The sequence below is a fragment of the Lepidochelys olivacea genome, assembly GCF_965140295.1.
Source record: "Lepidochelys olivacea isolate rLepOli2 genome assembly, chromosome: 8".
Lineage (NCBI taxonomy): Eukaryota > Metazoa > Chordata > Testudines > Cheloniidae > Lepidochelys > Lepidochelys olivacea.
The window spans coordinates 79,448,784-79,556,947 of NC_140418.1; the positions used below are offsets into that span (position 1 = coordinate 79,448,784).

Below are 108,164 nucleotides of genomic sequence, written 5' to 3' on the forward strand. Positions count from 1 at the left end.
AGGAAATGTATATGCTTTCTAGAGCTTATGTTTTAAAATCCAATTATTTGACTTCTTGTAGCTTGTAAACTGCAGCACACACTCATCAAAATTGAGAAGCCAGTTGGTTTTGAAAACGTGGCCTCAAAATGCTATTCAGTCGAGCCAGTTTTGCGCTGTGTGAAAGGATGTTCAGCAACTAGAACTGCCCCCGTCTTTGTTGGTTTCCATTGTGTGCCAGCTGGTAAGTCTCAAAACTCCATACTTTTTCAGGAGCTGTATCATGGATGTCCGATTGTTAGACTCTATGAAGACTTAGCATTCCCTGTCCCATCAGCTATGGGAGGAAGTGCATCAGTCCAGGCTACAGCCTCCTTTGACACTGTTATTCATGTTGTTCAAAGAGTTTACCAAGAATCTTCAGCACAAAGAAGAGAGGATGTGTTATTTCTAATGTGAAAAAAGCCCCAAATACCCCCAAACCCTAAATTTTGGGAGGAATAAAAAAGCAGTAAAGTCTACTTGCAGAGCAATGTTACTTCAACATGGGTAAGGGTAGGAGAAGCTAGCCTAAATGATTTTTAAAAGTGTATTGTCTTAAAAAAATAAGATTCCAAATAATGATGCTCATTAAAATGACAAGCTTGACCCTGGAGTCTTTCTGCATTCAAAACTCTCATTGAGTTCAGTGGGAGTTGGACCTGCATAAAGACTGGTTCCTACAACTTTTTTTTAGTTTTTTATTGCTTTGGCCTAGGGTTTTGAGATGTTTGCTTTACTCTTCAAGTAATCAAAATGCAGATTTTGAAACTGTATAATCATGGATAATCCATTTGAATTAGCACATTTGAGTCCAGGGAAAGTATACAAATAACTTTTGCATCACTTCCCCTCCCCCCATTTTCTTATTTTCAGACTCCACAACCAGCTTTGATGAAGAGCAGATTAGGTTAGACCAGAAGTCTGAGGATTTGGAGAACACAGTTGATGCTCATACAATGTGTTCCTGTGAACAACTACAGTGTGCAGCATGACACTACATTTCACAGGGTTAGATACCCCTAATGGTGGGTTTTTTTTTTTGATATATGTATACTCGTTCTCTGCAATTATGGACACACTACTTTGTTTCAGACAGTGAAGGTAACACTGAATTATTTTATAAAATGATTTCTCAATGTAATATTTTAAAATTTTGAAAACAATTCTGGTTACCCTTAATAAATATTTGTACTTTAAATTAAACAGTTGTTCAGGTTTATTTTTTGACTACACATAATTATTATGTCACAGAGAAATAAAACGCTTCATTATATTATTGCGCTATGCAGCAACCTTCAGCCGTCATGTAAAGCTACACTTTTAAAAGTTGCCTCCAGGGCCCAATCCTGCAACTGGCACTGTGCAGGCACCTACTCATGCAGTGCCCATCGCAGGACTGGAGCCTATTTTGTGTGTCCCAGGTTTAGGATAATCAATTTTACACACCCCAAGGCTTCATTTTCATCAGTGCTAAGCACATGCAGTTCCTATGGGCTTACATTTGTGTTACATATTTTCAGTGCCTGTAAAAAGCAGGCCTGGACCTCTTGGGTACCAATAACTGACGTAGCCAAAGTCCGAGGCTATGTTAGAGTAAATGCTCCGTGGGGCCTGATTCCCCCTGGCATATCTCCAGCTCCAGTATTGCCAGGCACCAAGGACGGGGGCAGCAGGGAGCGGGCGACAGTTGACAGCCCGTCCAGGGGTGGCCCTCTCGCCTACTTTCTCTGGAGCCTTTTGCCAAACTACTTGCTCCCTTTGCCTCAGTTTCTCCAGCTGTTAAAAGGGGGCGGGGGAAATAACGGGCCACACTCTGGCAGAGGCACAAGGGCCTCCAGGCTCCCACGGCTAGCGCCGCTCACTGGGCCGGCGGGGGCCTGGCGAGCGGCACGTGGTCCGCAGGAGGGCGGGGCTCGCTGTCGGTCACTGACGGGCTGGCCCTGAGTCTCCAGGCCCCGGGCGGTATTTACACGCCCTGCCGCCCCGCTCCGGGCCGGGCTGTGCTGAGCGCTAGGGGGCGGGGAGCCTGGCTTCCCCCACAGCCCGCCCCCAGCCGAAGCCCGGACTCGGGCTGCCTCCCCTCCCAAGCAGCCCTGGAGCTGCCGGTGTCGCCCCGTCTCGTCAGCCCGAGTCCCCGGCGGGCGGCGCCGGGTTGCCTGGGCCCCCCCGGCGCTGCTGGGGGCGTGGCCAGCAGCGAGAGCGGGAGGATTGGCCCGCTCCCGTTCCCGTAGCGGGAGTCGAGGCGGAAGCGCGGCTCCCAGCTGAGACCCGGCAGCGGCTGCCGCGTGCCCGGATCAGGGAAGGGTGACGTAGCGAGAGTGCTCAGCATGAGGCGGCTGTTGCGGGCCGGCGCGTGCACGTCCCGCGGCTGCCCTGTTCTCCTTCTCGCGCTCCTGCGCCTGGGCTGGAGCAGCGGCGCGTGCCCCTGCCGCGAGCCCGCGCTCTGTCGCCCCATCACCGGCGCCCGGGAGTTCGAGGTATCCCGTCACCGAGCGCCGCAAGGGGCTCTGGGATTGGGAACGGGGCTGCCCGTCTCGAGGCCCTGCGGCCTCCCCCAGAGGGCCTCGCGTCCGGTCGGCGCTGCGCGCCTCAGCCCACCGGTGCGGCCCTTCTCGCCTCCCACCCTGGCGCCTGCCGATCCCGGGCCACAGGGCAGTGGCCTGGCCCTGGCTGGGGCCTACAGCCGCTCTACGGGCTGCCCCGTGCCACCCCCGATGCATGGGCCTGGCGGGCGGCGTCGTGCCGTCCTTGCCGCCCCATTCCCTGGCGGAGAGTCTCGGATTCGCTCCGGGTCCGCCCCAGCCCCACCGCCAGACCCCTCCCACGCGGGCTGCCTGCGAGCCCTCAGCACCGCGGCGTGTCGCATGGCTACGGAGGGGCTGGGAGGGGCTCCTGAGCACCGCCCGCCTGCCCCAGCCAGCTCCCGCAATGGCTCGTCAGGGCTTGGAGACATGGGCGGGCTGGCGCCTTCGAAGCAAAGTCCCGCTGGCCGCAGCTCTTCCAGGGCATTTGACTGTCCTTTTAAGGGGTCGGTTATGGCCGGGGACTCTGTGTACCACCCTGGCAGTGCCAGCGAGCTGAAAAGTTGAGGCTAAAGTACATATGAATTGTGACTCCTCTTAGGGCAGAAGCTAGAGTTGGGGAGTGAGCTATTTTGTTGTTTTTATTCCTCAGGTGTTCATGGCTAATCTCATGGCTAGTCTCGAAGGTGCCACAAGTACTCCTTTTCTCATGGCTAATCGGTTGCTTCTCTTTTTTGGGCTCTGATGTATCTTTCTGGACATTACAACTTTACATATGAAACTTTGAAAATTGATTAGAGTAGACCCTGAAATGTTGGTCTACTGTTAAATTACGGGGATGATTTATTCAACCTCTTACAAAATCCAGCCCACTAAATCAAAACAGTCTTGTTTTTAATAGAATAAAATGAGTTGTAATCCACCACGACCTTCCTGAAGTTTTAAATGAGTCTAAATTAGTTCATTAGCAAACTGTTTAAATGGATCTAATCAGTTAGGGTAGGTTTATTTGATCTGGCAGCTTCTGTTTGACAAAAAATGTATAAACCGGGTCAGCATGAATTACTGGGAAATGATGTTGAATCCTGTCAAAGCTCCTGCCAGTTTGTTTGCGTTTTGAGACCAGTCAGCTATTGAATTTGGCAGGCACTAGATCTGTAAAGGACAAGCTGGCTTTCAAGAAGCATGAATAATTTAACTTTTTACTCTACCTAGAATGTATTTGGGATGCAAGGGAAAGGAATGACGCAGCTCTAATTTAAATTAAACTGTCATGAGAGTTTGACATTTGGTGTGCTTCCAGTTGCTTACTTTTTGTTCTGCTTTTGCAGGTCTTTGTGTTTGATGTTGGAAGAAAATCTTGGAAGTTCTATGATTGGTCACAGATTACAACTGTGGCAGCTTTTGGAAAATATGACCCTGAGCTATTGTGTTATGCTCATTCTAAAGGAGCCAGGGTAGTACTAAAAGGTTGGTTACAGTTAGGGAAATGTGGGCATTTATGTATTAAATTTATAAGGGAATAATATACCCCCTTTTGCATAGGGATACACTACCACCCAGAATTTTTAAAAAAAGTATGAAACAGGCAAAACTCCAATTCTTTCTGCCCCAATAGTAACAAAACTACTTCAGTGTCAGCAAAATAAAGGATCTACTGGGAAAGAGACCAGTAGAAGTCACATGGGAATGGAGAGGAAGAAATGGGAAGAGGAAAAGCATAGGCAGGACCTGTGCCAGGTCTCTGCTCCATGTGTTTGTATAATACTTAAAAATCAAATGTTGAATTAAAGAGCTATAATCAATCTTAAAGGTTCTTGGACAAGAATAGCCCCAAATATATACTAGGAGGAAGGAGTGTGTAAAGTATTAAACGTTTTAAAAAAAAAAAAAAAGTGTAATACCTATGAGGCTGAAAATGCTGTTCATATTTGGGGTTTATTTTATATATGAAATCCTTCATTTGTGGCCACACTTACAGGTTGTACACAGAGTTTTGGACTTCTCATTACAAAAAAGACAGAAAAAGGCAACAAAGATATGGGAAGAAGGAGGGATCGCTTAAAAGGAAAGGTTAAAAGAAACAAGAAGAGTGTGTCACTATGTCTGGAAGTATCAGAAAGGTGTCGGCTTCGAGGAAGGGAGAGCAATTGTTCACAGTGGCTAAAGAAGGAATAACCAGAAGTAGCGGGATGAAACTACAAAGAAAAATTCAGGAATAATCTCACAGCATAGTATGATCTCCCAAGGAAACTGTACCAAAAAAATACCAAACTACCCCACACTTGAATTGGTCTCCACTATACGGTCCACATAGAGCATGGAAATGAAGTATATGGCAGAATAGGATTCCCCCCCAGCCCCAATATCTACCATTATTCAAATAAGTGGTAATTTATTAAGATTTCTTGTTTAGGAGATGTACCTGTGAAGGAAATTATTGACTCTGCTAACAGAACAGCCTGGATAGCTCAACAGGTGGACCTGGCCAAAAAGCAGTATATGGATGGAATTAATATAGACATAGAGCAAGAAGTTCGTGAGATGTCACCTGAATACTATGCATTAACGGCTCTGGTTAAAGAAACTACTGATGCTTTTCATAGAGAAATTCCAGGATCACAGGTGAAAACAACATTTATTTTATAAAATGATAGATTTTAAATCTGTGATGTCCTCGCAATTTATTCCATAATGTAAAGAGCACTTGTCTGTAAAATTCTGTGCAAGCCACTGGCACTGTTTCCCAAGTGTACATTGTATTATATATATTATGGTCATATATAAGCTCCTTATTGAGCTAGGTGCTGTACAAACAGAACAAAAACGGCTGTATTCTTTTTCTCTGAAGGATAATTGAAAATGCATCCTTTAAGGAACTCAAATATTAAAATAGAAGCAATTTTGCTGGGATTGACAGTATTTTCATTATAGACCTTTTTGGTGTTTTGGCTGCCAGAGGTAAATCACTTTTATGTTGTTGTTGGTATGACTTAATGAAACTTTGAAAATACTGATAATTTCAGCATGATGTGAGGAAAAACTTGATAAATCTTTAGCAGGATTTAACAGGCAAAGGAATCAAAGATGTTAAAGATTTCCTTTGAAAAGATTTATCTTTATCCTTTGCCTGTTCTCTGTCATGTTCTTAAATAGATTATCATTGGTCATAGTTCGTAATTCTATTTTTGTGTGTGTGTATTAAATTACACACACACAGAAGACTTTGCAGACATATTTTTAAAGAAGGTGAATCAGATTTTGGGCCCACTAGTCTTGACTGTGCTCCTTTTATGCATATTAATTTTATAGTTGTAAAGGCAGATTTGCTCTGAAAACTCAGAAATATTACAGTTCCTCTTACAATCCATGGGTATCGAACAGCGCAGCATTTTGAAAACATCCCACTAAAGTTTACATAGCTCTGCTTTACAGAACAGCAAAGCAATAAAATATATGAACTCCACACTAGATTTAAAGTTGTGGTTTTGTCTGTCAGGTCACCTTTGATGTGGCTTGGTCTCCAGCATGCATAGACAAAAGATGCTACAACTACAGTGGGATTGCAGATGCCTGTGATTTCTTGTTCGTGATGTCTTATGATGAGCAGAGTCAGGTCTGGACAGGATGTATTGCAAGAGCCAATGCTCCCTACAGTCAGACCTTAGATGGTAAGAATCAGTCAATAATGTTAGCAGCTGGCACATTTCTCTTTTAAAATGCATTATTGGAAGGGGACACCTTTTTCCTAAAATATATTAAATGCCTTTTGATTGCATTATTTGTTTTCTTGAAGCCTTTGATATTACTAAAATCTACTAAGAGAACTGTTTTCACATTGAGGGAATAGGTACCTCAGATTTTTGTGGCGCCATGAATGGACATAGAGCAGTCATGTGCTATTTGACACCTGAATTATATATGTCACCCTCAGTGGGATTCAGGTACACCCATGGGCAAGAGTTGGATTAGGGCATAGGCACAAATGGCACCTACCTAAGGCTGCACCTGCACCCATTTAACTTCTTTCTTGACTGAAAATGATTTAAATGTGCAGGGTTCCACATCAGCTTAATGGCTCATACAGTTTGTCACCCTACAACTGCTCAGGTTGTCAGCTACTGAAACATCTTGAACTGCTTTATTCTGCTGTTAAACTTTATCTTTCCTTTCTGTGCATCATGTAGAACTTTCTTGTATTTAGAATTCATATTTCAATAATGTTGGCAGCTTTCTGCATATACTGAAATGCCCTTTGTTTTTCCTTGCTGGCCAGGGTATCATATGAAAGCATGGCTGTGAAAGCTAATTGGTGCACTTCCCTGGAGTTCCTAATGTCTTGCAGATAGTTCATACTTGAGTCTTTTTAGTACTTAATTTTATATGATTTTAGACATTTCTTTATTAATAAATTAATCATATGGTAGATCAAACAGTAAAAAGATGTTATACCAAAGGAATTACATTGGAAAGAGGGTCTTAGATGTATTTATCTGCCTTGATAACCTTTGCTTCATTAATGTTGGGAAATCTGCTCTAGGTATAGATTCTAAGGCTGGAAGGGATCATTATGACCTCCTGTATCACACAGGCCATATAACTTCCCCAGAGTAATGACTGGAACGTATCTTTAAGAAAAACATCCAGTCTTAATTTTAAAATTATCAGCAATGGAGACCCTTGGTAAATTGTTCCAGTGGTTAATTATTCTTGCTGTTTAAAAAATAAAAATAAAAAAATTATGCCTTATTTCTAGTCTGAATTTGTCTTGCTTCAACTTTAAGCCATTGGATCGTGTTATACCTTTCTCTGCTAGTTTGAAGAATCTATTATCAAATATTTGTTCCCCATGTAGATACTTACGGACCATTGTGAAGTCACCACTTAACCTTCTCTTCGGAGCTCAGTCTATCACTATAAGTTTATCACTATTTTTTTCTAATCTTTTAATCATTCTCATGGCTCTTCTCTGAACCCTCTGCAATTTATCAATATCTTTCTTCAGTTGTGGGCACCAGAATTGGACATAGTATTCCAGCAGCAGTCACATGATTGCCAAATATAGAGGTAAAATAGCCTTTCTATTTCTACTTGAGATTCTCCTTTTTATGCATCTCAGGATCACATTAGCTCTTTTGGTCACAGCGTCACATTAGGAGCTCATATTGAGCTGATTATCCACCATGACCCCCAAATCTTTTTCAAAGTCACTGCCTTCCGGAATAGAGTCCCCTGTCCTGTAAGCGTGGCCTGCATTGTTAGTTCCTAGATGTATACATTTACATTTATCTGTATTAACACACACAGTTTGCTTGTGCATAGTTTACCAAACGTTTCAGATTGCTCTGAATCAGTGATCTGTCCTCCTTCATTACTGTTTCCCTTAATTTTTGTGTCATCTGTAAACTTTATCATTTATGATGGTATGTTTTCTTCCAGGTCATTGGTAAAAATGGTAAACAGTTATGTTCTTAGTGTAGGGCTAAGAAACAATCCCTGCAGAACCCCACTGGAGACAGACCAACTCCAAAGCCATTTCCCATGTGTAGTTACACATTTTTAATACCTATCAGTTAGCAAGTTTTTAATCCATTTAATGTGTGCCATGTTAATTTTATATCATTCTGGGTTTTATCAAAATGTGGTATATATCAAGTGACACACCTTACCGAAGTCTTAGGACAACACTGTTATCTTTTATCAACCAAACTAGTAATCTCATCAAAAAAGATATCAAGTTTGTTTGACAGGGTCTGTTTTCCATAAACCCTTATGGATTTGCATTAACTTCATTACCTTATATTACATTGGCAAGTTAGTAAATATATACAGCAGAAAAAAGAAGTATGCATGTAAATTCATATTTTCTTTTAAATTAGGATATGATGACTACATTAACATGAGCATTGAGCCAAAGAAGCTTGTGATGGGTGTTCCCTGGTATGGCTATGATTATAGATGTCTGGATTTGTCTAAGGTAAGATTAAGGCAGTTCTATCATAGCTGTGTTTTTGATATTTTTTTTTCTATGATATGCTATATAATTTTTGGTAGGGTTTTTTTTATTTATTTTTTGTTTTGTTTTTTTACAGTTAGGAAGTGCAAAAACTGTGTGGTCTCTAAGATAAGAGCACAGGACAGGGACTTAAGATATCAGTGTTCTAGTTGGTTCTGCCAGTAACTTACTGTGTGATGCCAGGCAAGTCATTCTACCTCTGTGCCTCCCTTTCCTCCTCTGTAAAATTAAGATGATGATACTTGGATACCCAAAAGTGCTTTGAAATCTTTGGATGAAAAGAGCTATATAAGTATGTAGCTCCCTCTTGTGGGGCAGCCTGATCCCTTCTGAAGGTAGTGGAGCCTCTTATCCCTCTACAGGGATTTGGTGACCCCCTTTAGGACCAGTGGTCCCTGAGTTCTTAGTGCTTGGTGCCTCCATCCTGTGTCCAGGTGTGTAAATCCGTAATCAACCCTGTGACCTCTAGGACATTATAATTTATGGGTACAATAAATCAAGGAATTACATAAATAGCATTTAATTCCTGAAAAGGATAGCGGTAAATTAAAAGGAAGGGGAAGACAACAGGAAAAGGAATCAAAGACGTTAAATAAATAAGCTCCTTACCCCCCAAATCCTGCAAATAAAAGCCCACAAACTAAATTGATATGACAATTCCCTCTTCCCCCGCCACCACCAGTGCTCCTTAGAGGCCTTATCTTGGGGGTGGAGGGACTGGAGTTTGATGTGGATGGCTGGTATCCATTCCTGGGAAACTGATAGTCCTGCCTTTCAGTTGAATGGAGTCCCTGGTGGCCTTGAGCCCTGACTGTTGTGTTCTGCTGGCTTTCAGTGCTCACTGGTGCAGCAGAATCTTGGGATTGGTCTCTCTGTTGTTGGAGCTAGGGGCTCCAGGTCAGTCTCAGGCCCTCTGATAGGGAGAGTCAAAATAGCCATCTCCCCTTCTACTGCAGAGAGACGCTCTCTTGAGGCTGCTTCTCTTCCAACATGACTTCCTGAAATCAGCTCTCCCTCCTCACATGGTCCCTGCCATGCTCAGTCATGTGGTCCAGGCATATGAAGGCTCTCTGGGACCTGCAGTTGATTGTCCAGGCATGTCAGTCAGGTTCCTGGGCCAGCCCCCACAGACACTGGGGCTCAAGCATAGGTGAGTCAAGCACTCTCAGTTGAAGATCCAGTCTGTGCCTCTGCTCCTCTTTCTCTGAAGCCCCCAAATTAGCAAGGGGGCTACAAGTACAAAATATTATTGAGGAGTTTTGTTATGTATTTATTTAATTAATTATTTTATTACACAAATAATATAAAGTGAATATTAGTGTTGTTTCCTACAGTAGACCAGTATGAGGAGCTGGAAGTTACTCATTTCAGTTAAATGAAATTGAACTTCAATTGAACTTCTTTCTCTACATTTTATTGAAACAGATAGTAATCCATATCTGGTGTGAATATTTAGTTATTTTTTGGCAGGTGCCTCTTTCTGACTTTCTTCCAGGCTTATCCCTTCTGAAGGGTTTAATAAATCCAAGAAACATGAACCAGAACTCCCTGTTTTTTCAGGATCATGTTTGTTCCCTCCCAAATATTCCTTTTCGAGGGGCTCCATGCAGTGATGCTGCAGGGCGTCAGGTCACCTATGGAACAATAATGAAGCAGGTGAATAGTTCTATTTCTGGGAGCCTGTGGGATGAGGAGCAGAAGGCTCCATATTATGAATATAAGGTAAGCAGTTTCCTAGACAAACATTTGAGCTGTGGACTAAATGTACATGAACCTTAGTTCTGTTCTCATAAAAGCTAGATTCTCAGGTGTGATCTATCCACTTTGGATGCTTATGTGTTGCAGAGTGGATGGATTCCAGCTTAACTTGTGCAGGGGAACTCTCCATTGGCATAATGCTGGCAAAAGTGGCAGAGCTGGCTCCTGCACTAGCCTCCCACCTCTTCATTGAGAGGGAGGATGCATATGATGCCAGGAAGGGGGTTTGGTAGGACAGAGTTCCACTATGCCCATCCTTCCTTGTCATAAGGCCCCTAAGGAACCTTATGGCAGTGATGTAAGTTAAAACAGGATCCCAGCCGCTCTTAATTGCGGCTGGTGCTGGGTGGCACAAGATCAGGGAGCTGCAACTGTCTCCCTTTGGCGTCCCCTCTTCACTGTGTCCAAACTCCATCTGGATGCAGTGGAAGACTGAGCCCATATATTATTGGTGTGCACTTATAAAGCTGTAAATATTTCTTATGGTTCCGTTGGTGATGGATTGTCAGTTACCTGGTATTAAATTTTGTATAACTTTAGTGCACTGATGACTGACTAAAAGCTCTTAAAAGTCATCACCTGCTGAAAGCAATATAATTTTTATTTAGCAAAATTCCATAACTTTCTCTAAACCTATGTTTATTGCTAGGAACAAAAACACATACTCTGTGACTGAATTTCATTTACTAGATTAGACTGCACGATTGAAATCCTAGCCCAAGCCTTTGATATTATCAGCTTTTTAAATTAAATTTATCAATAAAATACACACAGATCTAGTCATCTCATTTAACCAAAATTAATACAAACATCTTTGTAACTCATTTGTGGTTGCTTGTCTGGAGATCAGAGAAAAATACTAGTAAGAAAGCAGAGATGTTTATTGGTCTGTGCATTGTAGAAGAAAGATAGCTGGAGTTGTGGGTTTTTTTGTTTTTTTTTTGTTTTTTTTGTTTTAAACCACACACACACATTCTTTTAAGTAGCTTCTTTGCACTTTTGGAAAGGGAATTTTAGATTGTCTTGTTTGTAGAGCTTTTAAATGTAAGTCTGGAAAAGCACTGTACATATTTTATTCATCTGAGTTTTTACTTCATTTATAATTATAGTTTTGATTCATTGCATTTGACCTCTTTGTATACAGTGTTAATATATGCTAACACAAATGTCCGATGAACTTTTTATAGGACTCTCTTGGTCATTTTCATCAAGTATGGTACGATAATCCGGAGAGCATTTCCCTGAAGGCAGCGTTTGCAAAGAAACGTGGTTTAAGGGGTATTGGCATGTGGAATGGAAATTGTCTTGACTACTCCAGAAGTTCTGTAGCAGAGCAGCAGACTGAAGCAATGTGGCGAGCCTTGAGACCATAGCAACTATGTAAGATAGTGAACACTACCTCTGGATTTAGAATATAGAAAATTAATTGGTAGTTGTTATGGCTAATATGCTGTCTTATGCCTTCTTGCAAGCATGCACTGGTTACAAGCAAAACTTCATCTTGTCAGTCTGTGCTTTATACCTTAGAAAGTATTTAACATTGCATTAACACTGTTTTAACAGGTTCTGGTTATTCTCATTTTCATAACTGCATCAGACCTTGAACTTGACGCTCATAATATATATTAACAACATATGTATGTTGAACCATTTAAAAGAGAGCATATGAGAATGAGGTGCTCTGCTCAATACAAATGCTTTAACATAACCAATTACTGTTCTTTATTCTGTAAAGGTTGTGAAGGTTTTAATTATTTGTAGCATTTAGCTTTGTTGCCAGTGAAACTGAAGAATTAAATATTCTTTTTATGTTCACATAACATTGTGAGGTTTTTTTTACAACTTCAAAAGCCAGAAAACCTTGGGCTGCAAAGAAAGCCCATTTTTCTCAAAGCAACATTCTAAAGTGTATATGATAAGCATTTCTTATGACTTGTCTGAACACATTGATTTCATAATTAGCATTTTTAAGTGTCTACATTTTTGAACTAGATAATTGTAGTCACCATACTGCTGTAATTTCTGATGCTAGTGTAAAGTCTACATGGTGCTTTTAATTCAAAATCAGAGGAATGGATGATGTTCTCTAAGTATGTAGAGGTTTATTCGCCTCATCCTTCATGTCAGTAACTGGTACTACTAGCTATGGGAAACATATGCACACACACTGGCTAGTTTAACACTTTTTTTGCAGAAAAGGTGCCCAGCTACACATTGGAATCTGTTTTGGGGCACAGTATTTATTCGTGCTAGTGCTTCATTTGTGCTATATTGTGGTTTGATCTTGTCTGTGTGGATAAATCATGTTTGTGTTCAAGTTAAAGGGATTGTATGGATAAAAGTGAGGTTAGAATTTGGCTATAACATGGTACCCTGAAAAAATCTGTCTTTAGGTCAATTTTATGTAGATCTTGCGGAGAGAACAACTCTGTATCAGTAGAGAAATGGATTGGATAATCTAATAGATGTTTTCGTCTTTAAATGCTGTGATTCCTGACAACTAAGAGGATAGATTCCTTGATCTAGCATGGTGTTTTTCACATTTCTTTCCACAAAACTCAGGCTGAATAAAAGGACCCTATATTCATTTCTAGTTGCTTATAAAATGTGAAAATATTCAGAATGAGAATCTCAGGTTAGTCCTAATATTTTCTGATGATGATTCATTGTGCCAGGGGAATTTTGAATGAAATATTAAGATGTTTGGAAACATTTATAGAGAGCATGTGTGCTCACGTGCATATTTCAGTGAAGTTTTGTTAAAATGGAAAGGAAATATTAAGGCTGAGGCAAAAGAACAATTCATGGCACTTTCATCTTCCTAGAAGCAAAATACAATATTTGTTTTTTAATGTTTCAAGGATTATTTCATAAATAAATGATCTACTAAACTGTGTTTGAGAGATTTTCTGTATATAACATTTTAAAAGTGAGGTGTAATCCAAATCTTCTGAGTCTGTGGTTTGTCTTTGAACATACTGCAATGAAAGAAGAAAGAAAACTGTTTTCTAGTCCTGCTGTGTATTTGTTACAAAGATAGGCCCATATCCTGGGGACATTTACGCATCTGTTTAATTTTATACGCTTTGAGTATTCCCATTGAAGTCAGTGGGACTACTCAGGTATGCACTTAAGTTGATATACTAAGTGTTGTTTTTTAAATGTTGATATTGTCTTATTGAATCTGTGGACACAGTGAAATAATTAATAGGAGTCTGACATTCCCCCCTCCTTAATCAGGATTTTGGTTTAAATACCTAACATTGTCAAGTTAGGCCCTGACTCTGCTATAACTTGCAACTGATGTTACAGTAGACCCTCAGAGGTATGAACACTTTGGGAATGGAGGTTGTTTACAACTCTGAAATGTTCATAACTGAACAAAACATTATGGATTTTCTTTCAAAATTTTACAACTTAAAATTGACTTCATATAGCTTTGAAACTTTATTATGCAGAAGAAAAATGCTGCTTTTAACCATCTTAATTCAAATGATCCCTTATCAAATCTTTTTTTAAACTTCCCCTTTGTTTTTTTTAGTAGTTTATGTTTAACACAGTACTGTACTGTGTTTGCGTTTTTTTTTTTTTTTTGTCTTTGCTGCTGCCTGATTGCATGCTTCTGGTTCCAAATGAGGTGTGTGGTTGACTGGTCAATTTGTAACTCTGAGGTTCTACTGTACCTTCTCTACTAGTTGAAAAGTGCTTAACATAGTGTCAGTCATAAAACCTTTAAAAGCTGTTTTATAACTGTTAGAGAAGTGCAAATGGACACTGCTGGGGGTGTATAAAACTTTACTGTTGAACACAGTATAGCTTAAACAGGTTTGTGTGGACTGCTTGCTGCAGAATTGTATTAGGAAAATGCACAAAGTAAGCATTGGTAGAGTGCTGAAAACTAAGAAGTAAATTGGATGTTTGGTATGCATGTCCATCTAACTGCTTTTAGACTTCATCTGAGGGACTGAGGAATATTAAGCCAGCATCCAGCAAATAAATAACTTCTATAAATGCTAGATTGAGGATTTTTTCTGTAAAAGAAGAAATCATTACAGAACTGGATTGAATCTACTATTTAATACGTAACCATTTCCCTCTTTTTCCTCTTAATATGTTGTCATTTATTCTTGTAGATTATTATAGGGTGTGATCACATTGAGAGAGACTTTTTGGACTACAGGGGCTAGGAAACTCTGGGTGGAGGTGACTTGGTTTACTTCAGTGTGTACCATCAGGGAGGAGACACCTTGCATTTGTGTAAAACTTTCCTCCCTGAAGAAGGTGCATGCAAGGAGCATGAGTTAGCTGTTAATTTGGGCGTGGATATTCATTTAGCTGTCCTCTCTGCCATGGAGATGATCACATATTGTAGCCACTCACCCTTTGGCCCTGCCTCAAAACCCTGTGAAACCTGACTCCTATGAAGGGATTTCAGCAGTATCTGAGAATGGGGAATCTCTATGGGGCTGAGAAAAGACAATGCTTTGGGGAACTGTCTCAGTCCAGTCCACTCCCCTCCCAACATTTTGAGCCACATTCCCATGAAGTGCTTCTGGGGAAAAGGGATGCTGCTGCAGAGCCATAACTCTAAACTTCCAGCCCTCAGGGGGTCACAGATTGGATCTGGATTCCTTATACTAAACAAAAGGGACTAGATGTAAAACAAAAGGGACTAGATCACCTTCTACCTGTGGTATCTCTTTTCATCTGCTGCTGTGTATTTCATTTGCTAATTTTTGTTAAAACTTTAAAAATTAAACACTTGAATCTGTTTCATCAACTAGAATTTTAATTGAACTATTTATAATTTCAAGTTTTCTGTATCACAGCAGTGACTGGAACCCAAAGTCCAGTCCTCTGCTCTTATTTATTAAATACCGTTAGTGTTTTCCATGCTGAATAAACAGAAAAGACAGTCCCTTCCTTCTAGAGTTTGAAATCTAAATTGGTCCTAGACAATACAGTTCAGATTCATAGGATTTAGGTTCCAATCTTGAAGTGGAACAGGGGTTGGTTCATTTGTTGGGAAAGCTTTATAGAAGGATTTAAAGAGGGATTACATTGGAGACAGAGAGGTTGTATAGCTCACAAGATTTAGAGTTCCTCCTTTTGAAAGTGTTGCAAGAACTTTCACATCCTATTACTGACATCCTGTCTGTTTCTGTCACTTGCAATAATTTAGTATAGCCTTGTCAGTTTTGTGGCCGCTTCACATTAACCTCTTGCAGCGTCCTGCTTTGCTAGATATAATACCCTTTGGAACTGAGGAAGCAAGCAGGAGAGAATGGAAAAAGTTAACATGGAGGGGGTACTATTTCCCTTCCAGAGATCTGATACTCCATACAGGAACATGCCTGTTGCCTCCACTCTGAACTTGGTTAATAAATACTGTATGCTCTACATTTTCTTTCATATAAGTCTGACCGTGATCATATTCACAACCTCATGGCTAGGACAAGGGCACTTGATTGTCAGTGCAGCTACACGTAAGAGAGGGAAAAGAAACTACAAGACTGCTATGATTACAATGCTTGAATTTCAAAGCACAATGAGTAGATATCTGAAATCAGATTTCTGCTGCCCCAGTCCTGTAAAAATTGCCGACTATATTTTGTGGGTTAAACTGATTGAGCTATATGTACTTCAAAAGACCAAATATACATTTTTATTCACAACTATGGGTATACTAGTTCAAATTACAATTCCATGTTGATCTTCATTGTATAAAATAAACATAATTCACTATTTGAAAAAAATTAATGCCATTTCTTTACATTTTATTAGCTTATAGTCAAAAATAAACACGCTAATTGGTTAAACTGCATATTTTTATAAGTATAAGTGAATTACAACTAAGTTACAATTATTAGCTTGAGATATTTTAGGGCATTTTAAATAAATGATATACCTCTATTTTAACATATACAATTATCCTATCTTACATATTGAGAAGTCTGTACAATAAAAGCATAGGAACATAAAACCAACTACTGATATGTTGAGCTTCGATACAAATATATCACACAATCCCAAGTAATGTGATCCTTCTAAAATATTGGTGTTTCAGACTGGAGTATTAAAGATGACTGAATTTTCTTCTGTGCCAGCTCTGCTCTCAATGCTCGTAAATCAGAGGCTGCCTGCTTTCTCATCTGCAAAAGAACTAGAGATTATTTAAGGAAGATTTTGAAGTTGAAGATTTAACTTTTATGTGGGTCAGATGGATATAGAATGTGCCTTTCATCTCCAGGACGCTTTGATTCTATCCAGTTCTAGTCCTGCTTTTCTGCATGTTTCCTTTGTTGTGTCGTCTTTAAAAGTCAAATCCTGAAATCCTTACTCGGCAAATTCCGATCGCCATCAGTAAGGGTTTGCCTGACTAAGACACTCAGGACTGCTTTGTATAACTGACAATATTTCTCTTCTAGAAATACGTTTTCTAGTCGTTTCCATTTTGCTAGCAATGGACAGAATTGTCTCCCACACTGCAAATGATAAGGCAAAGGGACAAATTCTTATTTTAGTTGCAACAGTACAATCCACATTGATTTCAGTGTCATACTCTGAACTCACTTCTCTATAACTAAAATTAAAATCTGGCTCCAAGCTCGTGTGAAAAGATGTGTATTGTACTGCAGTTGTCTAGACCAGACCTGGTCTGTGAATAAAATGACCTTGTCAGACAATTAAACGCTCATGGGTTTTCATTCTGTTCTTTATCTTCAGGTTAGACCATCTGATTTCCATGATACTAATTTTTTCCATTTCTTTATAAATGTTTGCTAGCCCCCTTATCTCATCTCTGTTGTTGCCTGCTCCATTATACCCTTTGAGGATGTCAATACCTTGTTACCCTGTGGATGTTTAAAACTGTGAATTTACTCCTGTCAGTCTCTCATAGATGTGACTCTACATCAAGGATATATCTCCAACAGCTATAATTAGATGTTTTTCTTCCACTTTCTGAAGCTGGTGTCTTACAAACAAGGCTGGATAATGAATTACTGTCCTAGAGCTGTGTTTGAGCTTGTTTTCCCAAATACTCAACTTTTGTTCCACTTCATTTGCTGTCAGGATACAATGTGAGGCAGTAATAACTTTCTCAGGTCCCTTTTTTACTTTGCCCTTCCAAAATGCCCTCAATGTCATTGATTTAGATTTGAAAATACTTTATGGGATGCTTATTCCACCTCTGCATCCTCTTTCTTTCATTAGCGAGCAATGGACATCAGTGTTTTTTTATTTATAGATTTTTCTATTGTGCTTATCTAAGTCTGCTGGTTCTTTACAACTCTTAGGCTGGTGTAGCCTTCCATATCACGCTACTCATCTTTTCATCAGACATTTCTGAAAGGCTCTACGAGGATGTGTCAATCTCAGAGTCTCCAAACTATGGCCTATATTGTCTACTATGTCAGCTTTCTCCTACAGAGAGATGGGTAGTGAGCGATGGGGCGGGGGTGGAGCATTAGGGAGGGGTGGGGGTACAGGCAGGGGAAGGGGTGGGGCAGGGGTGCTTGGTTTTTGGGGCTTAGAAAGTTGATAACCCTAGTGCTGGAGAGAGCAGGATTCCATGGCAATGATTTGCTCTTTACTGCTGGAGCAGAGCGGCATGCTCCGCTGTCAGAACTTCCCAGAGCTTTGAAAGGGGAGCGGTTGCATGCCAAGGCAGCTGAGTTCAAAACAGTGAGCAGAGCGGTCACGGTGGACATTGTGGGATACTGGGGGAGGTCAGTTATGGTGACATAACAGACAGCAGTGTCTACACTGATGCTTTGTCGTTTTAACTTTGCCGCAAAAAGCTCTATGCCTCTTGTCGAGGGGGTTTTATTTTGTTGGCACAGCAGTAGAGTTTTGCTGACAAAACTGTGCAGTGTAGACAAGGCTTTAGTTTATGCAGTTCATGGAAAATGGAAACACTATGAATGCTGCTTATTACTACATGATGTGGAGTAAGGCAAGATGGTCATTTAACATAATATCTCCTCAAATACTGCCTAACTTTTAAAAATTTCAAATATTTTATGGCTCTAGATTTTATAGCGAAGAAAATCTCTATTTGTTTAATTTCCAGGTTGGCTAGAATAAATGCAGATTACCTTAATTTCGATTATGAGTTTCATTTTTGTATTATCCAGCTTTCTCGTCAGTTGATCAATTTCGTGCTGCACTGTTGTAATCTGGATGATTGTGGTGTTCTATGGGGAATAAACAAAAAGCTTTTATGCAGCTCTGCTATATTATATATTTTTTCTACCGCTGCAGTTATTGACCATAATTCCCCCCCTCCCCGGGACAGTAATCCTCTAAACTCTTCTTCCAAGCCTCCTTCCATTTTTGACTTCCTGCCCTCAAATGTCCTGTATTGTAGCAGTCTTCTCTCAAAAGGAGGGAAGCTCCCTCCAAGAGCCAGGCCCTGCTTGCCTTCAGATGAGCAGGGGGCACCCACAATTTTCCCAATCCCTGTTACTTTGGGCGATGTATAGTAGCACATTATTCTGCTACTGGTCTTCACGACTGGACTCTGTCTATGATTTAAAAAAATATGAATGTCTCAATCTCACCCATAGAATGCCATTACTTTGTCTCAGTCAGGACATTGAGGGCAACCTGCTATAGTCTTGAATAGTGTGGATTAAACAGAACACCACCTCTACAATGGCAGTGTCATTTTTCAAAAATTAAATGGCTTAGTTTTCAAAAGTATGGGCCAGATCCTTAGCTGCTGTAAATCAGCATTACTTCCTTGAAGTGAATGAAGCTGAAGGGGATGTGTGTGTTAGTCTAGGCCTTTGAAAACCTCTTTATATCCTAGCAGCTATATCTGCATTACATGCCACCGGTGGTGGTGTGCAGTGTACATGGCACAGTGAAAAACAGGTTGGTCCACACTGCAGTTTGTAGCTACATGTGTTAACGAAAGGCTCCAGCAGAGAGTAGGCAGTGGAGAAAACCTTCAGCAGCTCTCCACCGCTGGAGCCTTTCACTGTGGCAAAGAAAGAGTCCGGCAGGGCGTTGCTGGAGTCTTCCCTGGGGTGGGGGAAGGGCTCCAGCAGCAGGGAGCTGGTAGAGCCTTTGCCTGAGCCCTGGTGGCTGCCCCCTGCCAGAGCCTTTCAACACTGCTGGAGTCTTTCAACCTGCCCGAGCCTTTCCCTGCTGCCCGAGTCTCTTCCTGTGGTGAGGAAAAGCTCCTGCAGTGGGCAAGCAACAGGACACTACACTACTTAAAATTGCAGTGTAGATGTGGAGGCAGAGCTAGGGCGAGTAGAGAGCCATTAGGGTATGTGTGCAGGGACATAGGCACATTGTTCAAGCATGCCTTTACTTGTCTGAGCTGTGCCTCACCATCTACACTGCTACTGGCAGCTGTGCTATGGGCTTACGCATATAGGTACACTACGCACCAATGAAAGAAGGGTGCAGTGTAGACATCCCCTTAAAGTGAGGTTGAAGTAACAGAAGTAACTGACAGCACATGCTTCTGTAATACTGGCAGGGCAGACGGAGAGCCACGTGCTGGTCCATGAACATTAGTATGCTTAATAACAATTACACTTACAGCTTTCAGATGTGAACATAAAAACATCCACAAATACTTTGCCACGGTAGGTTTTCTGTTATTTTGCCTACTCTAGTTTCAGATTAACTATCAAAGGGGCTTCCACTACTTCTCTTGACAAATTATTCCACTATTTAGGAGATTTCACTGTCAGGAAGCTTTTCCTCAGTCTATCTGACCAGTTTAGTTTACTCTTCCCTTAACTCTCACCAATTCCTTCTGCTAATGTGGGTTTCAGAGCTACCCACAATTTTCAAAGTGCAAGTGCACCAAAGGCATTTAGACCGAGATTACTATTTCCCTACTTCTTCAACAGAGTAAGTTCATGCAGAAAGATTGCATACTTCCTAAAGGATATTTGTGCCCAGTGTGCACCCAGAGCTATGGCTGTGCTGTTGTACACAAGCATTTGGAACATCTTTACACCAGCATGCAAACCGTGATACATAGAATTCATTCATGAAAAATCTGTTACGTTAAAAATATACTAGTTTATACAAAACTAAACAAGTTGTTACCATATGGAAAAGAAGTAAACTGTGTTCTTCCATGCACACTCATGCATTCATCCAGCATTCATGGAAGAGGGGGGTATACTACTTCCATGAAACACTTTGGGCAAACAAAGAGTAATTTATAAGATCAGCAGGGATGGTCCACACTTGGCCTATGCAAACAGAATGGCTTATACTATGCAAATGGACTAATGCTCCTATTCTTGGTAAATGGTTTTCTAAACTAATTAAGCTTTTTTTAGATATAAAATCCCTAAAACAAACCTGGTCAATGGTGTACACTGATTAAATTAGATGGGCTATGCTCACCTCTGAAGGACATACGACTGTTTTACAGATAATGTCATTCAGAAAGAATTAGTAAAATTTGGAATCTCTGGATTATAGTGGTAAATTTGTTGTTACAATTTATACTCTATAACAGAAGCCAAATTTCATGGAAAGAGAGAAAGGAATTGACAAATATGAACAAAAGATATTACCTTGGCGTTTGCAATGTGTGTTAAATTGTTTGGTCGTTTCCTGATATCTCTGGCTTCCAGCTGCAACAGTAACTTTTGGTAGTAAAGCTCTAAATCTTGTCGCAGTTTATTTAAAATGTCCTCCAATGAAGTGGTAGCTTTCTTAGTTTCAAAGTATTTCTTTTTCCATGCATCACGGGCTATATAGGACAACAACCGCTCTGTTTGTTCTTGATCAGGTTAATATACAGTACATTAATAATAATAATTAATAATGACCAGCACACAGTCCTTCTGTAGTGTGCTTCAACTTCAGTGCTTTATACATGTATGAAAAATGTAAGATTGTTTTTTTAAAAATCAATGAACGTTTAGCCAAACTCAACCTTACACTAACTATTCAGTCAAACCAGCATTAGCTGGACCCCAGCCAACTAAAATTAAAGGCTAGATCTGTTCTCTGAAGCTGCAGCAGGAACGCTGTAGGACCAGAGTTTCAGTCCTGTGGAGCTTTGCAGTGCTGCATGACTAAGATGTACAAAAGAGCGCCAAGTTTGCTAATTCTGCAGGTCCAGCGCTAAAGAGAAGCCCAATGAGGAGCATGTGTTATGCAGAGCTGGGGAACTCCACAGGTCCAGAGTTGCTGAGCAGAATTCAGAGGTGGATGTAGCCTCCTGCCTCAGTGGGTGCAATATACTGATGCCAAGGGGGGGCACTGACCGTCCGCAGCAGCACTCTTTGCCCCAGTCGTGCAACCCTAATCCCAGCCAGGTGCAAAGGGGAGGCAGGGGGGAGGATGGAATTGGCTGGAGAACAAGCCCGACCCTACACTATCCCTGCTGCAGCAGCAGCTCCTGTCCCAGCAGATCATGTGAGCAGACATTCTTCTTTTAACGATGAATAGTCCGTAAAGGATTCAGTCAATCACATATCTTTCACAAATCAGATCACCCAGCCACAGACTTGTTGGTGATGGAGACAAACAAGAAATGCCATACCTTTTATTCCAGAAGGGAGTCTGAGTCCAGGATCTCTTTTGGACACTTTTCCTCAGCTCATCTCCTGGGCTAACTTAAGGGCTAACTTATATCTATCCACTGATCCCTCCAATTCTGAGGACAGTGTGGAAGCTCAGACAAGATGGTGACATATAGATATGGCTAGCAGCCTCTTGGTGCAGGTAGTTATAGTTCTCAGACCTGTTAACACTCTCAGTATAATCTCCAATAACATTACCCCTGGATCTGGATATAATCTCCCAAGACATTCCAGCCAGACCCACTTTCTCTGTACCTTACAGCGTAGATGCTGGCTGCCTGACTAATACAGAGAAATCATGTTCCAAAGCTGTCCAGATCATCTTGATTCACAGCAGAAAGGCCTTGACAAAGCTCACTTACGCCAAATGGAAAAGATTCACCCTTTGAGCAGAACAACATCAACTCTCTCATTCAGTCCCATGATTTAAAATTATCTATGTGGATTAAAGTGATCTGAATACACTATTAAAAGAGTACACTAATCACAGTATATTTTCACATCCTACAGTGTCAAAGAATTAATACAGCTATTCTCTCCTATATAGGGGCCACCTCCCTCCTGAGATTGCAGTGTGGCTTTAGCTGGATTGATGGGAACTGCCATTTGAACCATTAGCATCATGTTCTTTATACTACCTTTCTGTGAAAAGAGCTTTCTTAGTGGCAATTACCCTGGCATGTAGCGTAGGAGACCCGCAAGCAGTCATGGCAGGGCCATCATACACTAGTTTTGATAAGGATAAGGTCTCCCTTAAACCCCAGCCAAAATTTGTTCCTAATGTAGTTTCAGATTTTCATGTAAACCGGACTACTGTATTCACATACCTGTTTTCTCCCTAAAACCCCTTTGGAATGATAACAGAAGAGCCTTTACTCCCCGGCCATATCACCGCTTTTCTTTTTAGTTAACGAGAACTCAGCCCGTCAGACGCACAGCTAAAGTATTTGTAGCATTTGCTGAAAGAATGAGCAGCTAGGCCATTTCTTTCCAGCAATTCGCTAAATGAAGCTCAGACTATTTTATATTATGCTATCAGTTAACTAAGTTAGGACCTCATGCTCAAATTAAGGCTCATTCCTCAAGGACTCACGTAGCGGTGCGGGGGGGAGGGGAGGGGTGGTGAGGGCTCTGGCTGGGGGGGGGGGGTGCAGGCTCTGGGGTGGGGCAGGGCATGAGGAGTTTGGGGTGCAGGCAGGCTGCCCTGGGGCTGGGGCCAGAGAGGAGGACCCCCCCCCCCAGCCCTCTTCCCGCCAGCAGCAGTGAGCTCTGGGGGATTCCCCCCTCCCCCAAGCACACACACACACCCTGCACCACTGCACGTGCTCCTAGAGCCCCTCTCAGGTCCAGGAAGCCCCCTCGTCTCCCCTGTGGTGCTGCCATCACATGCGCGCCTCCTCCTCTCCTGCTGTGCCTCACTGCAGGTGAGGGCTGGAGCTGCCCCTTGCCCACCGTGGGGCAGGAGCGGTGACTGCGGGCGGGGGGAGCCCCCTGCTGGAAAAGGGAAGGGTCCGAGGCGGAAGGGCAAGGTAAGGGCAGCCTGCCCTGCCACTAATGAACGGGGGGCACTAGGACCCTGCGGTGGAAGTTGATGCCCAGAGCCAGCAGCGCGGAGTGGAGCTGCAGGGGAGAGGCAGGGATGCTTCGGGGGCTGGGGGAGGTGCATGGGGGCACCAAGTGGGGGCCAAGGGACACTCGGGGGAGGTGCATTGGGGCTGGGGGAGAGGCCTGGCCCCAAACATTGGTGGAGCAGGGCTCCCAGGCACCACAGGGCCATACAACTTGCCACTCCTGTGTGCTACATATAGACAATCCCTCAAAAAAGTAACTCTGGTTCTATGAGAGATGTTGTCTATGTGTTCCATGACCTCCCCTTACTTCGCCAGTACTCTGGGAGCCTGTAACACCTGGATTCTACAGTGGCAACAGATCTGAGAGGTAGTTCTTCCCTGTCCACCCTTTTATGCCCCGTGAAGGTGTGTGTGTCCGGGCACTTAGGGGGCAGGCACAAGCCAAAAACACTGTTGGGCAAGAGAGTCCAATCCCGCACGCACAGAGCACATGCAACTCATGGACTGCTAGATTCACAAAGGCGTGTAAGTGGTCAGCATCAACCCCCTTCCCCCCGCCACACACACCCCTTTTAGATGCCTAGAAAATCACTTGGATTCACAAAGCCTGAGTGAGGCACCTACGCGCCTATACAATGAGTGGGGCTAGATAGGGACCTTAGAATGGGATTAACAAAACCCAACATGCTAGGTGGCTCCCTTCCTAAGCTAATCAATGAGAGCTGCCAAGATGTGGGACATGGCCGAAGCCCCACTTCTCTCAGAGAGTTTCACATCTAAGTCCAGACTTCAGTGAAGCACTTCCATCTGCTTGGCATTCTTGAGTGCAACCCCCCCATTGGCATTAGATTACCTGGCTTATGGGAGACACCCCCTTGAAGTTCACCTGCACTGAAAGAAGGGATTTGAATAGGGAATCTACTACTTGTTGGAGAAGGTGGCCTAAACATTGGGCTAGAGACTATACCGATGTGAGGGTTTTCTCAGCTTCTCCTGTTGAAACATTCCACTGTGGAAAAATAATGAAAGCGGCATTGGACCAGTGAGAAAGAAAGTATGACACTGACGCTTGTGGCCGGTGCATTTATCAAGGAGATGGGAAACCCAAAAATCCAGTTCCCCTGCTTCAATGAAACGGAGGGAGCCCCCCCCCAACACACCCCCCCAAAATGTCCTATGCCCCACCTGAGAAGTAGCAGACGTGTTCAAATCCCTTCTTTTCCTCAGGTAGAAGGGGTACTTGGAGTGGGGGTCTCCCCCAACCCCGGTGAATACCCTAACTGTAGGGCAAAAAGCTATGTGGGAGGGAGTTCCTCCTTCCCCAGCCAGTTTGTTTGAACTGGCCAGTGGGAGCTGCAATCTGCCGAACCTGCGGATGTGGCAGGTAAACAAACCGGCCCGGCCCGCCAGAGGCTTTCCCTGAACAAGTGGTGTCCCAAGTTTGGGAAACACCGTGCTAGGATATTAATCCTGGGAGGTGAATGGCTGTCAGGGTAATCTGATGTCGGCTGCACCAGTTCCATTCGCTAACAGCTTCCTGGCATAACGGAAATTATATGCTTCCTCCTTGTCTGTTTACGTAAAACATCGCCAAGCTGTTTGTCTTGCCTGTATTGTTTTACCATGGATTAGAGACTGGAATGTCATATACAGTAAACAAATTTCTCTGGGTTCTAAGATATTTATGTGAAGATGAGACTTGTCTCTTGACCAGGGGCGGGCAAACTTTTGGGCCTGAGGGCCACATTGGGTTTCCAAAATTGTATGGAGGGCCGGTTAGGGAAGGCTGTGCCTCCCCAAACAGCCAGGCTTGGCCTTGTCCCCGACCGCTATCCGACCCCACCCTGCTTCTCGCCCCCTGACGGCCTCCCCAGCACTCCTACGCCATCCATCCCCCTGTTCCCTCATGGCCCCCTTGGGACTCCTGCCCGATCCACGTCCCCTGACTGCCCCAGACCCCCTGCCTTCCCCCCATCGCCCCATCCATCCCCCCCTCTCCTTCCTGACCGCCCTCCTGGGACCCCTGCCCCCATTCAACCCCCGTTTCCCACCCTCTGACCGCCCCGCCCCCATCCACACCCCTGGCCCCTGACCACCCCCGCAAGTGCCCCGGCCCTCTATCCAACCCCCCCGCTCCCTTACCGCGCTGCCTGGAGCACCAGTGGCTGGCGGCACTACAGCTGCACTGCTATGCAGCTCCAAGTACCGGCTCAGGCCAGGGCTCTGCAGCTGCGCTGCCCCAGGAGCTCGCAGCTCCTGCCCCCTCCGCCCCCGCCCAGAGCACTGTGCCAGCCGTGCCGTGAGCTGAGGCTGCACGGGAGGGGGAAGAGTGGGGGAGGGGCCACTGAGCTCAGGGGCCGGGTCGGAGGGTCCCGCGGACTGGATGTGGCTCATGGGCCATAGTTTGCCCACCTCTGCTCTTGACCATAGTCCCTGTGTCTTATGTTGATTCAAGTACACTCCCAATCTGAGGTTGGAAGCATTCATTACTACCATTACTGTGTATAGAGGAGAAGAAAACTGAGCACTTCTGCATACTTGAATAGGATCCTTCCACCGATCTCATGATAATAGGACCTCCTGAGGTATCTGCACGGCCATATCTATGTGGTGTTTGCTTGATAGGTAGCTGGACTTCAACCAGTCTTGAATACAACAACGCATGAGGAGTGACAAACATGCACAATGCATGTAATATAGCATTCTTAGACATTCCTGTACTGCTGTCTGAGGATTGCTGTGTAACTGACTCATAAGCTCTGCCACAACTTCACAGTTGATGGGCAGTAAGTATGCCGTTGCACACCTACAAATTCTGTCTTTTGGAAAGGTACTACAGGTGACTTCTTGCTTACCCTGAGCCTTGACGTGGCAAAGAATGCAAGGATGTAATGGATGTTTGTCTGAGACCTGCTAAGGAGAAGTTCCTTAAATGAGCCAGTCTTTGAGGTAAGGTAAACATGAATACTCTGTAATCTTAAAAATGCCTACCACAAGGCACTTGGTGAAAACTCCTGGGGCTGTTGATAAATGGAATGGCAGGACTCTACTGGAAACGTGAAGTCCCGAGTATGAAAAACCAACCAGGCCTGCAGAGGCCTGTTGTCTCTATGATAGGGGGAAACCAGCCCAACAGGAGTTGAAGTTTTCAGTTGTCCACTGAGACTTTTGTATAATGTAGGTTGCACTATATCAATAATTACTGTATATTGATATTTCTCCATAGATCAGTTAGGTATCTGTGATATTTAACCATTCTGGGCAGTGACACTCATCATATGGCTGTAGAGATGCATGCGACTCTGTAAGGTACCCTGTGTGGTTCTCACAGAATCCATAGATTTGTCCAGAGCTCTTTTCATTCTGCCTGACACCTATGAAATGGAGCATTACTACATTGCTTGTTTTCCCCTAATGTACTTACCATATTTTTGTTTTGAGAATTAATTTATCATTTAAACAATTGAAAGGGAAAAGAATTAAGATGTTTTATATGTACAAGCACAAAAGAAGGCATGGGCCATGCCAAAGAGGCAGATCTGGTTTTCAGATAAGCTCATGTTCTGTATGCATTTTGTTTCTATAGGCTTTATCTGTTATTATAGAAAAATAAGGTTTGTCACCAGTTATTTCATGGAATAAAATAGAGGGGTATCTGGGTGCCGCTAATAACTGTATGGGTTGTAGCAGACAAGTTTTCTGTCATGCCCTCATATATCACTCCTAAAAACAGCACTTTGGAATGCTTAACTCATGAGCTTGGCACTATGATGTGGTTTACGGATGCCTTCTGAATACTGTACTTCTACAGATAACATAACGGTGCTATGGTTCATAATATCTAGGGACATAGATATTTATAGGAGTACCACTGAGCATCAATGGGAGCAGACATTTTAGTCCTCGACCTCTCTACCATACTTAGTCACACAAATGAGCCTTTTGAGCGGTATTTTTTTCCAGCTGCTATCTCTGTAATTAAGCATATACTATAACACTACATAGACACAGGCAGATAAAAAGTTTCACATTTACTTTCACACAGTTATGATACAATTGAAAAACATACCATGATATCTCCTCAGCTTATTTTGTTCAAGCAAACCTTTGACTTTTTTAACCAGTTCCTCTCTAGTTCTTTCCATGTGCCTTCTTTCTGCCTTCATTTGTTTCAGTTGTTCAACCATCTTGCTTTCTAAAGAAATTACAACCTACACTTAGTAAAGTTCTGGATGCTAAAAGAGGGAAAGGCCAGCCATAGTTATGTCTCAGTGAGTGCATGTATCATAAAGCATGCCCAACTTTTTCAGTTTGTCTCCTTGCAGGAACATAGAGTAGGGATTCCCACAGTCCAATAAACTATCTCTAACACTGGCCTCTACTTAATGCTTCACACAAGGGTTATATATATATTTATAAATGCATAAATGAATTAGAACTAATGTCCATATTAAATACATATACATCACTAAAACTATATTTAAAAGGGAAGGCATGAGAAACACATTACATGTGCTGAAAACTGTTGCCAGATACTCAAGAGGGCTATTTCCTGCTGAAAGCATTTTGCTAAATATACTGCAACAAAATGGTTAGTTAGTACTAGAAGCTAGATTCAGAAAGGGGATTTAGGCACCAAACTTCCTTTTTAGGCACCTAAGTCCAACACTTAGATGCCAGGGGCATTTGCAGAACCCCTGCTCAGCTGCCACCTAATCCTATAGATGCCTAAGTTTCCACTGTTAGAATCCCCTAAGTGTCTTGGGGCATGTGCTAAGCCTGAGCTCCAGGGAGATTCATGGACTAGGCATTCGCCCATCTATCTCAGCTGGCAGATGTGATCTGGTACATAGCGCCGATTCCAGGGGTGCTCCAGGGCTAACTAATACTTTGCACTTATAAATTCACCTTTTAAAATAAACATTCACATCTTGAATAAAGGTTCAATTTCTTGTAATTTCTTGGAAGCGTATACTTACTCTCTGTCTGAAATATGGGAACTTGAGCTCTGTTTATAGAAAGAGCCGGTGGAGGAGGAGGAGAAATGTATCGACTTGAATACTCAAGATGAGTTACGTTATTCTTATCTGTCTAGAGGCAAATGAAAAGTATAAAAATGCATAATATTGACCCTTGAATTCTTGTACTGTATTTGGAGAAACGTTTCTAATCAAGTTAATATGCATGAGGGGCCAAACTCAGCCATCCCCTTAATCTGTGCTGCCCAAAAAGAATGCATGGGTGAATGGGAGGTCTGAATTTGACTAAGCTTTCTTTTGTGTGTGTCATCAAAAGACATGTTTACTAAGCTCCAGTCAGTCAGACCTCTGCAAACCAAAAGAAAGAAGTAGGGTTGCAGAGGTAAATCTGATGGCAGAATTTAGCCTAAAGAACTTTAATTTCTGGTGATAATGCACGAGAAGAAAAGAACCTAGCTTCTTTCTTAGATCCAGGTTGAATTTTAGGGCTGAAAGAAAAACATCTTTTTACTTGTAAACAGAGAACATTTTATATAGAAATCATTGAGACAAAACATGAAGCTCCACAATGCCAATTTTATCAAATCACATTTCAGAGTAAGCTGAACATTAACATTTCAGATAACTTTTATGAGCTTTCCATTTCTCTTACACATTTCTAAGAGATATCCTTTGATACTGTAATGAATCTTTCACTATCCTTGAGAAATATACTGAAATCAAAGATTTGTGGTAATCTTTTTTATTATGTAGCTTTCTTCTTATTGAGTGATAAATATATTTATGTGTGGTTATATTTTATCATTAATAAAATAAAAAAAGAATGTAAATACGTGTATTCGCACACTCTGTATAATTTATGATAGTATAAAAATAACTTGTACTAAAAGTCACTCTTCACAGACAATCCAGCTGGTGTGAGGTTCCTTCTGACAACTAACAACCATTTCCTTTAAAAAAACCAGAACTTTCAACTGCTGTAAAGCAGAGCTGTGTGAAAATTAAAAAGTGGGAAAAATTGTTAAAAAGTGTGTCAAATATTGAAATTTTCAATTTTTTTCAGCCAGCTCTACTCTAAGTATAGCAGAAGTCATAAGAGCAGCCTTTGTGTTGTCCAATTCCTTTAGTAAGATTCTACAAAAGTAATTCAACTAACGATCAAAAGTCACGCTTCTACAGAAGGCCCACATGTGCGAGTTAAACCCACTTGAACTCTAATTTCTGAGTTTAAGTGGTACTCAGGACCTCAGATGTGTCTTCTGCACTGTTTCAAAGATGCTCTAATTTTAGCTTTATAGATATACTATACCTGTTGTTTTCAGAAGTCTCAACGTAAGTGGTTTTTTATATTACACTTCAATGGCATTTGTACTTGAATGAGGTCTTCAAGATATTGCCAGTAGGAAATGGATACTAATTACTAAAAAGCAGCCAATGTCAATAAATCTATATTTATGGTTGGTAATGAGCAGGACCAAAATCAGTTAAGATTTAAAAAATATTATAATACCTAGTAAATGTACTCTCTATTCAATGGAACAAGCTGCTAGTCACTTTAATGCCTACTTTTGAGGGGTTCATTCATTGCTTAAGCAGTTGTTGATATTTTTCATTTGCAAATTTGTTTCAGAGCAGACTCAACGGTTTCCAGTTATACGGAACCCTACATTTGAATAGCGAGTGCATCTTTGCAACCTGAGCCAGCTGAACCAAAGTTGGGAATTTCCCTGCTGGGAGGAATGGATCTATTTCTTTATACTAGCACTAACACTTTATCTTTGAAACATACCTTATCATCCTGATTGATACCACTATCAGCCCCAGATTCTCCCATTCCAGACGGCTGAGGACTGAAGATAAAAGTACCAAGTAAAAATTAACTTAAACATAAATTTGTCTTAAATTTAATTAAAGTGTATATTTTTCTCCTTGGTTTCATTTAATAGAGTATTTAAAGAAGTTTCCATTAATGAAATGTTTTGTCAGTATAACCACTCACGATTATTACCTTTTCTTATTGTGCAAATATTCCTTGTCTCCATCTTCCAATGATTCTGGAATTTCAGAATCCCCTGTAGTGTTTCTTCCCATCCTGATAGCTTTTAGATTGCATCTATTTTCCACATTTGCACCCACCACTATAGGGATTTCTTCTACAGCAAAGTACAGAATATTTAGGCAACATATACAATATTCAAGGGTCCCTTTAGACTTTACTAATGGCCCATCAAAAGGACTAAGTTAAAAATAGGTCTTGTTAGCATCATTAAGAAAAACTGGAAAGCTCACTGTTTTGCTTTAGGGAAAATAAAATGAAATTGTCAACTACACTGCATACAAATATGATTTTGAACATTTCCTGATTTTTTATCGTTAAAAAGATAATCCAGTAATTTACACTTCCAGTGTCTGACTTCAAAAGCAGATTCTGATTTTGTCTAAATCAAATCTATATATTTGCAATGTTATTAAAAATGAGTGACCATTACATTAAGATCCAATGTTCAAAATGAAAATATTGATTCAGAGGACGCACTCCTTTCAAAAAAAATACAATCTTATATCTTTATATAATTAAAGAATCTTAGAGTTTTTGAAAACACGTGAAAATGTGCAACATTAAGAGGGATTGGATTCTCTGAACCATCATTTTTTTTCCAGTGTAAAACAGAAATTTGGCTAAAACTTTGATAAGTGTCCAAACCACTGGGTGCTAATCCAAATTGCTGGACATCCAGGGGTTTGCCTAAATTAACATTTAATAGTGCCGGTGCACTTGAAAACTTGGAATATTAATGCATCTAGTAGTTTCTCAGTACAAGTTTTATCAGCTAATGCTAAGGTAGGACAATGTGAAGTTTTTATATTTGACTGTAAAAATTCTTTTTATTCAGATTTTGAATGTTGTATTAACAATGTGATTTAAAACTGTAATTTAATCAGAATGGATGCTAAACAAAGAATTAATTAGAACTTTTTAAACTATGTCTTCTTCAGAAATGAAAGACAAGAAGATGGTCATAGGCAAGCTACTAACGTTACATCAGTTGTCACTTACCATCCAACTATACCCATTGAATCAATTATTTCCTTTTAAATCGGGTAGTAGAGTAATGTAGTAGACCATTCTGAAGAGACTACTATAAATATTGGCTTCCAGTACTCAGCAACCATCCAGTCTTAGACAAAAATGTGTAGCTGACAGATCTCTTTCAAAAAAACATTTTCAATTCTGGCATACAACTGTTAGCTTTATTTTTGCTTTAATCCCACCCACACCTTTGTACTATTTCCATTCTAGTCTAATCAGAGAAAATGTTCAATTCTCAGTTTTAGGAGTCAAACTTTAATATTGTAAAAGCAAATTCAAATTCTACTTTGTGGGAGGACTGTAGAAATATTTTTCTTTTCTGAGTGCTAAGAGCATGGCTAAATGTAAATTGCAGTAGATATCGTTAAAAATGAAAACTGAAGTGAATGAAATTACTTTCCCCGTTATCGTATTCTAATTCAGATTCTTGATAACGGATTTTAATAATTTATTGCTCCTAATTATCATATGGAAATAAAGTCTTTTCATGCAAAAATCCACTGAGCATGTTTAAAGAAAAAAGAAAAGGAGTACTTGTGGCACCTTAGAGACTAACCAATTTATCTGAGCATAAGCTTTCCTGAGCTACAGCTCACTTCATCGGATGCATACTGTGGAAAATACATAAGATGTTTTTATACACACAAAGCATGAAAAAATACCTCCCCCCACCCCACTCTCCTGCTGGTAATAGCTTATCTAAAGTGATCACTCTCCTTACAATGTGTATGATAATCAAGCTGGGCCATTTCCAGCACAAATCCAGGTCCCCCCCCCCACACACACAAACCCACTCTCCTGTTGGTAATAGCTTATCTAAAGTGACCACTCTCCTTACAATAAGAAAAGGAGTACTTGTGGCACCTTAGAGACTAACCAATTTATTTGAGCATTTGGTTAGTCTCTAAGGTGCCACAAGTACTCCTTTTCTTTTTGTGAATACATATTAACATGGCTGTTACTCTGAAACCTGAGCATGTTTAAGTATTCCCGTATCAGTAGTCAGGGATGAAGGAGGGCTCAGCCAGGATAAATCATAGCTGCAGATCTTTGAAAATTTTTTCTTGGAGAATCATAAAAGGCTTTCATTTTAAAGTGTAAAATAGCTCAATAAAGCAGCTGTCTACAGATTAATTGCTCAATCACTTTATTTATGTATTATATAATGAGCCTTGATATCACAGGTTAAACATTTTGGGTCCCATCTTTCAGTTCTTAGGCAAAACTTCTATTGAGGTCAATGGGAGTTCTGAGTGTGTAATTTGGGCCTGATCCAGAACCCATTAGCACCCATAGCTTTTAGATCTTTATACCTTTTCTGTAAATGACATTCCCAAAAAATAACAAAAATCTCACTGTGTATTTGACAAGGTATATGAGGAAACATCTATGCACTGTGGAAATTAAGATATTAGTGTACCCACAAAACTATATTTGTAAGTCAAATTTTTGAAAGTCAGGTGTCTAAATTTAGGCTCCTAAATCTATAAGGCATCTGAATAAAATATTTTTATTTTCAGGGATGCTGAACATCTACATTGAACTCTTTGGGTATTGCAGGTACAATGGATTTAAGAGCTTAATTTTAGGAACTTGTGTTTGAAAATGTTGAGGAAATCATATCAGTAAAATGGGGAACAAGAAATACATATATGTGAAGGATAAATGGGACAATTGGACCTTGACATAAACTCATATTTCATGCCATATATTAACCAGTACAGTAGGAGGCATATGGTGTAAAAATTATGGATGAAATCCTGGCCTCACTTAAGACAATAGGAGATTTGCTGTTGACTTCAATGGAATCAGGATTTTAGTTACGGATTGTAATAAACGTTTACATTTACCATCTGAAGGTTCTAGTACATCTGGTTAAATGATAAATTCCAGATGAGAAAGAAAACTTTCTTAAACTTAAATTAATACTGTAAACATCTATTAATTCCTTAAGGGAACACTTTGGTTCAGTCAAAAAAAACCTAGTCTTGAAATTAACCTAGAAATTCTGAAAAACATGGAAGTTTGCCTCCCAATCTCTTCATCTCAAACGCTAACAGATTAAAGCAAATTCAGAGTTTCTAAACCAAACCATTTTGGAATTATGATGAGCTAAACAAATTCAAGAAAATGTTCAAGAAACAAGCTCACCTCATTTTTTTAACCTTATTTCCCAAAGGCCTTTTCCATTTTGCTTCAAACTTTCCAGAAAAATTCTACCCCAACATAAATTAATGGCTGCAAAATTTCAGGTAGATTTTGAGGAAATTAGGAAAGCGGAAGTCAAAGTGTTTTTTATAACAGAAACTGGCTTCAAACTTTTTAACTACTATTTCTCCACAATAAAATTTAGAGTTTATGCAGAAATTCCATTAATTTACATAACTGGGCATACATATTGCAAGGGTCTCAAAACAGTGGATGCAGTTAAAGAGCATTTTACTGTGCCTTTGGCATAACAGGGTGAGGTGAAGGAAAGAATTGGATTCCTTTGTTTTTGTGATTCCAAATCATTCTTATAACATTGTCTGAACAGTTTTCATAGTGAAATTAGAGATTTTTTTACTCTTGTTTAGCTTTATATGCCCCCTTTCTAAAAAGCACCCTTAAAGAGTAGACAACTTAATTAATCATACCTTTTTTTCCAAGGGGAATGTAATTTTCCTGAGTCTCATTGTTCTTGGCTTGTTCAATGCTCTGTTTTACATGATGACCTGAAAGAGTCCCTTTGTCTTTCTGGCTCCACCTAAGTGTATTAGATTCTTTCTGATCCTGGCTGAGATGATTTTTCTGAGCACTTTCCAAAGATGTAGGATTTTTTCCAGATTCCCACTTCGTGGGATTTAAACTACTTGGTATGTGGAGAGATCCATTGGATCCAATTTGGTCTGCATTACAATGGACCAGTTTCACATGGGAAAAGAAATACACAATTTTAAATGTGCCCTTTAAAATGTTAATAATCATACATTTTATTTTCTTCAGAGTCCAATAGCTGAAAACCTTTGAAAGCCTTAGTAAATGAAAACAAACTAAAAGTGATATTCACAAAAGAGCAACACATCCCAAGTATGTCTCAGAGCAAAGCAGTAAGGAATAAGTATAATCAAACCACATATACAAAATTAAAAGGAAACAAACAGATTTTGAGCTTTCCCCAAATGATACCAATGACAGAAAGAGAGAATTTCAGGGTTATACAGGCCCCTCAAAAGAAATGTCCCTGCTTCCTAAACTCAGTGCTCTCAGTGGAATTCATGGTCACAGTACAGACTCTCAGACCATACAGATCTTGGTGATAAACAACAGGTCAGGAAACAAGTCTATAAAACATCATAGGACTTATCGGTTGTACACCTTGCCAAGTCTGCATCAGTTTCAGATCTTGTGCCATCTGTTTTACTAATCATGCTGCCTATGCAAGAGAGGCTCTCAAGAACCCGGGAATGGAAAATAGGTGGCACAAATTACACACCTGCTGGATTTCTTAGGCTGCCAATTTAACCCCTGTACATCCCAGTGAAAATATCCTTCTCCTACTTCCAACCAATTGTCGTTTCCCTAATTTGAGCCTTCTCAGGGAAGAAAATGGGATTGTGCTTGTGACGCTGACAGACCAGCTCAAATTAAAGCCATAGACCAATTCACTTGTGTGTGAATATCAAAGGAGGAATAGGACAGTTAACTTGTGTGTGGATATAAAAAAAGTGTTAATGTTATTGTCTTCACTTATTTGTAACCTGTTGAATGCAATCGCATTACATTATGTATATCCCTGCACTTAATTAACCCTAGATCAAAACTGTGTGTTAGTATTAAGATGGGAATTTACTTGATGAAAACTAATGAAGGATTGTTTCTGGCTGTCACAATGTGTTTACATTACATTTATCCATCACACAAGATTGGCGCATTGGAAATGTAAAAGATTGCTAACTTCAAAGCATGGGTCATTTTGTTTGACAATGGATATTCACAGACTCTGTTTGCATTTAGTCAACAAAGGAAGAGCCCATGCTGTAAATGAATATGGCTGCCAGATTGCCTTTCCTGAAAAGATGCTAAAAGAATGGATCCAGGGATCGATCCTGTATCTAGGGTTGTCAAGCGTCTGTTTTTTTATAGGAACGCCCGGTTGAAAAGCGACCCTGGTGGCTCCGGACAGCACTGCTGACCAGGCCGTTAAAAGTAGGGTTGGCGGTGCAGTGGGGCTAAGGTAGGCTCCTCGCCTGCCTTGGCTCCATGCAGCTCCTGGAAGTGACCGGCATGTCACTGTAGCCCCTAGGCACAGGTGCGGTCAGGAAAGCTCTGTGCGCCACCCCCATCCCGAGGGCCACCTCTGCAGCTCCCATTGGCTGGGAACTGGCCGGCCATGGCGGCCGCCTCCAGAAGCAGCACAGAGCCAGGGCAGGCAGGGACTCCGCCTTAAGCCCTGCTGCGCCATCGACCGGGAGCCGCCTGAGGTAAGCGTCACTGGGCTGGACCCTGCACCCTCTGCCCCCAGTTGGAATCCCCTTCCGCATCCTAATTCCCTCCCAGACCCTGCACCCCAAACCCCTGCCCCAGGACAGAACCCCCCCTCACACCCAAACCACCTCACAGAGCTCACTCTTTGCACTTCCTCCTGCACCCCAACCCCAGCCCTGAGCCCCCTCCTGGAGTCCGCACACAGCATCCCCTCCCGCTCCCAAACCCCAGCCCTAGCCCAGTGAAAGTGAGTGAGGGTGGAGGACAGCGAGCAACAGAAGAAGGGCAGAGGGTTGGAGCGAGTGGGGGGGCGGGGCAGGGGTGGGGCAAAGGTGTTCAGTTTTGTGCAATTAGAAAGCTGGCAACCTTACCTGTATCTTTGAAGTGTTTTGAATTCTAACAGGGTGAAATACTGAACAAGTGGACTGAGATCCCCAGAATTACTGTGGGTAACCACGAGAAATTTATAGAACACTTGCAGATTACCACATTTCTGCTATCACTTTGGACTTACAAATTTGGACTCACCTATTAATGTATTTAACCTGTTTTAACCTCTCAATAACTCTAATTTCTTTTTACTGGCGAATAAACCTTTAGGCCATGTCTACAATAGCGCTTATGTCGGCAAAACTTTTGTCACTCGGGGGTGTGAAAAAACCACCGCCCCCGAGTGACGTAAATTTTTTCCCACATAAGTGCTCATGTGTACAGCACTATGTTGGCAGGAGATGCTCGTCCGCTGAAATAGCAACCGTCGCTCATTGAGTTAGTTTTATTAAGTTGACAGGAGAGCTCTCTCTCATTGGCATAATGTGGCTACACCAGTGATCTTACAGCAGCGCAGCTGTATTGGTACACCTGTGCCGCTGTGAGCTTGTAAGTGTTGACATGGCCTTAATTAGCTTATTAGAGAAATTGGCTTCAGCATTGTCTTTGGTGAGATCTGGAGTACCAACTTGACCTGGGTAAGTGACTGGCCCTTTGGAGCTGGGAGTAACCCCTCACATGATGTGATATTTGGTATCGTGACCAATATCATAAAGTCCAGTTTGTCTGGGTGGCAAGGTAGGGGGACTGTTTGTGACTCCATGGGAAGACTAATATAGTGATCCAGGCATGCACATATGTTACTGGCTTGGTGAAATCTAATTATAGATACACCACCAGTTTGAAGAGTCTGCCCTTTTTTTCTGACAGTCTGACCTGAGATCAGCACTCACGGTTGTGAGCCACTTCAGATAGCATCACGCTTCTTTATTTTCAGCTTCCTTATAAAATACAAAGACTTGAAACAGCAAAAGAAACATCAAGTCTGATCTTCTCTAGCTTTGATGGAGAACATGTTGGAGGTCTCTCATGTATATTGTGAGGTTTCTCAGCCCTTAACTCAAAGGGCCGGGTGTTAAATATTTGAAAGAGATCTTTTCTTCCCTCCTTTTGTAGAGTATTTTGGTTTAAGTGTGTGTTATCACCAAAACAAACAACAAAGTTTTAGATCTCAATTAATCAAGTTTTAATGGCATGACCTCCCTGATGTCATAACCATACCAATTCTCCAGCTATCCACAGTCTCTCCCAGAGAAGAAAAGATCTGTACTGTAATGTAAAAATTAATCTGAAAAAAAAATGAAAGAAATACAACCCCAAACAAAAATCACCCTTTCAGGACTACTTTGTGCATTCTAATCAGGCAAGAAAGAGCAGAAATCCATTTCCCTTCTTTTATAAGTCAATCTGAACAACAACAACAAAAATCACCAAAGGCGAAGTACAAAGAAGTAAATTATTTGACTGTTAGTATGGTATAGTGAGGTGAAGGAAATGGCTTCATCTTCAGATCTGAATTTGATCATTTAAGTCAGTCTTCTTACAACGTTATTTCAACAGGTTTGTATTTGTTTGGATTTATAGTGTAATTGGCCATTTTCTTTTTTGTTCCTGTTTAGGTCTGTACCTAAGCATCTCATTCTCTCTTCCCCATACTAGTTAAATCTTACCTTTCCTTCTATGTGGAATCTTTTTTTCCTGAGTCCTGTTGTTCAGGCTTTGTTCAGGTTTTATGTGCAAAACTGGAATCATTTCTTTTGCTGTCTCACTCCATTCTAAAGAGCTAGAATCTTCCTGATTCTGCCTGAGAGTATGTTTCTGTGGACCTTCTAGAAATGTTGGACTTTTTTCAGGCTTTTTCTTTGGAAGACTTAAAGTACTTGGTCCATGGGGAGACCTATGGGATTCTACATTAAAGTGCTGTGTATCTGGAGTTGATGATGATGAATAAGCAATTTCTAAGTGGTCCACTCCAGGGAGCAAATATAATTCGGGATGAAGTGCCTAAAACATACAATGTGTTAATTAGACAAGGAAGAAATAAGCGACATGAACTGCACACTTGAAATGATAACTTGAAAACTGTATGATACGTACATGTGGGGGAGCAAATAACTTGAGTTTCAGTTCTGTTTCTTGTTTTGCCTTCACCTTGGAACATAAAAAAGCAAGTAAAATCAACAAAATAACTTCTATAAAAGGTATGCAGCATACCAATCGATTTGTATATGTTATTTTCTTGGTAAGTTACATATGACAAATTACATTTATTACACTAGCACTTTGGGTGGGAATAACATAGATGACAATTCTCTGTTTTCTGACATGGCATCTATTCATTAGTACTTTTGTCAGACTTCAAAATGTGTGCTATAATCAGCCCAACAGGAGCGTGTGTGTATTTTTATAAATATCTTCACCCATTACGCTTTCACTTAGGGCTCAAAGGCCCTTAGCCAACTCCCAGCTGAAGTCAGTGGAAAGACTCCCTGTTGACTTCATTAGGAGTTGGATTAGGCCCAGTCTGAATAGGAAGTGTGTGTTAAGTAATATGGTTCTCTCAATTCAATTGTTAAAACAAATATTTTAATATAGAAAAAGAATCCACTGACTCTCCTGAAGACTTCTATTGTGCTTAAGGAATTTTTTATTAGTTGTCTTGATATCTTTGGCTACATCCTTTTCAGATTTTCACTTAGTCCTCTTAACAAACAAAATCTCAGGTGATCAATGCATATTTAAGAGCATATTTGAAATCAGTGTGTCTTATGGAGAATAAGAAATCTGAACTTCTATTTAACCCTGTCTTTAACCAATTAAATAAATTCAATTAAACTAAATATAGGACAAAATTCTGCTCTCAGTTACTCAAAGGCAATAACATCGATTTCACTTACAAATTATTAAAAAAAAAATTAAGGTGTTTTCCTAATTCAAATGCCCCTTACTTTGTAAGAAAGGTGCAGCTCTTGGAATAGCTTACATTGTTACTGTTGTGAAACAGCAGAACTGAAAAACTCAGCAAATATTTGATCATAGAGATACAAATACAAGAGGTTACCATGACCCCAAACAAACAGGAAGATAATACCAACTGCATAGGACTACTTTAAAATTCACAAGATTAAATCAATATTTACAGCTTGGTGCTAAAAATGTCCAGTTATCTATGCTAGGATATTTTAATTTTCTAACTATTAAAGAAAAAATACTTTATTAAATATGTGACAATCTCAGTAGAGCAGGGGAAAATCTTCCCTGTTTTGCTTCAGAAAAGTTTAATGGGGGAAAAGGTATAAAATGTTGCCAAATATCCAGTTTCAAAAAAAAAAAAAAAAACGCAAAAGAAAAAATCTAGGGAAAATGCAGAAATAACTTACCACTGCTAGCTTTTTCCCTATATGTTTCAGAAATATAAACTTATCTGCAACAGCATCTTCACCCAGGAAGTCTCCAAGCTGCTCCCGCAGTACCCTCAGTGTGACATGACGAGGCACCCTAGAAAACCATTATTCATTATTACATTTGTAAGAAATGATGATGGCTATTTAGTTTGCAATGTGAGAATGTGCCTGAAATGTTGTATTTCCAGATCAGACAGGCTTAGTGTTTCAAAGTCATGATGGTGCATCACAATATGATAATACTGCGAATCAAATGTGATCACAAAACTACCTGAGAAGTGTTCACATCTCACTTATCCATACAAAAAGCAAAGGGGCAGGACCTGCAATTTGAAAAAAGTGTGGGAAACACTTTTGCTTGTCTGACACTAGAAGACAAAATTACTGGGAACTACAATGAGGGTATCTGTGCAAAAGACAGAACTTTCTTGGTGGCTGGCCCAAAACTGCGGAATCAATTCCCCTAGGAAAAAAAGGAGTATCACAGATGTTCTCTAAATGCAAAGTGCATCTTGCCTTCTCTATAGAAACATACAGGAATGTATGTGCATGTGTGTTATTAAACAAAAAACTCCACAGCACACACTTCTTCCCCAGAGAAGGATGAGAGAACAAAAATATGTGACAGATGTTAATCATGTTAGTGGACAAATTGGAGAAAGACCAGAGGAGAGCAACAAAAATGATTAATGGTCTAGAAAACATGGCCTACAGGGAAAGATTGAAAAAATTGGGTTTGTTTAATCTGGAGAAGAGAAGACTCAGAGGAGACATGGTAACAGTCTTCAAGTATGTGGAAGGTGATAAAATGTTCTTCACTGAGGACAGGACAAGAAGTAATGGGCTTAAACTGCAGCAAAGGAGATTTAAGTTAGACATTAGGAAACCTTCTGAACTGTAAGGAACAAATTACCTAGGGAAGTTGTGAATCTCCATCACTGGAGGTTTTTAAGAACTGGTTAGACAAACACCTGCCAGACATGGTCTAGATCAGGTGTCTCAGACTCAATGACCATGAGGGCCACATGAGGACTAGTACATGGGCCCGAGGGCCGCACCATTGACCACCTCCTGCCCTGGTCCCGCCCCCACTCCACCCCTTCCGTGAGGCCCCTCCCCTGCCCTGCCTCTTCCCACCCCTTCTGTGCCCCCATTCCAACCCCTTCCCTGAAATCCCACCCCAACTCCACCACCTCCCTGCCCCCAGGGTGTGCAGGGTGTGGCAGGGGGCTCAGGGCAGGGGGTCTGGCTGCAGGAGGGGTTCAGGGGTCGGGTCTGGCCCAGTGCGCACTGGGGGCAGGGCTCCTTGCCTGCCTGCCGTGCCCCCGCGCCACTCCGGGAAGAGGCAGGGACCTGGGTGGCGGGGGCACAGGGGTCTGTGTGTTGCCCTGGCCGCTCCTCCAGGTACCTCCCCCGAAGCTCCCATTGGCCGTGGTTCCCTGTTCCCGGCCAATGGGAGCTGCTCTAGGTAAATGCTGGGGGAGTGGTGGGCTGCGGAAAATAACCCCGCGGGCCGCGTGTTTGAGACCCCTGGTCTAGATAATACTTAGCCCTGTCTCAGTGCAGGGAACTAAACTAGATGACCTACCAAGGTCTCTTCCAGTCCTACATTTCTATGATTCTATGGTGCTTAATGCGCTACTGGAAGGTACTTAGGCTGGTCTACACTAGAACATTAGGTTGTTTAACTACCTGGGTCACAGGTGTGAAAAATCAACACCCCTAAACAGCATTGTTAAGCCGACCTAAGTTTCCGTATGGACAGTTGTAGATTGACTGAAGAATTCTTCTGTAGACTTAGTTACTGCCTCCTGGGGAGGTGGATTACCTAGACTGACAGGGGAATCCCTCACATCAGCAATAGGTAGGGACTACACAGAAGTGCCACAGCAGTGAAGTTGCAGAGGGACAGCTGTGCTGCTGTAACGTTTTAAGTGTAGAAAAGCCCATTGATACCAAGGTAGAGTAGAATAGAAATGGGACAGAGCCAACCACATGAGAATGCAAGGTTCTACTTGGGAATTTAGCCTCTCTTTGGTTGACTGCCTCCTCATATACTTTGCCTTCACTTGCTGTCCATCCTTCAGGGATGGTTTCCCACAGCACGGGACCTTTTGGGATGGTATTGTGACATGATGACTTTATGAAATATTTCAGAAATCATCTCATGAGCCAGAGCTAACTTTTTGTCTTATGTCCTTGTATATTTTAAGGCTAGACAGGTAGGCTAGAAAATTTCAATTTGAAAAACAATGTTGTTATTTAATTAGAGCACATGAGTTTATCTGAAAACAGACAAATTTACTATTTTTTTCTTTCCGATCATGTAGAAAAAAAATCTAATGTTTTACCTCAAAAAGAAAATATTCATTCTTTCTCTAAACCTTTGAGTGTCAAGATTTAGCTAACAGCAAATTTTTGCAGCCCACATAGCAACTCTTGAAAATAAAGCTGGAGCATATAATGCAAACACAGATACAATGTTCACTGCAACATCAAAACATTACCATAATAAACATTTGATACGTTTACCATAAGCTAAACATGTACATAATTTAATACCCCAATTTGTGTGCAATACCCACACTCTGGGTTGCTTTGCTATTTTAAACTTGATTTCTACATTGCAAGATCTCCATCAGTGATTAGTTTTCTTCTCAAAGCTCCACAAAGAATGTGAGAGAATATTTACTTTGGCATCCCTCCATGCTTTGTAAGAAGTTCTTTTGGGGCTCATGTGACAAGGACAACTAGCTATCCTTTTGGTATGCAGAGAGCTTACAATGCAAGTGAACATTTCAATTTATTAGACTGCTTGATGGTACTTATTACCTTTAGATCATTTTGATCTTCTGTAACTTCTTTGCACCCTCAGGGTTCCTAATGACTGTTCTTGTGAGTAAAGACTATAGTACCCTTCCTTACCTGTGATCACAGATTAGGGCTCAATCCTGCTTTAAGTGGGAGTGGATTGGGCTTCAGCTGGTCATTCACACCAACAGGACCTGCCTTCAGTAGCAAGTCAGGGGTAACATTCTTTTAAAGCAGGGGTCTAAAACACACGGCCTGCGGGGTTATTTTCTGCGGCCCGCCAGCTCTCCGCAGCACCCCCCAGCATTTACTTAGAGTGGCTCCGGTCCAGTGCGCACCGGGGACAGGGCAGGCTCCTTGCCTGCCTGCCTTGCCCCTGTGCCGCTCCGGGAAGGGGCCAGGACCCGAGGGAGGCGGGCGGGGGGGGGCACAGGGGTCTGTGTGTTGCACTGGCAGCTCCTCCAAGCAGCCCCCCCCCTGCAGCTCCCATTGGCCGGGAATGGGGAACCGCGACCAATGGGAGCTTCGGGGGAGGTACCTGGAGGAGCGGCCAGGGCAACACACAGACCCCTGTGGCCCCTCCCCCTCAGGTCCTGGCCGCTTCCTGGAGCAGTGCAGGGACAGGGCAGGCAGGCAAGGAGTCTGCCCTCCCCTGCCCTGCCCCCGGTGTGCGCCGGGCCAGACCCACCCCCCGAACCCCTCCTGCAGCCGAACCCCCTGCCCTGAGCTCCCTGCTGCACCCCACACCCCTCCTGCACCCCGACCCCCCGCCTTAAGCCGCCTACAGCACCCCGAACCCCTGCCCTGAGCCCCCTGCCGCACCCTGCACACCTCCTGCACCCCAACCCCCTCCCCTGAGCCCCCTGCTGCACCCCAACCCCCTGCCCTGAGCCCCCTGCCACACCCTGCACCCCAACCCCCTGCCTTGAGCCCCCTGCCACACCCTGCACCCATCCTTTACCCCCTGGGGGCAGGAAGAGGGCAGAGTTGGGGTGGGGATTTCAGGGAAGGGGTTGGAATGGGGGCAGGGAAGGGATGGGAAGAGGCGGGGTCTCACAAAAGGGGTGGAGTGGGGGCGGGGCCAGGGCAATTTACTAATCCTCATGTGGCCCTCGGGCCAATTTACTAATCCTCATGTGGCCCTCATGGTCATTTGAGTTTCAGACCCCTGTTTTAAAGCATGTCAGACAGTGTCTTCTTTCAAGTTAAATTAACTATAGCATTCACTTCCTTTTCTTAAACTCATTAGACTTTTAGTGGTGAAATCAATGGCAAAACTCTCAGGGCTGCAAAGGGGTTAGGGTTTCATCCTTAATAACTTGCATGTTACAAAAGAGAAAACATTCAGAAAATAAAAAATGTTAAAGGTTAATCTTTTGCTTTCTGTTGCAAGGTCTGGTAAAAATATTTTAGAAATTTAGGCCCAGATTCTGCAATGAGCTCTGCCCAGGTAGACCCTATGCACACATGGAGCCACATCAATTTTAATAGGTTCCAAGCAGAGCTCAATGCAGGATTGGAGTCTAAGTTACACAAAGGACAATAAATATGGACAGGCAAACATTCCAATTGTATGAATAAAAAACATTACAATTGTGGAATTCATGTTGCTGTCTAACCACCTGTCCAACACCATGTCTTTTTAAAAGGGAGGCACTCTCTCTCTCTCTCTCTTTCACTAATTCCCCTTTTGGAAATGCATTTTAGTGGTCCAGATTCTTGGCTGTGGTGCAGCTAAGTTTCGTGTAGCCCAAGAAAAGCAAAGTTGGCTGTGTGCCACCTTTGTATCTCCTGGATTCTGGAAGCGACCACAGAACAGGAACATCAAGGACTGTTCTAGCTAATGCGGTGCTGCAATGGTTCCCTACAGAGCTATCCAGCTGCATGGATTAGCTGAAGCAATGTATAAAGGAATTACTCACAGGCATACGTGTATGAAGGATTGGGGTCTAAAGCAGCGTTTTTCGTCATTATTTAGGAATTACTCACCTTATAAATCCAGCTGAAATGAATTTGCTAGTAAGAGCTGCAGAAACTGTATTTAATGTGAAGTTCCACACTTCTTCTGGGACATAAAAAACATGAAGCTCTACCAACTAAATGCAGTGAGAGAAGATTATCTCAGTTATAGATATACAGTAAGCATTTAAATCAGAAGTCTCAAATTCAAATGACCATGATTGGCCTGAGGACTGCACCACTGACCACCCGCCACCACTGCCCTGGCCCTGCCCCCACTCCTCCCCTTCCATGAGGCCCCGCCCCTGCATCGCCTCTTCCCACCCCTTCCCTGCCCCCATTCCAACCCCTTCCCTGAAATCCCCATCCCAATTCCGCTGCTCCCTGCCCCCAGGGGGTGCAGGAGTGGTGCAGGATGTGGCAGGGGGCTCAGGGCAGGGGGTTGGGGTGCAGGGGGTCAGGGTGCAGGGTGTGGCAGGAGGTTCAGGGCAGGGGGTTTGGGTGCAGGAGGTATGCAGGGTGCGGCAGGGGGCTCAGGGCAGCGGTGTGGGGTGTGGCAGGGGGCTCAGGGCAGGGTGTCGGGGTGCATGAGAGGTGTGGGGTGCAGCAGGGGGGTTGGCTGCAGGAGGGGTTTGGGGGCGGGTCCAGGGTCCAGCCTGGTGCGCACTGCGGGCAGGGCAGGCTCCTTAGAACATACATGTTTTTAATGCACACAAGGCTTTTACTTGGTATCAGTGAACCAGTTATTTGAATAATAACATTTAGACTTGCAGAGTCAGGTAGATTTTCGAAGTACTGTATAAACATGGTTAAAAATCATTATCAGGTAGTCAGTTATACAGGCTTTGGACTGCTAGCAGAAAGGAGATTTACAATAATATAATAAAAAGAAAAGGAGTACTTGTGGCACCTTAGAGACTAACCAATTTATTTGAGCATGAGCTTTCGTGAGCTACAGCTCACTTCATTGGATGCATACTGTGGAAAATACAGAAGATGTTTTTACACACAAACCATGAAAAAAATGGGTGTTTATCACTACAAAAGGTTTTCTCTCCCCCCCGCCCCACACCCTACTCTGCTGCTGGTAATAGCTTATCTAAAGTGATCACTCTCCTTACAATAAGAAAAGGAGTACTTGTGGCACCTTAGAGACTAACCAATTTATCTGAGCATGAGCTTTCGTGAGCTACAGCTCACTTCATCGGATGCATTGGTTAGTCTCTAAGGTGCCATAAGTACTCCTTTTCTTTTTGCAAATACAGACTAACACGGCTGTTACTCTGAAACCTCTCCTTACAATGTATATGATAATCAAGGTGGGTCATTTCCAGCACAAATCCAGGTTTTCTCCCCCCCCAAAACAAACCCACTCTCCTGTTGGTAATAGCTTATCTAAAGTGATCACTCTCCTTACAGTGTGTATGATAATCAAGGTGGGCCATTTCCAGCACAAATCCAGGGTTTAACAAGAATGTCTGAGGAACAGTGGGTGGGGGGAGGAAAGGAATAAGCAAGGGGAAATAGGTTATTTTTTATAATGACTCAACCATTCCCAGTCTCTATTCAAGCCTAAATTAATTGTATCCAATTTGCAAATTAATTCCAATCCAGCAGTCTCTCGTTGGAGTCTGTTTTCGAATTTTTTTTGTTGAAGGATAGTAACTTTGAGATCAGAAATCGAGTGACCAGAGAGATTGAAGTGTTCTCCGACTGGTTTATGAATGTTATAATTCTTGACATCTGATTTGTGTCCATTTATTCTTTTACGTAGAGACTGTCCAGTTTGACCAATGTACATGGCAGAGGGGCATTGCTGGCACGATGGCATATATCACATTGGTAGATGTGCAGGTGAACGAGTCTTTGATAGTGTGGCTGATGTTATTAGGCCCTGTGATGGTGTCCCCTGAATAGACATGTGGGCACAGTTGGCAACGAGCTTTGTTGCAAGGATAGGTTCCTGGGTTAGTGGTTCTGTTGTGTGGTATGTAGTTGCTGGTGAGTATTTGCTTCAGGTTGGGGGGCTGTCTGTAAGCAAGGACTGGCCTGTCTCCCAAGATTTGTGAGTGTGATGGGTCGTCCTTCAGGATAGGTTGTAGATCCTTGATAATGCGTTGGAGAGGTTTTAGTTGGGGGCTGAAGGTGATGGCTAGTGGCGTTCTGTTATTTTCTTTGTTAGGCCTGTCCTGTAGTAGGTGACTTCTGGGAATTCTTCTGGCTCTATCTGTTTCTTCACTTCCGCAGGTAGGTATTGTAGTTGTAAGAAAGCTTGACAGAGATCTTGTAGGTGTTTGTCTCTGTCTGAGGGGTTGGAGCAAATGCGGCTGTATCGCAAAGCTTGGCTGTAGACAATGGATCGTGTGGTGCGGTCAGGGTGAAAGCTGGAGGCATGTAGGTAGGAACAGCGGTCAGTAGGTTTCCGGTATAGGGTGGTGTTTATGTGACCATCGTTTATTAGCACTGTAGTGTCCAGGAAGTGGGTCTCTTGTGTGGACTGGACCAGGCTGAGGTTGATGGTGGGATGGAAATTGTTGAAATCATGGTGGAATTCCTCAAGGGCTTCTTTTCCATGGGTCCAGATGATGAAGATGTCATCAATATAGCGCAAGTAGAGTAGGGGCGTTAGGGGACGAGAGCTGAGGAAGCGTTGTTCTAAGTCAGCCATAAAAATGTTGGCATACTGTGGGGCCATGCAGGTACCCATAGCAGTGCCGCTGATTTGAAGGTATACATTGTCCCCAAATGTAAAATAGTTATGGGTAAGGACAAAGTCACAAAGTTCAGCCACCAGGTTAGCCGTGACATTATTGGGGATAGCGTTCTTGATTGCTTGTAGTCCATCTTTGTGTGGAATGTTGGTGTAGAGGGCTTCTACATCCATAGTGGCCAGGATGGTGTCATCAGGAAGATCACTGATGGACTGTAGTATCCTGAGGAAGTCAGTGGTGTCTCAAAGGTAGCTGAGAGTGCTGGAAGTGTAGGGCCTGAGGAGGGAGTCTACATAGCCAGACAATCCTGCTGTCAGGGTGCCAATGCCTGAGAATGGTTGAGTCATTATAAAAAGTAACCTATTTCCCCTTGCTTATTCCTTTCCCCCCCACCCACTGTTCCTCAGAGTTCTTGTTAATCCCTGGATTTGTGCTGGAAATGGCCCACCTTGATTATCATACACATTGTAAGGAGAGTGATCACTTTAGATAAGCTATTACCAACAGGAGAGTGGGTTTGTTTGGGGGGTGGGGGGAAGAGAAAACCTAGATTTGTGCTGGAAATGGCCCACCTTGATTATCATATACATTGTAAGGAGAGTGATCACTTTAGATAAGCTATTACCAGCAGGAGAGTGGGGTGGGGGAGAAAGCCTTTTGTAGTGATAAACACCCATCTTTTTCATGGTTTGTGTGTATAAAAACATCTTCTGTATTTTCCACAGTATGCATCCGATGAAGTGAGCTGTAGCTCACGAAAGCTTATGCTCAAATAAATTGGTTAGTCTCTAAGGTGCCACAAGTACTCCTTTTCTTTTTGCGAATACAGACTAACACGGCTGTTACTCTGAAACCTGAAATAATATAATAATAATGGACCATATCCTGCAGTATTAACTCAGAAATTTCCCAGTGATAGGATATAGCTCACGAATAAGAAAAATAGCTAAAGTGCTGACAAATGTCAGCCATGGAATAATTATGAATGATTGTAGAGGTTCACTTTTGCAAATTAGAATGTTTCAGTAGAACTATAAACTTGGGTCCAATATCTCCTTTCTGCTCCTTACAAACCTCACTCCAATTATCATTTTATAAAATTATAAATGTTTTCTATATTAATAAAAATACTAATGCAGACTCAAGACCAGCAGAGGAGTTTACACCTCTGAGTCATTGTTTGCAGACATTATATCAATTTATACTTGGTTCACATTTGGCAGGCTCTCTCTGCAATTATAAGTTCTAAAGAAGTACTTTAAAAAAAAAGAAAGAAAACCTGGATTCAGCACAATCTGAATATTTCACGTGGGCCACATAAATAATCATGAGGGCTGGATTTGGACCGCACACATTTCAATTGACAGCATGTTCAGTGTGGAAATTTTTCACAGAAATAACGTTGAAACTATTTTATATTTTATTCTGTAGAAGTCAGGGGAGAGGAGCTGTGCTGCTGTTGGATGTTACTCCACCAGCAATGATTGGAACTGACTAAAAATACTTGAAGTCCTCAGAGAGATATGTGACCTCCCAAAATCTGTAGAGCTCTAAGAGCCTGATGCAAAGTCCATTGAAGTCAATGCAAAGGCTTCTATGAACTTGAATGGGCTTGGATCAGGGCCTCAGTGTAAAACGGTTTGTGGAGAAGCCTCCATGTGCCTGTGTTGAGGGAAAGGGCTCAGGGCTTAATTTGTAATGAAAGAGGTGCTCGGGCTCAAGCAATTAGGTGCTGGAGTTCAAGCAATTTATTTACCTTCATAACTGATGCAGCAAGCCCAGAAGTGCCAGGGCTATGAAATGCAAAGCTTAGAGGTGCCAGGCTCAGCCCTGGCACAAATTAATCACTGTCTCTACTGCCTTGCATCTTGTGTATTCATATACACTTTTCCAGATCAGAATGCTGGCATTTAACAGCTACTTTGCATGGATGTAAATGTCTACACAAAGTGTAAGGCAATGGAAAATCAGGCCCTTTATGCTCTAGTTTTACTCCTTGCCTTCACTCTGAGCCATGCAACAGAAAGGAGTGCAGGGCTCACCATTAATATACATTCGTCTTATTAATGACAAACACAGACGGAGGTCTTCACAACACTAGGAAAAAAATTCAAAACATTTCCAGACTTCTAAGAATTATAGCAATAGTCCAAGTACTCAAGTGCACAGGCCAGTGGCTGTTGAAACCACGACTAGACCTGAGCTGAGGAGGGTTAGGTGATATTATGCTTAAAACTGTGATGGCCATGGGAGCCCTGTTGATAGCTGAGCTGCCAATATTGCTATCTTTGATGCAGCTGAACCAGTGTTAGAAATAGTGGGAAATTTTTGGAAAAGTTTCCTAGTGTATATGTGGCCTATATGAACAACCATCACAAATAAGCTTTAGTGAATATTCCTACAAACTTTTGGTTATTAAATATAAACTAAACTTTGAATGGTTTTTCACGTACACATCTTTAAAATAAGTGGATATTTTCTTCACATATCTGCCAGAAAATGTTGCATGGCAGAAACTTTCACAGTTTAGAACAGTTATACAGATTTTCTAAAATATTCAGAGCAAAAATTCTCACCTCTGATGTTGGAGGTCTAGTTTGACTGAATGACATATTCACTGGTGCCTGTATTGGATGTCACTGAATTCCAGATGGATTTTTAAATTTCGTTTGTATCTTAGCACTATGTAACAGTAAGGGTTATGATAAATCCTGTAAGTCAAAAATGGTATTCCATTCAGTTTGAATCTGTTTCCACTTCGTACAAAAGTTTTAGAAAAAAGCAGCAGAGAGCTTGTAAGTAGGTCCTGGATTCAGGCTGAAGGCTTTGATTCCAGCAAAACCTGAAGACAAACTGCAAAGAGTTAAGTACTGACTAGTAGGCTTAACACTCCCTTTGATGTGAACACACCTTCTATACAACTAAATATCACCTAAGTAACCCAGTGAATTGCATAATTGCAGTTGTGCAACTAAGGTTTGCATTAGTATTCTGAGTAACATTTTCCATTCTTCTTTCATCAAAAAGTATTTAATTACTGTATATAGTTTTCTATATTTCTACAGTGCATCTAACAAACACAAGATGTATTTCTTCCAGTGTCTGGATTTATTTTTGGTAGGTGGGCAAGAATGGCAGATTCTGAAGCCATGCAGTCATTCACACCTATGACATTTCAGCATGCAAGAATCAAAATGGAAAAGTAGTCCAGGGACACTTGGCTTCATCCATGAAGCAAGAGAGGATGTGGGAATGGGCAAGTCCCTGTATCATTAATCCTATCTACGGATATGCACATTTCAAACTGTGATAATTTCTCCACGGATTCCAATACCCAGATTTTTCATGCTATTTAACCCTCATTTTAGCGGGGTATTGAACCATCAATGCATTGTTTCAATGCAAGAAAGGCTTCCTGGATCAGTGTTGGAAGCTGACAAATCTGACTGGTAATAGGACACATCTTATCTAGACTGGTAAAAGCAAATGCCTGGTCAAACCAGAATAAAGGTTGTTTCTTGGCCTGGGTGCAAGGCTCAACATCAAAAAGGCACATACACTTCCTAGGCTTTTACACAACACTTGCTTTAGATCCTTTGCTGCCATAAATATACACTACCTGTCAGGTTGCTGACAAGTACCAAACGTGCTAGTATAGACAGGCTGATGATTAGTGCTTCTGGTTTTTTGAGTTTATTAATTTAATTTTTGGAGGATTATTTGTATCAATTTTTGAATTTTATGTAGGTGTCCAAAAAACAGGGTTTTTCATGGCTTTCTTTTTGTATATGTTATATATATATTACTCATTACAGTCATATATGCTGTAATGAGTAATCTCTTTGTAATGTTCCCTAGTGAGCATCAGCAAGGTCTACTGAGACCAATTAACGTTGCAATATGTTAGTGTGCATTACAAATCACACCTCCCATAGTCTGCATTACTGCTCCATGTAGACAAGCTCTCAGACAAAAGTAACCTTTTCTGGTATTTACTGGATAAGCACCAATTTAATTTGTTTTGCATCGGGGGTGTTTTATTTGTGTTTTTTGGTTAAAACCTAAATTAAGAAGCCCTATTTATGATTAACAAATAGAGACAGATAGATTATCATTAAAAGGACAGAATTGAGTGTCTGGCTTTAATTCCCAGTTCTGCCCTTCACTGAGTTCTGATCCTGACTTCAGTAGTTTTACCTGAATAAGGAACACAAGGTCACTTTGATCAGACCCCTCTTTTGAGACATTAGGAAAGTCATTTAACAACTCTGTGCCTCAGTATCCCTATCACTAAAATGAAAATAATAATTCTCATTGACCTCCCATGGCTGTTATGAGTCTTGATTAATGATTGTTCATAAAGTGCTTTAAGATCCTCAGTAAAAAGACCTGAGGAGTGCAAAGTATTCTTCTTCCTCCTATTCCATTTAGACTGCAAACACTGTTTACATTTTTCGTTGATGACTGAGATTACCATATCTAATGGTTCCTTTAAAACAACAGATTTAATTGTCTCTTTAGGCCCTTGGCCTACAAACCACAAATTCTCCAATCTTGTGTTTTACACGGATGTAATTTTCTATCACTATAAAAACAAACAAAAAGCCTATGCTTACTGTACCACCCACCCCAGTGCCTTATTCTACATATTCCTTCCTTCCTTCTTTCCTCCCTCTCGGTCTCTATCCCATTGCTTTTTCCTGTTTTGTCAAAGTAAATCCAGATTCTAAGATCTTTGGCCAAGAACCTCGGAGGTATTTAGGTTCCTAACTTCTACTGAAATCAATGGGATTATAAAATGGCCAATAATTGTACAACATATCTATTATCAAATACTATATCACAGTCGTTCAGTTACCATCTTTTTCTAGAATAAGGGATTTAAAACCAGTTGTCAAAAGGTTTTAGATGAGAATTTATGTTTTTCAGCAAAAAAACCCCTCAAGCTACAATTTCTATTAATCTTTTGTTGTCTGAATTAATTGCAACAAACTCAAAATGCATCTAGTTAATGGGAGTCCTCTAAATTAGTATTTTTTCCTAGAAACATCTGTTGAAATTAGATTGATATGTTTAGGTCAATTTATCTGAGGAGCTAATTTTATTCTGACTCATCACAAGCATTATTTTATAGTATAAAAACTCTCTAGGCCTGGATTCAGCATTATTTTCTCCCTAAATCCAACCTAAAAAATTTTTCCATTTTGTCTCCATTTTAGGGGAATTTCTCCAGAAATTACTTGGAAGCTACTAAAGAAATGCAAAGTCCCAAACCCACAATATATAGTGGGAGCATTATATGCCAGCAATTGAAACTTTGTTTTACTATTCACCTTATTTTTCTCAGAAATAGTGAATTATAAATCAAATACTCAAAATCCATGAAAAATCTAATACAAAACGGCATACTAATGTATACTTGTAGAACTAACTGTTCACCATCCTAGAGGCAGGGTGGGTGAGGTAAATCAACTTGGTGTTGATGAAAGGATAAGCCAGTTTAAGCAGTACATGAAAGAAACAAAAGTCACTAGTGCCAGAGGGGCACTCCTAAGAACCATGTTCTGATTGTTCAAATATAATGAGGGAAGGAGATTGCGGTTTTTGGTCGACTTTGCCACAGGCTTGTGTGATCTCATCTTAGGCAAGTTGCAGCTTCTCCTTCCCCATTTATAAAATGGGCTGTTACTCCAAAGGTGAGCAGGGCAGGAGGTTCACTTCATGAGTTTATATAGAAAGCACTTTGGGATCGCTGGCTAGCAGGTGCAACAGAGCCGCAAATTACATGATCTTGTATGTTTCTTCTTCGGTTTGGGTTATTTGATTTACCCTGCGCCGCTTGGCTGGCCTTGCCCCGGCCGAGGGAGGGGTTTCCTGGGTAACGTTTCCCTTTTCAAACACTGCCAGGCGAGCAGAGGCCCTTGACCACAGAAACAGCGGGTCACTAAGGCGCCACGATTACCTGCCCCGGCGCCTTCTCGCCACGCGTCCCAGGGGCCGGAGCAAACCAAGCCGAGGCGCTGAACCCCGACCCCGGGACTCCTGGCGCTGGGGCGGCCCAGGGACGGGGTATGGCCACGCTATCAGGCCCTAGGGAGATACGCCGCTACGGGGACACCTGCGGCGCTGTATCCGGACAGTGACATTGGCGTCATTTCCCACAGGCTCCGCCGCCCCAGACCCCACAGCACACCCGGGCTGGGGCCGCCCCGCCCCGTTGCCGGGGGCCGCTCCGGCGAGCCCTCGAGCGCGGTCGCAGCGCCCCCTCAGGCCGGGCCGGCGCGCCGCCCTCCCGCTGAGACGGCGGCTGCGCAGGCGCCGGCGGCAGTTTGGGAAGCGCCGGAAACTTCGTGCTAAAGTTCCGAGCAGCGCCTGGCTCCGCCGCCCGAGCCGAGCCGAGCCGCTCCCCGCGCGCCATGTCGGGCTCCTCCAGCGTGGCGGCCATGAAGAAGGTGGTGCAGCAGCTGCGCCTGGAGGCCAGCGTGAGCCGCGTGAAGGTGGGAAAGGCCGCGGGGCACCCGGCCGGGCCGCCAGTGCCGCGCCCAGGCCCCGCGCCGGAGGGGCAGAGCTGCCGCCCGTCCCGTCCCGTCCACCACCCCCCCGGGGCGGCCCGCAGCTCCCGTTACTCTGGGCTAACGGCTAGTCGAGAGCCCCTGTGCGCAGCTGTCCGCGCGTGCCCAGCCCCGAGCCCCGCGCGGGGCTCCAGGCCGTTCTTGTACGTGCGGACAGACGCGCCCCACGCGCAGGGCTGTCGTACCGCGCTGCTGCGCCGGGCAACTGGGTGGGGTGGCAGCGGCCGCGGGCTCAGCGCGTCCCAGCCGCTCGCTTCCTGATCCCGGGGTGTGCTGTGCTGCAGGGCGGGGCTGCCCCAGCTGGGCACCTTCCCCTCCGGGCCCGTCACTTAAGGTGCCCTGCTGTGCGGAGTCTCCCCGCCCTGCCACCTCTCTGCACAGGGCTCGCTCGGCCTGGGCCTGGGCCTGGCGATTAGCTTTGGTCAAGGTCCAAACTGCAGAGAAAATAATTAAAAGTCCAGGTCAGTTCCCACTGATCTCCCACTGATCTGCGTTTGGCCCCCGGTCCACCTGTTGACTACCCCTGGTTTCGGCTGTTGCAGGCCTCTACCCCTTTTTGATCATTCAGATATAAAGTTGAGACATCCCTGGAGCCCTCGCATACGCTGAGTGAGCATCGCCTGTGGACTTGGTGGCTAGGATAGGCCTTGTGTCAAATTGGCAAGCTACAGTTTGCAGGTCTCCCTTCAAAATGAGTAACTGGGGAGAAAGCACCTGCTATGTTTTCCTTTTACTGCTATGTTTTAATGTACCTACAACCTTTTGTAAAAAAATAATGCTCTTCATGTCTTGTCTCATCCCAAGAATGTTTTCTTGATGGAGAGGAATGGGACAATGAAGTTAATTTATCTGAGGCAGCCACAATTGGCCTTGTTTTTCCTCCAAAATGAGGGCTATTCTTATGTTGTGGGGAAAGCTTAAAAAATGTGTAAAGCAACCTTCAGGCTAAGTTAGAGAGAATTGGTTTTTTTAACATTTATTTGGTGATAGACTTGCAGACATGTTAGTTAAGCATGACAGCATCAAGGATGATTTAAAACAGTGAGACTCAACCTTTCCAGACTACTGTACCCCTTTCTTGAGTCTGATTTGTCTTACAAACCCCCAAGTTTCACCTCACTTAAAATCTACTTGCTTACAAAATCAGACATAAAAATACAAAAGTGTCACAGTACACTAGTACTGAAAATGTGCACTTTCATTTTTACCATAGAATTATAAAATAAATCAACTGGAATATAAATATACTTATTTCTGTGTACAGCATATGGCGCAGTATAAATAAGTCATTGTATGAAATTTTAGTTTGTACTGATTTCACTAGTGCTTTTTCTGTAGCCTGTTGTAAAACTAGACACATATCTAGATAAGTTTATGTAACCCCAGAACGCATGTCCCTGGTTGAAAACCACTTATTTAAAATTCTTCACCTGAGTGGCAGAAGGCTTTTCCCTCTCCTTTTGGTGCATATAAAATACAATTTAAATGACCAGCTACTGGAAGGTTTGGTCAGAGTAAATTAGGCTTTGTTTTCAGCCACTCCTCCCACTTAATTCAAAGGCTTAAACTCTTTTGGGGAAGCACTGTGTCTCAAGAGTTTGCACTGTGACCTCCACAGTGTCACCCCACTCTGAGTCATCAGCCTGCAACTGTAATACAGATATAGACACCACTTCTAGGATCATCACTGTGCTTAGTTTGGAACTGAATTTTAAAATACAGTGGGTGGATTTTTCACATTCTTGAGGGCATATATAGATTCTTATATCAATATATTTATACAAAAATGGTATACTTTTTTTAAACATAGCTCTTGTTATTCTTAAGGCTTGTCTTCAGTGTTAGCTTAAGTTATCGAGTTCACACTTATTCAAGTGAGAGAAGTTGAAAACACTGAAACACAACATTAGAGCAGCACAATAGGATTGGATTAGCAGCATGGAGTAGTTGAGTCCCCACTGCTTTACTAGTCCTAGCACAGGGGTGGGCAAGCTTTCTGGCCCGAGGGCCACATGGGGGTTCCAAAACTGTATGGAGGGCTGGGTAGGAAAGGATGTGCCTCCCCAAACAGCGTGGCCTCTGCCCCCTCCCACTTCCCACCCCCTGACTGCCCTTCTCGGAGCCATCCAACCCCCCATTCCTTGTCCCCTGACTGCCCCCTCCCAGAACCCCACCCCCTAGCCAACCACTCCGTGTCCCAACTGCCCCCCAGGACCCTCTGCCCCCTTACCATGCTGCTCAGAGTGCCAGGACTGGCAACTATGCTGCCCAGCAGGAGCTTGCTGCCCCACTGCCCAGAGCACTGGTGGCACGGCAAGCTGAGGCTGCAGGGGAGGGAGGGGAGCCAGGGAGGGGCCAGGGGCTAGCCTCCCCGTCCAGGAGCTAAAGGGCCGGGCAGGACGGTCCCACAGGCCGCAGTTTCCAATCTCTGTCCTAGCAACACCTGAGCTTCAACCTATACACTGCCAAACCAGCCACCTCAAGTTAAAAGCACCACTTATCTGAACCTAGTTGTTTGTGCACAGGAGCTGGGATAGAGTCAACACTTGTTATACCTTGAGCTAACCCTGTAGTGAAGACAAGCCCTTAGAAAAAGTATAAAGTAAAACAGTCTTGGGACTTGCATCAGGTGGCAGACACTGGTGTATGATTGCATGTCTTGTAAAAATTAGCCATAGTGCATTCAATGCTACTTCAGCTTGAGGGACCTGTATGTATAGTAGCCAAGAGCTGACTTTCAAAGATGTGCTGAACTGTGCACCCAGTATCTGAAGACAAGACCAACTCCCTTAAAATAGAGTATTACTGAATGCTGTAGTTTTTCTGACTGAACAAAAACTAAAATGCAAGTGTTTTGTGTGTAATAAAATCTAGCTGTACTGAATGCAGCACCCTCTATACGTTACAGAATATGTTACGTACAAGATAAAGTATTTGCTGTGAATCCTAATTTAAAATTTACTTTATGACTAGGTTTCTCAAGCCGCAGCAGACTTGAAGCAGTTCTGTCTGCAGAATGCACAACATGATCCCCTACTGACAGGAGTGTCTTCAAGTACAAATCCATTCAGACCCCAGAAAGTCTGTTCATTTTTGTAATTTGGTGAACTATCTTGGTCTCTTTCAGTGGTAAGTTTTTTAAATGAACAATGATACAAGTTGTTCCTATTTGTCCTGATAATATAAGCTGCCATCAGGTCATTCATTTTAAATGTATATAACATTCATTTTGGAGTAAATTTTTAAAAAGTTCTGACTTTTCAATAAACTTTTCCACTAAAATAGACTGCTCTCATTTCCTCACCAAAGAAAAGAATTTAATGCTAGTGAACAATGTCCTGTTTGCCAGTCCTAAAGTCTTTTGTCCATGGAACAGGTAGAGCATGGATTCTGGCAGTGTAAGATTCTGCTCTACACTAAGCTTTTCCTGAGAACCACACCCAGGAATTAAGATGCAGTGGTAATCAAGTTCTTTTAGTACTCCACTCAAAAAACCCCTTACTTGTAATAAGAATTTAAATGCTATTTCTCAAGTCCCAGCCCCTACCATCACAATTTGGGGGGGGGGGAGGAGACTGAAACATCTGTTTCTGCTGACATCACATGCAGAAGTCCTTTGGACAACAGTTTAGACATACTACCTCTAAAAGAGAGGGTTTTTTCCCCCTGTAACCTCTCCAGACAGCAAACTTTATGGGGGCAGTCCTACTCTGTTTTGAGGATGAGCCAGAAAAGTTAGGAACACCTGGTGGTGGTGGGCAGCAAAGTGATTGTCCTTGGTCTACAGCATTAGTGGAGGCAGTAGCTACCACCTCTCACCCAATAGTCTGTGTCTCTTCATGTGGAAGTGGTATTTAGAGGAGAATGTTTGCAACTATTGTTGCTGTAGAACAATTTATTTTCTCTGGTCAACCAGTTCAGACCACTCAATTTAACAGATCCAGCTCCTAGGACAACAAGCCCCCTATTTACTTGTACAAGTTGGATTCTGCCTCTAGTCCCTGCTGTATAACATCCTACCTCGGAGAATTTACAATATATAAACTTCTGAAAGTGATGGCAATGAAAGCCACCCTTTGTCCCATGAGCTACCTGTGAAGGTGAACTAATTTATACCTACTTGTGCATCCAATGAAGTGAGCTATAGCTCACAAAAGCTTATGCTCAAATAAACTGGTTAGTCTCTAAGGTGCCACAAGTACTCCTTTTCTTTTTACTTGTCTATAGTGTCATAGATTTACATGGGAGTACTTTCATCAAGCATGCATACAGATTTTCATTACTTTTTTCTAACCACTTCCTTTTTTTTTTTGTCTTTCAGATCTTTTAACACCTTTTCACAGCTGCTCTGTGTGGAGAGAATGTGACTCAAGGAGTGGCTTGGTTTGAAGTCTGTACAAAAGCTTAGCCTTAACAATGTGCCAAGTTAACTCTGTAAATCGCTACTGTTGTCAAACCTCTTACCATCTACCTCTCCAAATGAACTGTGTGCTAGTTGCAATAACTTCTACTTCATGAGGGAATCAGTTTTACATACCAAGCAAAAAATAAAAATGTTTTGACTTAATCTGTTTTTGGAATGACTGTACGGCTGTTTTGTTACTGTGACTCCAATACTTCTCGAAAGTTATTTGAGTTATATATTTACTAAAGCATACTCTGATCGGAGACTTCAAATATTGTGGGTATTCCACATCACTCGCCTGTAACAATTCCAACTGAAGCCAAAAGCACAGATTTCTTCAGAAGTACTCATCTGTGCCTATACAAAGTCGGTGCTGAAGCCAGTGAAGGTTTTTGTTTTACTCGTTACTTGCAGTAGAGAAGAACCATTGCTCTTTTCTACTCAAGATACATAAAGTATCTTCATAATTTTTATGTTACTTGTTCTTAAAAGCAACATAAGACTGATTGGTTACAAAAGTCCCTCTTGGAAGCTGTACAATCCAATTCCTCACACCCATTTAGCTGATTTAAAGCGTTTGTCTACAAAACAGACTTTGATTACCAATTTGTTAAACCACTGGCCAGCTATTCGCTTTTTAGCACCCAGATTAGGGCTGTATTTGCACCCGGAGGCAAATTACTCAAATGGAAGAAGCTGCCTTTCAGACAGTGTGTACATTTAATGAAGTTCAGATACAGCTATATATATACACACACACGCTCCATTTTTGGAAACTTGTTAAATACTTAGTGTATTTTAACTCTGAGCTGTCTTAGTAAGAGACTATACATATCTCTGGTCAGATATCTTTTCCTTCAGACTCCACCTCTCACAATAAAGCTTTTCTTCAAGTACAGCTAATCTGGTTATGAAATGCAGTTCTTGGGAACAGCAGAAGTAGAGCTGTGACAGCAATGACACTGCACAATTTACAGAAACGGCAACACTATTCATGTTTAACCTATTTTAACTGACAGTAGAGTCTGTGTCTACTTACCTTTGAGCACAACCAACCATGCTACTCCCAAACAGCTTTGTTACTAAGGCACTGGGGTAGTAATGATACAGTCTCAGTAATTACTACCGTGCAACCTACTGGCAGCTACTACTCACATTCTAGGAAACTTTGCCAGTTTTGAATCAAAGGATGTGTCTACTCAGCATTCTATAGCATGCTTCCCAATGCAGGCTGACAAACACGCGTTAGCTCTGCTCATACTAGAGTGCTAAAAACAGAAGTGTGGCTGGGGGTGGCATGAGCCCCAGCTCAGGCCAGTCATCTGAGTAAGTTCCTAGGGGATCAGGCAGGTTTGCACTCAGGTGACCAGCCCCTGCCACCCCCACCCCCACAGCCACACTGCTGTGCTCAAGCAGAGTTAGTACGTGTTTGTCTACCAGCACTGGGATTATGCTTCCCAGCTGCTGCACAGACATACCTTTAGAGGCAGTAGACAGACATACCCTTAGAGGCAATGCTTTAGGAGTCAGCAATGAGGCCTAGTGGGAAGGTTGAGGACGACACCAATTCTGTTTCAAAATATCTGTTGTAGAAAGTTTGAAGCTGTTTGTAGTCTGCTTGCCTGTGCAGATAACATTGCTCAGTGATGAGCAACATTGTTTAACAACAATGAATTTGAGATGACAGGACCAAAGCCAGACTCAATTTAGTTACAGAAGAATTCAAGAAAGTTCTGCACTCCTATTAATTAGGTAGAACTAGATGATCATTTCCATTATAAGTGGAATTTTCTTCTACTTGTGTCCATTTCACGGTGCTGAAATTTAAAGAAAAGATATTCACTGTAAAATTTGCTGTTAAATGTAACAGTAGCAGACACTAAAGAAATAGGCAAATACATATTTTAAAACAAAACTATAGCGGGGGAGGAAGGTGGTGTGTATCTTCCCAGTGGCATTGCAGCTGCAATGTACTTTAACTAGTTCTTGGATTCAGCCTGCCAGGATTAGCAGTGGGGAAGATGAAGATCAGAGAGTACATACTCCATTTTTAGGTGTGGCATTATCAAAATCACATAGATGGCTCATAAATGGAAATGTGCTGACACACTCACCATAAAGGTGATTATGGTTCTTTCATGTCTGTTTAAGAAGAGGACTACATCTACCACTTACTCCGACAGATCAAAGTGTACCAGAGTTTTTCCCTCTTGTAGCTTTGCAATGCTGCCTAATATTTCTAAACTTGGAAGCTAAGTGCTACAACTCCATGGCCAAAAATGACTAGTGAAGTTGTTCAATACTACTTATTGATTCTATCACTCCCATTTTATTTAAAATTATGTGAAAAGTCAGTTTGACCTGAGATATTTATGCACACAATCAAGCCTCACTTACTCGCACATTATGATTATTTCATTAGTGTGTAAACAGAAATAAATCTAATCAACTTTACCAGCAAGATAGTAGCAAGTTCACATTAATAAAGTCTCAGTAAGACTTTTTACAAGTTCTGTCACAGAACAGTTGTATACTACTAATTATGCTAAAGTTCAACTACACTTTACAAATAACTGATTGAGCTATATTAGTACTTGTTATCCCTGCTTTTTTTTATTGATCACTTATTTTCCAATATGCAAGTTAGAAAGGTTCTGCTATATTTCTTTAGAAACTCTAAATGAAGTTTCAGTTAGCCATGTCCATACTTTAAATGCCATTTACAACTTTTCTTTTAGGCTGACGTTTGTGGTCACATTTCAGAATGCCAAAATTTTAAGTGCCCATCCCGATATCATTACTGAAAGGCATACCTTGTGAATCCATTCATACTCTCCAAATTTGGAATCAAAGGTTCCTTTTTGAAGAGACCTCAGTTTTAAGGTAAATCGTGGCCCAAGCTCTTGAATTCCCACTTTCTTTTCACTCCTGAAGATGTACCTTCAAAGCCAAAGGGGAACACATTAGGGTGGGATGTTACAGGAATGCAGTTTTTCTTAGCCACTAGCAAAATGTGAGAAAAGATTACCTGTGAAATCTAAAAAAGATATAGTCTCGCTGATTGTGAAAGGTAGCTACTTGTCTTCCAATGAACTGAGGATCATGTGGGAAGAGAGAGGCAAACATGCGACCAACGGAATGGCCCAGTCGTGTTGTAAAGTTATTCAGGATTACTTCAGGTTGATGTTCTGTGGGCGCCTTTCCTTTTCGCTGGAATGAAAGTAACAAGGTAGGGAGGATAACAAGTTAAATACAAAAAAATTTCCAAAGATATATATATATATTCAAAGACAGAAATTTGAACAAATATAAAAAAGAGGGGAAGAAGGTTAAGGCCAAAAGATGTATTAACTCCCCACGTTAAATGCTATAAAGAACATATATATAGTACAGCATCGTTTGGAAACATTTAAGGACCTCAAAATTCTACGAATTCATTGATTAAAAAAACAAATTTCTTGAATAAATATGAAGAGAATGATAGTTATTCCTTCTATATTTTCCCCTCACCAAAAAAAAAAAAAAAAAAATCAGTTCAGCCATCACAAAAACCTTGAAAATCTCTGTGGACATTCAAGTCTCGTTGCTACCAAAGCTACTCTTTTCATCCATCCATCCAGGCCAACCTTTAATGACACCAGATTGACTAAAGGTGATTTCAGTTCCTTCATTGTTAAAGTACATTAAAAAAAAGAGCACAGTGCTTTTAGACTACTTGGGGCTAAACAAGAGTTCAGTATTTCCAGTACACCATCAGGATTCCTATACATTTGTGATGGCACTGTATAAAAAACAAAGTAAGAGAATATATACACAAAGTGGAGAACTGAGACTTTGGGAGTTGGTACACAACTGATTTTATATAATGCTATTGCAATGAGTGCAAAAAATGTATCAGAGATAAAAACAAAGTGATCAATCCACTGCAGGAATTATTGGGTGAAAGTCTATTGCCCTGCTATGTAAGAAGTCGAACTAAAGAATAGAGGTCCTGGTCCTCCTCGCCTCAAAAACAGTAGAACATCACCATCTTTATGAAACCAACTGCATATCATGCAAGTCTGAACAGTTTCCTCAGCAGACAAAAGTTAAGAAAATGTGAAAGGAAAAAACTTATACCACTAAGCCATTTGGATCATGCATTTATTAGTTTTTTGCTGTTATTGAGGGAATAATAAACCTGACCTTTATTTCTTTACGCAGACGAACGCTGCTCATTCTAAAATGAGCAGTTGGACCATCAGGCAAATGACTTAAAACAAGCCCATCTGTTTCAGAGAGTTAAGAAAAGCTGGCATAGATAAGAAGTTCAGAATGCAATTTAAACAGAATACAACAGAAGTGATTTATATAGAAACCTGTGTTGAGTTCCACAGAAACATTACATTAGAGCTCTTCTAATTTACACAACCTATATTTCATATATAAGACAGTTATACCTACCCTCTTCTCTGCAATAGTGGAGCTTGGAATGCTGTAACAAGGTCTCATATTACTAAAATTTCCATACTTACACAAAGACACTATAGAAAATATATTAGCATACTATGAAGTATCATTAAAACTTTACTGGTCAAATAGTTAACCAGAACACATTATTTATTTTCTATTTTGCTATAGATCACTATAAACATAACAATGAAAGTTTATGTATATTAACAAAATCCAACAGCTGATTAAACTACTTAAATTTAGTGCAATAAGAATGTTTATTCATGCACTAAGTTGTCTCAAAAAATAGAGTGATTCACTTGTTGATAAGAATTCCAAGCCATACATAGAATGCCAGTATATTGGATACATTCAGTATTTCTTTACCTAACCACCAAGAATATCCTTCCATTTAAAGTGCTAAATTGATGCCCTTTATGATCAAACATGAAAACAATACATACAAGGATGTGCCAAATCGAATACCGATATGGAACCATATTATGGCACCTGTGCTGTGGGCCTCAGAATTGACCTGAGGCATGCAGATATCTGAGTAGCAAGTTATTGTTCTTAAAACCTTATAAATACAAAGTTACAAGTTACAGTTTGAGACAGACCCAAAAAACGGTCTTTGGTTTCATATTTGGCCTGTAGAAAAGTAGAAATACTGGTTTTTAACTTCTAAAGACAGTGAAAAATTGCACTACATCAACTTGAAATTGCACAGTGAAGACAAAAGCATAAAGAATTTGGGAGAGAACTTGGAGACTTATATAGCCCAATTATTTTCTTAACTTTGTCTAGAATTAGTGTACTAATATCTTCATCATATAATAGAGAACTCTATGAAGAAACTCCCTCTTGTGTATGAAGGATACTTGGTATTTTGCGATCTTCATTAATAACAATCAGATCTGTGAAGTCTCTTGAGATGCACTGTGGGATAATTCTTTTCAGAGCCAGTCCTCTTCGATAGTAAACATGTGAGTTAGGTATGATAGTAGACAGCTGTTCACAGAATCTCACTGTTCTCTGCACAATAGAAAGCCTTGATTGCAATATCTCAATTGTTGGGTATATTGTAAGGTTCATAAAAAGGGTTACATTTCATACAACTGCTTCCTTCTTTCAGTGTATCTAGCTACCTCTTCATCAAATACAGCAGAAGCTGTGTTATGTGGCACTTTATCAACCAGAAAACTCTATTAACGGGCATTTCTGATATTTACTAATACAAATCTTCAATCTAGTAACCGAGACTAGTATACTGCCCAGTAGGTTATGCAACTGCACATTCTGCACTCTACTTTTATGCAAAAGAGGCAGAAGACAAGTAAGCAAGCTGACATCAGGAACTTATTCAAAAAAGCAGCTTCCAAGGTTTGTCATAGGGTCATTACAGATTCAGCCCAATCTCCTATACCTTCTACATCTACAGTGATAATTGATGTTGATAATGATGACCCTGAGGCACTGCAAGATCCTGAAGTGTCTTCAGAATCAAAGATTAAATTATATTCAGTATAGTTTTAGTGTTAAGTATATTTTTTGTGATTTGGGTACACGTCATGTGCTTCCCACGGTGATACGTGGTGTCATAAGATAACCTACTGTATAGAAACCTTTACCTGTAGACACCTAAGTGCTTCAAGAAACCAACCACCCTGCAGTGCAGTACTACTACTGGATTAGTGAGTACTATTGTATAGTTTATTCGTTTTATTGTATTCTAATGCTTTGAAAGTTGGTATTCCATTTGGTAAGTATAACTCTTAGTTGACTATAATTTTTGACTAACCAGCGTCCCCCAATCCCCCAACATTCCGGATAACAAAGCTTTTACCATACTGTGTTTTTCTTAAACATTTCTTCCATGAACTCTACCAACATTAACACAAAGCAAAGTGCTGTACATTGAAAACACCACACCAGTCACTAGAGAAAAAAGTGTCTGATATTCTGCTGCATTACAGGTCTGAACTGTATTGTCCATCTTCTACTTAGAAAGTAAACTCCTTGGGGCAAGGACAGTAGCTTCCCTCCATTTTGGAGGGCACTCTGTGTTGACACTCAAAAAATGCAGAAAACACTATTTTTGTAGAGACTCCATTATTCCTTGAACACAGTAAAGTGGAAAAATTCTAATATTAAGTAATAGCACTCATGGTTTTAATACAATAACAAAATATTAAAGGGACACAATCAGCTTGCAAATAAATCACTTAAAAAAAAAAAGAGTTAAAAGTAGTTTCAGGTACGACACCTGCCCAAGTCCCCTGACAATTTGAGGTTTTACAGATCACATTTTCTTAATTTTAAAAAGTGTTTTTCATTCTTCTATGCTCTGTGCGAAAACCACCAATAGCCCCAATCCTGCAATAAAAAACTGCGTTGGCACAAAGCTCTACCCATGAAGAGTTCATTGCAGGATTGAGATCAAAGGGAAGGAACAGACTATAAACAAAGTAAACCAACTGAAGAAAAACAATTCAGATAGAGATGCAATTTTCAATTTGGAGGTGTTCTTTTAAGACTGCGCAAATGCAGAGGGCTTGTGAAAGGCATTACATTTAAAGATCTACAGAATGAAGTCTCCTATTCATCAAATGAAGAGACAAAGCTTAAGACAGTGGCAGTAAACATTTCCTGATGCTGCACTGCCAATGTACATCTATCCTGACACAGAGGAACCGCAGAGTTGAGAATTAAGACCTTTCCCTGCCCATTAAGTCCTCTGTCTCTCTGTTGAGATTACCAACAAAGGGACCATTGTTTAAGTCACTTCTGGACTCCAGTAGCACCATCTAGCATGAAATGAAAACCTCTATTCCATAATCAGCTGCCTAAGTCTTTCAGACCTCCCCATAAAGTGATTCACAAAAATTTAAAGATTACACTTAAATTTTATAAATGTATTTTACCCCACGAGGTCTATCTGAAGTTGTGATAAGAATCTTGGGAACTGTCTGTCTATTGAAGTATGGTGCAAACTCATCGGTAGATTCATCAAAAGCAACCTGGGAACCAAAAAAGACGGCGAATTAAAAAACGTACAGGAAAAACGCACCGTTTTTGGGTTTCAGAGTAGAAGCCCTGTTACACAGTTGTTCACTTAAATTCTGGTACCATTGAAGTCAATAGCAAAATTCTATACGGGTCCAAGTTCTGGCCTATACTGTATTGTTTAGTCAATCTGTCCCATTTTGTATCTATGTTTTTAACAATACAACGGGAGAGAAGATCACAGACAAGGCTTGCTAAGAAATTATTGCTAAGAAAATTATCTTAAATGAAATGATAAAGGGATGACAACATCTGCAATATTATGAATTCATAAATGCCCTAACATAAGAGTGGAAAATAAATATTCATACTTTATAATCAGTCCCTTTTAGTTAAACCATGATTTCCTCCAAAATGTGCTTTACCACCACATATGTAGGGATTATACATTTACCTCTTCATCATTAGGATCTACAGTTGTTTCGTCATAAACTCTCTGATTTTCAATTGTCTTCGGTACAGGCTTTGGTGGTGCCTTTAATATAAAGTAGTTTATTAAGAATACAATAAATTACAGCAATAATCCCTTTAAAAAAATAAAATGTAAGGCATTATTTGTACTTTGCGGTACTGAGGACTTGTCTACACGGTGCTGGCAAAGCAGACTACAGCAGGGGTGGGCAAACTTTTTGGCTCGAGGGCCACATCGGGGTGGGGAAATTGCATGCCAGGTCATGAATGTAGGGCTGGGGCAGGAGGTTGGGGTGTGGGAGGGAGTGTGGGATGTGGGAGGGGGTGTGGTGTGCAGGAAGGGGCTCAGGGCAGGGGGCTGGGGCGCAGGAGGGGTGCAGGGTGTACAAGGGGGCTCAGGGCAGAGGATCGGGGTGCAGGAGGGGGTGCAGAGTGGGCTCAGGCCAGGGGGTTGGGGTGCAGGAGGGTGTGGCAGGGGGCTCAGGGCAGGGGATTGGGGTGCAGGAAGCATGTGGCAGGGGGTTGGGGTGCAGGAGGGGTTAAGGGTGTGGGCTCTGGCCCGGAGCCGCTTACCTGGGGCAGCTCTGGGGTGGCAGCGGCGCAAAAGCAGGCTCCCTGCCTGCACTGGCCCCGCACCAGGCCATTCCTGGAAGCAGCCAGCACCATGGCCCAGTGGCCCCCGGGGGGGCCGAGGAGGAAGGACGGGGACCTCCACGCGCTGCCCTCCCCTGCGGGTGCCTCCCCCAAAGCGCCCATTGGCCACAGTTCCCCATTCCTGGCCAATGGGAGCTGTGGGGGGCGGAGCCTGCAGGTGAGGGCAGCGCAAGAAGCCCTCTGTGCCCTTTCCCCTAGGGGCTGCAGGGACGTGGTGCCGGCTGCTTCCAGAAGCGGCGCGGGGGCTGCGATCCCACAGGCCAGATCCAAAGCCCTGACGGGCTGGATCCGGCCTGTGGGCCGTAGTTTGCCCACCCCTGGGCTAGAGGGTTGTGATTTGTAAAGTGCTCTAATATGTTGTGCTCTATCTTGAGGAAACCCTGCTGGCATGCTCTAAAGGAACCTAGTTCACATCAACAAAGTTTCTTACAAATCACACCCTTCTGGCACACTTTGTCATGCTAAGTAGACAAGCTCTGAGTCAAACAATGAGCTCAATTCCACATTCAAGTGAGTGACTCAATTATTCTGTAATGCATTTTGTCAGTTTTTAGTAATAATTCTTTAAAAGCTGGAAGATACCCTAAGACAGCAGTTCTCAACCAGGAGTCTGAGACCCCCTGGCAGGGGGGGGGTTGCAAGCAGGTTTCAGTGGATCTGCCAAGGAGGCCGGTGTTAGACTCACTGGGGCCCAGGGCAGAAGCCAAGAGCCCCGCCACTTGCGGCTAAAGCTGAAGCCTGAGCAACTTAGCTTTGCGGGGCCCCCTATGGCATGGAGCCCTGGGCAACTGCCCTGCTCGCTCCCCCCGCAACGCCGGCCCTGGCTTTTACATGCAGAAAAACAATTGTTGTGGCACAGGTGGGGCATGGAGTTTTTATAGCATGCTGAGGTGGGCTCAGAAAGAAAAAGGTTGAGAACCGTGCCCTAAGACTAACTGTGGTCTTTGGCTACACTACAGAGACTATGCTGGCACAAATCCATAGTACAGCCTACACCAATGGAAAAGGTTTATCCATTGGTGTAGAACACCACCTCCCTGAGTGACAGCAGCTAAGTCAACAGAGGCATTCTGCATCAACACTGGGTTAAGTCAGCATAGTTACATTGCTTACAGATGTGGATTTTTCATACCCCAACCGAGGTAACTAAATCAATCTCAATTTTAAGTGTGGACGAGGCTTTACTTTATTTGTACATCAGTGATACCATCACCTTCATTCTGAAATGAAATCATTAGTTTAATACTAGAAAGGCAATATATGGAGCAGAACACATTGCTACAATATTCAACCCACTTAGTTTCCAAGTTCATAGGAAGTGATTGCTCCCCATTATGTTCCCCGTTTCTTTGTTCTGTGTCAGCCTGTTTTTTTTCTTCCCCACCATTCTCTCCAGGCTTCAGCCAGTAGCTGTGAAAGAAAAGCACCAGGTTCCTGCTGCAAAATATTTTACCCACAGCATCCGCTGTAAAGTTGACTAAGATCACACAGCGTTAGGCTGTTTCACTCAAAGCAGCATTAGATACAGAGTGCATTAGTGCAGAAATGTACAAGTAATGATTTATAATAATAGCTCCTCGTGAACATTGCAACGGTGGAGATTAAAAGACCCCTGGGTTTCAGCAACAAGCAAATACCAAAACGTCGCTGGGTTTCAGCAACAAGCAAAAACCAGTTTATTCACTGTTTGTATAAATGTGAGTATTTATAGTCAGTTTACCTGGGACTGCTCATCATAGTGCTGTTGAGACACAGTGTTGTATAGGTTTCAGCCAAATGGCTAGAACCTAGCAAAGCCACTGTTTATATATATGTGCATATATAAACACTGCATCTGGTTTTCAGGAAGGCCTTGCTTTTCCGCAATTTTACAGTCCATTTGACTGAAACACCTGAGAAATTATCTGCCCAAAGTCATACCACAATTCAACAGAATATTAAACAACAGTTCTCTTAGATTCAAAACAATACTCATTGTATCTCCCCACCTGTGCCACAACAATAGATGTGAACAGCACTATGATCACTAATGGTCTGACTACACAATTATAAAGCATCCACTACCCCAGTTTGTTAGAGCATGTTTAGAGAAATAATTCCAGGTATCAAACTGCAAAAGGTACAATACTAAACTTAAAATTTTATTTTAAAGGGATACAAATATTATACCATGCATAATGCTTTACAGGCACAAATAGTAACACACAGGACCCTATAAATAACATTTTTTTTACCTTATCTCCAAGGGCTTCTCTCTCCTTTTTCCGTTTTTTCTTATTTGCCAATTTATCCTGAATAAGACAGATATCGGATTGGTTAGCTGGGAACAGTGGGTTAAAGGCAGCTCTGCATGTGCCTGTCACTCTGCTGGCCTTCGCACAGGAATCCCCTCTCTACACTGGCTCCATCCGCCGCCCTTTCAGAGAGGAAGGACTTTAACTCCAAAACCATTTCCTGGGAAGTATTTTAACGATGCACCCAGTGACAGAGGCTCCCCACCCCCCTTCTCCCTTCGAAACAGTGTTTCCTGTGCTGCCCTGTGTGTCTGCAGCGGTCGGGTCTGATTCTTAGCGTGTGAGCTCTCCGGGGCAGGGGCTGTCCGGCCGGCGGTTGCTACAGCACCGAGCCCAGCGGGTCCCGGCCCACGTGCTGCAATACAAGCAAGCGCCACACGCCCTCCGGCCGGGCCGAGCGCGGACCCCCGCAGGCAGCCCCAGGCCTCCCACCTTCCTCTGCTGCTGCTTCCAGCGCACGAACATGAAATGGCGCCGCTGCTTGTTCTTGATCTCCGATACGCTGAATCCCGGCGGGAACAGGGCCTGGTCCGGGGCCCGCGCCGAGTCCCCAGGCCCCGCGGCCGAGCCCGCCGCTGCGCTGGCCATGCTGGCCATGCTGCCCAGGCCAGACATTTTCCTTCCGGGGCCGCCAGTGGGCCCGCTAACTGGGCATGCGCAAACAGGAGGCGCGGTCCCCGGCTCGGTAGGGACCAGAAGCCAGTACAGGGGAAGGGGGAGGCAGGCTGCTGCAGGACTCACTTGTTTCTTTTCCGACCAACCAGCAACTGGTTTGTGCGCCTGCGCGATGGGAGTGGAGTGAGACCGCAATAAAAATGGAAAGGGTGCGCGCCTGCGTCAAGCGAGGTGGGCTATGGGATGGGAGAGCGCGGAGGGTGCGCGCCCCTGTGCGCTGGCGACGGCACGGGTGGCGCGCACGCTCGCGTCCGTCTCTTCGTCGCTGCGCCTGCCGGTCCCTGTGGGAGGAGGGCTGGCGCGTGCGCAGTGTCCCTGGCTGGTCCCAAGCGCGTGGCCTTTATTGTTTAAGTGGAGTGGAGGTGGCTGACTCGCTGGTTTCAAGAAGGCATCTAATGCTTGTAAAGAGCGTGTGTCAGGTCCCCTTTGAAGTGGTGTGAGAGGCAGACGTCATCAGAGATAGGCTGTGCACAGGCTGTGGAGCCAGGACAACACATTCTGTAGTGCAATGGGATCTTGGCTTGTTGCACAACTTCACACTGTTTGAGTTTCCACATCTTAAAATGGAGACAATTTTTACTCGCTTCCCCGCACGGGGTGAGGATTAATTATTTAGCTTTTATAAGGCACCTTCAAGTTTAAAAGTTCTAACTATAAGCTAAGTATTTAATGCGAAAATCGTAGGGGGAGCTTTAAATGTCAAAGCGTCTAAAACACCAATATAAAGAAGACAGCATGGAAATAAATATGAATAAAAATAAATGCTTCCATGCACTAAATTGTGGCTCTTTTAAAGTTGTCATCTTGTCAATATGTGGTTAGGTTTTGAATTAATAACCCTGCTGATACTTGTGACAGTAGTTGTGGACCCTCTGGATTCAGGTGAGTGAGTTTCAGAGTAGCAGCCGTGTTAGTCTGTATTCGCAAAAGGAAAAGGAGGACTTGTGGCACCTTGGAGACTAACCAATTTATTTGAGCATAAGCTTTCATGAGCTACAGCTCACTTCATCGGATGCATAAAGTGGAAAATGCAGTGAGGGTGTTTTATACACACAGACCATGAAAAAATGGGTGTTTACCACTTCAAAAGGTTTTCTCTCCCCCCTACCCCACTCTCCTACTGGTAATAGCTTATCTAAAGTGATCACTCTCCTTACAATGTGTATGATAATCAAGGTGGGCCATTTCCAGCACAAATCCAGGGTTTAACAAGAACGTCTGAGGAACAGTGTGGGGGGCCATGCGGGTACCCATAGCAGTGCAGCTGATTTGAAGGTATACATTGTCCCCAAATGTGAAATAGTTATGGGTGAGGACAAAGCCGTCAGGAACGCTATCCCCGATAATGTCACGGCAAACCTGGTGGCTGAACTTTGTGACTTTGTCCTCATCCATAACTATTTGTCCTCACCCATAACCCGCATGGCCCCACAGTATGCCAACATTTTTATGGCTGACTTAGAACAATGCTTCCTCAGCTCTCGTCCCTTGATGCCCCTACTCTACTTGCGCTACATTGATGACATCTTCATCATCTGGACCCATGGAAAAGAAGCCCTTGAGGAATTCCACCGTGATTTCAACAATTTCCATCCCACCATCAACCTCAGCCTGGTCCAGTCCACACAAGAGACCCACTTCCTGGACACTACAGTGCTAATAAACGATGGTCACATAAACACCACCCTATACCGGAAACCTACTGACCACTGTTCCTACCTACATGCCTCCAGCTTTCACCCTGACCGCACCACACGATCCATTGTCTACAGCCAAGCTTTGCGATACAGCCGCATTTGCTCCAACCCCTCAGACAGAGACAAACACCTACAAGATCTCTGTCAAGCATTCTTACAACTACAATACCCACCTGCTGAACTGAAGAAACAGATTGATGGCGCCAGAAGAGTACCCAGAAGTCACCTACTACGGGACAGGCCTAACAAAGAAAATAACAGAACGCCACTAGCCATCATCTTCAGCCCCCAACTAAAACCTCTCCAACGCATTATCAAGGATCTACAACCTATCCTGAAGGACGACCCATCACTCTCAAAAATCTTGGGAGACAGGCCAGTCCTTGCCTACAGACAGCCCCCCAACCTGAAGCAAATACTCACCAGCAACTACATACCACACAACAGAACCACTAACCCAGGAACCTATCCTTGCAACAAAGCCCGTTGCCAACTGTGCCCACATATCTATTCAGGGGACACCATCACAGGGCCTAATAACATCAACCACACTATCAGAGGCTCGTTCACCTGCACATCTATCAATGTGATATATGCCATCATGTGCAAGCAATGCCCCTCTGCCATGTACATTGGTCAAACTGGACAGTCTCTATGTAAAAGAATAAATGGACACAAATCAGATGTCGAGAATTATAGCAGGTTTCAGAGTAACAGACGTGTTAGTCTGTATTCACAAAAAGAAAAGGAGTACTTGTGGCACCTTAGAGACTAACCAATTTATTTGAGCATAAGCTTTCGTGAGCTACAGCTCACTTCATCGGATGCATACTGTGGAAACTGCAGAAGACATTATATACACAGAGACCATGAAACAATACCTCCTCCCACCCCACTCTCCTGCTGGTAATAGCTTATCTAAAGTGATCACTCTCCTTACAATGTGTATGATAATCAAGTTGGGCCATTTCCAGCACAAATCCAGGTTTTCTCACCCTCCGCCCCCCCTCCCCACACAAACTCATTTGTGCTGGAAATGGCCCAACTTGATTATCATACACATTGTAAGGAGAGTGATCACTTTAGATAAGCTATTACCAGCAGGAGAGTGGGGTGGGAGGAGGTATTGTTTCATGGTCTCTGTGTATATAATGTCTTCTGCAGTTTCCACAGTACGCATCCGATGAAGTGAGCTGTAGCTCACGAAAGCTTATGCTCAAATAAATTGGTTAGTCTCTAAGGTGCCACAAGTCCTCCTTTTCTTTTTAGGTGAGTGAGTGTGGACAGCATTATGCCAGAGGATTCTGCCCAAGTGCCAATATAGTAATGGCTGTGAGGTGAGACTTATTATTAAAAGAGTGTTGGCCAGGGGTAAGTGTTGGAGTCTGGGAGTCAGAACTCTTGAATTCTCCAATTATAGTGATACTTAACTTTGTACGTGACTGTAGGCTGTTCACGTAACCTTTGTGTGCTTCACTATTCCCGTGTGTAAATAGGGATATTAGTAACTACTCATCTTGCAAGGAACATTGAGATCATCAGATGAAAGGCAGTTCCTGAATGTAAAGTATTATTAATATGTAATTTACAATCGGGCTGTCACGCCAACTCTCATAGTCACACGTATATTCCACATTGTCGTAATTTTTAAAGTTTTCTGTTTTGACAACATTCACACAGCTGTCATATGTTCTCAAATGGAAGTCAATGGTATGAGCATGCTCCCTGTTCTGTATTTTCTAGTATATACTCATTGTTTCGCATTTAGTTATTTGCTCAACATATTTTTTTTTTAAATTAATTGTAGGACATTGTGGGCACAACAACCTTTTTTGCATAATTGACCCCCTCCCCATATTCTCAATTTTTTAGAATATTATTTATTTTTGCTAATATATGAGAATCAGCACATATTTTAAATAATTATGATTTTTTATCTGAAAGGAAGTAAATTGTGCCAAGATTCTTAATTATTGTGATGGTGAAATGAGAACTCCCAGACCTAGAGATTTCACAGCTTTATTAAAATCATAGGTAGTTTGGTATTCCACTGTATATAAAAAGGAAAACAAATATACTCACGTGTCATCTTGTAATGTGTTCAGCAAGCATTTCTGAAAATGTAAAAGGTTACACATAAAGTCTCTTTAACCATTACAGCTGTACTTGGCTCCTGTGATAACTGAAATCTTTTTACTTAAATTTATTTGGGCTGTTAAATCTTAGGGCCTACACATGGAGGTCTTATTGTATTTCCACTTAAGTGAAATTAACTGTTAGCTTAGACTAGAGGGTCTTGTGTTGGCCCTCCACACCACTTACCCTCTTGTAGGGGTTGTGCTAGGGATTGGCTGGTGAAGCAGCCATGCAGGGGGGCCTACACATGCCTCACATATCACAAAACTAGTCTCCATACTAACCTGTGCAAGGCCAGCACAGGACAGTACTGAGGGACTGGATTTGTGATTGTGCAGATCCAGTGACCCCAGTGCCCTGTGCAACTAGTTCTTAGGGCTGCAGCTGCTTTTACTGTGCAAAGACTAGCATAGCAGTTGGGAGGGTTGCTGCATAGCAGCTGGGAGAGTTGCTGCGTAGCAGCAATCTCAGACCCTGGTTGTGGTTTCGGGTGGTGAATTTTACCTTTCCACATTCCATCTGCATAGAACCTGAACTTTCAGGCTTTAAGGGTAAAATACTTTCCAAAGTATAGAGTTCTATTCTTCAGTCTCAAACTGCAGAGTAACTGGAAGACAAATTCTCTGAGCTAGGGTGGGACCATACAACTTCCTTGTTAGTATAGTGGTGAGTATTCCTGCCTTTCACGCAGGAGACTGATTTCCTGATGGGGAGCACAACACCTTTCCCTGGCTGGGATGATTTAGTTGGTGTTGGTCCTGCTTTGAGCAGGGGATTGGAGTAGATGGCCTCCTGAGGTCTCTTCTAACTTGGGCCGTCGCTACCCATATGCAAAGTACGCAGCAAATTTCCTGGTGCCCTGCACAGCTGTGTGCTGCTCCAGCCCGTGCCCCACCTCTGCTCTGCCCCAGCCCTGCCTCTTCCCACCCCGATACTTAAGGGGGAAGAAATAGTAGTGTGGAGTGGAGTCCTTTGGTGGCCCCAAGACTGTCTAGCATTTTCTTCATTACATTCAACAGATGTTTCTTTTTTAAAAAAATACTGGCATAGTGCTAGGTAATTTTGGTCCTGACACAGATTCTACAACAGTTAAGCCCTGTGAAAATCTTTCTAGACTTTGCAACCAGAAGTGGCAATTCGACTAGCTAACTAAAGTCTTTACGATACGCAGCATAAAGTATGGTTGCCAATAGTACTTTAAACTGATCAGAAGTGCATGGGTAGTTTTCTTCATTGAGTATTACAGTGGTTTTCAAACTGTGGGTCGGGACCCAAAGTGGGTTGCAACCCTGTTTTAATGGGGTCACCAGGGCTGGCATTAGACTTGCTGGGGCCCAGGGCCAAAACCAAAGCCTGAGCCCCACTGTCCAGGGCCAAACTGCAATGGCTTCAACCATGAGCGGCGGGGCTCAGGTTACAGTAAGAAGCTCATTTCCTACCTGTGAAAAACCACATTATCTGTTCCTGTTCCAGTAAAGGGGGTGGGTGGGTAGACTGCTAATATTCCAAAGCTTTTCTTCCAGTAATCCTCTTTCCCCTCACCAATGATATATGTTAATAAATACTAAAACTTCACAGAGCCCAGGACAGGCAATGAAAATAATTGCAAACACAAACAAAATTACAACGTGAACTTGGGAAGAATATGGCAAAATCACTTAATACTTTAATAGGAGACATAACCATTGAATTAAAACATGACAAACTACTACTAAACAGAAAAGGAGTACTAGTGGCACCTTAGAGACTAACCAATTTATTTGAGCATAAGCTTTCGTGAGCTCATCGTGATGTCGGATGAAGTGAGCTGTAGCTCACGAAAGCTTATGCTCAAATAAATTGGTTAGTCTCTAAGGTGCCACTAGTACTCCTTTTCTTTTTGCGAATACAGACTAACAGGGCTGCTACTCTGAAACCTACTACTAAACAAATATTTATTAATAAGAGATACAATGTCTCTCATTGGCTTGATGGGCCCTGCAGTCTTGTGCTAATCCTAGCTGCAGATTCTAAATACTTACTCCAGAGTTGTTTACAACTGTCATGTCTCAGTGCGAGCAGACTCAGCTGATGCTCTGGGACAAGCTGCTTCGGTACTTTAATAAGAACAGACATTGGGAGTTTCATTTTGGGTTAATTGACAAATGGCTGGTCCAACTAGGGGTCAGTAATGGAAAAAGTCAACATTCAGGTTGTGTGTATGGTATGGAATTGTTCTGGGAAAAATTGCATTTGTGTAACCCGTGTTGACCGTCTCTGGTGGTAGCACCAATTGGAGTGTAGCATACACAAGATTCTGGCAGCTTCTGGTGTTTTTTTTTCTCCATGTCAGTTAAGTAACCGGGAGTGTGTTAGGGTCAGGTTGAAAGGAGGGTGTATACAGCAGGGGATAAAATATGCCATTACAAATTATTTACAGAGAGAGAGTAAAAGAAAATAAATGAAAAAATATGAAGGTTAAGGGAGAAGGTAAGGTTTTGAAATAGCAACCAGAATGTATTGAACAATAAGCTGGAGAACTATAGTTAAAAGGGAATTACAACTTTAAAAAAGGATTAGAACAACCAACCAACACTGTGAGGTCATAAATGCATTTATGACTACCTCAGTCAACGTCTTGATGGGTGCTGCAAACACAAACTCAGCTGCTAGGGACAGGTTTTGAGGGAAGCTTAGGGCTCAAGTCCACGCCCTGGGAGGTCATGGGCAGGGAATCAAAGACATTAAGAAGTAGCAACAGGTAAAAGTAGGCATGCAGGCTATTGCATGAGGAAAGTGGGGCCATAAGAGGAAGAAGCATGGGTGGCTCAGCTCCCAGAGAAACTGAGGTTGGCAGGGGCTACCCTCACTGCCCTGATCATGATGGGTGTGAGGAGTTTGACACCACAGGGGTGCATCACCAGTAACATTGTAAGTGTGAGCAATAGGACGGATGAGGACACTGCAACGCATGGACTGGACACATGCACTTTATAGGTCATTTATTGCAATAGCCATGTTGTACAGTCACAGACTCCACTGTCACCTGTCCTACTGTCCAGAGAGGGATCACAGCAACAAAGAAGCACCATAATTCCATTTCCCATTAATCCTGTCACCTCTCTCCCAGTCCCAGGAAAGCAGGTCAAGAAAGGCATCAGTCTTACATATTGCCACTTGTCACTCCAGTGTGGGTCTTCAGGTAGTGCACTGCAGGGTGTCTGATAGTGGTACACACTGCACAAAGAAAGCTTTTCACAGTCCAAAGGTTTCTGTTTCCCATGTAGCACATCACCAGGTGATGCACCCCAGTCCTTAAAGAACAAGCCCCCCTATCAGCACTGAATTGGAGCACCTCACCAACATCATCTTGCACATTGCCTCACTGCCTTGTCTGAAACCTCCATTACTTCACCTTCATTTCCCACGACCTGGCACATCTACGACATCACCACAGACCCCAAGTGCAGACCCGATGTTACCCTGCTGCATGCGTCCACTGGAACACCATCACCATCTGGCATGTCCCTTGCAACATTCTGTTCCTCTGCTGTTTCCCCTGTGATCCTGCTCTCGACCAGCTCCCTCCTTGTCCACAGCCCGCCACTGATCCAGTAAGTGAAACATCACAGGCAGGGTGCCCTGGATATAGCTCCCTCAAACAACACAACATCAGAATCTAGGCTTATCTCATCCCAAGCTCCGGATGAGCCCAGGGAGCCACCAAATGCACAACCGGTCCCAGTTCTGGTAATACAAGACTGTTTCTGCTTCCTTGTCATCCAGAATAAGGCCCTGGTGCGAAAAATTGCAGGGCTTAGAAGGGGGCATCCAAAAGGTCTCAAATGGGTGATGTGGCACTGGGATCTACAGATCAAAGAGGCACACGTGAGCAATGTCATCCACAATGGTGTTACAAGGTCATTTTAGCTCAGAATGAGACGCTGGACAGACTAGTTCTGGCAGTGAATTGAATAGCTGATGTATTGCTAATGCCACCCAGAACCAGGATGCATCTCTTCTCCCTAGGAAGCAACCCATGCCAGTGGGGCCTCAGCACTCACCTACTGAATGTGTCAGAGACCAAGCCCCACCCAGACCCCCAGAGTGTTACTGTCATCACCTGGAGCCTGGGTACCCCAATTTTGGTCCCCCCACCTCTCCTATCTCCTTTTCTCCTGGCTTCCCTTTTCTCTCTCCTCCTACTTCTTCATCGTGTTTTCCTGTTCTCTCTCCCCCCACTCACTCTCTTTCCTACTCCCTCTTGCTCTTCTGCTCCTGCTCTTTCTCTTCCTCTGACATTTTCTCTGCTCTCTTCTGTCACCCTCTCTGCCTCCTATTTCATCACACGCCCCTCCTCTCTTTCCCCCACTGTTTTCCCTGCTGACCCCAGGTGTCCCTCCATCATGCCCCCTCATCTGTCTCTGCCTTGTCTCTCAGTGTTGTTTGTCCAATACCTCATTTCTTTTCTCTCTGACAGCTTCAGTCAGCCCTCATTGAATGTCTTGTTCCCTGTTGTGCAATCTTACTCACCCCATGTATTTTAGCCCTTCCTCTTGCCCTCCTCTGTCTTCACACCCATGTACTCCTCCACCCCTTCACCTTCCCCACCTCCCAATCCATTTCCTGACCCACACCCTTCCCTGTCTGGGGTCCTCTCTCTCCTTCCCCCTCCCCCACTGAAGAAGCTATTGCACCCAACATATATTTTCCCATTGCCTCTCCCTGGACACAGCCTCCCCCAGCAACTTAGACCATTAGACATTCCCGCCCCCATTTCCCCACATCTCCATAGAGACCGAAACAGAAATTCCCCATCATCAGGCCCTTCCCACTGCCAAGGCTTCCCCATTGTCCTCACATGTGACTACATAATCCTGACAAATATGGCCCCCCTGAGTGTCTGCATGTCTCTTCAAGCTGGCCAAGAACATGTGGAGATAGTCACTGCCAGGCTTGGGCTTTGTAGACACTCCACAGGGAAAATGTGGAAGTATGAGGTGTTAAGCGGTGGTGGGCTTCTGCTTTTAACACCTCCTTCGCTGATAGCCCCACTTCCTACAGCACCACACCTTGATAGCCCACCCCACTGTACATGTCTGTAAAGCAGTTTTTTAACTGGATACCATTTCAATACTGTTCTGTTTTTACCCTTATTATCCTTATTTTACCATTATTCTTAACGTTATTTTAGCATTACATAAGAACATAAGAACAGGATCAGACCAAAGGTCCATCTAGTCCAGTATCCTCTCTTCTGACAGTGGCCAATAGTAGTTGCCCCAAAGGGAATGAACAGAACAGGTAATCATCAAGTGATCCATCCCGTCACCTATTCCCAGCTTCTGGCAAACAGAGGCTAGGGACACCATCCCTGTGCATCCTGGCTAATAGGCATAGATGGTCCTACCCTCCGTGAATCTATCTAGTTCTTTTTTGAACCCTGTTTTTATCTTGGCCTTCACTACATCCTCTGGAAAGGAATTCCACAGGTTGACTGTGTGTTGTGTGAAAAAATACTCCCTTTTGTTTGTTTTAAACCTGCTGTCTATTAATTTCATTTGGTTACCCCTAGTTCTTGTGTTATGAGGAGTAAATAACACTTCCTTATTTACTTTCGCCACACCAGTCATGATTTTATAGACTATCATAGCCTCCCTTACTTGCCACTTTTCCAAGCTGAAAAGTCCCAATCTTATTAATCTCTCCTCATATGGAAATTGCTCCATACTTCTAATAATTTTTGTTGCCCTTTTCTGAACCTTTTCCAATTCCAATATATCTTTTTCTGAGATGGGGCGATCACATCTGCACACAGTATTCAAGCTGTGGGCGGACAAGGATTTATATAGAGGCAATATTATATTTTCTGTCTCATTATCTATCCCATTCTTAATGATTCCCAACATTCTGTTCACTTTTTTGACTACCACTGCACATTGAGTGAATGTTTTCAGAGAAGTATCCACGACTCCAAGATCTCTTTCTTGAGTGGTGACAGCTAATTTAGACCCCATCATTTTATAAGTATAGTTGAGATTATGTTTTCCAGTGTGCATTACGTTGCATTTTTCCACACTGAATTTCATCTGCCATTTTGTTGCCTAGTCCCACAGTTTTGTGAGATCCCTTTGTAACTCTTCACAGTCTGTCTGGGATGTAACTCTCTTGAGTAGTTTTGCATCATCTGCAAATCTTGCCACCTCACTGTTTACCCCTTTTTCCAGATCATTTATGAATATGTTGAATAGGACTGGTCCTACTACAGACCCCTGGGGGACACCACTATTTAACCTCTCTCCATTCTGAAAACTGACCATTTATTCCTACCTTTTGTTTCCTATCTTTTAACCAGTTACCGATTCCTGAGAGGACCTTCCTTCTTATCCCATGACAGCTTACTTTGCTTAAGAGCCTTTGGTGAGGGACCTTGTCAAAGGTTTTCTGAAAATCTAAGTACACTATATCCAACGGATCCCCCTTGTCCACATGCTTGTTGAACCCCCCAAAGAATTCTATTAGATTAGTGAGGCATGATTTCTCCAAAAAACATGTTGACTCTTCCCCAACAAGTCATGTTCATCTATGCCTCTGACAATTCTGTTCTTTACTGTAGTTTCAACCAGTTTGCCCGGTACTGACGTCAGACTTACAGGCCTGTAATTGCCAGCATCACCTCTGGAGCCTTTTTAAAAAGTTGGCGTCACATTAGCTATCCTCCAGTCATCTGGTACAGAAGCTGATTTAAATGATAGATTATATACCAGAGTTAGTAGTTCTGCAATTTCACATTTGAGTTCCTTCAGAACTCTTGGGTGAATACCATCTGGTCCAGGTGACTTATTACCATTTAGTTTATCAGTTTGTTCCAAAACCTCCTCTAATGACACCTCAATCTGGGACAGTTCCTCAGATTTGTCACCTAAAAAGAATGGCTCAGGTTTGGGAATCTCCCTCACATCCTCAGCCGTGAAGACTGAGGCAAAGAATTCATTTTTCTCCACAATGGCCTTATCATCCCTGAGTGCTCCTTTAGCATCACAATTGTCCAAAGGCCTCACTAGTTGTTTAGCAGTCTTCCTGCTTCTGATGTACTTACATTTTTTTTTGTTATTATTTTTTGAGTCTTTGGCTAGCTGTTCCTCAAATTCTTTTTTGGCCTTCCTAATTATACTTTTATACCTCATTTGCCAGAGTTTATGCTCCTTTCTCTTTTCCTCAGGAGGATTTAACTTCCACTTTTTAAAGGATGCCTTTTTGCCTTTTACTGCTTCTTTTTACTTCATTGTTTAGCCACAGTGCCACTTTTTTGGTTCTCTTATTATGATTTTTAATTTGGGGTATACATTTAAGTTGAGCCTCTATTATGGTATTTTTAAAAAGTTTCCATGCAGCAGCTTGCAGGGATTTCACTTTTGGCACTGTACCTTTTAATTTCTGTTTAACTAATGAACTTCCTCATTTTTGTGTAGTTCCCCTTTCTGAAATTAAATGCTATCGTGTTGGGCTGCTGTGGTGTTTTCCCCACTACAGGGATGTTAAATTTAATTATATTATGGTCACTCTTACCAAGCTGTTCAGCTATATTCATCTGTGGGATCAGATCCTGTGCTCCACTTAGGACTAAATCTAAAATTACCTCTCCTCTTGTGGGTTCCAGAGACTAGCTGCTCCAAGAAGCAGTCATTTAAGGTGTCAAGAAACTTTATCTCTGCATGCCGTCCTGAGGTGACATTTACCCAGTCAATTATCATCATGAGAATTCTTTCATTGTTTTAACTGATCCTTATTTTAACCTTTTATCTCTGAGCAGAACATCCAGTGCCATTTTGTTTGAGTGTGTCACCTACAGAATTTTAAGGACATCATCTTATCTTTCTGATTTGGAACACGATGCTTTTTTAACTCAGAGCACCTGACCATTTGGCATTTTTAACTCAGAGTGTTTTTGAACCTTGTATTGTTTTAATTCAGATTTATATTGTTTCTGTATTTTATTCAGACCCTTATTTGTGGAATTTTATGCAACTTCTTTAGTTAGGTACCACTCCTCCCTCCCCCAGCATTTGTGTTGCACTAAATAGACGTAAATTTTGGCATACACTTTGGAGTCTCTCTTTCTTTTTTGCTAAAATTCATTTTAAGTAACAGGTACCTGCTGATGGTCTAGAACACCTCTCACAGGAGCTGATTCCATATGCTCCTTCCTCTGTCAACAAGGGACTGTTGCCGCTGGGCCTGTCATGGATATTGATGGCGCCCCTCCTTGAGAGCCACAACCTCCTGCTACTCTTCCTCTTTCTCCTCCTCTGCCGCTACCTCTTCCTCTTTCCCCGCATCTCCTTCTTCTGTGGGTGGCCCCTCAGAAACAGGAATCCCACAAATGCACCATTCCAGGAAGATCTCACACACCTTTCTGTGGCTGTACTGTAGTGTATCACAAGAAACATGGAGACACCTCCAAACTTTGCCCCTTCAGCTTGATGTCCCCCATTTTCTGTAGTGGGTGATGGACTTTCACTAACTGCCTGTGATGCTGCGTCCTGGCCAACCTTAAATTTATAACAATCCTTTTTGTGGACAATTTTCCATAGTACCACCATTTACTGAACTGCTTCTCTTCATGTTTGCAATATTGCCAATTTTCATTCTTCTACAAACCAAATTTAACATTTTTTCCAATTGTTTAAAAATGTCACAAACCAAATTAGAATCCCCTTTTCCATCATGCATATTAGACATGTCTGTACTGACAGCTTTCATCTTCCTAGAGGCTCCTTCATAGAATATCAGGGTTGGAAGGGACCTCAGGAGATCATCTAGTCCACCTCCCTGCTCAAAACAAGATCAATCCCCAATTTTTGCCCCAGATCCCTATATGGCCCCCTCAAGGATTGAACTCACAACGCTGGGTTTAGCAGGCCAATGCTCAAACCACTGAGCTATCCCTCCCCCTTTCTTTACTGATGGGCTGCTGCAAGGAAAGAATCAACTTCCATGGCAAATTTCACAGCGTCTTGAAGTGTCCTTAGCCTCCTTTCACTGACCTGAAAGTCAAATCCAGATGAGCATCTATGAATTGGTGAATTGCTAATTTATCCTGGCAGGACTTGTTAGTATCTGGATATGCCAGGAACACGTCTCCTTTGGTCTTCTGCCAGTTCAGGTGGTCTCCCTTCTATCCATCTCATTCTAGCTCTTAGCTGTTCCCTGGCCAGCTCAGATGGATGGTTGGTGCTGAACTGCATATCAAGAGCGTGTACCAGATGTGTTTAACTCAGTCTCTTTTCTGGAGGTATGTTCTGCAACACCACTGGAGTTGGGCCCCTCAGGTTGGCTGCTAGAAACTCCCCTCTCTGTCTATCTCTGTAGCCATTCATTTGGGCTGTGAAGTTAAACTGAGACAAATAAGCCTCCCAAGGGGTCTCAGCCCTACTACACTGATTCACCCTTCTGCTGGGCTTGGCCAGGCTAGATGATAAGTCTTCCCACTGCTGCTGGGCTAGTGAGCAAGGCTCCCTGCTGCCTTTTGCATGACCATTCAGAAGTGATGGAAACAGGGCTGCTAGCCCCCTGCGGGTAGAACAGCAGAGATAACAGAAAAAGCGCTGGCAGCTGGAACTCAATGCCTGAAGCTCCCAAACTGGGACAGTGGGTTCTGGGGGCCAACCAGAATCCCAGACAGTTGGGAGGGATGTGATTGTTTCAAAAAGCTATGTTGAAAAGTACTTACAGATAAAAAAGTTACTCACACTTTAAGTACCTTTAAATGTACTTAAATACAAGTACTAAGTACAGAATATTTAAAGCACTTAAATACAAGTATGTAGAATACTTCAATACACTTAAGTACATGGGAACACTGAATTAAAGACTGTATCATAATGTACGTGTGCAGTGGGGTTGAATTAAAGTTGCACAGGCAACAAGGGTTGGAATCTTGAGATCCACAGAACAGACCTCTGCCACTTGTGCTAGCAGAGTAACTGGTACAGTACTAAGGTGTTCTCCTTTATGTGGACCAGCCATTAGAAGGGAATGGGATACACACTTTATTAGTGTGTAGACACTGCGTTCCTTACATCGGCTGTTGGCTATCATTCTTGTAAATTTCACGGCTCCATTGGAGGCTTAAAATTTACAAGAAAGCTAACTCCTGGCTCCCAGCCGGGCTGCCACCCGGTCTCCACTCCAAACCGGGCTGCCACCCAGACTCCTGGCTTGGGCTGCCACCCAGGCTCCCTGCTGGGAACCTTGCTGTGCCCCAGGATCCTGGCTCCCTGCCCAGCTGGGAACCAAAAGTCCGATTGCCGCGGGGCAGGAGAAAGCACCGGGTCATTAACCTGTGCCAGCCCCTGCTCAGCTGGGACTGCCTCCTACCTGCAGACTATCCAGTGAATGATGTGGGGCAGGGGAGAGAAGCGAGTGATGGATTCCAGGCCTTGGAGGGAGGAAGCGGAGCAGGGGGGTGAGGCCTCAGGGAAAGAGGCAGAGCAGGGGGTGAGGCCTGGGGAGAAGAGGCAGGGCAGGGTGTGGGGCCTCAGGGGTCTAGTTACCAGCAATTAGAAAGGTGGCAACCCTACTGATTTTGGTACATTTCTGGTGCAAGGCCAGCAGAACTGTGGACTTTAGTCAGAGTACCAGGAATGACCATGCGTACTAGCAAATAGTGAAGAAACTGATAGCTTTGCAAATTTACCAGCCCAGTGACCAGTGCAGGGAGTGGATTAAGTGGCTCAAGAGAGAGTACTGGAAAACCAACTTGCCAAAATCATGCGTGTTTTATGAGGAATTTGACTGGGTACTGGGCCCTGCACCCAGCGTGGAGCCAACCATAGTGAATGATGATCTGGTCACCTGGGATGGTGCCCTGCTGGCCCCAGAGTCCAGCATGGGGGCTGATGGGAGCCAGCAACAGGCACTGAGTGGAGACAGGGAAGTCACTCTGTTGCTGAAACCAGTTCCAGAGCAGGCTTTGGAGCAGCAGCAGTACCTTCTGGGTCAGCACTCAGAGGAGCTGATGCACTCCCTGAGAAACAGCCCGCTGTGGAGCTTGAAGCAGACAGAGAAGCCACCCCTCGAGCCTGGTAAGTTTCTGGCTCCATTTTAATGTTTATTAATACAGTAATGGGAGGGATTTCTGCTCCAATGCAAAACAAATGCCGGATTGTGTGCCAGGAGCATGGCTCCCTCATCACCAAATGGAGTTCAAAATGGCAAACAGTAAATAGCACCTTTAAAGTGTATTTTGACTAGAAAGGCACAGATTTTTGCTAGGGCCATTCCTGTTCATGAAAAATGATAACTTTACATTGTTATACCTGTAAGTATGCCACTCTGCAACCATTCTACGGTCTATCGAGCCACCTAGAAACAGTGAACTCTGTGTGTTCGGGGAGATGTGTTACATTCACAAACCTTGTCCATTTCAGGTAGATGTGGTTCATGTAGTCCATAGATGACAAAATCTTTTATCCCAAATATGACTGCAGTTTGAAATTTTGTTCAGAAATGTACCAGGGGTAGGGAGGAGGAAGGCTGTGGATTTCTGCATGTTTGCATACAGTCTTAACAGGAAGTGGGAGCTAACACAGCATCCTGTTGATTCCCTCATGAATTGAACCAATCCTCAGTGCTGATAGCTGCAAACTTTACCTGAAGTTCCAGACATGTATTTTAGGGAAGGGCATATTTTCCAGGGCCATCTTAGTAGATGTTTAGCCAACACCACTCATAGATGTGCTGTTCAGTCACTATATGTTTGAATACTTCTGTTGCATAAATTGCAGGTTTCCCAGCAGCAGCTTGGAATAACATCTCCCTTTGACAGTCAGGCACCACAAGAACTGTTATGCCCTCCAAAATGTGGAAGGCCTGAAATCATAGAAAAAGCTTTTGTAGCACAGCCGCTGATGGCGGCTTTCCTCCTCCCCGCACCCCCCCCAATGCAAGTAGTTTTGCAATTTTCTAAAATCAGAAAAGCAACTTTGCATTTTTAACTTACCATTGTTTCTGCAATTCTTTTGCTGCAGTTAACCTAGCTGTGTCCAGAGAGCTTCTGTTGTCTAAAGCAGCCTTCTCAGAAAATAATGAAGTTCAGTTTGTTAAAAGTATCATTTTAGCAAATGATAAAGGATTTTTTCTGTGTTCATGCCTGCAATGAACTATATGAGACAATAATCCTCTGTGTGTTGTCCTGTTGCAGGCTCTGCAACCTCTACTGGCTGCAGTATCTCCACAGCTTTTCCACTCTGCAGCAGAAGCCTGGGCCAAGGTAGTTTCATGGACCATTCCAAGAGGAAGTGTTTCCATGATGAACTTATGGTTGAAGTTCTGGACAGGGCTAACCAGCAAGCCCACTACCAAAGACAGAGGGACTTGTGGCTAGAAGAAGGGCATGCTGCAAGGCAACAGAATATGCTCGGGCTGGCTGCACAGCTTGAGGACAGGGTTTCAGTATGTGAGTAGGCACTTGCTTCTCAGTTCCTGGAACAGGAATGGTGACTAAGTGAGGAGGACAGAGCTCATCAGAAAGAGTTGCTTGAGTGTCTCATCTCACTCATGATAAGAGTATGGCTACTGCTGCATCACTGACACCATGGCCTGAGTCCCTTGCGTGCTACCCTGTGCTGCGGTCCAAAAGCAGCTTGGAAGACTACATGCCTGGGTGGCACATGGAATCAGGTCCCATGAGTTGCTGGGCAGGGCAACCTTGCCCCATACAGCCCTCCATATTGACCTCCTCCCCTGTGGATACCTCCACCTCGCTCCCACAGCACCACTAGCACAGGACAGAAGGGAAAGGAGAACAGGTGGTCAGGGGTAGAGTGTTTCTGTCTTGTACATGATTTTACTGTTTGCACTTTCATGCACTTTGTTTTGATTTTTTTTCCCCTGTAAGGTTCTGTTGTTACTAGTGTTTTGGTGTGGGAATGGCAGCTGGCCTGCCTGGGAAAGGGTCAGCGTACTTTTCTAATACCTGTTTATAAATAAAGTTTTTTATTTCATCAGGAAAGTTTATTTCTGTCACTGCTTCACATCACATGATGCATATTCAACATAATAAAGGTAAGCACGTGATCAGGGACAACTGGGAATTAGTATGCAAAGACTTTCCCTCAATATAGTTATCTATAGTAATTCATACTTCAATCATTTCCTTACATCAATTCATACTGTGAAGAACCCCCTCCTCTCATTTTTATAAGTGGTCATGTCATTCATAAGAATATTGCATGGCACTAAAATTCCATGCAGACAGCATTGATGACACTGGCATCCAAATGGGTCTGTAAACATATCAAACGGGATTTCAATCTGCCAAAAGCACATTCAACAACCATTCTGAACCTGCTAAAAGTGTAATTAAGCCATCTTTTGCCAGGGCCTCTGAAATCAGGGTACTGTTTCATAAGCCAAGGCAAAGGTTTTCAGGGTCCCTCCCAGAATAATGGTGAGGACAGTAACTCCATTTGTGACAATGTCATTTGGTGCCATAGTGTCCCAGCCTGTCCATGAATGTAGACTCCTGATCAGTGGAAAACCCTGGCATCATAAACTTTTCTAGTGCAACCCATGCTGACATTCGTAAATCACCCTTTGTGGTCCATGAGGGCCTCCATAACAATAGAGTAGTACCCTTTATGGTTTATCTTCTCCTTGAGAAGTGAAAACTATGGGCACATGAATCCCATCAATGGCCACAGCGTAGTCTGGAAATTCCATTAACTCAAAGCCAGCAATTACTTCAGGAATATCTTTTATGCCAGCCACCTTGGGGTAAATCACATGCCTGATTGCCTCAGAAACTTCTGCAACCACTTTACACAAGTTGACTTTCCAGCACCAAACTGGTTTGCAATGGACCTGTAGCAGTTTGGCATAGCCAGCTTCTAGATGGCTACAGCAACCCACTTCTGGATTTGCAGAGTTGATCTCATGCATGTATCTTTATGCTGGAGGGTCTGGACAAGCTGCTTTCAAAGATCCAGAAATATAGCTTTCTTCATGCAAAAGTTCTGGACTCACTGCTGGTCATCACAGGCCTTCATGACAATGTGATCCCAGCAGTCTGTGCTTGTGGCCTTGCTCCAAAAACATCGATTTACACCAAGGGCCCAAGTGTATTGAGAAACATCTGCCAGTTTGAGTCTGCCATGCCTGTGTACTCCTCCTCTTCTGCTTCCTCCTCTTCCTGCTCTATCATAGTCTGTGTCAGGTGCCTTTGGTGGGTCAGAAAATGTTGCTGAAATCTCCACAAGCATCTCATGGCAGCTCTGCTCATTTCCTAACACAGGAGTGAAAGTGCCTCTTCCTTGTTGCTGGCTCCGGGAGCTGGGAATCACACAGACCAAAATGACTGCTCAGCAGGATGTGTTGGGGCTGTTCAAACTTCCTGTAATTTGCAGGGTGGACAGTCAAGTTTTCCCACACTGCACCATGGTCAAAGGGCTAGAGTGGCCACATTTCGAGTGGGTGCTAGAGAGTCTGCGATATGGTTGATTTGACTCAGGTCTGCATGCTGCAGTGTGGATGCCAGAGCCCCAGGTTTGAACCTGGCTTAGAAAATTCTTAATCTAGGGTTAACAATCAGTATAGATACTCAAGCCCCGGGTTCTCTAACCTAGGGTCAGTTCACTCGAGTCCCACTAACCCTGGCCTTACATTGCAGTGTAAACATACCCACTGTTTCTGCACTGGTTTGTGTGTCTTTGGGCACATCCCATGGTTCTTTGTGCTAGACACCTAGGATTCTTTTTCTGTAAACTGTGAGAAACTTGTTTGTCCTTGGTGGGGAGGAATTGTGGGAAGGGCATTGGAGGACTATCAACACTCAAGTGATTTTGCCTGCATCGTCACTGCAAAGTGGGCAGACTCCAGCCTGAGGTAAACTGGAGCTCAGGTTTTAATTCACATCTCTATGCTGGGAAACTAACCTAGACTTAAAACACCTCCAAACCTGAGTCAAAGTTATGTATGGATGGGTAGGAGTGTAACCATACCCTAAAATTGTTTCTAAACTGAACTGAAGTCAATGAAGCTATGAGTTATGTTCAAATCAATCCATCCATGGCTTGAGATATTATTAGTATTTGATATTCAGAGTTTGTATGAAAATTGGATAGACTTGAAGAAAAGCTTATAATTTAAAAATAAATTACTATGTAAAATATTATTAATGTGCAAGACTAAAAATAAAACTCAGCTTTCATGTATACTCAGTATCTTATGATATTTTGATTTTTTGACTCAATCCACTGGTTCATATCTTCTAGACAGGCAGTTTTCTCTTACTCCTGCTCTCTGATGCAACATTTAGTACTCTTCAGTTCCCATACAACTGTTCCTCTTTTTATTTATCTCGGACACGACAAAAATTAAATAAAAATGGTGTTCTTTCTTCTTTCTCCTCTTTCCCCTGTCTCCTGGGCTGCAAGGGACCTATCTGCTGAGCGCCTATCTGTGAGACTCTCAGTGAGTGGAACAGGGCGTATATAACTTGATACCCAAGAAGAAGCACAGACCTTGCTGCATGAGGGGGAGGTTGGACCAGAGCCAGGGGCCAGAATCAACAAAAGAAGGCCTAGACAAAGTCTCAGTCTCACCCTGGGGCACCTAATATACCAGACATTATCCTGAGAAGCTGAACCACACCAGACCTGACGTATATGAGCCAACTCAGACTGGACCACACTTAAAGGATAGCAGCTGGACTAACTCAGAGAAGGGGAGACAGAGCAGGGTGAAGCAGATCAGCTTCTCACAGAGGGGAGGAGCCAGACCTGTTGGTCCAAAGCCCATCTTTTTGTAATGAGAGCTGGTTAAGAGCAGATCTAGGCAAGTGCTGACACACCTTCACTTCTTGAGGAAATACCTGCATTTTCTGCAGGGCAGTTGTGCTTCTCTGTGTGGGCGGTGAATACCATGGCCTTTCTGTTAGTGGTAATTAGGCATGGCTGGTACTACATTAATAAAACATACCTGCATGTACTGAAGAAAAAAGTTTCTCTGATACCGGGAGTATGATTCATTTCTATCCAAATGGTTTACATAATTTATTACCTTCTGTCTTTTCATTATGTTTCTTTGTTTTCAGTTAATTGCTATTAAAGTATTTTTGTGTATTGTTGGAGTAGCTTCTAGGTACTAAATAGTGGTAGGTGTAGAATTCATAGCAAATCATTTATTAATTAAATTTTGTTTCTTTCTGCTTGCAAATTGTACACAAACAACTGACGATTTCCCCACTGTCCAAAATTATTACCAAGGAATTCCTACAAATAATTCTTTGACTGTAGATTGTTTGTGAACAGTTTGTTGCAAGTGCAATATTCAAGGTGTTTTTTCCCTCCTTTGCAGGTCATCTTTACCTGTAGGTAGAGTGGAGTCACAACAGGTGCTTCCATAATATGTATGTGCCAGGGACTAGTTGATTAAGCACCAGCGGTCTCCCTCGAAGGGAGAGGCACCAGAGTAGTCCTGTCCATTTCCGGAGCTGCTCTGTGACCCTGCCCTCTAAATCGTGCCAGTTCTTCGGCAGAGAGGGATGCTTGGCAGAAAGGTAAACACCGAGATAGAGCAGCGGACCCATGCTCCATCGGATGGTCTGAAGTGCGGGTGGGAGGGAGCTCGCCTGCCAGCCATCCCCGACCACCAGGCCAGAGCTCTTGACCCAGTTGACACAGGCAGAGGAGGCTGCCGAATAGATGGCCTGGCAAGCCTCCACCCACGCCAAGTCACCCGGGTCCTGGACCACGAGGAGCATGTCGTCGGTGTACGCCGACAGGATCAGCCACAATTCTGGATACCACAGCACCAACCCTGTTAACCTCCTGCAGAGGAGACAGAGGAAGGGCTCGATTGCCAGAGCGTACAGCTGGCCCGAGAGGGGGCACCCCTGCCGTACTCCTCACCCGAAGCTGACTGGTTCGATCAGGGTCCAGTTGAGCCTGACCAGACACTCTGGGGAGGCGTACAGCGCCTGGAGAAAACCCACAAACTGGGGTCTGAAGCCAAATGCTTGCAGAGTGTTCAGGAGATACCCGTGATCCACCCTGTCGAATGCCTTCTCCTGATCCAAGGACAGGAGGGCGAACAACATACCATCCCTACACCCGAGTTCCAAAAGGTCCTGGACCAGATATAGGTTGTCAAAGATGCTGCGGCCCGGGACAGTGTAGGTCTGGTCTGGGTGGACCACGTCCGCCAGCACGGACCCTAGCCGCAGCGAGATTGCTTTTGCCACGACTTTGTAAGTCCATGCTGAGGAGCGAGACGGGATGCCAATTTCATAAATTGCGGAGGTCCCCCTTCTTCGGCAATAAGGCGAGCACGGCTCGCCTGCACGAAAGAGGGACGACCGCACTCTGCAAGGACTCGGCCCAGACGGTGACTAGGTCTAGGTCGAGGACGTCCCAGAACACACTGTAGAACTCCACGGTCAGCCTGACCAGGCCTGGAGATTTATTGGTGGGCATGCGACGGAGGGCTTCCGAGAACTCGGCCAGAGTGAGAGGCAGCATGAGCCATTCTCGGTCGCCCGCGCTGACCGTAGGGAGCTCCTCCCAGAGCACTCTGCAAGCGTTAGGATCGGTCGGATCCGGGGAGAAAAGGCTTGCGTAAAAGGCTCTCGCCCTCCCGCACATCTCCACTGGATCCGTGAGGGGGGTGCCGTCTTCTGCCAGGATGCAGGTGACATGTTTCTTGGCCCCCCTCCTTTTCTCCAGGGTGTAGAAGAAGAGACAGATGCGGGATCGAACAAAGGCACCCCGGGCCCGATGGTCCTCAAGGGCCAGGAGCTCCTCCCGCTTCTCCCGGCATGCTCCACAGAGGGGCGGATCCTCGGGGCTGGTGGCTAGACGCCTCTCCAGCTCTAAGACCTCCCGTTCCAACTGCTCTATCGTCGTATCCCTCCGTCGGCTGGCACCCCGAGTCTAGTCACAGCAGAAGAGCTGGGCGTGCACCTTCCCCAGATCCCACCACTGCCACGCCGAGGGAAAGGCACGCCGCTGCTCTCGCCAGGCCAGCCAGAACTCCCAGAAGGACGTCACGAAGCCCACATCCTCCAACAAATTGTTGTTGAAATGCCAATAGGCCGGCCCCAGCCTTTCCACGCAGAGGGAGGCTGTCACGGTGGCTAAATGATGGTCAGAAAAAGGGGCCGGCCAGATGCTGGAGGAGTGGGCTCATGAAAGATGGAAGCGTGATAAATAAATACAGTCCAACCGGAAGTGGCACGGCTGATGGGCCTCCACCCGGACAAAGGTGAAGGTGGAAATGTCATCCGGGTGGTGGTCGTGCCAGACGTCCACCAGGGAGTGGTGTTCGACTATCTCCAGGAGGACGTCCGCGGCGGCAGGGCTCTGCTCAGTCCCCAAGCGGTCCCGCTCCTCGAGGGTGATGTTAAAGTCCCCTCCCAGGACCAGGCACTCATGAGGATCCTAGGTGCCGAGGAAGGCGGACGCCTGCTGATAGAATGGCAGCTGCTCTGGGCTCGATGTCGGGGCATAGACGTTAATGAGGTTGACCACGAGCCCCTCCATACAGACCCGGAGGTGCAGCAGGCGGCCTGGCACAGCCTCGGCAACCTCCAGCACCTCGGGCTGTAGGTCGGGGGAGAACAGAGTTGCCACTCCAGCCGTACGAACTGTGAGATGGCTAAAGTAGACCCTGTCCCCCCAATCCAGCCTCCAGCTGTCTTCGGCAGTCGGATCCGTATGGGGTCTCCTGCAGGAAAACCACAGAGTACCCCCACTCCCAAAGGAAGGAGAGCACCTGGGACGTGCATAGACCCATCCTACAGCCCTGGGTGTTCAACGTTGCGATGGTAAGAGGTCCCATGAGGAGGGCTGGAGGGATCCTCACCGGCAGGGACGCTCGCAGCTCCCGACGGGCCGTGCAACAGTCCGTCACCTACCCCGTAGGTGAGTAAGGAGTCACGGAAGAGGTGGACCTGAGTCTAGACGTAGGAGCTGAGGCAGATGGTAAACAGCCAGTGGGGGGGAGTGGAGAGGGCAGCGGTGGTGGTAGTGGTGGGGGTTGGGGAGGGACACAGATGGATCAGGGGGCAGCTCCACGCCACACCCCCTGTGTCCTTACAAACACAGTCAAGACCCCCACCACAAGAACACAGTTTGAAAGATACTCAGCCTTAAGGCCCCCTCCACGGTGGTCTGCAAAGTCTCTAGGTACTCCCCCTCTGGTAGATGGTTCTCTTCTTCTCCTCCTCGGGGCTTCAGCAGCTCCAGGCAGTAAACTGTGCAGCAGCAACTCTAGGTGGTGGTCCAGGCAGGCAGAAAGGGCCCCTCTCAAGTGGTCGTGGTGTTGGTGGTGTCCACAGCAGCAACGGCTGGGGCTGGGGTCCCTCACTCCCCCCTTCTAGGGAACGGCCCAGCAGGCCCCCTCCCTGCAAGGGGCCGCAGTTGGAGCAGTAGCAGCACCCGAGGGTGGGGGGTCCAACAGCTGGCCAGGAACCAGGTAGCAGCGGGGGGTGTGTGTGTGGTGTCTGGCACAGCCAGGGGAGCAGCTGGAGCAGCAACAGCAGTACCAGCCGGGAGAGGAGGAGGAACAGCCCTCTCCCTCCAGGCCAGAAGGCTACAGGAGAGTAATTTTTTTTTTAAGTAAAAGGTGTTTTTATTTGCATAACACACTTACAAAGTAAAAACAGCAGCATATGCAATGTGTAACACAGCAACCAATCACAATTGTTTTCTCATTAGCTTCAGGGGTGGGAAGTGTTCAAGCTTGCCAGGGCCCAGAGTGGGGGGCTTCCTCGACTCTCGTGGTCTTCCACCCCCTCGAGTTACCTGGCGCCACGCCTGAGCGTCACCAACAATTCCCTTCTCTGAAAGCACCAAACAAGAGGGGCAGGCTGTGGGGTGGACAATCCGGGGGGGGGCACGTGCACCCACATGTGAAAGGACCCCTCTAAGGTGGTGGTGTCCGCAGCAACAATGGCTGGGGCCTCTTACTCTCTCCCCGAATCAAAGGGTCAGACAAAGGGACCCGGACGGGGACATGGAGCAGAGAACCTCGGTCAGCGCCCACCGCTCCTCAAAAGCATCAAGGGAGTCGGTGGATGCCACCCAGAGAAACTCCGCCTGGATACGTGAACGGACCGAGGATCGGAAAATGGCCCCACAGTCACAGGAAACTCCATCGGCCAACCTCCTCTCTCTGGCTTTATAGATAGCCATTTTAGCCAGGGCCAGAAGGAGGTTAACTAGGATATCCCGCGACTTTGTGAGGCCACGGACCAGGAGTGCATAAATAAAAAGGTGAGAGGAAAAATGCAACCAAAAATGTAATAGGAGATTTGTGAGGAGCTGGAACAGGGGCTGCAGCCTGGCGCACTCCAAATATATGTGCGCCAGGGTTTCCCTCGCTCCACAAAAGGGACAAGTATCTGGGACGGGGGTGAACAGTGCCAAGTATGTGCCCATGCTCACAGCTCCATGAAGGAGCCGCCAACTGATGTCCCCGATGGGCCTCGGAACCAAGGTGGAATATAGGCCGGTCCACCGGGGCTGCTCACCCTCCAAAGGTGGCAGAAGGTCTCGCCACTTTGTGTCAGGGTGGGACACTAGGGTGAGGGCGTGAAGGATGTGGAGCACAAGCGTGTATAGATGTTTCCTTGGCGCAGTTTGGAAACAGACCGGATGCAGTTCATGTAGCTGGCACACAGTGAAGGGGTGAAGGGGTAGATTGGGTCTGCGGAGCAGGGGTCCAATTAAAAGGTCTGGCGGGCCTGGGGTAGAGGGTGGGCGGGGCATGCCCTCGAGCAGGACCCGATCGAGGTAAACTTGAGCAGCGGGCGGCAAAGCGGCCTTCGCCTCCTGAAGTACGTGCCAGGGGGTGCGAGGTCTGGGAGAGCCCCTTGCGCCGGGCGAGTGTCAGGGGATCCAGCCAGTCACTCCGGTCGTAGTCCAGGAGGTCTCCGACTCTCATGACTTCTGCCAGGATCAAGCTCTGGCGCACCGAGCGGGACTCCGCCACCTGCACACGGAGCTGGGGGTTGTGTAGCAGGGGCTCTGCGAGGAGATCTACCCTCTCGGTGGCCGCCATAGACCTGGTCGTTGAAAGCAGTTTCCAAGTCCGGAGGAGGTCCTGGTAGAAGACCGGCAGCCCCCGAGAGGTCTCGCGGAAGACCTCCCGGACGGAGACAAAAGAGCTGCCGGTCATATCGGAGCCCTCAGATGCGGCGCAGGATGGCGTGCGCCAGTGTGCTTCATGCCGAACTGCCTGCACCATAGAGGATCCTCTGTAGGGTCTGGAGGCGGAAGACACGGACCTGAGCGTGTAGATACTTCAGGCCCTGTCCTCCTTCCTTCAGGGGTAGATGAAGAACCCCTACAGGGGCCCAGTGCATTCCTGACCAAAAGAACCCCAGAATCGATGTCCAGAGGTTGGTCAGGAAACCTGGTGCCGGGACCAGGGTGTTGAGCCGGTACCAGAGCATGGACAGGACTAGTTGATTAAGCACCAGCGCTCTCCCTCGGAGGAAGAGACATCGGAGTAGTCCCGTCCATTTCCAGAGCAGCTCTATCACCCCGCCCTCTAAATTTTCCCAGTTTTCCAGCGGAGAGGGATGCGTGGCAGAAAGGTAAATGCCAAGGTAGAGCAGCGGACCCGTGCTCCACCGGATGGTATAAGTGTGGGTGGGAGGGAGCTCGCCTGCCGCCAGTCTCCTACCGCCAAGCCAGAGCTCTTGACCCAGTTGACCCGGGCAGAGGAGGCTGCCGGGGTCCTGGATCCCGAGAAGCATGACATCAGCATACACTGACAGGACCAGCTGCAGCTCCAGCTCCCGCAGCACCAACGCTGTCAACCTCCTGCGGAGGAGACAGAGGAAGGGCTCGATCGCCAGAGTGTACAGCTGGCCCGAGAGGGAGCACCCCTGCCGTACTCCTCGCCCGAAGCTGATCGGTTTGGTCAGGGTCCAGTTGAGCTTAATCAGACACTCTGCGGAAGTGTACAGCACCCAGAGAAAACCCACAAACTGGGGTCCGAAGCCAAATGCCTGCAGAGTGCTCAGGAGGTACCCGTGGTCCACCCTATTGAACGCCTTCTCCTAATCTAGGGACTGGAGGGCGAACGACAGACCATCTCTATGTCCGAGTTCCAAAAGGTCCTGAACCATAAATAGGTTATCAAAGATACTGCGGTCCGGGACGGTGTAGGTCTGGTCTGTGTGGATCACGTCCACCAGCACAGACCCTAGCTGCAGCGAGATTGCTTTAACTACGATTTTGTAGTCTGTGCTGAGGAGCGAGATGGGACGCCAATTTCGTAAATCGCGGAGGTCCCCCTTCTTCGGCAATAAGGCGAGCACGGCTCGCTTGCACAAAAGAGGGAGGACCCCGCTCTGCAGAAACTCGGCCCAGACGGTGACTAGGTCTGGGTCGAGGACGTCCCAAAACACGCGGTAGAACTCCATGGTCAGCCTGTCCATGCCTGGAGACTTATTAGTGGGCATACGACGGAGGGCTTCCGAGAACTCGGCCAGAGTGAGAGGCAACTTTAGCTGGTCTCAGTCGCTCGCGCTGACCGTAGGAAGCTCCTCCCAAAGCACTCTGCAAGTGCTAGGGTCAGTCGGATCCAGGGAGAAAAGACGTGTGTACAAGGCTCAGGCCCTCCCGCACATTTCCACTGGTTCCATGAGGGGGGTGCCGTCTTCTGCCAGGAGGCAGGTGATGTGTTTCTTGGCCCCCCTCGTTTTCTCCAGGCCATAGAAGAAGCAGCAGCTGCGATCCATCTCCCGAAGGAGGCGGATGCGGGATCGAACAAAGGTGCCCCGGGCCCGATGGTCCTCGAGGGCCTGGAGCTCCTCCTGCTTCTCCCAGCACGGTCCGCAGAGGAGCGGGTCTTCGGGCTGGCGGCCAAACGCCTCTCCAGCTCTAAGACCTCCCTTTCCAACTGCTCTATCGCCGCATTTCTCCATCGGCTGGTGCCCCGGGTGTAGTCCCGGCAGAAAAGCCTGGTGCGCACCTTCCCCAGGTCCCATTATCGCCGCGCCGAGGGAAAGGCACGCCGCTGCCCTCGCCAGGCCAGCCAGAATTCCCAGAAGGACGTCACAAAGCCCTCATCCTCCAACAGGCTGTTCCTAAAATGCCAATAGGTCAGCCCCGGCCTCTCCGCACAGAGGGAGGCTGTCACGGTGGCTAGGTGATGGTCAGAAAATGGGGCCAGCCGAATGCTGGAGGAGTGGGCTCGTGAGAGATGGAAGCATGATAAATAAATGCGGTCCAACTGGGAGTGGCTCGACCGATGGGCTTCCACCTGGACAAAGGTGAATGTGGAAGTGTCATCCGGGTGGTGGTCACACCAGATGTCCACTAGGGAGTGATGTTCAACTATCTCCCGGAGGGTGTTTGCGGCGGCCGGGCTCTGCTCGGTCCCCGAGCGGTCTCGCTTCTCAAGGGTGGTATTAAAATCCCCTCCCAGGACCAGGCACTTGTGAGAACCTAAGGTGCCGAGGAAAGCGGACGCCTGCTGATAGAATTGCAGCAGCTCCGGGCCTGATGTCGGGGCATAGACGTTAACCAGGTTAACCATGAGCCCCTCTATACGGACCCGGAGATGCAGCAGGTGATCTGGTATGGCCTCGGCGACCCCTAGCACTTTGGGCTGTAGGTCGGGGGAGAACAGGGTCGCCACTCCAGCCTGCTGAATCGTGGAATGGCTAAAGTAGACCCTGTCCCCCCCTCCAGCCGCCAACTGTCTTTGGCGGTCGGATCCGTATGGGTCTCCTGCAGGAAAATCACAGAGTATCCTCCCTCCCGAAGAAAGGAGAGCACCTGGGACCTGCAGAGAGCCATCCTACAATCCTGGGTGTTCAATGTTGCGATGGTGACAGGTGTCATGCGGGGGGCTGGGGGGAATCCTCACTGGCAGGGACACTCGCATGCCCCAGCGGGCCGTATGACAGTTATTGACCCATCCCGTAGGTCAGTAATTGGTCACGGAAGACACGGACCCACCAGTAGGCCGCAGCATCCTGCTTCTCCGTCCCTTTACCTTCCCTCATGAGGGCCCTTGGGGCCTGGAGGATTTGAAAAAAAATCCCCCCATCGCTGGAAAGCAAGCTGTACCTTGTTGCGGGAGCCACGGACATCCTCTAAAAACTTCCGCAGCTCTCCTTGCAGCTCATGGGGGCGGGGGGTGGGGTTACAGTTTCCGGTTGTTTCCCGGCAGGGCCCTTGGTGCAGCCCTGTGGTCCACTAAAACGGACAAGCAGGGTGCGGACTCCCGACGGGGTGCCTGATGGGCTGGAGCTTCTAGGCCCGCCTCCAGCTCTGGGGCGATAGGGGGCGGTGGAGGGAAGATAGCAGCTCCTAATGGGTCAGGGCAGGAGAACACAAAGGCCGCTCCCTGGGGGTCATCAGCTGGGAAAGGGAAGGAGACAGCCCCGGGGGTTGCAGGAGGTAAATTGGATAGGGATAGGGGCAGGGGCAGAGGCGAGGTTCTGGGTTTCAGGAGGCAAGCAGCTGAATGGTGGCGCCTCCCGATCAGGCTCAAGGGTTAAGGGGGTGGGGAGGGAGCTCTCAGTGACACTGGGCACGCGCTTTATGGTGGATTTAGCGGCCACAGCATCAGGAGGTGGATTATCTTCTGTAGGGCCCCCGCCCAGCAAGGAAGTCGATTGCTCCGCACCAACGGGGGGTGCCCCTGGCGACTTGTGCCCCGGCCACGTGGCACCAGCTGTCACTTGAGCAGGCTCAGTGGTCGTCAGCGGGGTGCCATCAGCGGCTGGTTTGGTGGAGGAGTCCAGGGGTTCCTCGGAGGTGGGAGCGGAAGCAACAGTTAAGGGGATGGAGCATGGGGAAAAGAGGGGTGGAGTGAGGTCGCCCAGATCGAGATTTGCTGGCAGAAGTTCGTCCTCCCCCTGGGCAACCGGGGTCAGATCTAAGGCCTTCAATCTCCTCAAACATGGAGGAGAGGACACTTTCCGCCGCCCCAGGGTTCTCCCCACCGGCACCCGCCACGACGGTTGTCTTGGGGTTCACGGGGGCTTCGGGTAGCATCAGGACAGAAGGGGCTTCCTCGAGGGTCTCGGACGGGAGGGCCTCCCATGGAGGGGAGACACTACCTTCCGGTGCTGCCATGTCTTTCCCGGCTGACACTGGTGGATGGGACACACTCGTGGGCAAAGCGGAAGGTTCGGCATCGGTGCCCCCCTTCCTGGTCTTCCGGGGGGCCTCCGCCTCGGGTAGATGAGGTGGAGCTCGAGGCTTCTGCTTGCCTCGCTTCCCCTGGTCTAGGGCCCAGCCCTCCATGGCATCATCTGGGGGCTGGTTAGCAGGGGTCATGTCAGGGGGTAAAGGCGATGGCTCAGGGACTTGTGAGGGGGACGGTGGGGCGGCATAAGGGAGGGAGGATTCTCCCTGGGGCAGGCTCTCTCCCACGCCTGGTGGTATCTCTGCCACACTCTCCTCCATAGGCCCCGCTAGATTGTCAGCAGCGAGGGCGGGGCTCTCCGCTCGTCTGGGCGCTATAGGGGAGGTGCCCCTTGGGCCTGAGCGGAAGTAGCAGTGGTCTGAAGAGGAGGGGGGTGGGTTCGGGTACTGGGTGGCCAGAGGCGTTGGCAATGACGGGGCCGATGTCCTGCCGGGTCTCGGGGATCCCAGGTGCCCCTCTTTGCCAGGCTAAGGGACAGTCCCTCTGGACATGCCCCGACGCCCGGCAGAGGTAGCACCGGGCTTCCCCCGTGGAAAAGTACACCCGGTAACGGGCCCCGTGGTGGGGGACTAGGAAGGACCCTTCGAGCACCACTCCGTCGCGTGCTACCAATGGCAATAAAAGTTGCCGGCGGAAGGAAAAAAATGTGACGGAGGGTGGGGTCTTTGCAGCCCAACGGGAGAGGGCTGATAACAGAAAAAGGTTTCCCCAGGGTGGAAAGGGCGGGTAGCAGGGCAGCACTGGGGAGAAAAGGAGGGACGGAGGTCAGGACCAGGTGGATGCCCAGGTCCTCTAGCGGCTCTAGGGGGACAAACACCCCCCCCACCGCCAGGCCCCTCTCCACTGCTTCCTGGGCGGCAGCCTCCGATGCTAAGAAGAAGACGACCTTCCCGTACATTTTGGAGGCCGCCACAATGGCCAAGGGCCCCACCACCCTCGCCAACGCCCGAACGTAGGTCTCCACGTGGGGCGAGGTGGGCACCAGGAGGCATCGGACACCGTGCTTCCTTGTCATGGTGAGGAAGGGGCCCCAGCCGCTATTGATGGTGGCGGAGGCAGTAGGCGGGAGAGATGACGAGGTGGCAGGCGGGGGGGCTGCCGCCGCCTGGGCATACGTCCTGGGGGCTGAGGGAGGGACATCCACAGAGCTGGTGGAGGGGGCAGCGGGGGAGGACGCCGTGGTCAGTGGCGGGGCCGCAGCAGTGGGGGTGGCCCCTGCCATGGAGGGCCCGGTGGTTTTAGCGGGGCCCTTCCCCTTCTTCTTGCCCTGGCCTTTCCCACCGGCTGGAGGGGCTTCCCGAGAGTCTGGGGAGGCGATGGGCATAGCAGCGGTGGAGGTCACCCCGGTGCCCTCCATTGCCGATACCCCAGCGGGGGCGGTGGCAGGTGGTTAACAGGAGTTGGGGTCAGATAGAAAGGGACAAGCTGGGGGGTGGACAATTCGGGGGGGGGCACATAAACCACTGTACGCTTGTCCAGAGAGTCCTGTTTGGTTGGCTGGTGCTTCTGGTCCATGCGGTGGAATCAGGGTGAGCAGCTGAGTCCAGAGGCAGACGTTAAATAGCCAGCAAAGATGGGGGGGGCAGTGAGGAAGGTCGTAGTGTGGGGGTTGGGAGGACACAGATGGATCGGGGGGCAGCTCCGTGCCACACCCCCCATGTCCCTACAAAAACAATTAAGACACAGTGAAGGCCTCCCCCCACACGAGAGAACCCAGAGAGCACAGTTTGAAAGTTACTCAGTCTTAGGCCCCCTCCATGGTGATTTGTAGATTCCCCAGGTGGTGTTCCTCTGGTGGATGGCTTTTTCTCTGTCTATTCCGGGTTTTCTTTTTTTCAGCAACAGCATTCCAGAAATGCCAGAGTAAGTGATAAGAGTCCTCTCAACCGAAGATGGGTCTGCAAACAAACAGCAAGCGGTTGGGTCTGGGTCCTTCCACTCCCCCACTTTGGGGAGCGGGCCGGCAGGCCCCCCCCCTCTCAGGGCAGGGTTTCAGTTGGAGCGGCAGCAGCGTCTGAGGGCGGGGGGGGTGGCTAACAGCCGGCCAGCAGCCGGCCAGCACTCTAGCAACAGCAGGAAAGAAAAAAAAACAACAAAAAGAAAAGAAAGGGAGGAGAAGGGGGGAGAGCATCTGGCCCGGTCGGGGGGAAGCCAAAAGCAGGGGCAAAAAGCAAGGAAAGCCCAGGCCAGAGGGCAGCAGCAGGAGAGCAGGCTAAGTAGGTCCCTTTTCCCTGGGTAAGGTAACAGGGAAGGTTTTTTTTTTTTTATTGCAACCTTAACTTTTTAATGCAAGTTTTCTGTGTGTGTAAAGTCAAGTGTGCAAAGTTAGGAAATGCCAGAGTTAGGGTTGCCTGTGCACCATTAATTCAGCCCCTTTGTGCATACGTTTTATGAGCTAGTCTTTAATTAGGTGACCATAGACTATTTTTTCCACAGGACCTCTTTTAACATATATATATTGTGACAGGGTCAGGCCAGATGGCTACAGGAGAGTGACAGAAGGCAGATATATTAGCCCCAGGTTAAGTAGGTCCCTTTTCCCTGGGTAAGGTAACAGGGAAGGTTTTTTTTTTTTTTATTGCAACCTTAACTTTTTAATGCAAGTTTTCTGTGTGTGTAAAGTCAAGTGTGCAAAGTTAGGAAATGCCAGAGTTAGGGTTGCCTGTGCACCATTAATTCAGCCCCTTTGTGCATACGTTTTATGAGCTAGTCTTTAATTAGGTGACCATAGACTATTTTTTCCACAGGACCTCTTTTAACATATATATATTGTGACAGGGTCAGGCCAGATGGCTACAGGAGAGTGACAGAAGGCAGATATATTAGCCCCAGGTTAAGTAGGTCCCTTTTCCCTGGGTAAGGTAACAGGGAAGGTTTTGTTTTTTTTTATTGCAACCTTAACTTTTTAATGCAAGTTTTCTGTGTGTGTAAAGTCAAGTGTGCAAAGTTAGGAAATGCCAGAGTTAGGGTTGCCTGTGCACCATTAATTCAGCCCCTTTGTGCATACGTTTTATGAGCTAGTCTTTAATTAGGTGACCATAGACTATTTTTTCCACAGGACCTCTTTTAACATATATATATTGTGACAGGGTCAGGCCAGATGGCTACAGGAGAGTGACAGAAGGCAGATATATTAGCCCCAGGTTAAGTAGGTCCCTTTTCCCTGGGTAAGGTAACAGGGAAGGTTTTTTTTTTTTTATTGCAACCTTAACTTTTTAATGCAAGTTTTCTGTGTGTGTAAAGTCAAGTGTGCAAAGTTAGGAAATGCCAGAGTTAGGGTTGCCTGTGCACCATTAATTCAGCCCCTTTGTGCATACGTTTTATGAGCTAGTCTTTAATTAGGTGACCATAGACTATTTTTTCCACAGGACCTCTTTTAACATACATATATTGTGACAGGGTCAGGCCAGATGGCTACAGGAGAGTGACAGAAGGCAGATATATTAGCCCCAGGTTAAGTAGGTCCCTTTTCCCTGGGTAAGGTAACAGGGAAGGTTTTTTTTTTTTTATTGCAACCTTAACTTTTTAATGCAAGTTTTCTGTGTGTGTAAAGTCAAGTGTGCAAAGTTAGGAAATGCCAGAGTTAGGGTTGCCTGTGCACCATTAATTCAGCCCCTTTGTGCATACGTTTTATGAGCTAGTCTTTAATTAGGTGACCATAGACTATTTTTTCCACAGGACCTCTTTTAACATATATATATTGTGACAGGGTCAGGCCAGATGGCTACAGGAGAGTGACAGAAGGCAGATATATTAGCCCCAGGTTAAGTAGGTCCCTTTTCCCTGGGTAAGGTAACAGGGAAGGTTCCAGAACAATCAGGAATTTTCTGGAAACAATTAAGGCAGACAGACTGATTAGAACACCTGCAGCCAATCAAGAAGCTGCTAGAATCAATTAAGGCATGCTAATCAGGACACCTGGGTTTAAAAAGAAGCTCATGCCAGTTTGTGGTGTGTGTGAGGAGCTGGGAGCAAGAGGCACCAGGAGCTGAGAGTGAGAAGGCGTACTGCTGGAGGACTGAGGAGTACAAGCATTATCAGACTCCAGGAGGAAGGTCCTATGGTGAGGATAAAGAAGGTGTTGGGAGGAGGCCATGGGGAAGTAGCCCAGGGAGTTGTAGCTGTTGCACAGCTGTTCCAGGAGGCACTCTAGATAGCTGCATTCCACAGGGCTCTGGGCTGGAACCCAGAGTAGAGGGCGGGCCCGGGTTCCCCCCAAACCTCCCAACTCTTGATCAGATGCAGGAGGAGTTGACCTGGACTGTGGGTTCACAAAATCATATTATTTAAATATTAAGTCCCTGTAAATTTTATGTTATTGTATTTCAATGCCTAGATCTCATGCTCATTAGTACTCTGCAAATACTTGTGGTGGATAGTTAAACAGTAGGCCTTATTCTCCTCTCAGAAGCAGTGGTTTTACATTGGATGGACAGTAGAATCAGTACCCTTATCTACCTAGCATAACCAATATCTATCACAGGTATTTATAGAGTGCCAATGACACTTTAGTCAGTTTCACCGTTACCCTTTATAGACCATCAGTTACTCCCTTGCTGAAGAGACACTTATAAAATTATTGCTGGTAATGTTTGCAGATGATAGGAAAATTGGTGGAGTGGTAAATAATGATAAGGACAGGTCAGTTCTTCAAAGTGAGCCGAACTGAATAGTACACTGAACTGACTTGAACAACATGATTTCAGTACAGTTAAATGCCAGGCCATACATCTAGAAACAAGGATTATAGGTCACCCTTATAGGATGGGGTGGGGGCTGTATCTTGGGGAAGTTCTGTGGCCTATGTTATACAGGGGGTCAGATTAGATGATCACAATGGTCCCTTCTGGCTTTGGAATATATGAATCTACGACTCAGAAAAGGACTTAAGAGTCATGGTTGATAACCAACTGAACATAAATTCCCAGTGCAATGTGGTGCCTAAGAGATCAAATGCAATCCTTGGATGGATAAGCAGGGGAACACTGAGTAGAAGTAGGAAAGTTTTATTACTAGTGTATACACCATTACTGGAATGCTATGTTGGTTCAAGTGTCCATACTTGGAAGAGGATATTGAAAAATTAGAAATGGTTCAGAAAAGACCTACAAGAATCATCTGAGATATGGAAAACATTGCTTGCGGTGAGAAATTAAAGAAACTCAAGTCTATTTAGCTTATCAAAGATAAGGTTAAAGGATTCTTGATCATGGCCTAGAAGTACCTAAATGAAGAGAATGTTTATGACAGTAGAAGTCTCTTTACTTTATCAAAAGCGGAACAAGATCCCATTGCTGGAAACTGAAGATTGACAAATTAAGACTAGAAGTAAGTGCAAATTTTATAATGAGGATAATTAACCATTGGAACAACTTATCTAGTGATGTGGTGGATTCTCCATCATTTCACGTCTTTAAATCAAGAATGGGTGTCTTTCTCAAAAATATTCCCTAGTTTAGTGGTTCCCAAACTTGTTCCGCCGCTTGTGCAAGGAAAGCCCTTGGCGGGCTGCGCCAGTTTGTTCACTGTACCCAGTGGATAAGGAAGAATTAGCTAAGCACCACTTTGCCGTGTTTAGTACGTCCCTTGGCCCGCGCCACTTCCAGCAGCTCCCATTGGCCTGGAGCAGCGAACCGCAGCCACTGGGAGCCGCAATCGGCCGAACCTGAAGATGCAGCAGGTAAACAAACCGGCCGGGCCCGCCAGGGGCTTTCCCTGCACAAGTGGCGGAACAAGTTTGGGAACCACTGCCCTAGTTCAACAGAAAGTTATGGACTTGATGCAGGAATCACTTGTTGAAATTCTGTGGCATGTGTTTGTGCAGGTCAGACTAAATAATCACAACAATCTCTTCTGGTCTCAAATTCTATGACTGCGAAACATTAACAGGGAAGCAGAAAAACCCTTATAAAACCCTGCTGTGTGTCTGTATCAGGCTGATTTTTTTTGGAAAGTATATATCTGTTTTTGGAAATGGTTACAAAAGAACCTGAGAAGCAAAAGGCAAACGGACATGCGTCAAACAACAAAAAGCAAAAGCTTTTAAAAGCAAATGGACAAACTATGCAAGGAAAAAACAATTTAAAAAAGGGAAAACTGGGGTAAAAACTTTAGGTGTGTATCCCATTGCCCCCCTCTTTGTGGTCTGTGTGTTTATTTATATTGTAAATTCGTTGTGGCAGGAATCTTTCTTCTCTTGCATCTGTAAACTGTATATCTTTGGGCAATATATAAATAATACTAATATTGAAATAACAGAAGGTAGTGAATATTGTAAAACATTTAGCTGGCAAAATGTAATGCTCCTAGTGTGGAAGAAGCTCTTCTTCAGTATGCACATGTATCTTTTATTAATAAAGCTCAAGATATGCTTAATTACTATTAACAAAAAGTCAAGTGGCATTTACCTCCCTCACATAAAGCCACCCCTGCCCTCCAGAAAACCCAGAGAGTTCCCCAAGTTATGCTCTGTTAGCCCGTGCCTAGATTTCACCTTGTTTTATAGTGATTTACAGAAGGAGCTTGTCTGGTCCAGCTTAGTCTGATTCACTTCCTTCACATGAATCAAGTATGATCCAATTTACCATGAAGCTGGGACTTGGGCTACGTTTCCTTGAACAGCTGTTGATCCCTAGCTCGAGTCTGTGCTCCGGTGGTTCAGCACATTTTGTGCTCACCCTGCCATTCACAAAGTGCACCCCAGAAGACTGACCCCCCTCCTTTCTTCCATGATAACGGGTAGGGAAAAGGATCAGGAACACCCTTTCAGTAAGAGATCACTGTACCCTGTGGATAAGGAAGAATTAGCTAAGCACCACTTTGCCATGTCCATATTTCCAATCTGATTAGGTTTTTTTCCCTGGCCAGGTTAGGAAAATTGGATGTTGGGTTTATTTTTTTGTTTGCTAGGACTGTGTGTGGACTATTTCAAGAGCTGAGAGAGGAACCTGAACTTAACACAGATGTTCAGGGAGAAGTGAGCATATTCAGTCTGCAACTAGAACAGGAGTACTTGTGGCACCTTAGAGACTAACAAATTTATTTGAGCATAAGCTTTTGTGAACTACAGCTCAGTTCATTGGATGCATGCAGTGGAAAATACAGTAGGGAGATTTTAGATACACAAAGAACATGAAACAATGGGTGTTACCATACACACTGTAATGAAAATCATCAGGTAGAATCATAGAATATCAGGGTTGGAAGGGACCTCAGGAGGCCATCTAGTCCAACAGCCTGCTCAAAGCAGGACCAATCCCCAACTAAATCATCCCAGCCAGGGCTTTGTCAAGCCTGACATTAAAAATATCTAAGGAAGGAGATTCCACCACCTCCCTAGGTAATGCGTTCCAGTGTTTCACCACCCTCCTAGTGAAAAAGTTTTTCCTAATATCCAACTAAATCTCCCCCACTGCAACTTGAGACCATTCCTCCTTGTTCTGTCATCAGCTACCACTGAGAACAGTCTAGATCCATCCTCTTTGGAACCCCCTTTCAAATTCCCCCTCATTCTTCTCTTCTGCAGACTAAACAATCCCAGTTCCCTCAGCCTCTCCTCATAAGTCATGTGTTCCAGTCCCATAATCATTTTTGTTGCCCTCTGCTGGGCGTTTTCCAATTTTTCCACATCTTCTTGTCGTGTGGGGCCCAAAACTGGACACAGTACTCCAGATGAGGCCTCACCAATGTCGAATAGAGGGGAATGATCACGTCTCTCGATCTGCTGGCAATGCCCCTACGTATACATCCCAAAATGCCATTGGCCTTCTTGGCAACAAGGGCACACTGTTGACTCATATCCAGCTTCTCGTCCACTGTAACACCTAGGTCCTTTTCTGCAGAACTGCTGCCTACCCACTCAGTCCCTAGTCTGTAGCAGATCATGGGATTCTTCCATCCTAAGTGCAGGACTCTGCACTTGTCCTTGTTGAACCTCATCAGATTTCTTTTGGCCCAATCCTCTAATTTGTCTGGGGCCCTCTGTATCCTATCCCTACCCTCCAGCGTATCTACCTCTCCTCCCAGTTTAGTGTCATCTGCAAACTTGCTGAGGGTGCAATCCACACCATCCTCCAGATCATTTATGAAGATATTGACAAAACCGGCCCGAGGACCGACCCTTGGGGCACTCCACTTGATACCGGCTGCCAACTAGACATGGAGCCATTGATCACTACCCATTGAGCCTGACAATCTAGCCAACTTTCTATCCACCTTATAGTCCATTCATCCAGCCCAGACTTCTTTAACTTGCTGGCAAGAATACTGTGGGAGACCGTGTCAAAAGCTTTGCTAAAGTCAAGGAACAACATGTCCACTGCTTTCCCTTCATCCACAGAACCAGTTATCTCGCCATAGAAGGCAATTAGATTAGTCAGGCATGACTTGCCCTTGGTGAATCCATGCTGACTGTTCCTGATCACTTTCCTCTCCTCTAAGTGCTTCAGAATTGATTCCTTGAGGACCTGCTCCATGATTTTTCCAGGGACTGAGGTGAGGCTGACTGGCCTGTAGTTCCCAGGATCCTCCTTCTTCCCTTTTTTAAAGATGGGCACTACATTAGCCTTTTTCCAGTCATCCCCCGGATCGCCATGAGTTTTCAAAGATAACGGCCAATGGCTCTGCAATCACATCTGCCAACTCCTTTAGCACTCTCGGATGCAGCGCATCCAGCCCCATGGACTTGTGCTCGTCCAGCTTTTCTAAATAGTCCCGAAACATTTCTTTCTCCACAGAGGGCTGGTCACCTCCTCCCCATGTAGGTAAGGTGAGCTATTACCAGCAGGAGAGAAAAAAAACCTTTTATAGTGATAATCAAGGTGGGCCATTTCCAGCAGTTGACAAGAACGTGTGAGGAACAGTAGGGCAACGTGTGAGGAATCAGCAGCACTGCTATGGGTACCTGCATGGCTCCACAATATGCCAACATTTTTATGGCTGACTTAGAACAACGCTTCCTCAGCTCTCATCCCCTAATGCCCCTACTCTACTTGCGCTACACTGATGACATCTGCATCATCTGGACCCATGGAAAAGAAGCCCTTGAGGAATTCCACCATGATTTCAACAATTTCCATCTGTGAAAGTAGAATGAATTATATTGAAATTATAATTCATTAAAGAAATGCTACTTGAAGGGTTTGTTGAAATATAGTTGTCAGGAAGAGACACATTAAGGAGTGTGAGACAATGGGTCCTCAAACGAATTAACTTAGAGCTCCTACTGAGCTAGGAGATTGGTAAACGTTAGTATGCAAATAAGATATGTATGTATATTTGTCAGTTTCTGCTTTCTTTTGTCTCTTATGTTAAATTGGCTTTGGCTTAGCTGTATAAATAAGTTATCTTGGGCCTCAGAGAGGGGCTCACCTCTGGGTGCATTAGCAAGGCGCTTTGCTAATAAACAGAATGGTCTGACAAATTATGTGAGTCCTGAATCTGACTTTGACAATTTG

The 108,164-nt window shown here is 44.5% G+C and overlaps 4 protein-coding genes across 5 annotated transcripts; 2 read left to right on the plus strand and 2 right to left on the minus strand.

The window, feature by feature from the left end:
* The first annotated feature begins 1,948 nt into the window (after positions 1–1,948).
* On the plus strand, positions 1,949–13,213 carry CTBS (chitobiase). Of its 2 annotated transcripts, XR_014712607.1 has the most exons (8): positions 1,949–2,498; positions 3,875–4,013; positions 4,960–5,168; positions 6,043–6,214; positions 8,423–8,520; positions 9,516–9,709; positions 10,120–10,281; positions 11,505–11,643. XR_014712607.1 is itself a non-coding variant. In XM_084636113.1 (7 exons), exons 1-7 carry the CDS (start codon positions 2,349–2,351, stop codon positions 11,688–11,690), a joined length of 1,116 nt encoding a protein of 371 aa, XP_084492239.1. In that variant the 5' UTR covers positions 1,957–2,348; the 3' UTR covers positions 11,691–13,213. The 2 variants fall into 2 exon arrangements, 1 of the variants encoding a protein (XP_084492239.1); XM_084636113.1 differs by lacking the exon at positions 9,516–9,709 and having other exon boundaries at positions 1,957–2,498; positions 11,505–13,213.
* A 3,018-nt stretch (positions 13,214–16,231) lies between these two features.
* SPATA1 (spermatogenesis associated 1) lies at positions 16,232–50,114 on the minus strand. Its single transcript, XM_084636444.1, has 13 exons — positions 49,790–50,114; positions 44,533–44,639; positions 39,709–39,826; positions 38,426–38,479; positions 37,999–38,332; positions 34,168–34,419; positions 30,449–30,593; positions 30,230–30,290; positions 28,441–28,552; positions 27,531–27,656; positions 20,874–21,052; positions 18,417–18,515; positions 16,232–16,469 (listed from the first exon to the last, which is right to left on the minus strand). Exons 1-13 carry the CDS (start codon positions 49,823–49,825, stop codon positions 16,365–16,367), a joined length of 1,728 nt encoding a protein of 575 aa, XP_084492570.1. The 5' UTR covers positions 49,826–50,114; the 3' UTR covers positions 16,232–16,364.
* A 3,399-nt stretch (positions 50,115–53,513) lies between these two features.
* GNG5 (G protein subunit gamma 5) lies at positions 53,514–58,352 on the plus strand. Its single transcript, XM_084637478.1, has 3 exons — positions 53,514–53,710; positions 56,759–56,914; positions 58,107–58,352. Exons 1-2 carry the CDS (start codon positions 53,630–53,632, stop codon positions 56,882–56,884), a joined length of 207 nt encoding a protein of 68 aa, XP_084493604.1. The 5' UTR covers positions 53,514–53,629; the 3' UTR covers positions 56,885–56,914; positions 58,107–58,352.
* Positions 58,353–58,891: 539 nt separating this feature from the next.
* Positions 58,892–69,729, minus strand: RPF1 (ribosome production factor 1 homolog). The gene is made up of 9 exons (XM_084637477.1): positions 69,479–69,729; positions 68,987–69,043; positions 66,082–66,162; positions 65,546–65,641; positions 63,503–63,656; positions 62,376–62,458; positions 61,219–61,400; positions 61,004–61,130; positions 58,892–60,007 (listed from the first exon to the last, which is right to left on the minus strand). The coding sequence occupies exons 1-9, from the start codon at positions 69,659–69,661 to the stop codon at positions 59,966–59,968; spliced, it is 1,005 nt and encodes a 334-aa protein (XP_084493603.1). The 5' UTR covers positions 69,662–69,729; the 3' UTR covers positions 58,892–59,965.
* Positions 69,730–108,164: the final 38,435 nt, after the last annotated feature.

Excerpts from the sequence above, each read along its gene's own strand:
- CTBS (XM_084636113.1), top strand. The coding sequence starts at position 2,349 with ATGAGGCGGCTGTTGCGGGCCGGCGCGTGCACGTCCCGCGGCTGCCCT. Across the intron at positions 2,499-3,874 it reads CCGGCGCCCGGGAGTTCGAG|GTCTTTGTGTTTGATGTTGG; the intron begins GTATCCCGTCAC and ends CTGCTTTTGCAG. Across the intron at positions 5,169-6,042 it reads GAGAAATTCCAGGATCACAG|GTCACCTTTGATGTGGCTTG; the intron begins GTGAAAACAACA and ends TTTGTCTGTCAG.
- SPATA1 (XM_084636444.1), bottom strand. The coding sequence starts at position 49,825 with ATGTCATTCAGTCAAACTAGACCTCCAACATCAGAG. Across the intron at positions 34,420-37,998 it reads GATTCCACATAGAAGGAAAG|ACCAAATTGGATCCAATGGA; the intron begins GTAAGATTTAAC and ends ATTGTAATGCAG. Across the intron at positions 28,553-30,229 it reads GTATCAATCAGGATGATAAG|ACAGATAAGAATAACGTAAC; the intron begins GTATGTTTCAAA and ends ATTTGCCTCTAG.
- GNG5 (XM_084637478.1), top strand. The coding sequence starts at position 53,630 with ATGTCGGGCTCCTCCAGCGTGGCGGCCATGAAGAAGGTGGTGCAGCAG. Across the intron at positions 53,711-56,758 it reads CCAGCGTGAGCCGCGTGAAG|GTTTCTCAAGCCGCAGCAGA; the intron begins GTGGGAAAGGCC and ends CTTTATGACTAG.
- RPF1 (XM_084637477.1), bottom strand. The coding sequence starts at position 69,661 with ATGTCTGGCCTGGGCAGCATGGCCAGCATGGCCAGCGCAGCGGCGGGC. Across the intron at positions 63,657-65,545 it reads CTTCAGATAGACCTCGTGGG|AGAACAGTGAGATTCTGTGA; the intron begins GTAAAATACATT and ends TCTATTGTGCAG. Across the intron at positions 61,131-61,218 it reads ATCTTTTTTAGATTTCACAG|GTACATCTTCAGGAGTGAAA; the intron begins GTAATCTTTTCT and ends TTGGCTTTGAAG.